Below are 105,102 nucleotides of genomic sequence, written 5' to 3' on the forward strand. Positions count from 1 at the left end.
TGTTGCGATTAACCCTCTCTTTTATATCACCAATATCTTCTCTTCTGGATTCTCACCAGCAAACAAGCATAATCTGATGTTAAAGTAAACGGTATATGGGCCGGGGATTTAGCTCAGTGGTTCAGGTGGCTGCCTTGCAAGCACAAGGTCCCAAGCTCGATCCCCGGTTCCAAAAAAAAAAAAGTAAATGGTATATTCTTATCTCTCTTCGCATAAGGAATCCAAAGTAATGGGTAACAATATTGTTCTGGCATAAGCACAATGACATTTAAAAGCTTATTCTTATGGTTTAAGAAAGAAATCTCACAAATAATTATACCTTTCACAAAGCAGGTTTCTGCCAGTGCAGAAGACTATTATGATAATGAATCAGAGTTGAAGTTTTTAAGAAATTGCTACTATCAGAGGGAAACTGTCTTTGAAATCTACATGTCTTAGTAGACTCCTTCACATAAAGCACATGCCCAAGGACAGTTTTGTTGTATATAGACTAGGATTAAACATCTTGACACAGTCTTCACACTGCACTGAAGACTGTGTTAACAAAATTCGCTCTCAGAATTACAAATCTGAGAGTTTTCCGGCTTACTGTTACAAGTGTAAAGCACTCCAAAAGATAACTAGCTAGAATATTTGGTGAGCATGGCTTATCATGTCTCTCAAGCTCCTCTCAACAATGTAGTGAAGTTGGAAGCAATTCAGCTGGTGTTCTGCCCCAGGAAGAGTCCCCAATAGGTTGTAGGAGATTGTAAGTGGAGATTTACCACAATTGTCTACCAACAAACTTGTCATTCTGGAACTTCACCATAATTACCTTATTTAGTTAACAAAACTGTCTTTATCCAGCTGTATCCCCTGGATTAATATTTAGGTTCTAGGTATAGTCCTGATACATAGACCACAGGTTAGACAGTAATGACCAGGGAGCGGCAAGATGGCTCTTCCCCTCCTTAACTCATCTTCCCATCTACCTACCCAAGTTTCCTGCACCTGTGAATAAACTGCTTACACTCCAATCCTTGTCCCAGATTCTTCTGAAAGAATCCAACCCAAAAGTGGCCTCTTTATTAGGATACTCACACTCAAATTATCAAAGCCTAAAGTAAACCAGCAACACAAAGACCCTGAAACACTTTAACTCTGTTTACTTCAGTTCTCACTTAAATTCCTCTGTATATTCTTCATTCCATTTTTTTTTTTTGATACCGGGGATCGAACTCGGGACCTTGCACTTGTGAGGCAGGCGGCGGAACCACTGAGCTAAATCCCTGGCCTTTCCCTTGCACTTTTTCAGATATTATTTTGAGACAGGGTCTCACTATGTTGCCCTGGCTGGCCTCAAACTTGTGATCTTGCCGCCTCAGGAGCAATCCCTGAGTGCTGATATTACATGTATGATCCACCACGCCTGGCAAGCCTGCGTAATTGTTTCCTACGGCTTTTACACCAAGTACTAATCTCAGTCATGAGGGCTCTACCCCCGACTCATCTCCCAAATGTCCAGCCCCTAACATTATCCCATTGGAGGTTAGGATTTCAACATATAAAATGTGAGTGGACAGAAATATTCAATACACAGCAATTTTTTTTTTGAGACAGCGTCTCACTATGTAGTTCAGGCTGGCCGTGGACTCACTATGTAGCTCAGACTAGCCTCAAACTTGCAGCAATCCTCATGCCTCAGCCTCCCAACTGCTGGTATTACAGGCATGTGCCACCATCCTCAGCTCATAGCAACTCTTTAAAAGGAGAATAACAAAAACCAGGCACTCAGCAGTGTAACAGACACAACAATATCCTGCATCCAAAAACAAATTATTTCCTAGGCCTGAAATAAAGCAATAAGAACTTGGAGCTAAAATCAGTCAAAATAGATTCAAAAAGGACAGAAATGATGAAATAAATAGACATGGACTTTGGAATAGGTATTATAAATATATTCATGGATTTAAAGAAAACATGAACATAATAAGCAAAGAAATGGAAGAAAAAGAAGAAAGAAGTGGAACTACAAGGGAGAAAAATGCAGTAGATGAAAGGAAAAAGGTATTGGATGGAATTAATACACACTGAGAAAGAAAAGATCAGTGAACTTGAAAACCATTTGGGAACTATCCAAATTGATGAAAAGAAAAAAACTGACCAAAAAAATTAACAAACCCTTTGGGACAATATCAAGCAGTCTAATGACTATATACTTGGAAACACAAAGAGGCAGCCAAAGAAGGAGAAAAAGGAGAAGGAAGAGGAGGAAGAAGAAGAGGAAGAGGCAGGGAGGAGGTAGAGGAAAACACAGAAGTTTTGAAGAAATAATGGTTGCATTTTTTTTCTTGAGTACTAAGGGTCGAACCCAAGGTCTGGGGTGTACTAAGCTACATCCATTTTTTTTCTTAAGACAACATCTAAGTTGCCCAGGCTGGCCTTGAACTTTCAATCCTCCTGCCCATGCCCAACAGTTTATTGTTGCTTTGAGGCAAGGTCTTACTATCCTGCCAGGCTGGCTGGGAACCCATGTTCCTCCTGCCTCAGGCTCCCAAGTGCCTGGGACTACAGGCACGTGTCCCCATGGTCGGCCTTAAAAATAGCACCCTTAATTGCTGAAAGAAGTAAAACTCTTTTCAACCCAGTATTCTACATGCAGTGAAAATGTCCTTCAAAAGTGAAGATGAAATAAAGACAACGTCACATAAACAAAATCTGAGAGAAATTTTTACTAGTATATATGCACCACAGGGAACACAAAAGTCTGAAAGTCCTCAGGGTACTTGCTCTACTCGAAAGAATACAGCGGGCTGAGGGTAACCCTCAAATGCTTTGTGTGACTGTTACAGTTGGGATCTGAAACGTCCCCCAAAGGCTTGGTCCCCAGTGCAGCAGTGTGTGGAGCTGGGACCTCTGAGAGGTGACTGGATCATGAGAGCTGTGCTCCTGTAGATGGATCAGCAGTCTTGGATCATGATTCAGTGGCCTTACTGGCAGGTACTGGAGCCTTTAGGAGGTGAGGCCTGTTGGAGGGAGCAGGTCACTGGAGCTGGAAGAGTGGAAGAATGCCCCCCTCTCTTTCTTGGCTGCCTCTGGCTGACGTGAGGGGAGCAGCTTTGCTCTGCCATGATGTCGGCCTGGGCACAGGCCCAGTGACAGTGGAGTCTCAGACCACAGACTGAAACCTCTGCAACTGGGCCAAAGTAAATTTTCCTCCTTTAAGTTGTTTTTCTCAGGTATTTGGTCACAGCAATGGAAAGGTAACTAAGACATGTTTAAAAAATTTAAAAACAAGGGCCAGGGATTTAGCTCAGTGGCGCAGCACCTGCCTCGCAAGCGCAAGGTCCTGAATTCGATCCCTGGTAACAACAACAACAACAAAAAATGTGTAAGTAAACCATGTAATAACAGTAAAAAGGTTGGGAGGGAGAAAGGGAAATATACTATTGTAAGGTTCTTACTCTATTTTTGAGATAGCATAATATTATTTGAAGGCACATTATGATAAATTTAAATGCATACTATAAATTTTAAAGGAAACACTTTAAAATGACGGAGATGTAGTGAATAAGCTAAAAATGGACATAAAATGGTATAGTAAAATATATTTATTAATAAAAAAATAAGAAAAGAATGGAACGAGACACAGGTGGGACAAATATAAAACAACAAGATAGCAGATTTAATCCCAATAACGTCAATAATTACATTAAATGGAAATATTTCAAATAGTCAAATTAAAGGATACAGACTGTATTTAAAAAGCAAGACGTAACTATAAGCTCTCTTAAGAAATAAATTTCAAATATAAAAACAAAGACTAAAAGTAAAAGGAAGGAAAGAGAAAAATAAATTACAAGAAAAGAAGTCAATAAAACAGACACAGCTGAACCCAATGAATAAAATGAAAAGCTAGTTCTTTGAAAGAGTTAATACAGGGTTGGGGATTTATCTCAGTGGCACTGCACCTGCCTCACAAGTGCAAGGTCCTGAGTTCAAACCTCCGTATTGGAGGGGGAAAAAAAACCGAAAGAGTCAATAAAATTGATAAACTTCTAATAAGATTAATCAAAAAAAGAGACAGAAGACATAAATCACCAGGATCAGAAATAAAAGCAGGAGCATCACTACAGATTCAACAGTATTTTTACAAGCATTATTCTAAAACAAACACATGAGCAACTTTATCAATACGTATGACAACTTAGATTAAATGAACAAATTCTTCAAATGATACAAATTACCAAGACTGAAACAAGAAGAAATAGAAAAACCTGATTTGTCCCAATTAAAAAAGTGAACTCCCAATTTAAAACCTTTTCACAAAGAAAACTTCATACCCAGATTTCTTTACTCATGAATTCTAACACACACTTAAGGAATAAACAATACCAATCCTACATAAACCATTTCAGAAAGTAGGGGGCAAGAGCCTTCTCAACTCATATTCTTTTTGTTGTTGTAATTGTTGTTCATTATTTTTTTGAGACAGGGACTCAAGATGTAGTTCAGGCTGGACTTGAATTCAGTACACAACCCAGGCTGGCCTTGAACTCACAGAAATCCTCCTGCCTCAGTTTCCTGAGTGCTGGGATTATATGCATTTGCCACCTCACCCAGCTCCAACTCATATTGTTTTGTCACCATGAATTGAACTCAGGACTTTGTGCTTGCAAGGCAGGCCCAGTGCCACTGAGCTGAATCCCCAGCTCCAATTCACATTTTTAAGCTATCATTTGTCATTATTGAAAATTGTTATTAAACAATAATTATTATATCATCACCAGAACTACAATCCCAGTCTGCCATTGTGACTGATATATATATATATATATATATCTCCCCACTTTCTTTGCAAATATAGATAGATCGATGATAGATAGATAGATAGATAGATGAGATATTTTATTTATTCATCCATGGATGGGTACTAGATTGTCTCCTTATCTTGGCTATTGTGAATAGTGCTACCATGAACATGGGGGTATGCTTATCATTCAAGATACTGATTTAATTTCCTTTGGACATATACCCCAAAGTAGGATTGCTGGCTGGTACAGTAGTCCCATTTTTAATTTTTTGAGGACTCTTCATACTGTTTTCTGTAGTGGCCATGCTTTCTTTTTTTTTTTGGTACTAGGGATTGAACTCTGGTCCTTTCACTTGTGCAGCAAGCGGCGAAACCACTGAGCTAAATCCCCGGCCCATGTAGTGGCCATACTAATTTACATTCACACCAACAGTGTCCAAAGGTCCCTTTTTCCCACACTCTCACCAACACTTGTTATATCACTTGTCTTTGATAATGGCCCCCCTAACAAGTGTCAGGTGACTGATATCTCATTGTGGTACTGATTTGCATTTCCTTGGTGATTAGTGATACTGAGCACCACTCCACATACCTGTTGGGTGTTTCAATGTCTTCTTTGGAGAAATGTCTACTCAAGTCATTAGCCCATTTAAAAAATTGTGTTATTTGCTATTAAGCAGTGTTTCTTATACATTTGAATATTAACTATATCAGATACATGATTTGAAAATACATATTCCCATTTTGTAGGCTGTTTTGTTGATTGTATCCCTTCACATGAGTTTTGAAAAAAACTCATAATATAACCTACCTATTTTTAAAATTCAACATAATGGTCTAATGAATGGGAAATAAAGGAACATGGTGGCAAAGTCACACACATTACAAATCCATCCTAGTACACCCTCGTCTTTTGATAAGTGTAAGCTCACAATGAGCCAACCAGCCAGTTATACTTATGCCTAGTGCTTGAGCCAAAACACCAAATCCAGATTCTCTTTGAAATGCACTCAGCTTAGTGAATTTTAACTAACCTACAGTTAGTTCTTGGCATTATACCCCATAATCCATTACTGCATACAGCCCTCCAATTTTCCTCATGTAAATAGGAAACAGTATTTTTTAATGTCTTCATTTTTAGCTCCCACTGAAAGCACAGCCTGAGACAAAGCCCTAAGTACAAGTGACTTGTTCTAGAATTTGTCCCATGAAACAGAAATGGGTGTGACAAAGGAATGTGTCACCGAGTCTACTGCTTTGGGCAACAGCACACTCATCTTACCAGGGCTTCTGAGAAATGTACTGAGAACCTCCCGGGACTGCCAACTACTTATCTATGGATATTTGTCTCCAGTGGACTCTGTGGTGCTACAGAAGGCCTGGGGCAGAAACACAGACACTCATGTGCCTGAGATGCAGCTTTGTAAGTCCACTGCCATCAAAGGTGGGCTGGGGCATCAGTCACCACACTGTCTTCCACCCTTCGGGTCTACATGGAGTCTTCTCTGACACAATTCTTCAAGGTAAAGGTTGGCTACAGTCCCTACAAAACCTTAATGCAAGAATACAGTCCCCACTATTGTAACTGACCTTCATTATCCTCCTGCCTGCCTCACCTTCAGCCAGCATTTCAGTGACCAACATCACTTGCCTCATGGTGTCACCCAGACCTTCATCCCTGAGCCCCTAGTTTCTGAAACTGCCTTTCACTATTATGATCTGGCAGGGAAACAACTTGACCTATGACTCCTCTAAGGACCAGCCAGACTCCTGCTCATCCCATTGTGTGGTAGCAACACTGTATCTTCATAATGGTCAAAATCTATTATCTCAGTTTTGGTTACTTTTCTCATTGCTTAGACAAAATAGCTGATATCCAAAGTTAAAGGAGGAAAGGTTTATTTAGCTCACAGTTCAAAGCAGGGCAGCATGGCAGAGGAGAAACAGTTCATGGTAGGAAGAAGGCAGCAAGCAATAAACTTTCTTTCTGTACCTAAGTGAAGGTAGCACTCATACTGAATCCTACTCAGAACTGTGTCAAACCAATCAGTGAACTAATTTTGCAATCAAACACCCTTAATCTCCATCACACACCCTAGATCTAGCCACCCTCGAAAAGCCCCACCTATGACCACATGAGGCTTTGGGGGAACATCTAGATTTAAGCCATAACAATCTCCTCTTGCCTGCTGGCCTATCTGCAGGAGGAACTGAGTGACATGGTGGTATCTGCAGATTCTGATAGAGAAGTGGTATTGTTTCCTCTTACTAATGGATGTCCCTTCATGGACGTGTTTCCTACCTGGAAACCAGACTCCACTCCAGCAGATTCCACAGCTGTGTATTCTACATGCAAGTTCCTGGGGATGATAGTAAGAAGTAGCTAATCCCAACCTATAGGTTCCTGGACCTATAGGTTCCTAAACCCTCACATTCTATCTCTTGAGGGCACAGCACACACATATGAAACTTTGATTCACTGAAAATACCCCAACCCCTCAGGATACTGTCCTAGAGCTGGGACCTTCACTACACCTATAGCATCATTCCATCTCTTACTAGTCTGGCTGCTTGTGGATAATGCAGGACATCAGAGAAGCAGTGTATCCCATGACAATCCACATATTGCTACACCTCTTTCACTATGAAATGAATTTTTTGGCCTAAGGCAATGTTACTCATGATCACATGTTGGTAAACTGAGCATTCTAAACTGAAGATAGTGATGTTAGCCTAAGGCACTGTGGATAAAAAAGGCCAGCTCATACCCAAAGCAGGGATCAATTCCAGTAAGGATGAATGAGTGGGGTACAAAAGATGGGCTGTAACCAGTTTTCCACTGAATGACTAGTTGGTTTCCTCTGGGAAGGTCCCACAGTAAGGGCTAAGCTTGATCTCAGCTGCTACCTGGTCATTCAACAGCAGCAAAAGTTGGTTAAGCCTCGATAAGAGAGAGCCCATGCTGGTGGGCAGAACCTGAACTCCTGTTACTATGGCAACCTTACCCAGGGCCCACTGTACAAGCACAGGGTGCCAAAGGCAAAAGCTACCTGATCTTATCCATCCTATTGTTTAGTGACTCCTCTGCAATAGCTATTAGCATGAGGCACAGAGATAAACACATTTTGTGACCACTTCCTGGGCCCTCTTGCCCTTTCCTGACCAAGCACCAAGACATCATCACAACCCAGTTCATATGTACTCCTCTCATGGACCACTACTCCATCTACTCCCCCCATACAGAGCACATCCAAGTGTATGGCTTGAAGCTCTGCCCTCTGTAGGATTCCCCTCACTGTCCTTGAGAGGTGCCCTGAACGGAACTGCAATATAGCAGCAGTCACTTTCTGCTCATAACACATTGTGGTGACCCATCTATGAACCAGACCCAGTTTTGTTTTGTTTTGTTTTTGTCTGTTAAGAGAGAGGCATCACTGGGCTGGGGATTTAGCTAAGTGGTTTCGCCGCCACCTGCTGCACAAGGGCAAGGACCTGGGTTCGATCCCCAGTACCAAAAATAAAAAGAGAGGCATCAATGCAACAAAGTAGGAAACAGGATACTGTGGCCACCTCTTCCTACAGATGACTACTGCCTTCTGGACAAGCTTGGATTCAACACCAAGGACACCTATTTCATTGCACCATGAATTACATACTACTGAGCCTGCCTGACCTATTGACGTGGCAGGTCCAACAACATCTAGCCCAGAACAGGCAGACTGGGTTACATGGTCATTTGATGTATCACAGTCAGTTGTTCAACCTCTTCTTGGGTCTGGTAGCATGCCAGGTGTTGTTTTAACCCGTGAGTGGTATTGCTCCAGAATCCTAGGATTGTGTACTGCAATTATGTTGCTGGGGCTTTCTAGAGGTACCACACAGGAGCCTCATATTCCACAAGTGAGGCCAATCCTAGCCCACTGGTCCTGCTAAGTGGCAGGGGGACCCATTCTCCAATTTGGATCATCAGCAGAGCTAGCCCTCTTTTTCTCTGGGCCACACCCAAGCTGATAGTTTTCTAAGTTACCCCAAAATTGTGTCAGATGGTATTCCTAAGTATGGTACATGGTGACTCTGAGGTGGACAGGTACATCAAGTGCTACACCTCCTTGATAGGAAGGAATGCATGATGCAGTAACTTGTCCTTACCTTAAAAATGATGTCCTGGGGGCCGGGGATTTAGCTCAGTGGTTTTGCCACCTGCCTCACAAGCACAAGGTCCTGAGTTCAATCCCCATTACCAAAAAACAAAAACAAAAATGATGTCTTGGCTTTTCCCTAGAAAACTGCACCCCTAAGAGGTTCACTAATGTGACAAGCTGCATAACCTGAGTGTTTATTCTCTGACATGTACTGTCTTCCCAAGGCAAATGCACTTATCTCTTTCTTCACTATGTCCATTTAGTATGATGTCATCAATTGTATGTAGAATGTCCAGGTGACAAAGTCCCCATGGACTAGATTGTAACAGAGAACAGTAGAGTTAAGACAGTCTTGGAGCAAGATAATATGGATGGTTGTCCTTCCTTTATAAATGTTAACTGCTCTTGATCCTCCCTACAAGTGGGAATTGGAAAGAATGTTCATTGTATCAATACTTTCAATATCATGTCACAGATACATCAATCAGTTCCAGAAAACCTACCACACCCAGCATGTGAGCACATTGTAACTGGAGATTGTCTATAGCCATACCACCCTGAATGAGCCTGATCTCGTCTTAATTGGGGATGCTATTTGGCTAAGTTTGTGATAGTCCACAGGGTCCATCCAGGTGGACAGAAGGGATAAAATGGGGACCACGAGGGTAACACAATTTGCAACTCCACCTAAAGTTCAGTATTAGGGCCGGGGATTTAGCTCAGTGGTTCCACCGCCTGCCTTGTAAGCACAAGGTCCCTAGTTTGATCCCCGGTACCAAAAGTAAATAAATAAAAAAAATAAAATTCAGTATTGTTTCTGATTTACTATCCTGGGGGGATAGGTTGGGGTAGGGAGTTTGTACTTTGCTCTCCTTACCATATGGTTCATACTTCACAAGTCAAGGGTCAATATGTAAGTCCTGAAGCACTGCAAGGACTTGGGCTAGGATTCCATTTGGCATGATTTCTACAAACTCCCACTCTAACCAGAGGATTACAATGCTTCTAGTGCCCTGATGCCAGCTAAGATCCCATATGTAACCTCGACGGGTTCTGACAGTTCCTTTTACAAAGTAGTTACTTAAATTAATTTAAACTGTGGCTCTAGGTACCTTTAGGGAAAGATTGGAAAAATAATTTTTGTATATACTTATGGTGGCATGATAGGATCTTTCCTTAAAGGGGCCAAGCTTCCTTTTCAAGCAATGGGCTCTGGTCTCAGAACTGGCTCAGATTTAAACAGAGTAAGGGATTATGATGTTCTGCTGCAGCAAGTGACATTAGCCTTCCCATCACCCAATTTTGATTTCTTTCTGCTTATTCCAATCAGCTACTTCACTGCCCACCTATTATCCCAAACAGCACCGAGGTCCAGCCACCGAGGGTCAACCTCCTGGCTGCCATTCCTGCCTTCCTTCCTAGGTGAGGCTGAGCTCTGCCCACTGGGCCAGGGCCACCTGACTAAGCCCAAGTGCCTGTTCCAGGGTCTGATTCTGCAATTAGCCCTAGGTCTGGAGCCAAGAAAGGCAGTGAAGGCAACAGCTTCAAGCAGGGCAGCAAAGGCCTCTTCATTCAAGGTTATCTTTACTGACAAGGGAGCCTTGAATTTTCCCAAGGACCCCATTCTTTCACTCATTCATTGACGAGTGTTTGCTTTGCTGGGCACCTGCCACGTGCTCCCACTTTCCACCCCCTAAACGTGTTTCTCATCCACCCTGGTGTCACCAAACCGCCCTGGAAAAGAAGCCTGTACGGTAGTCGCAGCAACTCCGCACTTCTGCTCCACGCCCTCCGCAGACCCCGCGGGGCTTGCGCTCGCCAAGTGACGCGCCGCAGAGCGCGCAACGTCTCACGACGCTCCTGATTGGCGCACATTTTCTCGGTCCCGGGCGCCGTCCAAGCTAAAGTCTGTCTTAGCTCCGAAGGCGAGCCGAGGGCACGCCCCTCCCGGGAAAGAGGCCAATGGTCTTTGCCCCGAGCAGGGCGGGGCACGGTAGAGAGACGCCGAGTCGGCCTTTGGAAACAGCCCCCGAATTGAGCTCACGGAGAGAGCCGAAAGTCCTTGTGCAGAGCCAGATAGAGTCGGAAAGACCGAGAAGAACCGGAAAAACGCAAGCCGGCGGAAGCGGGGCCGAGCGCGGCCGGAAGGAGCCGAGCCCGCCAGAAGGGATTTGAGGGCGGTTGGGCGTGGGGCCCGGCGAAGGCCGCGCCATGGCGACGGAGGGGACAGCTGTGGTCGGAGGCGGGGCTGTCGGCGGCCGTCTGGCCAAGGACACTTTGGAGCAGCCTAAGCTCCCCAACGCGACCCCGAACCGGAGGCGCTCCTCGTCGCTCTCGCGTGACGCCGAACGCCGAGCCTACCAATGGTGCCGGGAGTACCTGGGCGGGGCCTGGCGCCGAGTGCGGCCCGAGGAGCTGAGGGTTTGCCCCGTGAGGTGGGAGGTCAAGGGTCAGCCCCTCCTGTGCGCGGGTCCGGGTCGGGGATCACCCTCGGGCTCTTCATGGCGTTCCCTGCTCCTACAGCCCCGGAGTATCCGAGTCTGGGCCGGGACGGGCCGGGAGGCGGGGGAGGCGGGGCCTTGGTGGGCCGGGGGCGGGGTTAGTGACAGGCCGCGGAGGGGGGGGGATGAAAGGCGGGGTTCTCTGTGGGCTGGACCCCAGAGGTTTTAGTGGTGGACCGGGTGGGACCGGAGTTACTGGTGGCCCAGCTGGGAGGCGAGGTCCGCGGTCGGGGCTGATCCGGGGTTGAACGCACCGGGTGTGGGTCTGCAGCGGAGGCCTCAGCAACCTGCTCTTCCGCTGCTCGCTTCCGAACCACCTGCCCAACGTTGGTGAGGAACCCCGGGAAGTGCTGCTACGGCTGTATGGGGCCATCCTGCAGGTGAGGGTGCGGGTGAGAGTCGCAGTGGCCGGTGACTTTAGTTTAAGACCTATGGTTTAAGTGGGACAAGTAGTGTTGTCTCGATTGCGCAGTTGAGGACTCTTAAGGCTCAGGGGTTAAATTATTTGCACCTGGGGCCGAGGATTTAGCTCACTGGTGCCGCCGCCTGTCTCGAAAGCGCAAGGTCCTGAATTCCATCCCCGGTGCAAAAAAAAAAAAAAAAAAAAAAATACTTGCACCTTGTCATACTAGATCCTGTGCCCCGGAGCCCCCAGGCAGTAGGACCCAAAGTCCCACCTGTAGTGGGTGGGGAAAGCAGACCTTCTTGTGTGCGCCAGCGCTCACTAGGCTCTGGCCCCTCCTGACTGGGGCCCTTTTGCTATCCATCTTCCTTCAGGGCGTGGAGTCCTTGGTGCTTGAAAGTGTGATGTTCGCCATCCTTGCAGAGCGGTCGCTGGGGCCTCAGCTCTATGGAGTCTTTCCAGAGGGCCGGCTGGAACAGTACCTCCCAGTATGAGTCCCGCCTCTCCTTCCTCATCCCCTGTCTCCTTCCCCAATGTCTTCACATCCCAGCAGGCAGGGACTTTCCCCAAGACCTTGACCTCCCCCCATCTCCTATCCCTTCCCCCTCCTGCCCCAGCCCCCTCACCACCCTGATAGGCTCCTGGGTGCAGAGCCGGCCATTGAAAACTCAAGAGCTTCGAAAGCCAGTGTTGTCAGCAGCTATTGCCGCAAAGATGGCCCGGTTCCATGGCATGGAGATGCCTTTCACAAAGGAGCCCCACTGGCTATTTGGGACCATGGAGCGGTGAGTCCGGTTTGGAACCTGCACACCTGAACTAAACCCACTCTTCCAGTTGAGTGGATTAGGTTTCCCAGCCAAGTCACAGTGACAGGAAAACAGGTGACGTAGTCTGGCCTGAGGTGGAGATAGGAGAGGGGTGGGATGGATAGCAGATCCAGTGTACCATATTCTTTGGGTTTCAGGTACCTAAAGCAGATCCAGGACCTGCCTTCTGCTACCCTTCTCCAGATGGACCTGCTGGAGATGTACAGCCTGCAGGATGAGATGGACAACCTCAGGTGAGGGCAGACAGGATGGGGTTGCCAGGTGAAAGGAAGTGGCACCTCTTCTAGGAGCATTGTCCTCTCTATGATTTGCTTATGGCTGGGGTCAGGGCCTGGCCTATGAGGGTGATTCTAGTCACTCAGGACCCATTCCTCTCTATCACTACAGGAAGTTGCTAGAATCTACCCCATCACCAGTGGTCTTTTGCCACAATGACGTCCAGGAAGGTAGGACAAAAGATTGAGTCTCTCAATCCAAGGTGGAGGGGCCAGAAAAGCTCTGAAGTGACCAGAACCCCACCCTGTTTCCCCAGGGAACATCTTGTTGCTCTCAGAGCCAGAAAATGCTGACAGTCTGATGCTGGTTGATTTTGAGTACAGTAGTTACAACTACAGGTGAAGGTGGGAGGGGAGCCTCCTATGGACCTGTTCCCACAGGGCCCTAGGAAACAGATTAGATCTTCATGTCTCTAACCCAGCTGCCCAGGGTATTTGGGGTCTGAACCTCTGCCTTGTTCCCCCAGAGGCTTTGACATTGGGAACCATTTTTGCGAGTGGGTTTACAATTATACTCATGAGGAATGGCCTTTCTACAAAGCACAGCCAACAGACTACCCTACTCGGGAACAACAGGTATGCCAACTGGGGACCAAGAGGCATGACTCATCCTGTGAGGGAGGATGGAGGTTAAGTCTGGAAGAAATAGCCAGAAAGGATATGAACTGGGAAATGTGCCACTCAGTTTCTGACTCTTGTCATTGATTTCAGCTCCATTTTATTCGCCATTACCTAGCAGAGGTAAAGAAAGGTGAGATTCTTCCCCAAGAGGAGCAGAACAAACTGGAAGAAGATTTGCTGGTAGAGGCTAATCGGTGAGGAAGAAGGAACAGGTTGAGGGTAAGGCAGGGATTAGATGGGGCTCCATATAAGATGACAGCACAGAGTAGGGCAGAGATGGAAGATGAAGTCTGAGGCGAGGAGGAGGAGGAGTTTGAGAGCTGGAAGAATCGACAAGGTAGAGATTAGGACAATAGGAGGAAGAGGTTAGAATTTGGGGAACTGACTGGCCTGGGGAGGAGATCCAGATAACACCAAATGTGATCTTGAAAGCCCCTACTATTCCTGCCCCCTACTCCCAGGTATGCTTTGGCGTCCCATTTCTTCTGGGGTCTGTGGTCTATCCTCCAGGCATCTATGTCCACCATAGAATTTGGTTACTTGGTAAGTAGCCCAAGAAGTGGGCATGTTAGATGTGGGCTGGGGAGCAGAAAGAGCTACACGTCCTCTAGGAAATCTGGGCAGCCAAGGCGGTGTAGTGTGCTGGTCCCAGGCTTTCTCATCGCTTTGTGGGGTGGGCTTCCTTCCCTAGGAGTATGCCCAATCTCGGTTCCAGTTCTACTTCCAGCAGAAGAGGCAGCTGACCAGCTTCCACTCATCTTCCTGACTGGCCAACCCTCAGTCCTTGGATTTCTCCTGGAGCCTCCAGGGCAGGACCTTGGAGGGGGGACTGGGCTGTCCCCAAATGAGACAGTGGTTGAGGAGACCGACCTTTCCCCCACTTTGAGCAGGTCTCCGGGGTGGGCGGCCAGGCAGGAGCCCCACAGCTGTACACTTAAATAAATGAGCTTGTTCCTTCACACTGTGTCTTGATGCTATTCAGAAGTGGCAGGAATACCACATGAAGGATCCACACAGGCGAAGTGACCACTCTGTTCAGTGTCTGCCTACTGGGATCCTCTGCCCTAAGCCCACTCCCCTGGCTCCAGCTTAGACCTAACACACTAGGAGGCCTTGGGGTGGGGGTGGGGAGTGGTAGGAGTTACAAAAAGGGCCCTGGTGCTGCCAGCCCTGACCAGAATCCAGGAACAGCCTGCGCAGCTGACACATTGATGACCTCTTCCCCACATTTGGCTATTTTTAGCTCTAATGCCACCATCCTCACGTGAGATCCTTTGAGTCTCCCCAGGCTCCCAGACCTTGGAGCAGCCTTCAGCTGTGAGAACCCTGTCCACCCCTCCTGATTTCCACCCTGGAGGGGAGGGAGTCCTGGGCTCTGCGTTTGGTTTGTTTTCTCAACCCCGATTTGGGAGTGGGTGTCAGGTTGCCAGTGAGGGCGGGGCCAGGGTGGCGAGGCCTGAAGGACGTGGGGACCTGCCCCATGCACTGACGGGAGTGAACCCGAGCTGTGAGTAGGGTCCGCAGCGCCTGCCCCTGCCTGCCGAGCCCTCTCCCCTGTCCTGGAACCCAACCCAGCTCAGGAGGAGCACAGAGCTGGGGTCCTGCCCCGTAAGGCTGGCAGCACCTGCCGGAAACCCCCGTGTCCTGGCCAACTCCATTTCCTGGGGTGCCTCTCCCTCACCTAGAGCGTGCCTTTGTGGTCCTTGGGGCTCCTGGCTTTCGAGGCCCAGACCCCTCTGGAACCCCTGCCCCATTGTGGCCGGCTGGATGCCAGCGCGAGGGTTTGGCGGCGGTTGGCGGGCAGGAAGGCTGGGCCGGGCAGGAGGGCGCGAGGTGGGGGCGCAAACAGGGCGGCCACTAGGGCGGGGGCCAGGGTGGGCGCGGGCCGGGGCGGGGCCTCCTGAGCGTGCTGCGCCCCCCCCCGCTTCCCCCCTCGCAGGTGCCGACCAACCCCCGGGATGGCGGAAGCACACCAGGCCGTGGCCTTCCAGTTCACCGTGACCCCAGACGGGGTGGACTTCCGGCTCAGTAGGGAAGCCCTGAAACACATCTACCTGTCCGGGATCAACTCCTGGAAGAAACGCCTGATTCGCATCAAGGTGGGCGCAGGTGGTATTCCCAGCCTTTCCAGCGTGTGTGTGTGTGTGTGTGTGTGTGTGTGTGTGTGTGTGTGTGTGTGTGTGTCTCGGGGGGGTCAGCTGCTGCCCATTGACAGGGTCTGTCACCGTTCCAGTTGCAGTGCTGCCAGGTAGAGGTGCCAGCAGGGCAGAAACCAGAGTGGGTGATTGAGATGTGGTGGGAGCAGTGAGTAACAGCATGTGCAGGTGTGAACCTGTGAGCAGGACTAGGAAGAGCATGGAAGGCGGCTGAGCAAAGACCAGGAGGCTTTTGCCGGGACTCCAGGTTGTCTGATTTCCTCAGTTTCTTGCTCCACAAGGGTGCCTGTTTCTGCTCCACAGAATGGCATTCTTAGGGGTGTGTACCCTGGCAGCCCCACCAGCTGGCTGGCCATTGTCATGGCAACGGTGGGTTTCTCCTACTGCGAAGTGGACATCTCTATGGGGCTGGTCTGTTGTATCCAGAGGTGCCTCCCTGAGAGGTAAGCTGGGAGAGCACAAGAGTCAGGCAGAGCGGGGAGGCCAGGCCAGCTCCCAAGGCCAGATGCAGGACAGCGACCACAGTGGCCACAAGGGCAGCCTTTCCCCAGGGCCACCATCACTCCAGTCCCACATTAGTTCATACCTGACAACTCAGACCTGAGTATAGCCAGAGAGGTTCTTGCTCCTCAGTGCCTCACCAGAGTCAGTCCATAACCACCCACTGCAGAGTCAGTTTCCCCAGGTCACCAGGCAGGGTGGTTCACACCTCTAATCCTATTACCCAGGAGGCTGAGGCAGGAGAATTGCCATGAGTTCGAGGCCATCCCAGACTATGTAGTGAGCTCAAGGTGAGCCTGAACTACGTAGTAAGACCCTGTCTCAGAAAACCAAAATAAATATAAAAAAATAAAGGAATGGAGATGTAGCTCAGTGTAGAGGCCCTGGGTTTAATCCCTGGTATTGAAAAAAAGAGGGAAAGAAAAGAATTCCCCCAAGGCTGGCCCCAAGAGGATCCCCTGCAAACCTTCCTCCTTCTTTCACAGGTGTGGCCCCTACCAGACCCCACAGACTCGGGCACTTCTCAGCATGGCCATCTTCTCCACAGGGGTCTGGGTGACAGGCATCTTCTTATTCCGCCAAACCCTGAAGCTGCTGCTTTCCTACCATGGGTGGATGTTTGAGATGCATGGCAAGACCAGCCACTTCACCAAGATCTGGGCTGTGAGCAGAAGCATTGGAGGGTGCAGGCATCTGATTTGAGCCTCAGGGCTTCACTTGGAGTTCTGAGTAGGAAGGGTAGCCAGACTGGGTGCTAGTGCCCAGTGTTGGGTTTGTCCTGAAAGTGGCTGGCATGGTTCTGAGGGTCTCAGTCATTTGCTGGTTTATGTCCATCCTTCCTGCTAGCTTCCACTCTAAAACTGTGCCCTGTGCTCCCAGATCGGTGTTCGCCTTCTGTCCAGCCAGCGGCCCATGCTCTACAGCTTCCAGACATCTCTGCCCAAGCTTCCTGTGCCCGGCGTGCGAGCCACAATTCAGAGGGTGAGGGCCTGGGTCCTGCTGGATGTGGGAGGCTAAATTCAGAGGACTTATCTAAACACAGATGCTAGTTGCCTTTAAATAGTGGACTTGAGAGTGATTGGGCCTGGGTGAAGAAGCAGTGGTGGGGAGAATGTTAGGACCAAGGCAGCCAGTGATGTCTGGCCCTGTGATGATGACCACTTGGCTGGACAGTACCTGGAGTCTGTGCAGCCCTTGTTGGATGATGAGGAATATTACCGCATGGAGACCTTAGCCAAAGAATTCCAGGACAAGACTGCCCCCAGGCTGCAGAAGTACCTGATACTCAAGTCGTGGTGGGCAACTAACTACGTGAGTTTGCCCTCCTGGGCTCCACCTGACCCATATGCCCTGGCTGCCTCCTCCCCAGTTTTAACCTCCTACCTACCCACAGGTGAGTGACTGGTGGGAAGAGTACATCTACCTCAGAGGCAGAACCCCACTCACGGTGAACAGCAACTATTACGTGATGGTAAGAACCTGAGCCTCTCAGGCTTCTTGTGTGTGCTTGCTGTGTCCTCGACTATGGAACGAAGACAACTGCAGGCAGTCTGCATGGGTGGGTGGGTGCTATGGAGTGAAGTCTGAGGCACAAGGGAAGGGAAGGGCAGTCTAGAAGCACCTTAGGGCCACTGAGGATCCTCAGGACGAGGAAAACGCCAAGACACCACAGCCTGTCACTGCCTCTGGAAATTTCTCAGGGCTCACTGTGCCTGCCCAGCTCACACCGAGTCACTTCCTTCCTTGGTTTCCTCACTGGCACCCTAGTCATAAGTTCCCAGGTATCCTGACACCATTTCCGGGGATAGTTCTAACATGCCTTGCTTTGTCCCTCTGTGGAGCCAGACCACAAGAAGAGCCAGGCTTATTCTCTTAGTACTCAGGAAGTCACCCCACGTGACTGGCACTGCTCCTGACTGTCTCCAGACGGCCTCCTGCTGCCCAGTATGCATTCTCCTCTCCTGCTGTCAAAAGCACACTCCATTGAATAGCCTGCTGGAATTCACATCTTCCACAAACTGTCCTTCCAGAAATGCAGATACACCCTTCCCAAATCAAAAGTTTTAAGCTGTTTTTGAGTGGTGGAACCCTTTCTTTGAAGCAAAATAAGCAAAACCTGAACAAATAAAATAGGTATAAAAAGCAGCTCTGGTCACAGCTGGAGCAGAGGCATTCATGTCAGTTGTGCATTTTTGGAAGATCACCCTGACAGCCTGCAGGATGGTTTGGAGAGAGAAAATGCAAGCCCAGGCCTCTGAATGAATTGGCTGTCAGGATGATGAGACCCAGATGACACCCAGACAGAGGTTCCTGCCCTGTGGGCTCTGCTCTATCTCTAGGACCTTGTGCTTGTCAAGAACACAGATGTGCAGGCTGCCCGCCTGGGAAATGCTGTCCATGCCATGATCATGTATCGTCGCAAACTGGACCGTGAAGAGATCAAGCCTGTGAGTTGCATCAGGGTTGAGGGTGAGATGAGAAGAGGGACCTGGGCCTGAGCCGCGTCGGACCTTCCCTGCAGGTGATGGCACTAGGCATGGTGCCCATGTGCAGCTACCAGATGGAAAGGATGTTCAACACCACTCGCATCCCTGGCAAGGAGACAGGTACGCATCAGGACCAAGGCCCAGCTCTGGGCCCACCATGGCCGGGTGCCCTACTACCTCCTCATAACCAGTCACCTCAGGTGTCTCAGAGTAGTGAACCTGTGAGGAGTAGTTTGTAACAAATCCTAGACATCTGTTATTTACAGTGGAATACTGGTGCCGGGACCCCAAGAAGCCCAGATCAGAGCTCCTCTCCTCTAAGACTCCTTGCATGGGAAGGTGGTCATGGGAAGGAGCACTGTGTGGTAGTGGGGCTCAGCAGAAGCATAGCTGCCCTTCATGTAGCCTTTGGAAGAGGGAAGAGGAGCTCACCAGTAGTTTGGCAGAGGCAGCTGACTTCCCTGTTTCTGACCCTGCCTCTTTGGGCAGTTCACATAGGCTTCCTCCTATGTGGGGTACTTCACAGGGTTGTTGTGAGAAGTCATGGGAACACCCAGCACACAGGAGCTGGCCTACCACACTGGATCCACCCCGGCCAGGGGAAGGAAGGGCCAAGGCAGAGGCTGGGCAAAGCCAAGTTTGCAGGGCCACTTATGTGTGGGAAATGGGACCTTTCCAGGGCTCAGGAGTGGGGTCTGGTGCTTCCCAAGGCCTTGCCTCAGCCTGCCCACTGGCCATCACAGATGTGTTGCAGCACCTCGCGGAGAGCAGACACGTGGCCGTCTACCACAAGGGCCGCTTCTTCAAGGTGTGGCTCTATGAGGGCTCTCGCCTGCTTAAGCCTCGGGACTTGGAGATGCAGTTCCAGAGGATCCTGGACGACCCCTCCCCACCTCAGCCTGGGGAGGAAAAGCTGGCGGCCCTCACTGCAGGGGGAAGGTACCAGCCTGTGTTATCTTAGCCTAGGTTCAAGGCCCCTTTTTTTTTTTTGGTACCGGGGATCAAACTTGAGACCTTGCGCTTGCAAGGCAGGCGACGGAATCACTGAGCTAAATCCCCGGCCCTCAAGGCCCTTTGAGGAGAGGAGCCTGGCTCTTCCTGTTACCCTGGGACTGGGAGCCAGAGGCGCAACCAAATGGCAGCATGTAGGCCCTGTGTGATTGTTGATGGGTCCTGGTGGTAGTGGCAGTGGAGAGCTGGCGTCATCCACCTGACAGCTGGTAGCCACCTGGGAGAGTACCTTCTAGGAAAGCCAGGTGCCCCACCAGACCCCATCCATCCCGGAAGGGCCCTCATCCCAAGTTCACATTGGCTCCACGACTCAGCTGCCCATGTGCCCCCAGGGTAGAGTGGGCACAGGCACGCCAGACCTTCTTCAGCTCTGGCAAGAACAAGGCTTCTCTGGATGCCATTGAGCGCGCTGCTTTCTTTGTGGCCCTGGACGAGGAGTCCCACTGCTACAGCCCTGATGATGAGGCCAGTCTCAGCCTGTATGGCAAGGCTCTGCTACATGGCAACTGCTACAACAGGTGTGTGTCCTAGCCCCCTGGTCAGATGTTGGGGTTAGTGGTTAGGAGTTCGGGTTTCAGGTTAAGGTTTAGGTTTAGAGGTTACTGTTAGGGCTGAAGAATTAAAGTAGAAGTTAATGTCATAACTAGTGGTTAGGTAGTGTTACTTGTGGTGGGATAGAGGTGCCTATTGGGCTATTGGTTACACACAGGGATAGAGTTGAAGGTTAGGAATAGGGGTTAAGTGTAGGGTTAGGTTTGGGGTTACGGATAGTAGTTAGAGTTGGAGAGTTAGGTTGGTGATGGCTAGTTTTGTGTATTAGGGTCCCATGTACATCCCCAGCTCTGGCTCATCCCTGTGTCTACTCTTTCAGGTGGTTTGACAAGTCTTTCACTCTTATTTCCTTCAAGAATGGTGTGTTGGGCCTCAACACAGAACATGCATGGGCAGATGCCCCTATTATTGGGCATCTATGGGAGGTAACAGGCCTGGACAGGGGCTCTGCAGGGTGGGCACTGGCTTGAGGCTTGTTTCTTAGCTGGGTTTTCTCCTTGCAGTTTGTCCTAGGCACGGACACCTTACACCTGGGCTACACAGAAAGTGGGCACTGCCTGGGCGAACCAAACCCGATGTTGGCACCTCCTCAGCGGCTCCAATGGGACATTCCTGAGCAGGTGTGCAGGCTGGGGGATGGGGGGCAGGTGTGAGGTGCTGTGTCTTCTCCTCCCTTCTTGACCCCACACTTGGCATGGTCCTTAGGAGGAAGGGACCAGGGCTTCTCGGGATGTCAGGTAGGGTTCAGGGAAGGCAGAGTCTCTGAGCCATGGGCGGTGCCTCTCTGCCCTCCCAGCTCAGCCTGGCCTTTGTGTCCCTCCTCTGGGAGATGTTAGGCTCACTTTGTCCTTTATCTGTTGCCTAAACTTCATGCCTCCTAGACATGACCTAGAGCCCTGCTTGGAGAGCTCTGCCCATAGCTGACCTCTTTCCATGTCTTGGCAGTGTCAGGCTGTCATCGAGAGTTCCTACCAAGTAGCCAAGGCACTGGCAGACGATGTGGAGTTGTACTGCTTCCAGTTCTTGCCCTTTGGTAAGGGCCTTATCAAGAAGTGTCGGACCAGCCCTGATGCCTTCGTGCAAATTGCCCTGCAGCTGGCTCACTTCCGGGTAGGAGCTCCCTCGGACTACTGAGTGGGTGGGGCAGCATAGGGGCCACCTGCCAGATTCACCCCCTCTGTGCCCCAGGACAAGGGCAAGTTCTGCCTGACCTATGAGGCCTCAATGACCAGAATGTTCCGAGAAGGCCGGACCGAGACTGTGCGTTCTTGTACCAGCGAGTCTAAAGTCTTTGTGCAGGCCATGACGAAGGGGCCCCACGTGGTGAGCCTGCCCAATCCCTTCTCCACACCTCCCTGCACCTCTTGTCTGCCTCAAGGGGAAGGACCACACTCCTTACCCTTCTACTTCTCCCCGCAGAAAGCAGACCTCCAAAATCTCTTCCGGAAAGCTTCAGAGAAGCACCAGAACATGTACCGCCTAGCCATGACGGGCGCTGGCATTGACAGGCACCTCTTCTGCCTTTACTTGGTCTCTAAGTACCTGGGGGTCCGCTCCCCATTCCTGGCAGAGGTCAGTGTGGTGGACGGGTGTGTCCTCATGCCCTCAGTTTCAGGTCCAGGGGCTCAGCCAGAATTCTGTAATGGGGCTCGTATTGCCTTCTGTACAGCTGACTCCCTTGGAGTTGCCTGGAGGGCAGGGCTCAGCTTTCCCACAGCACAGCACACCCAGGCCTGAACTCCTGGGATGGAGCAGAAACAGGGTCCTTCTGGTGCAATCGGCATGCTTGTGAAGGAAAACAGACAAAATGTGACCTGTCGGGTGGCAACCGTGCTAGTGAGAGAAGGAAGAGAGGCAGGGGCAGAGCGAGGGGAAGGACAGCAGGTCAGACAGGTCTTGGACAGCAAGATGGATCTGTGCAGAGGCTGAGAGGCTACAAACAGGCTGTGGGCACCAGGGGACCACGGCCCAGGGAGCTCTGCACGCACCCTCCCACAGGACACGTGGTGCCCGTCGCAGACCAGCTCTCTGCTGCCACCAGCCAGACAGCTGCCTGCTGAGTGCCTAGCATCTGACCAGCTTCAGCCTCCCTGTTGCAGGTGCTATCAGAACCCTGGCGCCTCTCCACCAGCCAGATCCCTCAGTCCCAGATCCGCATGTTTGACCCAAACCAGTATCCCAATTACCTGGCCGCAGGAGGTGGCTTTGGCCCTGTGAGTACCGCTGAAGGGGGTGGTGGGCAGCACTGGGGCCCAGGCTTTCCATGGGGAGTGAGAACCTTGACCAGGTTACATGGGAACAGGACACCTCAATCCGAGGAGAGTCCTGGACTTGCACGAGGGCAGAATGGTAACAGTTGGGCCACAGAAACAAGAACCTGAACCAGCCAACCCAGGTGCCTCCCTGCTGGAATATGACCATGCCCCGGGACAGACCAATACACTGGGCCCTTTGAAAATATGTTTCCCCAGGAGTCCAGCTCTTTTGAAGGAGACATGCTGAGACATGTACACGGGCTCGTTTGTCAAAAGACCAGAGACCCCCTGAAGGGAGGGAGTAGTCTCAACTATGAGCCCCCTGAGGAAATCGGGAATCCTGGATCCCTCCCTCAGAAGGGTCCAGAACCACAGGAGGCAATAGTCCTTGTCTTCACAGTTTCCTAGGTTGGGGGAGGCTGACCCCAGGGAGAATGGAGCCTCTTCCTGCAGTTCTGGTGCAAAGACCAAACACAACATGAGCCTGGCCTCTAGTTCTTCAAGGTCAGTTTACATTTGCCCCTTTACCTCTTCCTCAGGTGGCAGATGATGGGTATGGGGTCTCCTATATGATTGCAGGTGAAAACACCATCTTCTTCCACGTCTCTAGCAAGTTCTCAAGTTCAGAGACGGTGAGTCTCCCCTGTTCCTGCTCAGCTCTGAGGAGGGTTGTCATCAGGGGCAGCTCGGGAGCACACTGCGTCTCTAACTGGGGAAGAGTCCTTGTGTGTGGGGAGAGGGTGGTGGGAGGTCATGGGTAGGTGTCCCTGAGCTCTCAGTTCCCACAGAATGCTCAACGCTTTGGGAACCACATCCGGCAAGCCCTGTTGGACATCGCTGATCTTTTCCAAGTTCCCAAAGCTAACAACTGAAGGCTGGAGAAATGCCAGCTGCCCTTTCACACCCACGTCGTGGAGGAAGGGGCCTGTGGCTGGCTTTCAGGCACGAGGGGTGGCCGTGTACAGGTGCCTGGACTCCAAGGACAGCTCTGGCAGCCAGTGCTCCTCAGGGAGATGCTGCTCCCTGAGGGCCCAAGTGGTAGAAGTGGGGTTGGAGCAGGGAGGAATTTTGATTTTTGTCTTGGTAAATAATAATAAAAATAAGGCTCTGTAATTCTCTCTCACCCCATAGGCACTTGTGTTTTATTTGGGAACTAGAAGGCCTTTTTTCTTCCCTATCTCAGAAAAATGGCAAAGGAAGTACTGGGATAGGAGACTGTTCATGAGAGTCTGTGACTGTGTCTTTGCTCAGTGATGAGGCTCTTCGATTGCTATGCACACCCTCGTGTGCACTTGGAATAAATTCTTGCTTCAGAACCTCATCTGTTCCCTGGGGCCACTTCTGTTTGCCTGCAGAGAATCGGGCCCACCTGCCTGCTCCATGCACAGGCACAGGGAGGAATCTGTCCCAGGCCTGCAGCAGGGTTCCATTTGACAGTATCTGTGAGGACATATGGGATAACCTAGAGTCACATATTCTTTCATTCAGGCTGGCTTTCCTATTAAAATGACATTAGAGTAAACCAAAAATAATTTTTATGAAAAGTGTAACACTCAATTACTACTGCTGCTTGCTCAAATGAATCCAGATCTCAGCATTCTCTAGATGCTAAGAACCTAGAAGTGAATCAGTTCCAGTTCTGGGCCTTCAGTTAGGAACCAGTGTTTGTTGAGCACCTACCACAGACATAGCCTTGTGCTGCAGATTCAGTGGTGAACACCAAACTATCTCTCTTCATGTGGAATCACTATGAGATAAGGCAGGCATGATCAGGGGTCAGAGCAGCTGGCAGAAACCAGGAGGCTTTGGGGAATGACCCATTTACCAAGTACTTACCAAGCGCCTACAGTGTGCAAGGCCCTGGCATGTGGCAGTGAACAAAACTGGGAAACTCTTTGGGACTAAGAGTTCAGAGAGGAACAGAGACAATGGCTAAGAAGAATGTACATATTACATGGGAGATGTAAGCCAGATGGAAATGAGTGCTGAGAGAAGAGCAAGTAAGGGAAGGAACAGTGGAGGAGTGGGTGGCAATTTCATATGGTGGTAAGGGCCAGGCCTTCCTGAGTGGGGCCATTGGCTACAGATTTGAAGGGAAGGAGGGAGCAAGCACTCATGAGGGACATTCAAAGGAGAGCACACCTGGCCAAGAGGATAGCATGAGTCAAAGCTTTTTAGGACAGAGGCCCCTGCTGCAGTGAAGTTCAGGCACAGGAGGGCTTGTGGCTGGTGTGAAGGGAGGAGAGCAGGAGGGTCAGGGAGAAGGGGGAGGCAAGGGCTCAAAGACCAGACTCTGCTGGGCATGGTGGCCCACGCCTGTAATGCCAGCACTTGTGAGGCTGAGGCAGGAGGATCGCCAAGAGTTTGAGGCCAGCCTGGGCTACATAGTGAGTTCAAGGCCAGCCTGAACTACAAAGCAAGACCTTGTCTCAAAACAAAAGGGCCATGAAAGGAAAATAATTCCCAAGGATCCTAATCTCTCCTGAGTCTCCATGAGCTTATAAAAGTACAACTTTTGGGCCGGGGATTTAGCTCAGTGGTTTTGCCACCTGCTGCACAAGCACCAGGACCCGAGTTCGATCCCCGGCACAGAAAAAAAAAAAGTACAACTTTCCTCACAAAATGTTACATTCCATTCCATGTCAGAGCTTTCTTGGGCTTCCAGAATATTTTCACAGACTTCTACTTCTCATAGTGCCTGTGTAACCTTTCCTAAAAAAAATCTGGATTTCAATAGGTTTCTTTTCCCAGCACTGGTTTGCTCACCCAATCCCAGGAGAGCAGTGAAGTTTCCAAACAGCTGGAATTAATGTTGAAATTCAACTATTAAAGCTATTTTATTGGGCTTGTTCTTAGTTAAAATAAAGGAGAGGAGAAGCCATAGTGCTAAACCAAGGTATAAACCTCTGGTGACAACCTACCAGACCCTAAAAAGCTACTTTATGTCCTATGGGCTAGCAAAATCTGCATTAGGTAAGATTAGCAGCTATAACAAATAAATTCTAAAATCTCCATAACTTCGGAGAATGAAAGTTTAACTCTTGCTCAGTTCAAATCTAGTTGGCTGAGGTGGGGGCTTTGCTCCATACCATCATTAGAGGAGCTGGGCTGACAGAGGCCCTGCCTTCGGCATCAACACTGAACAAGTACATAGAGCAAGAGAAAAAGGGGGTCACTTTGTGATGACAAGGCATAGCACTTCTATCTATATCTCACTGGCCAGGACTCATTGCAAGGGAATCTAGGAGGTGTAGTCTGGATGTGTGCCCAGGAAATGTTTCCTGTAATGGAAACATTTGGGGGCAGTTTGCTGGTCTCAGATGCACAAGGCCATAGACAGAGCAGACTGACATCTTCTGGGCTTCCTGAGAACTCAGAACTTCATTGCCTGGGTACTGCAGGATGTTTCAGATAGCAAACCTTCCTCTGTCAGGCAGGGTACTCAAGGCCACTCACACTCTAGCCAAACTGACCTTGTCTGAGTCTCCTCTCCATTCCCCAGACAAGGCAGGCTTTTGTGCACCCTGACCTTTACTCTCAGTGGACCTTATGCCTGGAATCCTGGGCCCGCTCTAAGCCTAATAAATGCCTAGTCTTCGTGAAGGCTGACTTCATTACCCATTAAAGTTAATCCTGATTCATATATTTCTGAAGTGCTATACATCAGCCCTGGGCTGTTTAAACAAATGGAAGAATGACTGAAAGTAAGAAAGGAAGTTCACATTTTGGAAAGGACGACCAGAAAACCAGGTTCAGAAGGGGCAGAAGAAGCCTGGAGTCTTAGGGAGAAGCCTGGCCCAGGCAACAGTCTGTCTGCTCCACAGATAGACTAATGTTCACTCTGTGTCTAGGACTGTCTGGCTTCACTCCAGCTGCTTTTCTTCCTCTGCAATTGGTCTGCTAAGGATCAGAATCCCTGGGAGAAGATACATGGGTCTCAGGTTTGTCAGTATTTTCAAAAGCAAGGTGCTCAAACCGAAGTTAACTGCCTTCCAAACTCATCTCTTGCACTCTTCCACGTCTCAGCCTGTGACATCACCTTCCAGCCCCAATTCATTCCTTCTCTTTCTAACCTCCCCTGTTGCTAAGCCCTGCCAAGTATACCTTCTCTGTGTACTCTCCACCATGACCAGGCCTTCCCTTGTCCACAATCCCATCATTACCCGAACAAAAACAACAGGCTGCTCTATCTCCTCCTGCCTCCAGCAGCCATGCCATTCCACTGCTTACCACGCTCTGCAGTGCCCAGCACCCTCTGAACAGGACAGGGCTTGGGATGCCTTATGTCCAGTTTCCTCTCTCCCCAAGCTTTACGCGCCTGGCCCCTAAGTGCTGAACAGCTTTGTTGCCTGTGCTCGCGTGGCACCACTGCCCAGAGACCAGGAGCACCGGGCAGACCTGGGCTGGAACAGTGCTCAGCCCCTTCTAGCTTCGTGTACCTGTATGGAGCTCTGCCTCATCCCTGAGCCTCGTCGCCCTGAGCCCTGGCTTCCTCTTCTGTGGGACAGTGCTCTGTCGGCAATGTGCAACCATGTGGGCCGTACATACGAGCTGTGAAAACGTAAATACTCGATGTTCAGCTACTCATCTAACACATGTTGAGGAGCACCTTCCCTGCCAGGTGCTGTCCTGGACACTAGGGACACAGTGACCACACAGGGCCCTGGGACGTGGCCTTACACACAGACAGACGGGGTAAGCACAGAACCGTCGGGAGCGGAGGTTCTGCAACTGGCGGCCCAGCCTCAAATCCGCTCTGTTCCGGCTCGCTCTCAAGCCTCCTCCATCCGGGGTTCCGCCTGTCAGAGACCGCTTGGCCGAATGGCCCCGCCCCTTTCACCGCGGCCAGCCAATGAACGTAGGAGGCCATTCCGAGGGCGGGTTAGGTAAGGGAAAGAGGCGGGGCGTCGTTATGAGGCACCGCCTTCCGCCTCCCTCCAGCGGTCGCGCCGTACCTGACCGGAAGCGAGTGCGGGCCCAGCCGGAGGTGAGCGAGTCGCCCGCCCTGGGCCCCCACCCCCGACCCCCGACCCCGGGCTCCCCGGGGCCCTGACGTGGGGTCCCGGGGGCTTGAACCGCTTGGCAGCAGACCCTTGGCCTCGAACCCTCACCCCTTGCTCCGCCCCTTGCCCTGAGCCCTCATCCCAGCCCGCGCACACGTGACCCCCGGCTGACAGGAGGCCCCTAGCCCGCCCGCCCGTATTCCGACCTCCTAGCCCGCGGGCCCTCAGACACCCCGGCCTCCCACCTGGGTCCCCCACCCTCACCGCGCATCCTGGCCCCTCACCGCAGTCCCCGTCCCTACACCCTGACGCTATGAAAAGTCCGTATCTTCAGGCCTTCACCCCTCACCAAACCCTGTCCCCGCAACAGCCCCCCCGTCCCCCCCCCCGTGTCAGCCTCCTCCTCTCCTCACCTCTCCTCACGCCACGCGTGCCCCTCTCCGCAGTCCTTTCCCACCACACACCCCAGGGCCCGAACTCTGCGCACCCTGGACTCACCCCATTCTGCCTCCTCCTTTCACGGGCTCCTCACACTCCGCACCCTGCAAACCATCGCACATCCCGCCACGTCTTCACACCCAGATTGGGCGCCAGTCCTCCGTGCCCCCCCCCGCAGGACTCTTCTCTCCCTAACACACACACACACACACACACACACACACACACACACACACACACACACACACACACACACACACACACACACACCCCTCCCTCTGTGCTGGCTATCCTCCCTGACCCTTACCCCTGACAAAGGAGTGACTCTAGACCCAGCAGCCCTTCACATCTACTCACATTTCGTAGTCTGTTAAACTGTTCGTGGGAGGCAAGATTCTCAAACCATAAACAGAACCCTAGGCCTTTGCATTAGGCATACCTGTGGATTCCTCAATCCCCAGGACATCTATTTCCTCAAGCCCTTCACACTCAAAAGTTAGACCCAGCTCAGACCCCTCCCACCCACCTCCACACTACTTTACCCACTCTAACCTTTGTAATCTACCATAACCCTATTCTGTTGGCACTGTTCCAGGCATCCTCCATCCCAGCGCTACTGTCATCCTGGGCAACCTCATTACACAGAAATACTGTGTATTCTAGTTGCAAAGACTTATTTCTCTATCTCAGCACTCACACCCTTTCCCTCCATCTGCTTTCCCGATCTATCCCTCCTCTGAGATCCAAAGCCACATGCCCATAGCCTCCATCCTTCTAGGTGTTCTACATCTATTTCCCATTCTATCAGCCTCTCAACTCATAGAAACATGTCTCTCTGCCTCTGTAACTCTATGCATCATCTTGCCCACCGCTTAAACCGATCTTATTGTACCCTCAATCTCCTCACCTTGTCTGTTTACACGTTTTACACTCCCAGGCCTGTTTTGATCCATCTATTTCTCTGTGTCACTGAGAACACTGCAGAAATGCAGCTTTGGCCATACCACCAGTGCTTCTCTTTACATGCCAGGCACCTCTAGGAAAGCACACAGCTTTGCCAAACATTTTTCACTCTTCAAGAAAGTTTATTCTTTAAAAAAAACTCTTCATTGGCATTTATAGGGGAGTCAGAGGCAATTAGCTTTGATTTCTCCCCTTGCCATCTTACCTTGACTTCTACCTACCTCACCCCAGCCTTACCTCCTTATCTTCCCTCTACTTTCATAGGGTAAGGTGACCCTTTACCTTCCTGAGACCAATCCCTGCACCATCAGTTATTCTTTCTCCTGATTCTTTAGCATTTTCCATTCAACTAACTCTTCCCACACAGCCCGGACACATTACAAAAATTTTTAAAAACACAAAAACGTATTTACCCTGTATCACTTCCAGCTATGTCCTATTTCTCCTACCCTCATCTAAATCTGTACACTATCTGCTTTGTATAATGGTCCATTAATTCTTTAATTCATGGAAATCTTGTTGGTACCTTCACTGCTCCTTAGAAACAGATTTCACTGAGATGGCAAATGGACACCCAAATCAAGTATTCTGAGTTTCCTGAGGCTTTTTGTAATATCTGGCACTGATGTAATATCTCTCAACTTAAAAGACACCAAAGAAAAGATGCCCATGACTTCACATGACATCCCAGACCTGCTCCCTTCTCTCTCTTTTTTTTTTTTTTTTTTTTTTTTTGGTACTGGGGATCGAACTCGAGCCCTTGTGCTTGCACAGCAGGCAGCTAAACCACTGAGCTAAATCCCGCCCCCCTTCGCTCTTTTAAAAAATAAATTTCATTTTATTTTATCCCATTCCCCCCTCAAGCCCACTCCCCTCCCTATGTACAAAAGCTTTGTTTCCATTTTTCCTTCTGTTTTCACTTTTTTTCTTATACCTTTCTTCCTTTCTCCCTCCCTCCTCCCCTGTTCCCCTTCCCATTTGAACACTTTCTTCCCATTGCCCAACCTCCATTGTACATTTCAGTCCTTATTTCCACTCTTGGTTTCTCACATTAGAGAAATAATGCGGTATTTAAACATGTGTGTCTGATTTATTTCACTTAGGGGTATAATCTCAAGGTCCATCATTCAACTATAAATGTCTGAAGCTCATACTTCTTTATGGCAGAGTAGTACTCCATTGTGTTAAAACACACACACACACACACATATCTTGGTCTGGGGATGTAGCTTAGTGGCACCACACCTGCCTGGCAAGCACAAGGTCCTGAGTTCCATTCCTGGTGCTAAAAAACGAAACAAAACAAAACAAAAAACTCCACATCTTGTTTATCTACTCTTCAGTTAATGAGCATTTGGGTTGTTTCCAAGATTTGGCTATTACAAACTATGTGGTATAAACATGGGTGTGTAGATATTGCTGTGGTATGAGACTTTAAATTCTCTTGGGAAGATACCAAGAAGAGATATAGCTGGGTCAAATGGAACCTCCAGTTTAAGTTTTTTGAGAAATCTCCACACTGATTTCCACAGTGGTTGGACCATTCTGTACTCCCACCAACAGTGGAGAAGGGTTCCTTTTTCCTCACAGCCCCACCAGCATATGTTACTGGTTGATTTCTTGAAAGCAGCCATTTCTTCTAGAGTGAGATGAAATCTCAGTGTTGTTTTAATTTGCATATCACGAATGACCAAAAATGTTGAACATTTTTTCATATATTTACTTGACATTTCTAATTCTTCATCTGAGAAGTATCTTTTTATTTCAGATGCCCAATTTTGGATTGGGTCTTTAAATTTGGGGGCTCTAATTTTTTTCCCCATTCAGTTTATTGGTACATTTTAGGTATACAATACAGTTACATTCATCATTGGGATATTGTACCATTACATGAGTCTCTTGGTTCTTACTTTTTTCCCCCTTCCCTTGCCCTCCCTTCACCCCTCCACCCTTCCCTATTTGCAAAGACCTTGTTTCCATTTTTTTCCTCTTCTCATATTTTTTCCTTTCCCTTTTTTCCCTTCCCCTACCCCTCCCAATTCCCCTGCTCTTTTAGACCTTTTCTTCCTGTTACACAATATCAGTTATACATTTTTTAAATTACAATATTAAGATCTAGGAGACATTACCACAGATTTTACAGAATTTAAAAGGATATAGAAAGCATATTACAAAAATCTGTTTTGAAATAAATTTGACAACTTCTAAGAAATAACTTGGAAGACAAATTAATGAAACTAACTCTGGAGGAAATATAAAATTTGAATAGCACCTATAAAAGAAATTATATTCCGAGCTTGAAAACCTACCTATATGACAACAGCAGGCTCATAAACATTTTAACTGATAAATTATATCAAACAATTAAAGCAGAAAAAAGAAGGAACACTTCTCTCCTCATTTCAGGAACTCAACATTGTGCTAATCCTAAAACTGGATAAAGATAATAGAAGAAAAAAGTATGAACATAGATATGCTTACTCTTCATCTGTCCATTAGACTTTGAAACATAGGTCTAAACCAAAATAGTCTGGCAATAAAATGACACAACTAGGATAGGATTGGCACGGCAGAAGCAAAATCTTTATATGTAGATGAAATGATCATCTACAGAGAAAATACTAAGAAATCTCTAGGAGCCCCTAGAACTTGTACTTGAATTTAGCAGGATTAGAAAACACAAGGTATATATAAAAATTCAGGTCTGTGTATACTTGCTATAAATGAAGAATTGGATGTTGAAATTTAAAAGTTATGTAGAAGTACAAAGGACCTAGAAAAGTTAAAAACAAAAACAAAAACAAAACCAGTGTTGGAAGACGTTTAGTACCTAATTTTAACACTTCTTCTAAAGCTACAGTAATCAAGGCAGTGTTGGTGTAAGGAAAGACATATAGATCATTGGAATAAAACAGAGAATCTAGAAATAGAACCACACATATATGGTCCACTGAGTTTTAAAAGATTATTTAACATTAGCATTTTATAGAATATAAACTCAATTCAAGAGCTGAGGAAGAGATAGTGTTTTCAGCAAATGGCACTAGAACACCTGGTATCTGTATATAAAAAATTAACCTCAACCCTTTTTTTCCATACATGAAAATAACTTGAAGGGATCTATGAACCTAAATAAGAAAGCCTAAAAGTATAAAACTTTAAGAAGAAATTATAAGGGAAAATGTTTATAAATTCAAGGTAGGCAAGAACTACCTAGGATACAACCAGCATGGTGTATAAAAAGAAAATGATAAATGAGATTCCATCAAAATTTAGAACTTTAAATGACATCATTAAAATGAAAAGTAGTCCTTAAACAGACCATATTTACAATGCATATAACCTATGAGCAGAATATATAAAGAATTCTTAGAGCTCATTAATAGACAACCCAATTAAAATGTAGACATAAGAAGATGATAAATACCCAGTATAGCACAAGGAATGGTGTACAACTCTAGAATCAGAAAAATACTAATCGGTACAATAATAAGATTGAATTATACACTCATTGGGGAGATGAAGTTAAAAGTTTTAAAAGCCTTGTCATGACTTTTGTTGGATTCTCCCCCTTTGCGTTTAATTTGTCACGCCCAGTGGATTCATTCTGCTGGGTTTCCTGGGGTTGTGATCCTCATTGTCTTTTCCTAGGGTATTGTCTAAAATATTTTGGAGTGCCGGTTTGGTATTCATGAAATTCCTAAGGTGCTCTTTATCATGAAAGTATCTTATTTCTCCATCAATTTTGAAAGATAGTTTTGCAGGGTACATCAGTCTGGGTTGGAGGCTGTTTTCCTTTAGGGCTTGAAATACATCACTCCAAGCTCTTCTTGCCTTGAGGGTTTGCATTGAGAAGTCTGCTGTGATTCTGATGGGCTTTCCCTTGTATGTGATTTGTTTCTTTTCTCTCACTGCTTGTAGAATTTTGTTCTTCTGTTGGATTTCTGAAATCCTAACTATTATATGCCTATGTGTAGATTTTTTTTTGATTAAGGCTAGCTGGAGTCCTATATGCCTCACTAATCTGTATGTCAAGTTCTTTTCCCCTCCTTGGGAAGTTTTCTGCCATCACTTCTGTGAAGAGTTTTTTTATGTCATCTGCATTCTTTCCTCTTTCTTCATTGACTCCAATCAGTCTTATGTTATTCTTCTTTGCATCATCTAGCAGCTGCTGGACTGATTTCTCGTGTTCCCTTACAATTTTAAAGCAATTTTTCTTTTCCACCTCACTAATTGCAATCTTATCTTCTATATCTGAAATTCTATCCTCACATTGGTTCATTCTGCTGCTCAGACTTTTGATGGAGTTTTTCATCTCCTGGAAATCTGTTTGCATCTGTTTTATGGATTCCATTTGTTTCCTATGTTGGGATTCCATCATGTTCCTCAGATCCTCTATTTTTTTTATCTGTGTCCTCTCTAGATTTATTAATCATGTCTTGCACCATGAGCAAAATCTTTGCTGTTATCTGAGTAATTATTTCTGATTTCATTTTTCCCAGATCCTCTTTTGTTGCCAGTTCAGAGAGTCCAGGTGGTTGAGTATCAGATTGTTCCATCTCGTTTCCCTTTGGGGTTGCTGTAGGTGATCTGGAACTCTGTTTTTGAGGCTTGTTTATGTGTCTTCTCATTTCCATGGCGGGGGGTGCTTCTGGCTCCCACACGGCTCACCTTCTCTGCCCTAGGAGCTTGGGATGGCCGCAGAGGAGCTTCCTTCCGGGTGCTGGGACCAGCTGAGCTTCACTGCCCTAGGAGCCTGGGATGGAGGCGGGGAGCTTCCTTCTGGGTGCTGGGACCGGCTGAGCTTCCAAAAACCCACATTTTCTTTATCCAGTCTCCAGCTGATGGGCAATTGGGCTGCTTCCAAGGGTTAGCTATTACAAACCGTGCTGCTATGAACCTGGGTGCACATATATCACTGTGGTATGATTCTTTTAATTGTTTGGGGAAGATACCTATCAAGGGAATAACTGGGTGAAATGCTACTTCCAGTCCTAGTTCTTTGAGGTATCTCCATACTGATTTCCACAGTGGTTGCACCAGTCGACACTCCCACCAACAGTGGAGCAGGGTTCCTCTTTCCCCACAGCCCCTCCAGCATTTGTTATTGGTTGATTTCAGGATAGTAGCCATTCTTTCTGGGGTGAGGTGGAATCTCAGTGTTGTTTTCATTTGCATCTCTCAAATGACCAGTGATGTTGAACATTTTTTCATATGTTTATTTGCTATTTTAACTTCTTTGTCTGAGAAATGTCTGTTCATTTCAGATGCCCATTTTTGGACTGGGTCTTTAAATTTGGGAGGTCTGATTTTTTTAAGTTCTTTATAGATTCTAGATAGTAGACCTTTGTCTGAGGAACAGCAGGTGAACATTTTTTTCCTACATTGTGGATTGTCTCTTCACTCTGTTGGTGGTTTCTCTTGCTGTGCAGAAGCCTTTTAATAAGAAGAGATCCCACTTGTTGATTGTTTGTGCTAGTTCACAAACAACTGAGGTTTTGTTCATAAAATCTTTTCCTACCCCAATGTCTTCAAGAGTTCTACCTAACCTTTGTTCCAGCCAGTTCAGTGTTTCTGTTTTAATATTTAGGTATTTAATACATTTGGATTTTAGTTTAGTGCATGGTGAGAGATATAGGCCTAGTTTTAATCTTTGGCAAGTTGAAACCCAATTTTTCCAGCACCATTTGTTAAAGAGGCTATCTTTCCTCCAGTGAGGGTGTTTGGCTCCTTTGTCAAAGATGAGGTGGCAGAGTGTGTCTGGAGTTGTTTCTGCATCTTCTAATCTGTTCCACTGGTCCTCAGGTCTTTTCCTTTGCCAGTACCATGCTGTTTTTTTAAGTACCATGCTGTTTTTATCACAGTAGCTTTGTAGTATAGTTTCAAGTTGGGGGTTGTAATACCCCCTGCCATGTCTCTGTTACCTAGAATTGCTTTTGCTATTCTTCACCTAGGCTGTTCACTGCACCCTAGATTCATAATTCCACTTGGATATCAGCTAATACTATTGACTCTATTTTCATGACATATCCAGAGTCTAGTCTGTTTTCATTACCTCTACTTTTAACCTTCTGGTCCAAACCCCATCACCCTTACTTGGAGTTTTGCAGCAGTCTCCTCATTGGTCTCTCTGTTCACTTTCTCCATTCTTATTATAGTCTCAATACTATATCCAGAGGAATCCTTTTAAATCATTATTCAAATCATGCCCCCTCTGTCAAATCCCTCCAGTGTCATCCCATTTGAGAATGAAAGCCAGAGTCCTACATAAACCATCCTCTCCAGTTTCTCTATCTCGTTTCCTAACATCCTGCCCTCTACTCTCCTCTGGTTTGCTCAGCTTTCTTGCTCTTCTGCAGCCACACCAAACACACTTTGTCTCAAGATCTTTCTTTTTGCCCTCCCTCTACACAGAACTCTTCCCCAAGATATCTATAGGGCCCACATGCTAATGTCCCTATCCAGCATATATGGAGTGGCTCCTCCCACTCCATTTACCTCCCACCCTGCCTAATTTTCTCCATAGCACTTACCGTCACCTGATTATATATTTATACATTTATTGCCTTGTCTCCCCTGACCAGAATATAAACTTCATAAGGGCAAGGATCATTATCTGTTTTATTCACTGATAGAATCCTAGCTCCTCAAAAAGTGCCTAACATTCAACAGGTATTTGTTGACTACAGAAGTTAATAAGCCGCTTCCTTCTCTCTTTTACTATCTACACTAGCTACACTTCTTGAGTCTCTAACTGCTTATCAGTGTGTTTTATGGGCTTGTTTCCTTCTGCTTTTTAAATGTCGACTTTTTCACGGTTCCTTCCTACTCTTCTATTCCTTCAGACACTCATTGTGAATGGTTTCATCTCTTCCCATAATTCTTTGTGAGGCAGGGTCTCGCTATGTTGCCTTGTCTGTCCTGGAACTCCCAATCTCAAACCATCTGCCTCACCCTCCTGAATAGCTTGGACTATAAGTGTGTACCTCCATACCCAGTTCTTCCCATAATTCAAACCATTATCTTATCTTTGTTTTTAGTCTATCCTCTCTCCTGGGCTCTAATCCTGTATTTCACCTACTTGTTGAATAGCTCACATACCACGGGCACCAAATGTTCCAGTTCCCCCAAATTTAACTTATGAGCGTCCCTATCCCATCCCCTCACTCTCATTCTTTGTCTTCTTTTGCTCTATCCATCTTGATGTCAAGCTCAGAATCATTCTATTGTGGGCCGGGGATTTAGCTCAGTGGTTTTGCTGCCTGCTGCACAAGCGCAAGGATCTGAGTTCGATCCCCAGTACCAAAAAAAAAAAAAAAAAAATTATTCTATTGTATTGCCAGAGGAAATTGTAACAGTACCTCGTGCTGACAAACTATGTTGCTATAGCCAGACAGGTCTAGATTTGAATCCAGCTTTGCCACTTTTTAGTTGTATGACTTGTTAGATTGTTTGACTTCTGCAATCTTTGGGATTCCTCATCTGTACAATGGAGACAATAATAGTACTTGCAACATTGTGAGGGTGAAATCAATTTTTGTTTACAATTTACACACTTCATGACACAGATTAAGCATGAATGTGTTAGCTTTTATATTATTGGAATCATATCTCTTACCTTCTAATTTTAGTAAAATATTTCCTGAAAACTGCTCTGTCTGAAACTGGTGTTTCATATAAAGTCATGCCAACTATTTAATCTGATTAATTTTGATTCCTATTAAATGCCAAACTGTGTGTATCTCTAGTACAATCCAAAAAGGATCTGTCCTTTCCATTTTAAAGAAGAGGAAACTGAGGTTTAAAGAGATTGAATAATTTTTCAAGGTCTTACCGCCAGTAGCTGGCAGAACTGATTTTTCAGCCCGGGCTTTCTGGGTACAAAGAACCTCTCTCTAGTTGCTTACGGCATTTTAAATATCTGCTTATTCATGTGTTCATCAAGAATTTATTGAGCACCAATAGTTTGATGTGTGAGACCACAGACTAGAGCCAGACTGACAGGACTCAGTTCTCAGCTCTGTGTGCATTTGCTGTCTGGATGTGGACACCTTAGTTAATTCTCTGAATCTTGTTTTCCTCATCTGTAAATTAGCATAATACAATACTTCCCTTATAGGTTTATTATAAAGATTGAAATGCTTAGAGTTCTAGTGTCTGGCTAGAAGTAGGTACAGAAGCTGTGGGAAGGTAAAAGAGATGTAGACTGATATTCAGAGCTGCCTGGTGGGAAATACAAGAAAAAACTTCTAGAGGTGATCCTTGACCTGAGTCTTAAAAAACAAGAGAGAGGGAGACAGGACATTTCATAAAGCAGAGTAAAGATATATATTACACAATGGAAGGAAAACGGAACATATTTTTAGAGTTTTCCAATACCATGGCTGAAAGGGCTACTTTACATGAGATTTTGGGTTAAAATTGAACAAAGCTATTTGGATGAATGGCTATTGCTCCTCAAAGAATCTTTCTTTACAAGTTTCTTCTCAGCAAACTGATTTCTTGATAGAAAAGACAGTATGCTTTTATTGAGTTTTTAGTTCCAAGCTTCTATAATACTGTTTGGTGCATAGCATACATCCAAATTTACCGCCTCCCCCCCTAAAAAAATAGCTAGTATGACTGAAGTATAGGGTCTATAGAGGGCATGGCTTGATATTGATCAATATGAGTTTTGGTTTCTTTAAAGGCATTTTTAAGCAGAGGAGACTGTTTACTTCAGTTTTTTACATTAATTTTTATTAAAGGTTACTAATTTAAAAATTCAGCTCTTTCTTAAGCATTGTTTAGTTTACAAATCTTATTCTAAGCCTAGCAAATTTTAGTAATAACTTTTAAGAAGGTTTTTTTGTTCCAATTACAAACAAATTTATTTAATTAAAGCTTAATATATTCTATTTCTTAAGCCAGGTATGGCATTGCATCCCTGTAGCCTCAGCTACTTGGGAGTCTGGGCTCACTTGAGCCCAGAAGTTTGAGACCAACTTAGGGAACATAGCAAGATGTGTGTGTGTGTGTGTGTGTGTGTGTGTTTACCACTGAGCTACATCCCCAACCCTTTTTTAAATTTTGAGATAGGGTCTCCCTAAGTTGCCTGGGCTGGGCTTGCCTTAGCCTCCTGAGTAGCTAGAATTACAGATGTGAACCACTGTACCCAGATTTCTTTAAGTACGTCAATGTTGAACAATAAACCTTGCTACTTTTCTAAATAATTCTTATAAATATTATATCAAGGACTGAGTATATAGTTTCATGATAGAACATTTGCCAAGCATACATAGGGGCCCTGGCTTCAATCCCCAGCACCACAAAAAATAATCATGTCCAACTTTTAAATACATGAACCTTGAGTTTTCTTAAATAAATGTCCTAAAACTATATATAAAGATTTTGGCTTAAAATTACAACCCATAAGCAATTACACTTGGAGGGAGGTACTGAACCCAGGACCTTCACACTGAGCTACATCTCCAGCCCTTTTGAATTTTGAGACAGAGTCTTGCTAAAGTGCTAAGTTACCCAAGCTAACCTCAAACTTGTGATCCTTGTGTCATCCTCCCAGAGTGCTAGGATTACAGGCACCAAATGGCAAAACTGACCTGTTACTCTAACAGGCCAAATTCTCTTAAATATGCAAATGAATAAAATACCAACTATTCAGCTGGGCATGGTGGTACATGCCTGCAATTCCAGCACTCTAAGCTGCTCAGGGCCTTTGCTCTTACTGTGTCCTGGCGTGTGCTTTCTTCAGTGACTGACGTGGCTCTTCCCTCACTTCCCCACAGATCTTTAGTTAAAATCACTTCAGCAAATTGTTCTCACCTACTTAGCAATCTCACCTCCTACTACTTTTCTCCTGGGCATCTTTCTCTGCTTTCTTTGTTCTCAAAACATCACAAGGCTACTTCAACCTTTTCTTGAGCCATTTCTTCTGCCTAGACTCTTTCCCCTAGATCTTCACATTATCAACATTTTTGTCATAATTAGTTCAAATGTCATTTCATGGGACTAAGGGAGTGGCTCAGAGGCAGAATGGTTGCCTAACATGCACAGGGTTTGAGTTCAGTACTCACTCTGTCCAGTAGTATTTGCAGAGCCCACGGTAGGTGTTCAGTAAATGAATAATCAAAGGTGGATGATAAAATGGACTGTAATGAAAGCTGTAACCTTGGAGATAAGAAGGAGGATGCTGACAAGAAAGACTTTAAAGAAGTGGGCCTGACTGTGAACTTCACAAGGGCAGAGTTTTATTTATAAATACCACCCAAACATTGGCCCTTCTTACCCACAGATGCCTAAATGCTGGTTCCATGAAGAGGTGAAATTAGCGAGTTTCAATGACCCCATAGATATGGAGGATAAAAGAGGAATGGGCCATTGCATTTCCGGCTCAGCCTACTGTGTGAATATTCCAATGGTGCCGTCCATTGGGTTATAGGAGGGAGGAAGATGAGCAGATTTGCAGGAGGCAATAGAGAATAATTTATCTTGGGATGTTGAGTTTGAAATGCTTAAGGGATATCCCAAAGGAAGAGTGTAGTAGGCAGGTGGATGTGCAGACCTAGGATTCTGGAGCAAGATATGAATCCTCAGCACAGACAGAATGGTGATTCTATGGGCAAAGACCACATCACCACTGAGAGGGTAACACAGAGAGAGAGAGCTGAGAGGGTCATCTCTGACATTTCCAAGCCAGCAGAGGAGGGCCCGGGAAGGAGAAGTATCTACAGACAGACAGACAGGTGGTCAGAGCTTGGGTCAGAACAGAACTAAAACACTAGGAGAAAAGAGCCAACTGCCACATGCTACAGAGAGGTTAAGTACAGCAAGAAGGACACAAGGTACTCCGGGTTCCAGTTACGGCTCCGGTGAGAGGAGTTTCGGTGGGAGGTGAAGAGAAACGACAGGTAGGTGGGGATTAGGAACTGTAAGGTTGGCAAAAATGTGAGACCTGGCTGAGAAAGGAAAGAGAGGAAGTGGCCATAGGACAGAGGGCCAAGCCAGCTGTTCCAGACATTTTTTTCCTCCCATCATCCACTCTCTGCCCCCTTTCCTACCCACTGCCTGTACCCACCACTTGCTCTTAGAAAACTATTTCCAGATTACTAAAAAAAAGTAAGGCCAGCAGGAAGAATAGAGGTCTCCAATGAAGAATGACTCCATACCCACAGAAGTAGCACATTCATTTACAGATCTCAAAATCTCACACCTCCCTGTACCTTAAGTCACCAGATCTCCCTCTCAGATCTGCGAAAAGGTGCCCTCCTCCTCATAATCTTCACCTTTAACAAGGAAGATAGCAGGAGGGGTAAGACCAGAATCTTTTAGAATCAGGATGCTACAATAGTCACTCATTCATTTCTTTATTCAGCCAACAGTATTGAGCGCTTGCTCAACAGCTCAGTAGCTTACTCCTAACCCTGAGCTGGGAATAGTTCTTTGGAAAGACAGCCCCAGTTCTTCAGGGACCTCAGACTAGTTGAGAAGGTAGACGGGTCCAGAGTCACACCCCCAGCTGAGATACCATGATGGGAGAAGACTGGGAGCCCCAGGAGATCCCGGTGGAGGCCTCTAACTGCAGCAAGGCCAGGGAGCCTTCCCCACATAACTACATGCACAGTGAGAACAAAGTACCATATCTGGGGCCCATCCCTCCTTATTTTATGGTCACCTGGTTCTTTCCTTCATCTTCATGAGGTTATAAATTCCCTGACAGCCCCTATAGCTTTATTAATCTATTTTTCTTTCATCATACCAGGAACTTATAAATAGGTGAGCATCAAATATTAGTGAAGTTAATGAATGTATATTAGTAAAGATCAAGAGAAGATCTAGAGTGATTTAATTAGACTTCAGTATTTTAAATAACAATGGGTGTGGTTTATTGAATATTTATTATGGTAGGTATTGTGTTGAGCAGTATATAATTTATATTATTTCATCTTCACAGAAACCTTATTTATAAGACATAGGTGTATTAACAATCTTTTTGTTATACATTACAAAAACTATATTGTTGAAAATATGCGAAGGGCTGGGGATGTAGCTCAGTGGCAGAGAACTTGCCTAGCATGTGTAAGGCCCTGGGTTCAGTCCCCAGTACTTCAAGACAAATTGGTCAACCAAGGTAACACAGCTAATATGGGGGGGGAGGCCAAGATTTGAGTCCACATAATCCTTCTCCAGAGCTAAGGCTCAGTCTCTGTGTGACATTACAAGAGAGCCCTTCAAGAAAGCCCTTCTGGAAAGTTAAATTGATAATAACTTTTTTAAAAATCTGCAAATTTGAGCCTTGTTTCATATTTTTTAAGTTAAGCTAGTCCCACTCAAGGTTCTTGTACCATCATACATGTATTATATTAATACTGTGTATCTATCTACTATGACATCTATCATGTTCTGCTTTTTCATTTGTTCTGTGTATGACTTATTCCCATATTACACTGGATATCCTTTAGATGCAATGACTTTATCTTCATAACAAATCAGTACAACAGCCTGCATTTTAGTAGATACTCAGTACACTTTTGCCAAAATAAATGTACTATTGTGTCACCATTATGGCAAAGTTTTTTTTCACTTTTGACCAATAAAAATGTTTTCCACTTTAATCATTCTATCCCTCAACTGTGCTTGAAGAGGTGTTTGTACATCAAGGATCAGAAAGGGGGTCACAACAACTACTCTGTGTAAAATACTATATTGGGCCATCTCTCTTTACATGTTCTCATTTAACCTTTATAATAGCCATATGGAGTGAGAGGTATTGTCCAAGTCTAAGAGGTGAGAGAATTTTTTGAAGGATCACTCAGGTGTACACTATAGAGTTGGTGTTAAAATGTCAGTACGTTTCATGGCAAGTCTTTCTGTGCACCACATAGATGGCTGACCCTGGGGAAAGAAACTATGACAACATGCTGAGAATGCTGTCAGACCTGAATAAGGACTTGGAAAAGCTATTGGAAGAGATGGAAAAAATATCAGGTAGGATATTTTTCCAGACAGAATGGCTTCCCCCTCTTTCCAATAGTACAAATATTCCCTAAACTTCTGAGCTGATGTCAAGTATCTTCTAATAAGGCCTTCCCTCACCTCCTTTTAACTTTTGTGGCAGGTAACTCATATACCACAAAATTTGATACTTACCACTGAATTGCCTTGAATTATCTTCTGCGTATTCACCTCTTGTTTCTGCAATTGGACTGTTTTCTTCTTGAGGGCAGAAATAATGACGTGCAATTGGCACAGTCCCAGACAGTAGTTCCCATGCTCAGCAAATGACAGTCACAGGTGAGAATGGCAACTGTGAACAGAACTGGAACATTCTTTCCATAAATCACTGAAATAGAAGTGGTTCAAAGTAATAGTGCTAAGATTAGAGGTATTGAAAGGGGAGGTCAGGCTCACTGGAAAAAGCAATAGGATTGAGCAAATTTCTCCATTTTTGGAAAGGAATGCTAGTTTTTGGTGCTATTCAACATGTTTCCAGCTCAGCAGTGGTACCAACACCACTTCTTTCATTTTTTTTTTTTTTTTGGTACCTGAGATCGAACTTGGGACCTTGCACTTATGAGGCAGGAGGTAGCACCACTGAGCTAAATCCCCAGCCCTCATTTTTTTTTATTAATTCAGAATAAGTATAATTCTTACAGTTTATGAGTCCAAGTTTTGCTAGAGAAAATAATATTGTAAAACAAAGTTTAGAAGGCATGTATATTTTACTCATATGAAAACAAACTGATATTATTCATGTGTAACTAATCTTCATTCATTGTAGCAGCCTCTATAAAATTCCTACTTATGTATGTTTGCAGAATTTGCCTGGGTATTTGAAGGTTTTATTTTTAAAACTACATTTTTCAAAAATGTTGATAATTTGCTGAGCATGGTGACACACCTGTTATCCCAGCACTCGGGAGGCTGAGGCAGTAGGATCAGTGAGAGTTCAAGGCCAGCCTGAGCTACATAGTGAGTTCAAAACCAGCCTGAACTACATAGTGAGACCCTGTCTCAAAAAAAATAGTTTGATAATTCATCTCCACTATAAACTATATAACTCCTTCAACCCAATTATATGTTTCCTTATTTGACAGCAGCTACTGAGTGTCTTCCATGTGTCATTCTAGGAATGTAAAGCTGAATATAGAATTTCTTTCTTAGACTCGGGTGGAGGCCAGAACCAGACATCAAGATGCTAGCTATAATTTAAATATATATATTAAAATCAAAACCTTTTCATTTGGCAAATGGTAATAATGTTTTACAATGAGAGTGAGTGCTGAAGAGGAGCAGAAGAGGAGCAGCTGGTGCCTGGGAAAGTCAGTGAGCTTGGTGGCATCAGGGTTAGGGAAGAAATGGGACTGGGTTGTAGGGTGGAGATGAAGGACAGGAACTGCACCAGAAGATGACATGGACAGGCAGCACCAGATTGGCACTGAGGTGACAGGCCATAGAAGAGGCTGGAAAAGTGAGAGGCGCCTTCAGTGCCAGGCTAAGGACGTTTACCTTACTCATCTAGGTGACAGGGAGCTGCTCCAAGTTTTCAAACATTTGCACCTTAGAAAAATGTCTCTGAAAAAAAATGTCTCTGAAGAGAGTGAGAGATGCTTTGGAGAGAGAAAACCAGGGGCAGAAACACAAACTAGGAAGCTTTTGTAGAATTGACGGCTCAAAGGAATTAACCTGAATCTAGGCTTGACACCAACCATAAGAAGGGAATGTCAGGTTTCCGTGATAGAATCTTTTCTTGATTTGTATGAAGTCTTCATGTATTAAGGCTGTGAAGCCTTTCTTAACTTTGTAGTAAACATTTTCCCCAGTTATTTCCCTTTCAATTTTGTTTATGAGACTCTGATGAACAGAAACCTTACCCAGTAAAAATCTATCAATAGTTCCCTTTCTAGTTTATTCTCATTACTTTGATGCTTATAAAGCCTTTTCCTAAATCGAGACCAGTGAAATATTCACCTATATTGTTCCCTACTTCCTCTGTGGGCTCATTTGTTTGGCCTTCAGAATGAGCTACATTCCCAACCCTTTTTTATTTTTACCTTTTTAAAAAAATTTTTGAGACGGGGGCCCAGGATTTAGCTCAGTAGCACTGTGCCTGCCTTGCAAGCACAAGGTCCTGAGTTTGATCCCCGATACAATAAAAAAATTTTGAGACAGGGTTTCCCTAAGCCACTAAATTGCCCGAGATGGACTCAAACTTGTCATCTTCCCGCCTCAGCCTCCCACAGTGCTAGGGTTACAGCCAGGCGCTACCATGCCCAGCTCTGTGTTTCTTTTTGCCATTTAATTCTAGTCCATCTTGTGTGCCAAAGGATCTAGGCTAGACTATAGTATTGTATTTTTCTAGAAATCTACTAGAGATTCTCTTTTTGGGAAAGAATTCATTTCAACAATAATTAAGGTAACAGTTAAGTAAGGTATTGAGTAACAACAGTTAAGATAGTTTATATTACAAAGGCAGTAGTGTTATAAAAATAGCTTCTTAGGTCAGGAATAAAGTTGACTGGTGTTATAGCTATGTAGACTCATTGGACAGTTTTTTTAAGTTTAAGTCTTCTAAGTAAGTTTAAAGTTATCAGACACAGGTAAGTATTGTATTTAAGCAGGTACATGTCTTGGCTTTTGTACTTTCTTTCTCACAGTAATAAAACAAGCTTAGCCCATTCCCACTTGGCCCAAATGAGGCATGTGGTGTGCACAATTCCGTACCCTCCATCAGTGCTTCCCCACATCAGAGTCCTTGAACTCATGCCAGGTCTATTTCCTATTTATTTATTTATTTTTATTATTATTTCTTTTTGAGACAGGTTCTCTGTATGCATTCTAGGCTGGCTTTAACTCTGTGTAGCCAGGCTGACCTCGAACTTACAGAAGTTGTCCTGCCTCAGTTCCCTGAGTGCTGGGATTACTGGCATGCACCACAATGCCTGACTGATTATTTACCTTTTAATAGATTCTTTCCTTAGTTTTAGTTTCATGTGTTTTCCTCTTTTTATAATTCTGCTTTTTTTTTTTTTTTTGGTACTGGTGATCGAACTCAGGTCCTTGCGCTTGCGCAGCAGGGGGTGAAACCGCTGAGCTAAATCCCCGGCCCTATAATTCTACTTTTGTATAAATATTTTGCATAAATTGTCTAATTTGGGACCGGGGATTTAGCTCAGTGGTTTTAGTGGATTTAGCTCAAGCACAAGGACCCAAGTTCAATCCCTGCTACCAAAAAAAAAAAAAAAAAGAAAAAGTTGTTAAATTTTGGGCTGGGGATTTAGCTCAGTGGTTCTGTCGCCTGCCTCGCAAGCGCAAGGTCCCAAGTTTGATCCCCGGTACCAAAAAAATAAAAATGAAAAATGTCCTTAGTGCTCCCTTCAGCAGCACATATACTAAAATTGGAAGGATACAGAGAAGATTAGCATGGCCCCTGCACAAGGATGACATGCAAATTCATGAAGCGTTCCATATTTTTAGGGTTTATATTCAATAAACATGGAACTGCAAAAGAAAAAAAAATGTTCTTAACAATGTACCAGCTGCTGAACGTATGTTATCAACATATAGACAGCAACAGATTAAATAATAAATAGCTCCTGTAAGAGCGCTCCAAAATTGAGAACGTTTATAGGGAAACATTAACAAAACTGATAATTCTTTAGTTACTGTTATTCAGTATCTAATAATCATCAAAAACATTTATTCAGCATTTACCAATTGCTGGATAACATTCTAAATACTGCCAGGGATTTAGCTCAGTGGTGCCACTGCCTGCCCTGCAAGCACAAGGACCCCAGTTTGATCCCCAGTACCAAAAACAAAAAACAAAAACTAAATAATATATAAATTAGTTTATTTAATCTTCCCAACAATGCTGTAAGGTATATGGACTTTTATTATCCCTACTTCACAAATGAGAAAACTGAGACATAGTTTTTAGCTATTCTACTATTTCTGTTATCAAGCTTCAAGATACTACAATTATATTCTGTAATCTATAATTCCTACAATTGTTAAACGAGAGTGGCTGTGCACACCTGTAATCACAGCACTCAGGAGGCTGAGGCAGGAGGATCACCACAAGTTTTAGGCCAGCCTGGGTTACATAGTGAGTTAAAGGCCAGCCTGAACTACATAGCAAGACCTTGTCTTAAAACAAAACAAAACATGTTGAGACAAACATTCTGTACTCAAAAAGATCAAATATTTAAATTTAGTAACTCTGGCTATCTATGAGCTCCTTGGTTTCATAAACTCTTGAGAATGTTTGTCTATGGTTACAACTCTATAGCAGTGGTTAGGTATGTAATTACTCCTTTATGACTCAGAAGATGCTTTCAGAATTTAGTGGTACTGTGGAATAGCATGCGGCCTGCCTCTGTTTCTTCTTCAGAAAATAACTTTTTCTGCCTTAAGCTTCTTTGTCCTTGAAGTTCTATAGTTTTACCAGATTGATTAATATTCTGAAACACCTTTCCTGGGATATATCAGGACTCCAGAGAAGTAGATTTGAGTATTTTTGAAGAACTTTTTTATTTACTGTATCATTTAATACTATTTATTCAAATTTTTACAGAAATTCCAATTATCCATTTTATGTATCTCTTTTTTGTCATATCTTCTTTATCATCATGTCTGTAATCACTTTTATTTCTTTGTTCTTTTTCATTTTGTGTGGTTTTTCTCAAGATTGTCTCTCTAGTTTCTGATTGTACTGTTCCATGATAATTTGTTCACTTATTCTCTACCTCAGATATAGAGACTTGATATTAACATACCCCACAGTTTATGGTGTCATGACCATTTGTCCAAGGAAGGGCTCTTTTCAGTTTAATTCTTTATTTGTCCCTTCTAGACCCCATAGTTTATTCTCTTTCCCTCTCTCCACTCGTAGGAAAAATCCCAATGTACTTAAAAATACCTTTTGTGTGTACATTTTTTTTTTAGATAAAATCTTGCTATGTAGTTCAGGCTGGCCTTGAACTCACACCAGTTCTCCTGTCTTAGGCCCCTGAGTGCTCAGATTACAAGTGTGCACCATCATGCCCAGCATTGTGTGTACTTTTTAAATAAAATGTATATTGCTCTTTTATGTACATATATTCTTAATTTGTGTAGTGTTGCATTATATGTCTCATACTATTTATTTTTTAAATTCAGAACCACATATGTCAGCTTCTTCCAAGACACTTTATGTACATCTAATCTATTGCTTTTAGGTGCTGCAAGTAGGCCATGTGTATATTGTTCATGGCCAAGGTAGGCAAGGCCACATGGGTGATAATATTGAAGTTCAGGCTCATCTGTAACCCTAACCTGTCGGCAGTAAAAATTCCCAAAAAAAGGGTCCACAGGGCAGGAAAGCATCTTAGTATGTGACTATGTTTTCCATATTCTAACTTTTTTTTTTTTGGTACTGGGGATTGAACTTGGGACCTTGCGCTTGTGAGGCAGGCAGCGGCACCACTGAGCTAAGTCTCTGGCCCCTATATATAGTGTTCTTGCTTGTTATTGTATTTTTAGTTGCCTTTATTGAGATATAATTTATATACAATAAATAAGCCCACTTTAAGTGTCCAGTGCACTGACTTTTGCCAAATGTATGAAGTATGATAAAAATATACAGTGAATGTTTAAATTTTAAAATTTATTACAATAGAAGACCCATAGTCATTTCCCTCAGACTTCTGCACCCCCACACACACTTCAAGCATGCTTATCCCATCATTCTTGCCACTTTCTAAAGCAGTTCTAGAATTCCTCATTTGTGAGTGTCTTTATAAGTTGTGATAAAAAAAATATGGTGAATGCTGCTGTCGAGTGCCATCCAACAGAAAGGCAGGCTAAGGCCAGGTATGTAGCTCAAGGTGCCGTTCCTGCCTGGCAAACACAAGGTCCTGAGTTTAATTTCCAGTATCGGGAAAAAAAAGCAAAGCGAAGCGAAGCAGGCTACTAAAGATATTACAGAGTGACCTTAGTCACCAGATCTGACTCCACGTGACTTCTGACAAAGTAAAAAGACCATGAAATGTAAATGTTTTGAATTAATTCAGGGCATTGAGGCAGCCATGACAGCACAACTAAAGATATTCACCAAAGATTGCCTGGACTTCTTCAGGAAGCACATCCTTAGTGACCTAATTTTTTTCCACTAGTCCCCACCTCCTAAAAGTTCTACCACCTCCTAACAGTATCACAGGCTGAAAAACAAGCCTTTAACACATGCACCTTTGGGGAACACTTCAGATCCAAACTATAGCAACTGGAGAGTTGATATACCTGACTTAGTTGTAGTGAAGATTTATTATTGGTCTTGTTGCTGAAAGCAAACTGCTTATGTGATGACCTTTACTAACAGGTATAGAGAAAAAAGCATTTGCTAGATCCACAGCTGCATACCAGGTATCAGGGATTGCATTCATTTATTCAAGCAACAAAAACACATCTAGAATAATAACCACAACTGGAATCCCTTTTGACTCAGTTTATGACAATCTACTATGATTCTCCAAGATCTGTACTCTGCACTGGTCAAATAGGTGAGTTGAATAGTGATATGGTAGGAATTAACCTGTACTCTTTTTAAGTCCTTCATGCTGGTAATAATTTATACATGTTCTCTAAGAATGCAAGGTTGCTTTTAGTTTACTGCTTTTATAGCTAGAGGCAGTCCTACTTGGCCTTTCTTACCATAATAGCCCTCACTTCACGGATCAGGGAACTAATATAGGGATTCTCCCAGATCCTGAAAGAGTACAGCTATTTCAGTTATGCACTCTGAAATTGGGGAAATAACCACAGAATGAGTTCAGAGGCCCACCCAGTCTACTATGAGACAGACCTCAGCTAGAACTCCATTGATCTCCTGAACTCTGTAAGCCCCTACTCCAACAGGTGGACCACAGTGATATTCTGGATCTCCACGAATTAGTGTCAGTTCAGAGCCAATCTCCAGTAATCCTCAAGAGGTCTGATAATTTTCATTTTGCAGGGTATGGCTGATACTGACCATGACTTAGCAGAGAGCAGCAACCCAGGGAAATAACCATAAGAAACCCCACTGATTGTAAAAGCAAAGATGTTTGGCGGTAAAAGAGAAGGATAGCAGCATTAGAGGCACAGAAAGAACTAGAGAGTTGCCATCCAAGGCAAGAGAAAGTTTCAGGAAGAGATGAGAATCAATAAGTTCCTTGGTTTTGGAAATATAGGAGGGATTTGGTGATTTGGAGAGAGCTATTTAGCGAGGGCAAAAGACATGCACTGGGGAGCAAACAAACGTGCACTTCTAATATTGTGATTGTTAAGGACCCGACAGGACCCTTCTGGCCCTCATCCACAAACCCTAGATAGAACAGCCTTTGAGGCATCAATCCTACAAGAAGTAAGAGTTCTCTAAAGATTCCTATATACCCACAGCCCAGAATAAACAGATAAATATAATTGACAAGGTCTTTGCTAGCCTATATTATGCCTCTACATGAATTAGAAAAAAACTGCTTTTCCTAGGTGGATGATTAAAAATTATCCCTTTCTAGAATGAATTAGAAAAAGCTACACTCTATGGCCAACTACAGCCTTCTCATAGCTTGATGAGAAGAGCTTTTTTGGATTTTAATCCCTGCTCACCCTATTTGGCTGAGAGCCTTTGTACAAGGCCTAACCCTAACCCTCACATTTGAACCCATCAGTCTAGTGAGCTGAGCCTGGCATAGCCAGGTACACCCCCCAGTGCCTGCAGGAGCTGGGGCTTCAATGGTGAGATGCGAAAGGGAGTTTCCTAGCGCAGGAGACAAAGACCCAGAGCCAACACAACCAATAGAGTCAGAGCCAGAGCAGCAGGAGCAGACCTTTTTTGTGGTGGAATATTGTGAGTTTGCTAGTTCTACAATACAAAGGACTAGGGAATGTGGAGCTTTAACAGCAGAAATTTATGTTCTCACTGTTCTGGAGGCTAGTAGTCTGAGAACACCTGTTGGCAGGATTGGTTTCTTTTGAGGCCTCTCCTCTTGTTTGCAGATGTCCATCTCCTCTCTGTGCCCTCTCATGGCCATCTTTCTGTTCTTGTATGTATCCTAATTTCCAGTTCTTATAAGAACTGATTTAGTCACTTTCCCATCATTGGACATGATACCTGACACCCATAATTTAAAGAAGGAAAAGTTTATTTTGGTTTATGCTTTCAGTCCATGATTGGCTGGCAGAAAGGGGATGGCAGACAGGCATGGTGGAGGGACAAGTGTTCAATCTATGGCTCAGTCAATGACCCTTCCCCAGGTCATGCCCCCAATGACCTGCCCCTTCTAACCAGGCCCCACCCCCTAAAAGCACATTCCCCTCCAAACTGATGAGGATAGTACCTCCATGGTCCACTTAAAAGCCCTGTCTCTGAACACATGAGCCTTTGGGGGATATTCTATGTTTATCTCTGAGTTGCCAAAGTTTTTTTTGTTTTGTTTTTTGTTTTGTTTGTTGGTTTGGTACCGGGGATCGAACTTGGGTCTTTGTGCTTGCGAGGCAGGTGATGGAACCACTGAGCTAAATCCCCGGCCCCTGGCTATATTTCTCATGAGGTTACAGTGAAGATACCAGGCATGCACTTGACTGAGGACTGGAGAATCTGATTCCAAAATCATATAGCTGTTGGCTTTCTGTGTGGCTTCTCCATAGAGCTGGTCATAGCTTCACTCAGAGCAAATTCCAGAAATGGCATAACATTACTTCTGTCATGTTGTACTGGTCACATGGATCAACTGTGGTACAATATGAGAGAAAACTTCACAAAGGTGTGCCTACCAAAAGGTAATAACTACTGAAGTCAACTTGGAGGCTAGCTTACACATCTAAAACACAACTGGTTGGAAATAATAGTTTAGCAAACTGGGTATTTATAAGATCAATAGACAAAAGTTAATTGCATTTTTATATGTCAGGAGCAAAGCATTAGAATGCATTTTTTAGCTTGGCATGGTGGTACACATCTGAAACCCCAACTACTCAGAGGCTGAGGCAGGCTAATGGTGAGTTCTAGGCCAAGCTGAGCAACTTATTGAGACCCTATCTCAAAGGAAAAAGAAAAAGAGCTGGAGGTATAGCTCAGCACAGACTCTAGGTTCAACACCTAGAACCTCAAAAAAAATTCCATTAGAATTATTATGGAATGTGACAACTTGATTCTAAAACATTTATGAGAAACCTAAGAGTTAAAAATAATTAAGATATGAGCTGAGTGGGTCCCAGCACCCAGAAGGAATCTCCCCCGCCGCCATCCCAAGCTCCTAGGGCAGAGAAGGTGAGCCACGCAGGTGCCAGAAGCACCCCACCCCCCGCCCCGTGGAAATGAGAAGACACGTAAACAAGCCTCAAAAACAGAGTTCCAGATCACCTACAGCAACCCCAAAGGGAAACGAGATGGAACAATCTGATACTCAACCACCTGGACTCTCTGAACTGGCAACAAAAGAGGATCTGGGAAAAATGAAATCAGAAATAATTACTCAGATAACAACAAAGATTGTGCTCATGGTGCAAGACATGATTAATAAGTCTAGAGAGGACACAGATAAAAAAAATAGAGGATCTGAGGAACATGATGGAATCCCAACATAGGAAACAAATGGAATCCATAAAACAGATCCAAACAGATTTCCAGGAGATGAAAAACTCCATTGAAAGTCAGCGCAGCAGAATGAACCAATGTGAGGATAGAATTTCAGATATAGAAGAAAAGATTGCAATTAGTGAGGAGGAAAAGAAAAATTGCTTTAAAATTGCAAAGGAACACGAGAAATCAATCCAGCAGCTGCTAGACGATGCAAAGAAGAACAACATAAGACTGATTGGAGTCAATGAAGAAAGAGGAGAGAGTGCAGATGACATAAAAAAACTGTTCGCAGAGGTGATGGCAGAAAACTTCCCAAGGAGGAGAAAAGAACTTGACATACAGACAAGTGAGGCATATAGGACTCCAGCTAGCCTTGATCAAAAAAATCTACACATAGGCATATAATAGTTAGGATTCCAGAAATCTAACAGAAGAACAAAATTCTACAAGCAGTGAGAGAAAAGAAACAAATCACACACAAAGGAAAGCCCATCAGAATCACAGCAGACTTCTCAGTGCAAACCCTCAAGGCAAGAAGAGCTTGGAGTGATGTATTTCAAGCCCTAAAGGAAAACAGCCTCCAACCCAGATTGATGTACCCTGCAAAACTATCATTCAAAATTGATGGAGAAATAAGATACTTTCATGATAAAGAGCACCTCAGGAACTTCATGAATACCAAATCAGCACTCCAAAAAATGTTAGACAATATCCTAGGAACAGACATTGAGGATCACAACCCCAGGAAGCCCAGCAGAATGAATCCGTTGGATGTGACAAATTAAACACAAAGGGGGAGAATCCAACAAAAAGAAAAAGTCACGACAAGGCTTTAAAAACTTTTAACTTCATCTCCCTAATGAGTATATAATTCAATCTTGTTATTGTACTGATTAGTATTTTTCTGATTCTAGTGTTGCACACCTTTCCTTGTGCTGTACTGGCTATTTATCATCTTGTGTCTACTTTTTAATTGGGTTGTCTATTAATGCGCTGTAAGAGTTCTTTATATATGCTGGTCATAGGTTATATACATTGTAAATATGGTCTGTTTAAGGACTACTTTTTTTTTCATTTTAATGATGTCATTTAAAGTTCTAAATTTTGATGGAATCTCATTTATCAGTTTTTTTCTTTTTTACATCATGTCTTTTGTATCCTAGGTAGTTCTTGCCTACCCTGAATTCATAAACATTTTCCCTTATAATTTCTTCTTAAAGTTTTATACTTTTAGGCTTTCATATTTAGGTTCATAGATCCCTTCAAGTTATTTTCATGTATGGAAATAAAGGATTGAGATTTATTTTTTATATATGGATACCAGGTGTTCTAGTGCCATTTGCTGAAAACACTATCTCTTCCTCAGCTCTTGAATTGAGTTTATATTCTATAAAATGCTAATGTTAAATAATCTTTCAAAACTCAGTGGACCATATATGTGTGGTTCTATTTCTAGATTCTCTGTCTTATTCCAATGATCTATATGTCTTTCCTTACACCAACACTCCCTTGATTACTGTAGATTTAGAAGAAGTGTTAAAATTAGGTACTAAACGTCTTCCAACACTGGTTTTGTTTTTGTTTTTGTTTTTAACTTTTCTAGATCCTTTGTACTCCTACATAACATTTAAATTTCAACATCCAATTCTTCATTTATAGCAAGTATACACAGACCTGAATTTTTATATATACCTTGTGTTTTCTAATCCTGCTAAATTCAAATACAAATTCTAGGGGCTCCTAGAGATTTCTTAGTATTTTCTCTGTAGATGATCATTTCATCTACATATAAAGATTTTGCTTATGCCGTGCCAATCCTATCCTAGTTGTGTCATTTTATTGCCAGACTATTTTGGTGGGGACTAGGTTTCAAAGTTTAATGGACAGATAAAGAGTAAGCATATCTGCCCTTGTTCCCCACCTTAAGGAGAAAGCATTGTATCTTCTCCATTCATGTAAGGCGTTCTCGCTGGAAGTATGGAGTACATGTCTTTAATCTGTTGAGAAGGTTCTGTTCTACTTCTAGTCTCCTGCTAGCTTTTACTACCAACAGCTGTAGAATTTAGTCTGATACTTTTTCTCCAACTAGTGACAGGATCATCTGGCTTTTTCCTTTCCTCTGTTAAAACGATGACTTTTGGGGGTGGATCTTCCAACGCTGAAACAACACTGCCATCCCTGTAACAAAACCACTTTCTACATACTGCCAGATCTGACTTCTAATAGTTGGTTTTGTTAAACAAATTTCCATCTATATTCATACTTTTTTCTTCTATTATCTTTATCCAGTTTTAGGATTAGCACAATGTTGAGTTCCTAAAATGAAGGGAGAAGTGTTCCTTCTTTTTTCTGCTTTAATTGTTTGATATAATTTATCAGTTAAAATGTTTATGAGCCTGCTGTTGTCATATAGGTAGGTTTTCAAGCTCGGAATATACTTTCTTTAATAGGTGCTATTCAAATTTTATATTTCCTCCAGAGTTAGTTTCATTAATTTGTCTTCCAAGTTACTTCTTAGAAGTTGTCAAATTTATTTCAAAATAGATTTTTGTAATATGCTTTCTATATCCTTTTAAATTCTGTAAAATCTGTGGTCATGTCTCCTAGATCTTGATATTGTAATTTAAAAATGTATAATTGATATTGTGTAACAGGAAGAAAAGGTCTAAAGGAGCAGGGGAAGTGGGAGGGGTAGGGGAAAGGAAAGAAGGGAAAAGAAAAAATATGAGAAAAGGAAAAAAATGGAAACAAAGTCTTTGCAAATAGGGAAGGGTGGAGGGGGTGAAGGGAGGGCAGGGGAAGGGGAAAAAAATAAGAACCAAGATACTCATGTAATGGTACAAGATCCCAATGATGACTGTAACTGTATTGTATACCTAAAATGTACCAATAAACTTAATGGGGAAAAAAAAGACATTAAAAAAAGATTAATTTTATTTAAAAAATAATAATAATTTAGATACTTCAGCAAAAGCAGGCAAGTAAAGGATTTGTCCTACAATTAATAAGATTTATTATAGAGCTATATAATTACATAATGCTACATATATAGCTATATATTATAAAGTTAATAATTAGCTATAAAGCTATACAAATAAAATGGTTTGTGTTGGCATAGTAATAGACAAGCTGAACAACAAAATACAGAAGCAACAAAGCACAGAAACACACACGTTATTATATATTTATATATACAAAATAAGACTCCTCTCACCACATTTCTGTATCACAACATATTCTGCTCAGCTCCTTCCCAGCACCTTTCATAGTCTGCCACTGACTTTTATGTTAATTATTTGTCTCCACCCTTTGCAGCGAGTGTAGACACTGGAGGTATCTACCTCACACAGGTTGTCCTCCCCAGAGTGCCCTAGCAAATACTACCACAAAGTGGTATTCAGCAGACATTTAAAGAATAATGAAAAACCCTAAGTATATATATTTCTGGAGGATTTTAGGAAGGTGTTGAGTCCTTCCTACTCTATATATTCTAAACTTTTTATGCACTTGATGCAGTATTTTGGTGTCTTCTCAAATTGACTTTCTGAACTATGCATACATGGCATGCTACCAGCTTTCTTTACCAGTGATCCTAACCACAGGGCTGCAGGACCATTTTGTATTTATAGTAGGGAAGTCAAGCTGGGAGGGTAGTACATACTCATAATCCCAGCTGCTTGGAGAGCTGAGGCAGGAGGCTCACTTGAGCCCAGGAGTTTGAGGCCAGCCTAGGTAACATAGCAAGAGCCCATCTCTAAATAAATAGGGATGTTGTCACAGTCATTTTCAACTACCATACATTCCTTTCATAAACACTTATTGGAAATTTTTCCCTTAGGATACAAGTGTTTTAAACAATGGATTTGCTTCACTTTTGTGAATACTGAATCTTTTAATTGGGTATGCTTCCTTCCCTTCTTTGGCCTAGGAAATTTCTGTGGAGGGCTGTATGAGATTTATTTCTGAAAGCTGCTTGTTTCCCTGACTTTAACTTCTTACTCACCCTAACTCTTTGCCCTGAGTGCCTCCATTAGTTATTTTATAGTAAAAATTGCTTTCTTTTTGAGCAAAAAAAGCTAAATATCCAATTTCATTGCTCACTAGTTCTGCCTTCCACAAACCACTCAAACATGAATACAATTCGGCCAATTTCTTTGCCCTTTTATGACAAGGATCACCTTTCCTCCAGCTTCTGCTAACTTACTCCTCATTTCCTTCTGAGACCTCATCAGAATGTCAGAATGAGGAAATCTGCATTTCCACAAGTATTCTATTAATGATCATATTTTCTAAGAGATGGAGCTTTCTTTCTAAATTTCTTTTTTCTGAGTTCTTACCAGAATTACCTTTAAAGCTCCATTCATAGCAATACCAGCTTCTAGCATGGACTTCAAAACTCTTGCAGCTCGTACCCAGGACCCAACTCCCAAGCCACCCACATTATCAAGTGTTTGTTATAGCAACACCCCCTTCTTGGTATTAATTTGTCTTATCATTTGGGGCTGCTAAAACAAATTGCCACAGACAAGGTGGCTTAAAAAAACATTTTATTGGGCCAGGGATTTAGTTCAGTGGTTCCACCGCCTGCCTCGCAAGTCCAAGGTCCCAAGTTTGATCCCCGGTACCAAAAAAAAAAAAATTTTTTTTGTTCACAGTCCTGGAGGCCAGGAAGTCCAAGATCAAGATGCCAGCAGATCTGGTGTCTGGTGAGAAGTCTCTTCCTACTTTACAGGCAGCCTCCTCAAATAGCCAAGAGCAAGCTCTCCTGTCTCTTTCATAAGGGCACCGATCCCATTTGCATTTGCAAAGGCTCCATCTTCATGACTACTCATCTCCCAGAGGCTCGCCTCCTCATACCTTTACCTGGAAGGTTAGATTGCAGCATATGAATGGAGGAGAGGGGTGGACACAAACTTTCCATCCCTAACCTGTGTGCTAGGCATATCATATGTGCCACTCATCTCTTCACGGCAAGCTATGAAATCAGTAAGTAACCTCCACTTTGCAGATGAGAAGACTAAGGTTAGCAAGTTTAAGTCTTTGTTCAAGGTTTTGTGGCTGGCAAGTGGAGAGCTGGGAAGCAAATCTCTTGTTCCCAGGTCCATGTGTCACCCACTGTCTAAAAGGGTGTTCGTGCCAGGCATAGTAACACGCACCTGTAATCCCAGCACTCAGGAGGCTGAGGCAGGAAGATTGCCACAAGTCAGAGCCAAACTGGGCTACATAATGAGTTCAAGGCCAGCCTGGACTTCCTAGTGAGACCTGTCTCAAAAAACAAAAGAAGGGCCAGTGGTACCACCACCTGCCTGGCAAGCACAAGGTCCTGAGTTCAATCCCCGGTAACAAAAAAATAAGAGAGAGAGAAAGAAAGAAAAGTGTGATATGTAGACTCCCTACTCAAGAATGATCCAGAGTGCTTATTAGGATATGAGTTCCCAGGCACCATCCCCAATATGCTAGACAAGAACAATTATAGGTCTGGGGAGGGAGCAGCAGTCTACAACATTATAGTAAGTGTTCCAAGTACCACTCATGCTTCCAAAAGTTCAGGAATACCTGTACCAGCTATAGAATGACATGAACTCTGCTCAGACACTACACAACCTTTTCTAGCAATTTTTCCCCATGGATAAACTGTGTAAAACTTAAATCTGCTACTCAGTTGGCCTTGGTTGTGTATCCATACACATGTGCTCTATATTATTAATCATTCTCCTATGTCCATTTTGGTTGATGTCCTCAAAGACATAGCTTCCCAAGTATCCCATATTTTTTAGGCCAACAAAGAAGAGTTCTAAGGGGATATATTTATTGTGCTTAGCTGTCACACAGAGGGACATGACCTTTGTTCTGTATAGTTCTAGCCGGCAGAGCCACAGCAGTGGTGGGAGATTTAGAGTATTCTTCTACTGGAGTCTGCTCATGACGCATGTGTTTGTGTAAAGACCCAGGAAGGGCTACTTCAAGTTGCTCTCAGAAAAAGAGCAGTAAACCCCATCGGTGCAGTGGTTGATGCTCAAGGACCCTAAAAGGAAGAGGAGCCACTCCCTTGAGCCTGAAAGCACAGAGGTGCCCAACTGCAGGTGGACAGGCTTGCAAGGTCACCGACCATGAGGAAATGTAAGTCTCGCGGGACTGAGAATGGCCAGCCCAACTGAGTGTGTGAGCTTAGGTAAGTGCGATGATGCCTTGGAGGTCACCCTACAGCCACTAACTGTGCACTGCGTGTAGAGGACCTGTGGTTGCCGTCATTTCTCTCACATTTCATATCAGAAGTCCTCCGGATTTACTAGGTTTGGCTGATGTACCCACGAGCTAAGGCCTGGGAGAGACTAAGAAGTCTCTTCATTGCTGTTTGAGGGAGGAGTGTTTATAGGAGTTGTATGAGCTCTGTAACATCTAACTGACTGCTTTCTGTCCTTGGAGTGGTCCGGTATCCTGGCGGGGTCCAGCCCCTGGAAGCTGACCACAGGTGGAGTGCCCAGAGCGACAGTGCCACCTGTGGCCTCACTGGGCCTGTCTGATTGTTGCAGTGCAGGCAACCTGGATGGCCTACGACATGGTCGTCATGCGCACCGACCCCGCACTGGCAGAGTTCATGCACCGCCTGGAGGATGCCTTCCTCAACTGCAAGGAGGAGATGGAGAAGAGCCGGCAAGAGCTGCTTAGTGAGACCAAGCGCAAGCAGTAGGCCCCATCGCCCACCTACAGCCACCGCCTACCACCTGCCTGTGTGCAGAAGCACAGGGCTGAGTCAGTTACCCCAGATGTACAGCTGTATAGACAGTCTTGTTTCTCAGTAAACTTATTTTGAAGCACAGCCCCATGACCTCTTTCTGTCCTACACCATGATCTACTCAGGTGCGAATTGAGCCTTGTTAGCAAAGCGTGACAAGCGTAAGATGCATGTGCTTCTTGGGTTGAACATGTGTTTGGCGCCAGTGGTACTAAGCATAGAATAAAAAGACAAAAATGGCCCAGACAGGGACAAAGCAGGCCAGGGCTTGGGACAGGCAGTAGTACTCAGTCAGATTTATTGATCTGCCTAAAGTGGATTTCGAAGTGGATGAGGGGAGAAAACCTAATTGATTTCTTGTGTTGTGCGCCCCAGGCCCTGTGCCAGGTGTCGCACTGGTGGTCATGTTCTCACAGGTCTCCTGAATGACAAGTGTCCAATATCCACCAGGAAAATGGGGATTGAATGTCCTATCCAATTCCACAGAGCTGTCAAAGGATAGAACTAGGGTGGAACTTGGGGCTTATTTAGGGAGAGGTTTGTGGGAAGTAGGGTAGGAATCTGAAGGGCCTGAGAGAGACCCCATGAGGTGTAAAGGAGCCGAGTGGCATTGGTTCTTCCTGGACAGGGGCCATGGCCGGGAGCTGCAGACAGCAGAGTACAAATCCAACCCAGCTTCACAGGCAAGGGTTCCAAGCACCAGTCAGACCCACAGCGGAACAGCCAAGCCTGGCTCCCAAAAGGCCTCAAGACAGCAAAAGTCCCAGAGGCGAAGGCGTTCCTGGGAGCCTCTGGTTCCTCTTCCCCCTTGGAAGAACATAGAAGCGCAAATAGATCTCCAGCCACCTCCTTCCCGGCTGCAGGAGCACCAGGGAGTCCCACGGACAGACTGCAAACAAGCGGAGGCGGCCAAGCAGGTGAGGACCAGGCAGGAGACCGGGGTGTTGGTGGGCAAGGAGGCGACATGGAGCCTGGCTTGGGGTAGGGAGGCAGAAGGTATCTCACTCCAGAAACAGATGAGAGCTTTTAGGCAGAGAGGGAGAGGTGTCGTAGGAAGTTCTGTCCCAGCTTCCCCCATGGCCCATGTCCCGCAGACCCACCGGGATGGAGGGTCTCCCTGGACAGCCACCTCTGCCCTGGATCTCTGCCAGCGCTCAGAGAGAGGTCTGCAACCAGGCTTCGGGGGGCAGAGTCAGCATGAAGGGACACAGGGCCCCTTTACTCCCCAGGGGAAAGGGCTGCAGTCCCTTGGCCTGGAACTGAGCGGTCCCCTCAGAGACTGTGAAGGTGGCCGTGACCTGGTGGTTGAGGCAGTAAATGGTGTTGTCCAGCACAGCACAGCGCAGTGGGGCAGAGTCCGGCAGTGGCAGTGAGGCAGCTCGGCTCCAGGAGCCTGTCACTGTGTTGTAGCGCATCACGGCGGCACCCACGCCCCGCAGCAGGTCAAAGCGGTAGAGGAAACCCCCCAGGGCCACCATGTCACTGGAGCGCCGGTGGCTGGCACTGTAGGGGCACTCCTCCCATGAATCTTTCACAGGGCTGTATCTGAGCAGACGGTAGAAGAGGTGACCTCCCGTGACATAGATGTCCCCACGGCAGGCCACAGCCTCATGGGCCACAGGGAAGGTGCCCTCAGGAAGGGGTGCCCGTGAGGTCCAGGCATCTGTGCGTGGGTCATATCGCTCCATGCTGTATAGGCACTCACCTCCAATAGCATAAAGCAGCCCGTCCACGGCCACCAGCTTGAGCTGGGCTCGGGCCTGCTGCATGGGCCTAACCTGGCTCCAGATGTTGGTCAGAGGGTTGTAGCAGAAGACCTCGTTGGAACAGACAGCCTTTGCTCCAGAGCCACGGATGCCACCCGCCAGGAATAAGTAATTGTGCATGGTACAGAGGCCACAGCCCCGGAGTGGGGCCTCCTCAGGCACTTGGGTCAGGGGCCACCACATGTTCTCTTGGGGGTTGAACACGTGCAGGTGTGTGCGAGCAGACACGGGTGCTGGCCAGGTCAAAGGGGCCTCTTCTTCACGAGAACCCCTCACCAGCCCTGAGTGGCCCACTTGGTAGAGGCTAGGCAGCACAAGGACCCCCAGCACTGCCTGACCCTGGCTGGTCCGCAGGCTCAGGATACGCTCCCGCTGAGCCCCACTCAGCTGCCGGTAGAGGTGCGGGTCACCCAGCACACGCAGCAGATTGCTGCTCATCAAGGCATAGGTCTCCTGGGCCAGGCCAGGCTCCCCATGCTTCTGGGCAAAGGCCAGCACCTCCAAGCAGCTGCCCAGGTCTAGCCGCTGGGGCCACAGAGCCATGGCTGTGGTAGACTCCAAGGCTTGAGAGTGGGGATTCTGGGGTCCCTCAACCACCCCCCAGCTCCCAGGCCTCTGCAGGAAAACCGTAAGTTTCTGGGCCTCTTTCTGCTTCTCTGTGAGGAATTCCCTGTTGCCTGATCTGTCCCCTGGCACCTGTACCTGATGCTGCCCCAGGGCTGCCTGGCTGACCACCTGCTCCAAGCTCTGTGCCATCTCACACATGCTGCGTTTCCTGGGCCCAGGGATAAGCTGGGAGTCCTGCCTCGCAGTGGAGCATGGTTTAGGGCCAGGCTGCACCTGCACAGCTGGCTGTGAGAGAGCCCTTGGCATTGCAGCTGGGGGCAGCATGTCCACATGTTTCTCTTTGCTTCCATCTCCTCCTGAACCTGGGAGTGGGGCAGGGCTGGGGGCCCCATTGATCTTGAAGCTCATTGGCTGTGGCTGACATCCAGCCTTGGCCAGGCCCCCTGTGCCTGCCTGCATGGCTGTCCCCGAAGAAGCGCTGTGCCTGTCCTGGAGGCTGGGGACAGCCTCTTCCAAATGGGAACCAGAGCATCTGTCCTCAGAGCGTGTGGGAGTGCTGGGATCCGAAGAGTTTGCAGGAGCTGCCCTCGGAACACTTGTTTGGGGCCTCTCCTTCCTGGGCAAGGGATGGTTTCTAAGAACCATGGCAATCAGGTTTCCCCAACTGGTTAAGATCTGCCCTTCCTGATAGCCCTTGGAGAGACCCCCATTGGGCTCCCAAGACACAGCCCTTGACCTCCTTTCTGGGACTGGGCTTGGGGCTGATGCTGGAGTCGAAGTTAGAGTTGAGACTAGAGTTGGGGCTGGGGCTGGGGATAGGGAAGGGGAAAGGGAGCGGGCCAGGGCTAGGGCTGGGGCTGGGGTCTCTGCTGAAGCAGCATGTGGGGCTGGGGCTGAAGAGGGGGCTGGCACTGCCCTGCGATTTTCACCCTGAGAAGGTGCCTGAGTGACTCTGAGGGACGAAGGGTTTGAAGGGGCAGGGGCCATGGGGAGGTGGCCGGGACAGGACCCCTGGGCCGCCTGCTTGCTGTCCCCGCCTTTCGGGGCCACTTCGCCCTCTCCGACGCGGGAGTCTCCTCCCATTTCAGTCCTGCCCGGCCCCAAGGCCGAGGCCTGCTCCTTCCTGGGGTCAGGGTTCATCCAGGGCCAGCCTTTCTTAGGGCCCTGGTACCCCTGAGTTCCCCAGACTGCGGCAGCTGCGTCCACCGCGTCCCACACGCTGGCGGTGGCACCCAGGCGCAGAGGGTCCGGCCTGGAGGGACGTTCACGTCTGTCCCCCGCACCCCTGTCCCCGCGTCGCCGCCGGTTACTCCGGCCTCTGCCCCGCATGCTCACTTCACCGGCATCCACCTGTAGCTCCGCTTCGCAGCCAGAACCCCGAGGGGTGAAGTGGATCAGGAGGGGCGCAGGGGTCTGCTGTGCTTTGCTCCTACCCAGGAGCTCACCGTCTGGCTTGGGGGGCGCCCTTCTGTCCCTGTGCGGGGCTCCTGGGGTGGTGTCACGCTGTTGTCCCAAAGTCCCTCTGCTGGCCACCTCGATGGGCATCTTGAGGGGAAGCAGGGTCAGACCTCCTCCCTGTGGGGCCCCCGGGTCGTGGGCTCCAGCTGGAGCAGGGGCCCCCTGGCCTCTTCCTGGAGGGTCTGGCTTCCCCTGCCCCAAGCTCTGACCCCCGAAGCCACTGACCTTGGACTTGGCATGCAGGCTCGGCCTGGTTGCTTCCACCTGAGCAGGCTGGGCCCTGGGGGCTGTTGACACCGGTCCCAACAAGTTCTGGTCCTTCCCAGAGCCAAACCAGTGCAGACCCAGTGCTGTGGCAGCCACCACAGCCAGAGCCAGCAGGGCGATCGCAGCACCACCCCATTCATCCTCGCCATTCCCAGCCCAGCCCCAGAGGGGCCCGCTGGTCTCCACGGCACTCTGGCCCATGGTGCTGGGGAGCCCGACGCGAGCTGGAAGCTGCCGGTGCCACACACAGAGCCCTGGGCTGCCTCCGAAAAGATGGCATCAAGCATGCCCCGCCCAGAGCCCGGGTTCAGGTGGACCTGTTGGCCAGGCTGGGGAAGGGGGACCCGCCTGCACCCTGGCTTGGAGGTTTGTCAGCAGGCCCGAGATGGTATCAGGGGATGCTGGGGCCTGCAGCTGTCTTCCTGGCTGCCCACTCACTCCTGCCTTCTCCTTTTCCTGGGATTCCAGGTCAGATGGCAGTGTTCCTGAACTCTGGTCCAGTGCCCAGTCAACCTGCCTCTGCCTGACACCCTAAGATTCACCCCACAGCCCTGCTCCAGTCTCAGGGGGCTCTGGCAGGGAAGGGTTACTGGTGGGGAGATGTTATCTCGAGACTTAGCAACATGATGCAGCCCTGATGAAGTTACCAGAAACTGGAGAGGCCGATTCCACTACGGCCGGGGTGGGGGTGGGGGGCTGAGGAGGGGCCCTGGGCCTGGGCCCAGCAGTGAGGCTGTCATGGCAGCTGTGAGTGAGTGATGGTTTACATGCTGGCATGAGGGGCTGGGGTTCCCACACCCCGTCCACCAGCACCCTGAGCTCACCAGAGATGGAGCAGAGTTTTCAAGAGAAAAAAAATGAAATAAAGAAAACCCAAAAGTTACATTCCCCTCTTTGTGGTCAGGTTATTCCAACCACTTGGGCCTGGATATCCTGGGCCCCTCACCTCTCCAGATCTACCACAGCCCTGGAGAGCCTGAGTAGGCTGCTCCCACCCAGATACCGTGTCAGCAAATCCCCTCAGATCCGAGTGCTCTTCCAGCCAACTTCTGATGTCCTCCTCTCAGTCTTCAGCCTGCTATCTGAGCTGAGATCCATCCCTGAAGACCAGACTCCACCTCAACTTCTTGCCTGAGCCTGGTCCCCTGAGGCCAGCAGATGTTCCTACCAGGCAGGAGTGCTTGGTTTCCAGGGAGGACTCTATCTCCTCCATCTGCTTCTCACACAAGCCCATCTCAGGAGTGAATCTTGGGACAGGTGCCAGCTGGGGCCCAGACGTGACACAGAACCTGGAGTGTCCCTGGGACAGATTTCCCCCAAAAGTGGGCCTTTTCCCCCTTCTGGGACATAGTGGGCCCAGGAACTTCTCCCTAACTCAAGCAGCAAGAAGATGCCAAGTTCACCCCTGGCACCCTGCCCCAGTTCTGCTGAGCCTCAGGTGTCTCCCCAGCCTGGTCCCCTCCCACCCTGCCCCAGGACTATTACATGACAGTGAATGTGTGGAACGGGCCCCATGCCTGAAGGCAGACTTCAAGTTTGGGGAGGGCTTTCTTGCCCTTATTCTCTGTCCCAGGCCAAGGCTCTACGCCCCTTGGTTAAGTTGGGGTCCAAAGACCTTCAGAGAATGGAGCTGACTCCCCTCTCTGTCCCAATAGGCCAATCAGCTCCACCTAGCTTCTGCAGACCCGCTGTCAATCAGAGCTCCAGGCCACTTCCAGGAATAAGAGGAGGATCTATCAAGTGATGGAGGACACTACATGAGGAGGAACAAGCACAAGGATCATTCCAACCAACCCCACAAGCTGGGAAGACGACAGAAGGTGCTGCAGACACACAGCTAACCAAAGACCCATTCAGTCCCATCCAAAATGAAGCATCTCCCTTTACCAAATCCAGACCAAGGGCAAAACTTTGCCCTGCAGGGAGAGACTCCCTGTGGCAAGGGTGCCTGGGAACATGCTGTCTGCCCAAAGCCGAGCTGTTTTGCCCTCTTCACTTCCCAAAGTTAAAATGTGGCCTGCTGGAAAAGTAAGAGGACTTTGAAGTGCCTACACAAACTGTGAGACACACACAACTGACCTGAATGTGCCATGATAACATACATGTCAGAAATACCACTAAGAAAAATGGTAAAAGTAGATAGGAGGTCCCAGGAAGCTCTGGCCCTTAGCACCCTCCTGAGAACCCCTCTTTTCCAGTGTCAGCCGAGGCTCAGCCCTCAGGAGCCCATCTCAGCTCCTGCAGAAACAGAGAGAGACTGTGTTGCCTCACAGCACATACACACAGGAATAGGCACCGCTACTGCCCGTGTGCTGGCTGGAGGTCGCCCCATGCCCGTAGATCCACTGTGACACTCACAAGCAGGACCCAGTACAGCGTGGTCCCAGCCCAGGCAAAGCTGGTCCTGGCCACAGCTGCACCCTTTCTGAACCCTGTGGTGGAAAGAGAGCATAGGAAGTATGAACATGATTCCCAGGGGAGCGTGAGCTCGGGACATACCACCAACACACATAGATCAGGAAGGTAAGGTGCTCTTTATCACCAAAATTATTTAAAAATTAAAACATTGTATATCAGAAATGATATTAAACAATGACATGCTATTAATTATGTTGAACTTTCAAAGTATGTGTGTAGATATATATACATACATATGCACAAGTAAATCTAGAATTTTAAGGTTTAGAAACTATTAATCCCAGATTTAATAATTATGCAATAATTATTACATGCTACACATATTATTGTAATAGTTATTGTTGCACAATTATACAATAATTATTGTACATATCAGGAAATACTTCTTAAAGAATTCATTTAGGGGCTGAAGCTTGGTGGCAGAGCATGCACAAGCCTCTTGGTTTAATCCCTAGCACTGGCTCCCAAAAAAGTTCTTATTAGGAGAAACAACAAAATACAATTTATAATGGAAAAAATGTATGTGGTCAATAATATAAGAATGATAGAGAAAACATGCCTATGATTTTAAAATGTGGTATTGAAAAAGTTGTATTAATAATCATTGGTAATGTGGCTGTAAAGTTTAATACAAATATTAACAGGGAGTCTTGGAATACAAGGGACATAAAAATAAAATTTTTAAAGAATAAAAAAGTGCACCACGCCTACCTCCCAAGCACAAGGTCCTGAGTTCGATCCCCCATTCTAAATAAATAAATAATAAATAAATAATGGGAAAGGAGAGGGAAGGAAGAGATAAAACACAGCTAGGGCTGGCAATGTATTCAGTGGTTGCGTGCTTTCCTTTTTTTTTTTCTTTTTTTGGTACCAGGGATAGAACTTGGGACCTTGCACTTGAGAGGCAGGCAGCGGAACCACTGAGCTAAATCCCCAGTCCTGGTTCCATGCTTTCCTAACATGCACAAGGCCCTAGGTTCAGTCCCCAGTACTACCCCAACACACCAAAGCATAACAAAATTCTCTTTCTCCAAGATAGAAAATATACATTGTTTAATTCTTGAGAGCAGTTGCTAAATTCAGATCATTGTAAGTTTAAAATTTAAGAAAAAATTTTAAATTAGATATTTACAACATTCATCAATTGGAAACGCAGGGTTGCATGCATGCTAGGCAAGCGCTGAAGCACTGAGCTGAATCCCCAGCCCAATAAACTGGAAAAGTTAATATGACATCAATTGTCCCTAAATTTATCTACAGAGTCGATGTAATTTCAATGGCAATCTCAACAGGTAGGCTCTGTTTATGGATGTGAAACAGAAGCTGATGAGCTGATTCCACAAGGAACAGGGGGCTGGGGGCTGGTGATTAGCCCAAATGTTCCTACTGAAGAAAACCAAAAAAGCTGAGCTAAAGTATACAAAAACATATATATGTTCATAAACACATCAAAGAGCTTCAGACAGCTGAAATCTAGGGCAATGTCCAAGAACTGGGGAGGAAAAACCATCTCTCAAAGCTGCTTTTTTTGGGGGGGGGGTAGCAGAGTACGAACTCTGGACCTTGCGCTTGCAAGGCAGTGCCAGAACCACTGAGCTAAATCCCCGGCCCTCAAAGCTGCTTTTATATAGAGAAACCAGGCTGTGGCTTGAAACCAGGACAAAAGGAACCAAGGCCAGAGCCCACCTGTCTCAGGGTCTGACAAACTACCTCAGGGTAGAATAATCCAGGCAGTCCCCATGTAGATTTGAGGTTTGCAGTCATGTAACTGAAGTGATCATCATGTGTTCAGGAGCAGTCCTGACATCAGGTTTCTAACTTAAATCCTCTCAGATAGGTGTGAGTATCTTAGACCTCAAATTATTTCTATCTTCACTTATTTCTACGTATGTGTGTGTGTCTGAGGATTAAACAAACTCAGGGCCTTTCCACTGAGCCACATCCCCAGGCGATTTTACTTTTTTATTTTGAGATAGGGTTTCGCCAAATTACCCAGACTAGCCTCAAACTTACAACCCTCCAGCCTCAACCTCACAAATAACTGGGATTACAGACTTGCACCATTGTGCCTGGAAGGTCACAAATATAAGGAAATAAGACACAATAACCAAGAACTACCAAAAATAGTAAACAGGCAACAGAAAAGCATTACAAAGGCTCAAGATAGTATAACTATCAAATAAAGACCCTAAATTATTCATACTTAGAGAAATTAAAGCCAAGCTCAACATAGCAGACTTGAACATAAATAGAAATTTAGAATGGAAAATTTATAATAAGTAAAATTTCTAAGAGAGAAGGAAAAGGGCCGGGAATTTAGCTCAGTGGTGTCGTACCTGCCTCGAAAACACAAGGTACTCAGTGTGATTCGAGGTACAGGGGAAAAAAAGGAAAAGAAGTAAAAGACATTCAAATTGCAAAGGAGGAGATAAAACCATATTAGATGATATGTTCTTTATGTACAGAAAATCTCAGAGTCCACAAGAAACAACAATGGGACTGGGGATTTAGCTCAGTGATTCTGCCGCCTGCCTCACAAGCAGAAGGACCCCAATTCAATCCTTGGTACCAAAAAAAACAAAAAAAACCCAGAAACAACGGATCAATGACCTACATATAAGAGCTAAAACTATAAAACTCTTAAAAAAAAGACAGTGGGGTAAATCTTCATGGCTGTGAATTTGAAAACAGAGGCTTAGATGATACACCAATAAAAATTAAGAAACAAAGAATAGCTAACTCAGACTTGATAGAATTTAGAACTTTTATGCATCAAAAGATATTATCAAGAAAACAACAAGCCAAACTACAGAATGAGGAAAACAGAATATAATATCCAGAATATATCAAGAACTCTTATAATTTAAGGAAAAATTTTTAAGTGGGTTAGGGACTTGAATTGACACTTCTCCAAAGATGATGTACAAATGAAAAAGAGAAAAAAGAGGTCCAGTGTCATTGTTCTTAGCAAAAGATAAGTGAAACCACAGTGAGCTACAACTACACACCTACTAGGACCACTATAAATTAAAAAGGTGGGAAGTAAAACATTGGCAAGAATATGGAGAAAACAGAATGCTTAGACACTGCTAGCAGGAATGTAAAATGATGGTTAGGGCACAGTGGAGAACAGTTTTGTGGTTCCTCAAAAAGCTAAAGATAAAATTACCATATGACCTTGCACTTTACTCCTCAGTATATACCTAAAAGAAGTGGAAATGGAGCCTGGAAGGCTGAGATACATGGATCCCAAGCTCCAACCCAGCCTGGGCAATTTAATGATTTCACAAAACCCTGTCTCAAAATGAAAAATTCAAAAGGGCTGGGGCTGGGATGTAGCTCAGTGTAAAAGCCTGGGATCAATCCCCAGTACTGTCGAAAAAACAGTGAAAATGGGGACCCGAACAAATACATGTTCATGGCAACACTATTCACAATGGCCCAAAGGGAAAAACAGTGCAAATGTCCACCAACAGATGGATAAACAAATTATGGTACATACTACAACAGCTCATACAGTAAAAGGAATGGAATTTCAATGCATTATGACACTGATGAACCTTGAGGACATGATGCTGAGTGAAACAAGCCAGACACGAAAGAAAAACATTGTCTGATTCCATTTACATGAGGTTCCCAGAACAGGCCAATTCGTATAGACAGGGGCTGGAGGGAGAGGAAAACAGGGGGCATCATTATGGGAACAGAGTTTATGTTGGAGATGATCAAAAAGTTTTGGGGAGAGAGAGTCAGTGATAGATGCACAGCACTGTGAATTACTGTCACTGAATTTTATGCTTTTCGGCACGCACCCCTACTCCTCAAAGCACCGGATCTCGTCTGAATTTTATACCTGAAAATGATCAGAATGATGAATATGACCACTGTCCTTATCCTCTGACACAGGCAGGGCATGGATATCCTGAAGGCACCAGGCCAGGTAAACTCTGGTCAGTGAGGCTGACCAGAACCCGCACCGTGTTGAACAACCTTAGGTTAGGCTTCGGGTTAGGGTTAAGGTTAAGCCTTTCACACCTCATTTCTCTAATGGAGAAATGGACCAGTTCCCAGGCCCAGGAAAGCCCTGGGACAGCACACACTGAGCCTTCGGGAGGGACCTCAGCAGAAGCTGCAGCAGCCAAGGCCTTACCATCCACCCACAGCCTGGCCCCAGCAGGCGGCCTGTTCTCAGCTAAGCCACCGAAGGCTGCAAGAGTATGTACCAGTCTGCAGTCCCAGAGCTCCACCAGGGATCACCTGGCTATTCCACCACATCAACAGCCAATTCAATACCAAATGAATGGAGAAGAAATCATGGATAGGGGCCGCGGATGTAGCTCAGTGGTTCCGTCACCTGCCCCGCAAGCGCAAGGACCCGAGTTGGATCCCTGGTACCAAAAAACAAAACAAAAAAAGAAATCATTGATAATCTGTTATGCTGTATTCTGACACATAAAATAAGGGTGGTGGGGCTTCTCTAAGGGGAGGCTCTTCCAAGAATACTGGTTGATAAGGTTGACTAAATTAAAAACCAGACATCTCTGGCTGGGGATTTAGCTCAGTAAGTACAAGGTCCTGATTTTGATCCCCGGCACCGGAAAAAAAGAAATCACACGTCTCATATTTTGTTTTTAAATGCTGGAAAATAAGAACAGGGTAAACGAAAAAGAAAACCAAAATCTTTTCTTTGACAAATATAACAAAGAATTTCAGAGTTGGTAAACAAATCCTGATCCCCTAGACGATGGGGGCAGGGTTGCGGCGCCCTCTGGTGGTGGTGCTGTGTATCATGCCCTCCAAAGAAGGGATCAAATCCAGGGAGGGAGACCCTAAGAGTTCAAATGCCATCTCAACTGTCGTAAAATGTATCTAGAAACTGGATTGAAATGTCTGTGAAAGACATACACTCAAGGTACACCTGAAACTCATTTGTGACATTTCTGTGTGTCTCCTGCATTAACTGGTATGTTCTGCTGAAAACTGAAAACGAACTGATCATGGTTATGCAGTGTGGATGAGTCAGCTACGTGGAGCAGGTCACACAGTGAGACTATAAAGTGGTGCAACCATTCTGGAAAGTAGTGTGGCAGTTTCTTTAAAGCATAAGCATGCACTTACACACGGCCCATAGCAGCACTCCTGGGGACTTAAAAGAGAAGTGGGGGCTGACATCCACACAAAAACCTGGACACAAATGTTCACAGTCTCTTATTTTTAATAACCAAACTGTTTCTCAATAAATGACAATAAGAACCAGATGCAACTAACACCAAATCCAGAAAAAAATCATTCCCATAGCTATAAGTGCTCGAATAGTGATTGAAAACAGGTTGATTAAGCCTGGGTTCCTAAAAAGCAATGGTCAGGCAGGGATCCTCATACTGTGGCATTAGGGAGAATCACCAAGGACAAGGAAGAGAAGAGGACCAGCCCCGGGATACAGATCTTGGCACACTTACTACTTCTTCTGTGTGGGGCCGGGGATGTAGCTCAGTGGTTCTGCCGCCTGGCCTCGCAAGCGCAAAGTCTTGAGTTCGATCCTCGGTACCAAAAACTACTTCTTCTGTGGACAGGGCCCCCAAGACGTCAAATAAAGTCGTCATTTCTCAACACAGGGAAAGAAGAGAGGAGAATCCATCTGGTCACAAGCATTTCCCACACTTCTGTGCTGGACCAAGGTAAGGGTTTGGGCAGCTGGCTGGTCAAGGCACAGCAGTCACCACAGGAGGTGACAACTGGCCCCAAAGGGGAATCTGGCCAGAAGGATCTTTATGGGTTTCAGAGGGTCTGATACATTAGCAAAGACTTTTTTTAACTACCAAAAAAAAAGTGCTCAAAGCCAAAAATAAACAGAAAGCAAAGAACACATGACTTTTGCAGAACATGACTTTGTTCTTCAAAGCTACAGAAGGGGCAGGATTTAGCTCAGTGGTGCTGCCACCTGCCTCACAAGCGCAAGGTCCTGAGTTCAATCCCTGGCACCAAAAAAAAAAAAAAAAAAAAGCTACAGGTAACTAAATATTTTTCTCTAACTATGAAAAGATTAAAAATTAAGGGGCCTGGGGATTTAGCTCAGTGGTTTCACTGCCTGCTGCACAAGCACAAGGACCTGAGTTTGATCCCCCATACCCCCCCCCAAAAAATTAAGGCAGTCACCCCCTTCCAGAGTTTTATGATTAACATGTGATCCTTTGAACATATCAGCTGGAGAGAATAACACTCAAGGACACAACTTGAAAGATTTGTATTCTCTGGGAGACAGTGTTGCTTTTCTTCCTCTCCCTGTGGGAGGAGGCTGGGCCCTTGTGCGTGCTAGGCAAGAGCCAGCCCTCGACCCTGAAACAGTGTACAGAGGCAGCAGTGCAACTGTCCTGGTGACTCAGGAACAGACTGGACCTAGGACCTTCATACTACATCATTACACCATCAGTCCTGTTTCTTCCATTTTTTATTTTGAGACAAGGTCTAAGTCACTAAATTGCCCAGCCTAGGCTTGAACTTTCGATCCTCCTGCCTCAGCCTCCCAGAGTGCTGGGATTACAGGTGTGTCCTCCTGCTGCAACATACAAATAGAGAAATTGCACTGGGAATTTGGATGTAGACCTAAATGAGCTTCTTTACAAATGGACCCTTTTCTTTTCCTTTTTGGGACCGGGGGTAGAACTCAGGATCTCACATTTGCCAGGCAGGCACTGTGCTGCTGAGCTAAATCCCCGGCCCAGGACCTTTTTTTTCTTCCCCAACTTTGCAAGGTAATTATTCCGGCATTTCACAGTAACCTAGCTGAGAAGATCCTGCAACTCAGTAGGATGTTAAAATATCTCATGGATGCACCCGTGAGGTTGTAGGAGCCTGAGAAGCTGCACTCACCCAAAGTCCCAGCACCTGCCAGCAACGGCCCAGGTGCACAGCACTGCGGCTACCAGCTTATGGGTTACAGTATCACAGTGCTCAGTTCTGACAAACCCCAACCTAAGGCTGCCATGTGCCCTGGAGCTCTGTGCTCTTAACTTTTTTGAAATCCACACTTACTCTCTAAATTGGAGGCAACAAAGTGTTTCAGCAAAGGGGCTGACTATGACTATTTTGCCTCTTCAGGTCCCTCAATTCTGCATTGCATCATGAAACCAGCCACAGAACAGTGAACAGATGCATATGGCTGTGTCCCAATGAAACAGGGCCTACGAGTGAGAGGCCTGACACAGTGACCCCAACCATTCCCGTAGTGTACTGATGTCTCCCACTGCTATCTCCAATCTAGACCTCTTCAGCCCTCGTGTGTGTGGCACAGACATCTCAAGTCTGAAATGCTCACATCAGGACTCAACATTCCACCTGTCCCAGATGTGGTCAGTAGCATTCAGCTTCTAGTCTACTTATTTTCCTGTATTTTAGAACTGAAAAGCAACCCTTGTATATACATATATATATATATTTTTTGGTACCAGGGTTTGAACTTGGGTCCTTGTGCCTGCACAGCAGGCGGCAAAGCCACTGAGCTAAATCCCTGACCCAACCCTTGTATTTTGTAGATTCCCTTGCAGCTGAGTATTGGAGAGATTGTTGGGTTAAGTGCTCCTATGTGCAATGGGAAGGCAGAAATGACAGTGGCCGTGGCCGCCAGGGTTACCTTCCCTGCATGCCTGCTGTTTCGGAGACACAGGACCAAGCACAGACGTCAGGTTTTAGGGCCTAAGGAGGGCATGTTGTTAGCACAAGTGTGCTGCTGGCTGAATCCCCAGGCATGGAATGCCGACCGCATCTGTGGAGACTGTGTTGGGCCGGAAAGAAATGTGACTGCCATCTGGCTACCGAAGACATTTTTGATACATATTGCCAGTTCCAGTTTATAAGACATAAATCTAAGTGCCAGGGGTGTAGCTCAGTGGCACCACACCTGCCTGGCAAGCACAAGGTCCTGAGTTCGATCCCTGGTACCAAAAAAAAAAAAAAAAAGCGATGACATTGTATTAAGACTAAACAGAGCTTTTTGGTGATGTTGGAGCGGGGGAGATCCAGCTCTGCCAAGGACATCGGGTCTCAGCATCTTAAATGTACTTTCAGTGCCTTTTCCCCACCTCTAAGGCTCCCAATAAAGTAATTTGCCCCCCCAAAAAAAGACTAAACAATGACAATATATGCAAATAAGATGACTGCTTATTGTAGAAGGCATGAGAAATGGCAGAGTTTATGAGTGAGGTAAGTGTAATAGTGAATGAACCCTTATATAAATATTTAAAAACTCAAATTATCCCACAAAGGAAAGATGTTATCAGTCTTGGATGTCTTGATGGTGTGGGGTCACCTTTGAGGCATGTTGCTTTCTTTTACTTTGTAAACAATAGGGCATAAATTAAAACTAGAAATCAGCAATCACCAGAACAATGAGTTTACATAGAGTCCTGACTTCCCATCTGCTCCTCTGGATTTGCAGGTCAGCAGCCTGGAAATGAGTTTGCTGACACAATTGTTTAGAGGTCTTACTTTGGCTGGGCGTGGTGGTGCACACCCGTAACCCGGCAGGGAGGCTGAGGCAGGAGGATCACCAGGAGTTCAAGGCCAGTCTGAACTACAACACACAGTGAGACTCTGTCTCAAAGAAAAAAAAAGATAATTTAAAAATAAAAATAAAGTATTAATTCAAATTTCATATATATTTGAAATTTATAATCAACTGAGTTGACAATAGGTATGTGCCACTATGCCCAGTTGGAGTTTCTTTTGATCCAGAAGTTTTTAACAAGACTTGTTAAGTATTTTTCTTTCTTTTCTTTCACATTTTATTGTTTGCTTACAATTGTTTTGGATTATGATTAAGTCCTGTGTCCTACCACATCCCTTTATTCAATTTGCATGATTATCTTCTGATCTGACTTTTTTTTTTTTTTTGGACAAATATTCCATGATCATTCCTTTATTCCCACACTGGTTTTCGTCTGCAGATTTGTCTAAATCTGGAATGGGTGCACCAAGCATGGCGGCAGGGTGAGCCCCCTTCTGACCTGTCCCTCCCTGTGACGAGACCCAGCAGAGGCGGGGCGAGCGGGTGTGTGACAGTCTGGTTGCCTGGAAGCAGCTGGGGACACAATGGGGCTTGGGAGGGGGTAGGGTGAGGTGTCCAGCTACCCTGCTTTGTCCTCCAAGCCACCAGGTCAGTGTACCCCGGGTGCCTCATTAGGTCGTGCCCCACATCCTTTCCCAGAGTCCCAAAACCTCTGCCCCCAGGGACCGGGGATGTAGCTCAGTGGTTTCGCCGCCTGCTGCGCAAGCGCAAAGACCTGAGTTCGATCCCCGGTGCCAAAAACAGAAAACAAAAAAAGCCCACCTCTGTCCCCAGCTCGAACCCGCGGAATTCCCTTCCCCAAGTCTGGGACTTGGGTCTACGCTCCGTGCCGTTCGGAGACCGGGAAAGGCCACGGAGCTCAGGCCCTGGCCCGGGTCCCGCTGTGCTAGGAGCCCCATTGTCCTGGGTTTGTTTTCCCGGCGCCCGGGATACGCGGCGGCCCCACCGGGCGAGCGGATCCCGAGCCGGTGCCACCTCCCGTCCCCAGGTGCGGTCCCACGCCATGGGCTCAGACGTCTGGGTCGGGGCTTGGCGGCCTCACCTTCCCCGCGGCCCCATAGCAGCGCTGTACAACGGCCCGGGGCCCAAGTACAAGCTGCCGCCCAACACCGGTAGGGGCGGCGCGGGGCCCTGGAAACAGCCCGGGGAAGGGGACAGCGGCGGGTCAGGGAGAGAAGGGACCAGGCTCACCCTGGGCGCCCCTCCCAGGCTACCTCCTACACGACCCCTCGCGGCCGCGCGCCCCGGCCTTCACCTTCGGAATGCGCCTCCCCGAGCGGCAGACGACGTGCGGGCCCGGCCCAGGCCACCTAGTGCCGCCCCGCTTGACCGTGCGAGGCCCTGACAGCGCCCCCGCCTACTCCATCCAGGGCCGCCTGCGACACTCGGCGCCCTTCCGCACTCCTGGACCCGGTCAGGACCCCTGGGGCCCGGGCCCGGACTTCCCCGGGGAGGGTACCTGGAGACGCCCCCTTGGTATCCCAGCACCCCACATCCGGACCTCACAGTTCAGAAAGTCCAACCCCTGCAGGCTTTGCCAGGGTTGGCCCAACCCCCGTTCCCGTCTCAAGACCCATGCCCGGTCCACATCCCTGGTGCGCCCCGCAGGCAGGTACTTCCCGGAACGCGCGGGGAACGCCACGTACCCCAGCGCGCCTCGCCACACAATCGCACCCCGGAACTGGGGCGTCGGAGCCTGGCAGCAGACCCCAGGTGAGGCTGGAAAAGCCCCATCCTCACATCCCAGCCCCTAGCCATCCCCCGGCCCACCGGCCCGACCGAGCCGACCCTGGGGCTCCTCCCAGGCCCCGGGGCTTACACGGTGCCCTCGCTTCTGGGCCCGGGCGTGATCGGCAAGGTCTCGGCGCCCACCTACTCCATCTACGGCCGCAGCGCGGTGGGCAGCTGCTTCGAGGACCTCAGCAAGGTTCGGGGCCTCAGACGTGGGGCGGGCCCTGGGCCAGGGCTGGGGGACCTAGCGGGACCCACAACCTCCGCCCTCCCCAGAGCCCGGGGCCCTGTGCCTACCACGTGGTGAACCCTGGGGTCTATAAGACCCGCGCCCCCCAGTTCACGATGCTGGGGCGGACTTCGCCCCCCCGGGACAACACGCTCAAGCCGGGACCCGCAGCATACAACGTGAACCAGGTGGTCTGGAGCCCAAGGCCGGGGGTGCCGGGTGGGGGGCGTGGCTTGAGGCCCACGAGGGTCGGGGCTTCAGGAACCGCAAGCTCCGGGAGGTCAGCGGCATCTCCCGGGTCCGCAGCATCGGAAGCCTGGCGGCTGGAGCTTCGGGATCCGGCACTCGGAGTACCTGGCCCGGATGGTGACCGAAGCGGACAAGTGACCCGGAGGGCGGGAGGGCAGGCCACTGCCCGTAGCCCTTTGCTTAAAGTTTCCAAGCCAGCCGCGTGTCCGCCTCTTTCTCTCTGCGCCGTTTCGCCAGAGCGGGGGGAAGGGTGCCCGGGCCGGCAGACGCGGAGGCCCTAGACCACAGGGGAGCCCGCAGGCCCAGCGCTCCCGCCCGGCAGTCCTGCGCTCGCCAGGCAACTCGGGATTGGCCAAGTGCGTGCGAGCTCTGCCCCCAGCCGCTAGGACTCTCCCAGATCTGACCTTCTGGCGGCCAGTGGCCAAGGTGTGCTCAGCACCTGCGTCTTGGCTCCTGGCGGCTGGCGACTCGGGGCAAACTGGAAAGGAAACTCGAGCCAGACGGGCGAGGGCTGCCGTGGTGAATAGGTACAGGCGGGATCGAGCTATGAGGCTGAGAAGTGGAAGCCAGTCACGGGTCAGAAGGGTGGACATCAGAGACACCGGAGCAGGGTCGGGACAAATGAACGTAGCCGCAAAGACACGGACACGGGGTCAGGTTCCAGGGTGTCTCCTTTCCCGCAGGCCCGGAGCAATGGCGGCCCGGGGAGCCTGGCCCCCACCTACCCCTGCGCTAGGTGGCCTCTTCGGGGTAGGGGGACGGGGACCTCCAGACCCTGCTCCAGAGCCCAAGCAGCTCCCGGAGCTGATTCGCAGGAAACGAGACGGAGAGCGTCTGAGTGAGGAGGATATCAGGCACTTCGTGCATGCGGTGGTGGAAGGCAGCGCACAGGATACACAGATCGGTATGTGGGGAGGGCTGGGCACCCGGAACCCCAACCTGGACCCTGGCACCAACTGCCCCACGGAACGTCCACCCCCAGGGATGCCACTGTGCCCCGCCACCAGCTCCAGGATGCCCATGCCATGGGCATACCCCCTTCATGTGTCCGCACCTAGGGGCCATGCTGATGGCCATCCGGCTTCGGGGCATGGATCTGGAGGAGACCTTTGCATTGACTCAGGCCCTGGCCAAGTCTGGGCAGCAACTGGAGTGGCCAGAGGCCTGGCACCAGCAGCTGGTGGACAAACATTCCACAGGGGGCGTGGGTGACAAGGTCAGCCTGGTCCTGGCACCTGCCCTGGCTGCATGTGGCTGCAAGGTTAGAGACCACCTCCTCTCCAGAACCTCTGACCCCAAGAGTCAGCAACCAGGCAACCCACAGGCAGCTCCCGACCTCAAGCCTGGCCCAGACAGATCCCACTTGTCCCACCCAACCCCAGAACAGAACTTGGGTCCTCCTCAAGCCCACACTAGGCCTCCTGGAATAAGACCAAGATACACAGAAATCTCCTTAGTCCTCTCTGTACCCTAGAGAGGACGCTAAGGGAAGAGCTGAGTATTCCTCTGTCCCTCAGACTTCTGTCTCCAGGGATGGGTCCAACTCCTACCCCACTGATACAATGACACACACACACCCCAGCCAGGACAATTTATTCTCCATTCCCTCTTCACTAGCTGGGAACCCACTTTGTATTCCTGCCGACCAGGTGCCAATGATCAGTGGACGTGGCCTGGGGCACACAGGTGGCACCCTGGATAAGTTGGAGTCCATTCCTGGATTCAGTGTCATCCAGAGCCCAGAAAAGGTACAGTCAGGCCACGGACTGGTCTTTGATGTGGGTTGACAGACATGGGCTGTAATTACTGAAGGATCACTGATAAGCACTTTATGGGGGTCTCTAGTGAGAATACTGATTATTGAAAGATTGACAGTCATTGACCTTGAGTCAGGGTCAAGAGAACTTTAACCAAGATCGTTCCTGGGGACTTGCTAATCATTAAAGGGCCATATACTTATCAGGAACCTTGCCGGGTCAGCAGAGTTATTTCTGAGAACTTAGCAGAATCATCTCTAGGTCACTGATACGCTGTGGTCACAGTTCTGAGCCTTTCCCAAGTCACTGATGAAGGCCAGTAATAGGGTCTTTCATAAGCTTTCACCTGCGGTGGGGGGTCTGACTAGATGCAAATGCTGCTGGAGCGAGTGGGCTGCTGTATCGTGGGTCAGAGTAAGGAGCTGGTCCCTGCGGATGGACTCCTGTATGCAGCTCGAGATGTGACAGCCACCGTGGACAGCCTGCCACTCATCACAGGTGACCTGACCTGACTCCAAGGACTCCCTTCTGCATGTAACAGACCCGATTTCCAACCTCACGGTCAGGGCCCTCTCACTATGGGTGACTAGACTGTAGGACCGCCTCCTATCACGGGTGATCTGACCCCAATGCCAGTATCCCCTTATCACAAGACGCCTGACCACCAATTCCTGGAGGTGGGCTGCCGAATACACAGAATACACAACCCGCTAGGCATGGCTACCCCCATCGAGGAGGCCAGCCCCTCCTCTCTGACCCCAGAGCGAGCATCCCCTGCCTGACCTCTCACCTCCTCCACAGCCTCCATCCTCAGTAAGAAGATCGTGGAGGGTCTATCCGCTCTGGTGGTGGATGTTAAGTATGGTGGGGCCGCAGTCTTCCCTGACCAGGAACAGGCCCGGGAGCTGGCAAGGGCACTGGTGAGCCCTGCCCCTCCCTGCTGGGCCTGACTTCCCTTGCACCTCTCTGTCTTTGCCCACTCAGCAGACTCTCCTCCACGGCCCACTACCCACCACTGTTGCCTAGTCAAGGCTGGCCTGGCTTGAGCCTTGATACACCCTCCAGGGGGTGCCCCTGCAACCCAATCCTGGGAAAAGGCCCTCCTGGTGCTCCCCCTCCCAGCCCCACCTGGCACAATGCTGATAGGTCCCTAGCCAAACCTTCCCCGACCTCCTCCTGGCTGGACTGGGACCCAGGGTGCGGCAGGGCTGGAGTATGATGGGCTACAGGAGGCCCAAGAGACGTCCATACGGAGCCTCCCTCCACAGGTTGACGTAGGGGCAGGCCTGGGGATGAGGGTGGCGGCCGCCCTAACCGCTATGGACAATCCTCTGGGCCGCAGCGTGGGCCACGCCCTGGAGGTGGAGGAAGCGCTGCTTTGCCTGGACGGTGCAGGGCCAAGGGACCTGCGAGACCTGGTCTCTCAGCTCGGTGAGCTTGGTGGAGAGGGCGGGGCCCGGGCTACAGGGCGCCGCACAGGACACCCCAGCTAAACCCGCCGCGACCGCCGGTAGGTGGCGCCCTGCTCTGGCTGAGCGGACAGGTGGGGACCCACGCGCAGGGCGCCGTGCGGGTGACCACGGCGCTGGACGACGGCTCTGCAAGGGGCCGCTTCGAGAGAATGCTCGCGGCGCAGGGGGTGGACCCAGGCCTGGCCAGAGCGCTGTGCTCCGGGACCCCCGCCCAGCGACGCCAGCTGCTGCCCCGCGCGCGCGAGCAGGAGGAGCTCTGTGCGCTAGAGGACGGTGAGGGCAGGACGGCAGCCCCCTCCCCAAACCCGGCTGGCCCCGCCCTCTCAGGCCCTTCCGCGTCGTTGGCCAAGCCCCCACTTCCCGCTCGCTCCCTGCAGGCACCGTGGAGCGCATCCAGGCGCTACCGCTCGCTCTTGTGCTGCGTGAGCTCGGGGCTGGACGCAGCCGCGCCGGAGAGACGATCCGGCTGGGGGTAGGGGCCGAGCTGCTGGTCGACGTGGGCCAGAGGCTGCGCCGCGGTAAGCCCTGCCTAGGACCTCGCGGTGTCGACGCCCCCGCCCGGCGCGGCGCCCTGACCGCGCGCCCTGACGCCCCCCGCAGGGACGCCTTGGCTCCGCGTACACCTGGACCGCCCGGCGCTTAGCACCCCGCAGCGCCACGCCCTGCAAGAGGCCCTCGTGCTGTCCGAACGCGCGCCCTTCGAAGCCCCATCGCCCTTCACCCAGCTGGTCCTGCCGCCGCCCGTCTCACAGTCCTAAAGCCGAGCAGCTCGGTAGGCTGGTAGCTTTGAGGGCGGGGTTGGGCACGTGATCTCCGCGGTTGCCCTTTGCGCAGGCTCAGCCCCTTCGGCGCATGCGTCCTGGCGGCGAACGTGGCGGCGAGTTCCGGCACTAGGTACTGACGTCTGGGCCTGGGAAGGGGGTCCGGGCCGGCCTCGCGGTTGGTGTAGCACGGGTTTCTAGTCCCGCGTACCCGCTGGGAGCTGCGCTTAGAAATACTTCTCACCCCAGGGTCCTTTCCAGAAGAGAAGTACTTTAGTGGGGGGGGGGGGTAGTGTGAGCTGAAGCGAGCCCCCGGAGAACCGGAATGCGGTGGGAAGAGGTTTACTTTTGGGGGTTGCAAACCAGTCCCTCAACGCCGTTCAGGAAACGGGTTTATCATAAGTATGTACATGGCTCGGGATCCTGGCGAGGTGTACATTGCTTCCTGTCAGGGAGATAAGCAGCTCTTGGTAGCAGGCACAGATCGGGCAGGGTGAGGCTAGCCAGCCTAGGGATCCCGTGTTAAAAGGACAGGAGTGACAAGTATGGCTTTGGACGTGCAGAAATTTGGCAACACCCAAGCTGGAGCTTTCAGCTTCAGAGGCGGACTCTGGCTTAGGGGAGCTGGCAGAGCCTGAGCTTGGAGCAGCAGGTCTCTGCAGAGACCAGGGGGCCCAGTTACCTTTTTGTCCCCTCCCTTCCAGTTCTTGACACCTTTGTTCTCTTCCAGGAGCATCAGGGCCATGTTGCTTCTGACTCGAGGGCCCAAGGCTTGGCCCAGGCTCTCTCTGCTCAAGCCCCCAAACCTCCCTAGGACCCTGAACGATGGAACCCTGTGTGAAAGAGCCCAGCACTTCTCAGGACGGGGCCCTGCAAAAACTGTTAGGCAGGGCCAGCCCTTAGGCCCTGGGCTTCGAACCAGGCTCCTGATCACTGCCCTTTTTGGGGTAGGGCTGGGTGGGGCCTGGCTGGCTGCCAGGGCTGAGAAGGAACGGCAGAGGCAACAACGTCGGACAGAGGCCCTGCGCCAGGCCAGTGTAGGCCAGGGCGACTTCAGTTTGCTGGACCACCACGGCCAGGCCCGCTGCAAGGCCGACTTCCAGGGTCAGTGGGTGCTGATGTACTTTGGCTTTACCCACTGTCCTGACATCTGCCCTGATGAGCTCGAGAAGCTGGTGCAGGTGGTACAACAGCTAGAAGCCCAGCCTGGCCTGCACCCCGTGCAGCCCATCTTTATCACCGTCGACCCTGCACGGGACGACACAGCAGCCATGGCCCGTTATGTGCAGGACTTCCACCCAAGGCTGCTGGGCCTGACAGGTTCTGCTGAGCAGGTGGCCCAAGCTAGCCGAAGCTACCGTGTATACTACAGAGCCGGCCCCAAGGACGAGGACCAGGACTACATTGTTGACCACTCCATTGCCATCTACTTGCTCAATCCTGATGGTCTCTTCACTGACTACTACAGTCGGGGAAGGTCAGCAGAGCAGATTGCAGACAGTGTGAGGCAGCACATGGCTGCCTTCCAAAGTGTCCTGTCCTGAACGGGGAAGCCTGGGCCCTGTCATTAAACAGGAAGTACTTGTGTACTGAGTCTGCAGGGGTGTGTGTGTGCAGTGTGTGCACGCGCGTGCAAAGCTCTGTACCAGCAGGCATTTTTCAAGGTTTTTTTTTAAGGGATAGGTAGAACAGTGACTCCACTTGATTTTCTGGGGCCAGCCAGGAGGGGGTGATGGAGCAAGCAGCCCCTTGGCACACAGGGTCCTGGGACAGGCTTCTCTACTACACAGCAGTTCCAGCTCCTCATTCAGGGCTGGGCCATCGATGGGGCCATATAGGTCTGGAAGCGCTTGTGGGCTCGCTGGTGTGTGAGCAATCTCAGGGACATGGTGTCCACGGCGGTCTCCAGCCCCGGCTGCTGACTGATCTCCACTGTGTAGTCATTGGCCTGCAGGGGCAAGGTATCAGCAGGGTCCAGCAATGATTTCCCCACCTGTGTGACCTAGGCCACTCACCAGCTGCAGCGAGGCCAGCATGGAGCGACACACCTCGAAGGCAGGCTGGCCAGCCACCAGTTCCGCAAAGGGACACCACTCGTTGAGCTGGGGAAACCGTGAGACCACCTGGTCCCCATAGGTGTGGATGTCAAAGGGCTCGTGCTGCTCCTGAACAGGGGAGGGGTGCGTTGATGGTAGGGAGGGAGAAGCCCTGGACACGCCCTGGGTAGGCAGCTCCAGCTCCCAGGTTATACCCACCCCTTACCTGCTCCTGTAGCAGAGGCTGGATGGTATCCTCCCAGTCCCTGATGCGCTGGTTCAGCTCTGTCTCCTGGACAAACTTCTGGGAGGTAGCAATGAAGAGCTCCTAGGGCAGGACCAGCAGGGGTTGCCACCCTGACCTGGAGAACCAGGGTGCCCTCACCCAGCTCCCCGCCCCCACATCCAAACTTACCACATTCCTCCGAACCAGCTCCTCATACCTCAGCGACTCTGGCATGGCCTCTGCATCTGGGAAGGGCCAGCCGTGAGCTGCTGCAGCTGTGAGCTGCTGCAGCTGTGGGCTGTCCCACCTCCCCTCCCACAGCTTCTGCCCCCCCAGCACACCCTGGCCAGCTGGACCTACCCAGGTCACTGGCATCCCCCGCCTTTGCTCCCTCAAGCTCCTCATCCTCAGGCTCTAGAAAGTCATCTGCTGGGACACGAGAGGCCCATCAGCTGGCAGGCGGTTCCAAGCCCTGCCCCACCCCCGGCAGGCACCCACCAGCTGCCCCCAGGTCCTCCAAGGCCTCCTCCAGGTGGTCATCCTCGGCAGACCACGTCCCCTCCTCGGCCCTCGGCAGCCACTGCTCAGCCGTCTGTCCATAGAGAGGTCTGTGAGGTCACTGTCGCCTCCCATCAGGGCCCCACAGAGTCCCAGACTCTGGTGGCGGAGTACTTGCCTGCTGCCTCTGCAGCTTCCGGAGGGTCTCCAGCTGCTGACTCACATGGTTCCAGTACAGGACCTCCATGTCTGCGGACAAAGCCTCATGAGGGCTCCTGTCCTGCCCAGGCTTTTACCAGTCTAGCCAGGGCTTTGGGTGACCCCAGGGCAGGGGGTGTGGGATGAAGAGAGCAGAGTAAAGACTCCTCCCTGAGCACATCCACATGTCCTGGCCTCACCTGCAAAGGTGGGACCCTTTCGCCGGGTCCTCCTGCTGTCGGCATGGTCAGCATCTGCGAGGGAACTCAGTTAGCAGGAGTCAAGCTAAGGCCCTGACCCCCACTGGCAGGGGCTGCTCTCAGCATCCAGATAAGGGTGAGACCCTCTTCCTCAGCCCAGGTGGATGGGGTGTGTCCCACTCACAGGCAGCCAGGTACCACTGGTGGAAGTCCTGTAACTTGGCAGCACCCTTCCTCTTACGCTTCTGTCCTGGTGTCTCCTCCACGCAGGGGGGCACAGAGTAAGGCTTACCTGGGGGCAGATAGGCCGTCTCAAAAGCAGCCATGGATTAGGGTGCAGGGCTCACCCCTATCCCATTATCTTGTGCCCCAGCAAACCTGGTCAGGGGACCTGAGTGCAGGTAGCCATACCCAGTTACCTTTCTTGAAGGGCTTAGAGTCCAGGGAGTTGAAGGGGTCCAGGCTCTGCCAGGGGTCTGGGGCCTCCTAAGCACAGCACAAGCACACCCTAAGGGGGAGTAGGGGCTGCACACCTTCCCTCCCAAAGCCCAGAAACCAGGTCCAATCACAGCCCCGGAATCCAACCACACTCAACCCAGGATCATAAAGGGTGGTACTCGAGGGACATAGCCCAGAGCTGCACAGAGGGGACTTCAAATTCTGGAAGATTTCCTTGAAGAGTGCAAAGGGCCACATGCTCAAGCTAAGATGTTGAGGCACCGAAGACTGCCAGGTGGCATCCTTGCACACACACCCCTGCAGGGCACCTGGGTCCTGACCCCCCTCACCTTCATCCGGGACACAGGTTTTGGGGCCACCTCTCGCTCCCGCAGCATGTGCCTCCTGGGTGGGGTGACACTCTGCAAAGAAACAGGCTACCATGTCCCCTTTCCTGCCCCTTGTCCACCCAAGGCACTGCATACCCCATTAGCTTGGCCCTGGGGTTCATGTCAAGAACGTTGTGGGGACCTTTGGGACAAGAAGTTCAAACAGTCAGAAGACTGAAAGTGAAACCAAAAGCCCTAAGAAACACTTTTGAACCTACAAATAGCTGCTGCAAAACTTCTTAATCATATAATAAAAAGCTGGGCAAAGTGACACATCCCTGTAATCCCAGCATTTAGGGAGGCTGAGGCAGGATTGTAAATTTGTCCAGCCTGGGCAATTCAGCAACAACGTGTCTCAAGGGGCTGGAAATGTAGCTTGGTGGTAAAGCACTCCTGGGTTCTATCCCTAGTACCACCAAAAAAAGGACAAAAATCCATCTAGCATTAAAAGATGTTAACATTTCCTCCGACATACAGCCAGCTGTTTTCTCAGGGTCTCTCACATGCTAAGCAAGACCTCTGCTACTGAGCTACATCCCCAGCCTAGATGTTGCTTTGGTTCTGTTTTAGTAGGTAAGGAGGATTTCTTAGCTCTACACTTGGAGACTGGACCCTTGGTAGTTGATGGAGGCACCACAGCCCTCCAGATCCATCCTGCCAGCCTGACCACAGGGGGCCCACAGAGCCTTGGAGAGGAGCTGCCAGACTTTCAACACCAGCCCAGCCCTCAGCCCTGAGGAACAGCTGCTCAGAGAGGGGAGGAACATGAGAGCTGCTGTCAAAAGGCTGACTGAAGATGGCCAGGCCAGGATAGGGCTCCAGGAGCCTGGTGTACAAAGACCAGAGAGAAGGGGCAGAAACCAGCAGGCCCAGGGCCAAGGCCACTGCACGGTCCTCCCTATGTAAGGGTGACTCAGCCCCAGGGCAAGGCACCCTTTGTGGGGTCCCACCTGCTGCGGGCTCGTGGGCTCCTTGGGCTCCTCGGGCTCCAGAGCAGCCCTGGGGGCCGCAGCCTCTGGAAGCTCTACTGCCTCCTGTGCATCTGCGTCATCCTCATTCCCAGTGCTGAGCACTGGACCTTCTGGAGCGGTGCCTGGGCAGGGAACAAGAGACCAGTGAGCCCAGGAGCTGATGAGGCTGCCTTGGCTGATGCCGGGGAGCCCAAAAGGCCCCCCAACTTCTTGGCGTCATTGCTAGTATATGGAGACCAAAGGAGGGCCTAACACTGTCACACTGGCAGTCACCTTATTCCTTAGCAGACATTCCTCTTCCCATGATGCCATCTACCTCTGCCCAGAGGAGGCCCAGGAGAGCAGTCAGAGAGTGGTGGCTGAGGCCCAGTGAGTAGCCAGCCCCAAGTCTGTCTGTTCCCACCAAGGGCCAAAGAGCAGGGATCAGGCAGTGTGGGCTGGGACGCAGAGAGCAGCCCGCCTGGGCCTGTCCACCCAGCCTGCCTCCCCGCCCCTCCTCAGCGTGCCGGTCCCTTCTCACCTGGCTCCTCCTGGCAGAAGCCAACCACAGGATCAGGACTGCTGCACCCAGAGACTTCCATTGGCTGCTCCTCAGCCCTCCTGGCATCTGGGAGATGGGGAGTAGACAGGGTCCCTACGTGGTACCCAGCAAGCCCCTCCAGGGGGCTAGCAGAGGGCAGAGCCCCACAGTACCCAGGCCCCAAACTGAGACCAGCTGTGATCTCGTCAGCTGGCAAGTAAGGCCCAGAAGGGGCTGGGGATTTAGCTCAGTGGTTTCGCCTGCCTCGAAGGCACAAGGACCTGAGTTCGATCCCCGGTACCAAAAAAAAAAAAAAAAAACCAACAAATAAGCCACAGAAAAGATGAGAGAGAGGGACAAGCTCCAGGCAGCATGTCCGCTGTGAAGCAGGCACCCAGGGAGAGGCAGCTCCTACGACCAAAGCTGATAAGCAGAGGATACCTGACAGAAGCCCCCTAAAAACATCTTTGACACATTCCTTCCCACCAAGTCCCCCGTACCCACAACCTCACCCTTCTGACTCTGTGGCATGAGGCACAGGCCAACTGGCTCCAACATGAAGGCCCCTCTTGGGTGGGGGGTGCAGGTGTTCATCCTGAAGTCTTTCCGGCTGGCCAGGACCTCACCCTGACGGCTGTACTGGCAAAACATGCCTGCTGTAGAGACCCTTCTCAAGCAGGCCTCCCTCCTCTGCATGGCTGGGCTTGGCACATACCTGTACAGGGGGCAGTTGTTCTTCTCCACCTCATCGGGGGCCACCAGGGCCATGGGCAGGAGGGGGATGATCAGCACCTCCTGTGGGCAGCCAGGGGTTGGGGCTGAGATGTGCAACAGCGCCCTCCACACTCAGCTAGATTAACACGGCCCCAGGAGCACGCTGGCCCCACCCCAGCCAACTCACGCTGGGTGCCTGGTCACTCCTCAGATTCACACTGGCCCGGGACTCGGGGAAGTTGTCCAGCGACAGAAACTGTGAGAGACAGTAAGAGCTCTCGCCAAGAGCAAAGGCGGGCACCTGGGGCAGGGGCCATGAGTCCACTCACCTCATCCTCTGCCTCATGTAGTGCCTTGGAGTTGGAGGCCCCACCAGCCCCATCTTCCTGCCCTGAAGAGAGTTGCTTGGCCCGCCTGTGAGAGAGCAACCATGAGCACCCAGGAAGCTGCAATGTGAAGGCCCCTGCCTCACACTCTGTCTCCAGCACTCACCGCTTGCCAGAGATGAAGTCAAGAGCCTGGTAGACCAGCGAGTAGAGGTACTCTACCTGGTGACACAGGAGGCAGAAAGGACACGTGAAAGGGGGGCCGCTCACAACAGCGCTGCCCTCCCAGAGGCCCTGCCAACCTTGCCACCCAAGTAATTCTCTGGTCAAACTGGCAGTCTCATCAGAATTACTCCATCAGCTGAGGACACCTATTCCTCTCCTGTGCCCTCTACCTCCCCAAGCAGTAAGCACAGCCTCAGTGCATGTCACCATGGGGCACCATGGAGCGCCACAGTGTGCCTCTCGGACCTGGGCCCTCATCCTGACACCCGCTGCTCTTCTGCTTGCAGACTCCAACCCAGGGCATCCATGCTAGCATCTCTTCCTTGGATCCTTGGCGAAGCCGTCCCATCCCCAGGATTCCCATGGGTCACTGCCAGCCCCATCACAGCTTAAGCCATGGCTGGCCTGCTGACATCCTTCACCTCCCAGGAGGTCCCACCGCTAAGCTGAGGGTTGAAGTTTTTTGTTGTTCTTTTTTGGGGTTTTTTTTGAGACAAGGTCTCACTATGTAGCCCAGGCTGGCGGCAGACATGCAGTCTTCCTGCCTCATCCTCACAAGTGCTGAGGGTTGGAGTTCTGAAGCATTCACAGGTGAGGGACGAGGAAGGCAGAGTATGTGCACAGCCATGTAACATGACCCCTTCTTCCTGGCTGTGCCATTTTTTATTACTTTTTAATTTGTATTTTCTCCACTGCTGGGGATGGAACCCAGGACTTCATGCACAGTAGGCAAGCACTGTACCACTAAGTTATACCCAAGCCCAGACATTTTAAACCCAAGTTTAAGTACAAGGTGTGAAGGAATAAGGGTTGAGGCCTGCGGCGCTGGCAAGGTAGGTCAGACAGGATGAACACTGCCAACAGTCCCAGCAGGAGAGCTGACCACAGTCCTATTGTCATAAAGTGCGAAGCCCAGTAGCCAGATGGGGCCCACCTTCTTACTGTAGACACAGGCTGAGCCCTGGATCAGCAGCGCTGCCTCAATGAAGTTCATTGTGGTTTTGCCTTCATCAAACGAAATGCAGATCTGGTCCAGCTGCAAGAAACGACACCAGTGCAGGGGAAGTCAAGGCCCAGGCTGTGCTTCCATCCCCCACCGCAGAGAAGTGGCCCCAGCCCACCACGTTACCCAAGTCCCCTCTTCATGAGGCACATCTTCCACCAGTGCATTTATTTTTATACCCTGTGCCCAAGCTACCAACATACGCCAACAACTCCCAAACTCATCTGCAGACCATCTTCTCCCCAAAGCTCTGGAACTACATTTACAGCAGCCCACTAAGGATCTCCAGAGATCAAAACACTTCCACAATTTTTTATTTTTGGTAGGTACTGGGGTTTAACAACCCAGGGCTTCCCACATGCTAGACCCTCTTACTGAGCTGTACCCCCAAGCCTTCAAACATTTTGTCTCCATACTTAACTCAAGATCTTCCCCACAAAGCTGGCCCCTCTCAGCAAGCAACACTGAAGCCTCCACATGTTTTTTCTGAGCTCTTTCATCTGTCTGCCTGGTACACATGCCCCCAAGTGTCCCTGGTGAAACTTGCAGGGTCTCCCTCACTGCTGGGGGCCTCCTTGTTACCCCATCAGTGTGTCTTGTTGTGCTATATTTTTGGGGGGAAAGGTCTCACTGCATAGTTCAGAATGACCTTGAATTCATTATGTACCCCAGGCTAGCTTTGAATTTGCAGCAGTCCTCTTGCCTCAGCCTCCCAAGTGCTGGGATTATATGGGTGCACCACCATGCCCAGCTTACTGCACTGCTTTTTTTTTTTTTTTGGTACTGGGGATCGAACTGGGGACCTTGCGCTTTGGAGGCAGGCACCAGAACCACTGAGCTAAATCCCCGGCCCTGCACTATTTTTTATTTTAATGGACTGTGAGCAGTACTAAGACAACTCCAGCCTCTAGTTCAGTGCCTGACACCATTGTCCAGTAAATACCTCATGAGCTAATGAAAAGATAACATCAAAATTAAACCTGAGAAATAAACAGAAACTCACCAGACAGGTGAAAGGAATGGTATTTTAGGAAGAACAATGACCCATGCAAAGGGAATCAGCAGAGTCAGGATACAACTACACACTTAAGAAAATGAGTATTACACAAACATGGCCAAATGTAGGGTGCTGGACAGACAAGATATTGGGCCCAGTGGCAGAAGAGGAATATCCAGGAGGAAGTCACCAAAAACAAGCTATGTCCACTAATTCTCTATAGTCCACAGAAGTGTGAGACTACAAAGTGGCCAGAACCTGAGAGCCTGGCCTGAAGGGAGAGGAGGTGCATGAAGCCCTGCAAGCCAAGCTGAAGAAAGGGCCCTTCCCTTAGACAAATCTCAGCCCAGCCCACTCATGGGCTCCAGGACATCACATACGGTCTCACAGCTTCAGGTTGAACCTCCATCTAATCCCAAACCCATATATCCAACTGTCTTCTTCCGTCACTCAGATGTCACGACCAAGATTCACAATGAACAAGTCTACACTTAAGTCAGGGCAGCCCCCAACCCACTGCGCAGAAACCCAGGGGTTTCCTTCCCTCCTTCTCTCACCTGCCCATTCAATAGAGGCCCAGTACCCTGCCAATTCCATGCTTCTCTCCGGTGACTGGTCTGGCCCAGCCCCGACTTGTGCACTAACAGGGTTCTTCCTATCTCTCACTCCCTTCCCAGCTACTCTTCACTGCCAAGTGCTTCACTCAGAACCCTAACAGCACCACTCTTAGGAAAAACCCAAAGTCTTAAAGAGCTCCTACAGGAGGCCTCCATACTCACCAGTCTCCCTCTCTAGCTCCAGGCCCAGCAGCCACATGGGTCCACTTTCAGGCCCACCACTGAGCCCAGTGCCTTCCCACCTCAGAACCTTCAGCACTGTGTCCCCTCTGCATGGAACATTCTTCAGCTCAAGAATAAGGCAACTCGTTTACCCCAAACAAACTAAGTCTTCCAGTCAAAGTCTTCATACAATGCTAAACTTTTCTCTCACGCCTGTCACAAGCTTATGACAACACAACACACACAGTGGTGCAAAGTGGACCTGTCCTGCCCACCATCAGCTGTGACTCTGGGCACACCCCTAATCCTGCTAGTGCCTCTTCAAATAGTTTTTGTGAGGATTACAGGTACTTCTATGTGTAAAATATCAAAAAAAAAAACAAAAACACCAAAACAGTGCTTGGCCAAGTAAGCACCAGATGCATGACATTTACAATCTTATTTGGCTGCTGTATTAGGACTCATGTTCCCATGAGAGTAAAGTCCCACCAAAGCACAGATTATTGTTTGCTTTACTCACTTTTTGGTTTTCTTTTATTTGAGACAGAGTCTCTATGTGTAGTTCAGGCTGTCCTTAAACTAGTGGCAATCCTCCTGCCTCAAACTCCCAAGTGCTGGGTTTATAGCCATGCACCATCAGGCCCCACCCTTTACTCACCATTATTTTCTCAAGAGTTTAATATGGTTCTTGGCACACAGGAGATACTCAGTAATAAGAAATAAATACATGGATGAAGGAGGATAAGATCACAAGATGTGTTAGAAATAAAGAATATTCTGGCCCACTATGCTCTCTTTTTTACAGTGGTTGCTTTCACCATGTACAGTGTACTTCTTTTCCTACTTTTAATTGGCCCTCACTCAGCACATCATGTTTCTGATCCCACCTTTAATAAATGTAAAACATTGCTATCTTTAAAAGAAAAATTTAAAAAGAACTTTCTGGTAATAAAAAGAGAAAAAAGGCTAAAGTAGCAGCCACAACTCAGGACCTCAGGGGCAGGGAAGGTTTGGAAGAGCAGTCATAGGAAGCAAATGGAGAATGGACCAAGCCAGGAAATGGACTTTCCAGGTGCCCCCAGGACCCTGCTCCATGCAGGAACCTGAATGTACAGTAGCTTCACCTGGCACAGTTCTCTGCATTTTGGCAGCAGATGTGCATCAGAGCAGAGATGATCAATCATCAGATCACGCATTCACTTGACATTTACTCTGCATCTATTATGTGCCAGGCACTCTACTAAGCAGAAGGAAAAGAGCGTATACATGGTCCCTGCCCTTGCAGAATTTATTTTCAAGGTTGAAGACAGGCCACAAACAAGGAAATAAGTGGAAGAATGGCTTGTGATAAACATTCTAATGTAGATAAGTGCCATCACAGAGCTCAGGAATTTTTTTTTTTTTTAATTTTTATTTTGGTATGGGGGATGGCACTCGGGACCTTGCACTTGTGAGGCAGGCAGCAACACCACGGAGCTAAATCCCCAGCCCTCAGGACTATTTTAGATAAGATAGTGGGGCTGTCATTTAAGCTAAGACCTAAGGATGAAAAGGACTTGGAAGACTACTTCCAGTGAGAGCAAAAAGTGTGAAGATTTTCGGCCAAAAATAAGCTTGGGACGCCGTAGGCTGACAGCTTCAAAAGAACAAGGTAGACAACAGCCTGAAATAGGGCAAAACCAGTGGAGAGGGTCAGACTCAGAAGAGAAAGCTTGGATTTTATTCTAAGGTCAATGAAAACCCACTAAAGGGTTTTAGTTTGGGCAGTGCTTTGCCCTGATTTTAATTGTTGAGAGAGTCACACTTGCTGCTGAGTGGAACACAGATCGGATCAGGCCAGAAAACCAGTAGGGAGCACTAATGGTAAGGTTTTAAACAGATCCAGGCCTGAGCCATAGAAGATGCACAACAGACGAGTTTACCTGATATGCTGGTGGTGTACCTTATAGAATTCAGGGGTGAACCCAGTGTGAAGTTTGCAGCTCCACTACCAGTGCCTTTCAACTTTCGCTTTCAGTGGAACAACGGTGCCATTTACTGAGATGGAGAAGATGGGGTCTGAGCAGAAAGATGAAGAGCTCCTCTGTAAGTCAAATCTGAGATGCTCACATTACATGTCAGTGAATGTCAAGAGAGCACCTGGGTAATAACAGATCTGGAGGAACAGAGGCTGGAACAGAGGCACAAATCCGGAAGTTCTCATAAAGCCATACCATCACTGTTTCAAAAAGAAAGGTGTCCTCAACCCTACAAATGCTGCAAAACTGCATAAGATGACATTTCTAGTGTCCCTTGGATTTGGTAAGATGGATGTCACTACTGATCAAAACAGAGATGTGTAAGTATTCACTAGTGAAAGCCAGATTATGCTGGGTTGAGGAGTGGAAATGAAGTGCAGAAACAGAGCTGACAGCTTCTTAACATGTCTAGACGCATGTCAAATGTGGAAGAAATAAAATGCTAACAGGGTTGGGTCGGGGATTTAGCTTAGTGGTTCCAGCGCCTGCCTCGCAAGCGCAAGGTCCCGAGTTTGATCCCCGGTACCAAAAAAAAAAAATGCGAACAGAATCAAATATGGACCTAGCTTGAAAATCCAAACAACCCTTTCTTATATTGCGATCCAGGTCTCTCAAACATGCACACAATAACTAAACGGAAATGTGTCCCCGTCTATTCCGCTACACTAGAGACCTGGGCAGGTCTCCATCAGGTCAGTCGCCGTCATCGATCGCTAACCAGAACTGCAATGACAGCTCCAGACGCATCCAGCGAGGGATGGTTTCGAGAAGCAGGACTGGAATCCGGGAAGAGAGCGAGCCTGAAGACGAGCTCAGAGGCCACGACCTGCCGCCTGCGCGCGCCACCCCGCCACCTCACCTCCTCCAGGTACTCGCCCAGCTGGGCCGCCACGTCCACCTCCCAGTTCTTGGTGAGGTCGCGGATGGGCTGCAAGAGGTGAGCGAAGCGCGCCTCCACGTCCTCCATGTCAGGGAGGGGCCGGGCGGCCCGGGCCTTCAGCGCTGGCTTCTGACAGCGCCCGCCGCGGCCTCAGCCCGCCACCAGCTCTGGCGCCATTTTGCTGTTCCCGCCCAGGAAGTAAGTAAACTGAGCGCCAATTTACGTACATGCCAGCCACGTATCGTTGCGTTTCTGTGACGTAACACGGGCCTGAGGCGCCGGGAGGGCGGGGTCATGCCGGGCAGGGGCTAGAGCGGCGGCGGGAAGGGCGGAAGGGGCGGGGGAGGGGCCAGAGTGCGGGGGCGGGACTACGGCCGAAACCACCGCCCTCAGCGGCGGGCGGGGCTGTGGGGCTGTGGGGCTGTGGGCCTGTGGGGCGGGGTGGGATCGCGGAGCCACCTGATCCGGGCTGCGCTCCGTCCGCCGCGTAGTGGACATGGCGGGCTCTCTGCTCCCGCAGCAGCTCTTTCTCCAGGGCGTGGCTGCCGTCTTCATGTTCGCCTTCGCTTCTCTCTACACGCAGATCCCGGGTGAGGGCCCGAGAGTGGGACTATCCCCGCGTAGGGCACCCCCCCAATCCGCGCGGGGCCCTGCATCGTCTCGTGGACCGACCTCGCGCTCCGGCCTTTTGGAGCGGACGTGAGCTCCAGGCCTAGGCGCAAGCATGGGGGGCAGTTGTTTGGCGGTAGGAAGACGTGCTTTTCCCGCGCCCCTAGAGATTTTTCTAGGCATGGGGACAGAACCCTAGGGCGATGGGAGACATTTCTGCCCGGACGTAGTGGGACAGGAGAGGGAACTAGGTTCTGCTGGGCCGGAGGTGCTGACCCAGGTAGCGGGACAGGCATTTAGGATCTGGGGTGGGTATCAACAGCTCTGGCCGGAAGGAGCTTGTCCCTACCCCGGTTAGGCAGTATCTGCTGACCGGTCTGGAGTAGGGGTCATCTGCGGGCTCTCCCTGGGGTGAGGGGCATCTGCCTTCCCTGACTCGGGGTGCATTGAGTCTGGGAGGGCAGTGTCCGGGCCTGGCGCCGACATACCTTCCCATAGGCCTGTATGGCCCGGAGGGCATCCTACCTGCAAGGAGAATGCTGCGGCCACAGGGCAAGGGGCGCTGGCAACAGCTGTGGGAGACCCCAACGCTGCTATGGGAGGCACCAAGGCTGGGACTGGACACAGCCCAGGGCGTGGAGCTGCTGAGCCTGCTGGGCACAGTGCTGGCCCTGGGTCCCCTGCTCCTTCATCGGCTACGCCACCCCCTCATTTATCTGCTGCTCTGGGCTGCTTACCTGTCCGTCTGCCAGGCAAGTGGGACCCTTGTCATTCCACTCGCATCCTACTTGCCTGCTGCTGCCTCGCCTCACTGGCAGACATACCCTGCTCCCTGACAGCCCTTCTCTCCACAGGTGGGCCAGGTGTTCCTCTATTTCCAGTGGTGAGTGACTCTGGCCAGGGTGGCTGCCTGCCTTTCCTGGAAGGCCCTCTGAGGGAAACAGCCCTGGAGAGGGGTTCCTGGTGCTATTTCTTCTCCCCACAGGGATTCCCTGCTGCTAGAGACAGGCTTCCTGGCTGTGCTGGTCGCCCCTTTGAGGCAGCCCTCTGGCCGAAATCAGGCTCCCCAGGGCGGGCTGGTGGGGGCCTCTGCCTACAAGAGCCTCCCCTTCTGGCTCGTGCGCTGGCTGCTGTTTCGCCTCATGTTTGCCTCGGGTGTGGTCAAGCTGACCAGCCGCTGCCCCGCATGGTGGGGACTCACAGGTGAGTGTCCTGGCCTGGAACTGGGGTGGCCTGGGGGCTCCACACAGCCCTAACCACCCACCTGTGCCCTGAAGCCCTCACCTACCACTACGAGACACAGTGTCTGCCCACACCTGCTGCCTGGCTTGCACACCACCTGCCCGTCTGGCTGCACAAGCTCAGCGTGGTGGCCACCTTCCTCATCGAGATTGCAGTGCCCCCTCTGTTCTTCGCCCCTATTCGCCGCCTGCGCCTGGCCGCCTTCTACACTCAGGTAGGAGGGGTACAGGGCAGCGCTGGCAGGCGAGTGGCTGCTGCTGTCAGGGAAACCTCACAGGCAGAGGGTGTATTACTCAGGGTGGGCAGATGTGTGTCGTACAGCCACGCTGAGGGAGGTCTGTTTCTGTGTTAGTGGAGCTAGGACATGGCTCTTGAGAGCTTCAAGGGCAAACCTTCCCCAGGTGCTGCTACAAATCCTGATCATCATCACCGGCAACTACAACTTCTTCAACCTGCTCACGCTGGTGCTCACCACCACCCTCCTGGACGACCAGCATCTGGCTGCTGAGCCTAGCCCCTGCCACCCCAGGAAGATGCCCACCTGTGAGTGTCGGGCTGCTTCCATCCTCACATCCCCACCCTTTAGTGTATCTCCTTTGTTCTAGCACTCCCTGAAAGACCCACACCCCAGCTTCCCCATCCCCGGGCTGTGGACCCTCTGCCATCCTTTGACTGTCTTGCCCACAGCCTGGCCTAGGGCCCTGCTGACCAAGCTATCCCTGCTACTGGAACTGGCCGTCTACGGGACATTGGCCTATGGCACCGCACACTACTTTGGCCTGGAAGTTGACTGGCAGCAGCGCATGGTCCACTCCAGAAGCAGTGAGTGCCAGGTGGGGGCCCAGGATGGGGGCCAGGCCAGCCCTCCTCATGTTCCCTTCCCTTGGCAGCCTTCACCTTCCACCAGTTCTCGCAGTGGCTGAAGATGGTGACTCTGCCCACGATGTGGCTAGGCGCTGCCTCCCTGACCTGGGAGCTGCTGGCTGCCCTCTGGGGGTATGTGCCTGTGGCAGGGGGTGAGGACCCATTCCCAGGGCAGTCTGATCACACTTGGCCTTGTCCCCAGGTGGGTGCAGGTTCAGGGGTGGCTGCGGAAGGTCTGTGCTGCGATCCAGCTCTGCGTCTTGGGCACTACCACGGTGGCCCTGTTCCTGATCAGCCTGGTGGGTGGCACAGCAGGGTGTGGGGCTGGAGGGGCCCGGAGGGCAGCGCTGAACCTCTACCCGCCACAGGTGCCGTACTCCTATGTGGAGCCTGGGACCCATGGGCTCCTCTGGTCTGGGGCTCACCACCTCTTTGACACCATGGAGCACCTGCAGCTGGCCAACTCATATGGCCTCTTCCGCCGGATGACTGGTCTGGGTGGGCGGCCTGAGGTGGTGCTGGAAGGCAGCTACGATGGACACCACTGGACAGTGAGCCTCCCAGGGCCTGGGGGTCACAGGGACCCAGGCCAGCCAGCCCAGCTGACCTGGGCTCCACCTGGCAGGAGATCGAGTTCATGTACAAGCCCGGAAATGTGAGCCGCCCACCCCCCATCGTGGTGCCCCACCAGCCACGCCTGGACTGGCAAATGTGGTTTGCAGCCCTGGGCCCGCACACACACAGTCCCTGGTTTACCAGCCTAGTGCTCCGCCTGCTGCAGGGCAAGGAGCCAGGTGAGAGGAGCAGGGAGGGCGGGAGAGGGGTGCAGAGCCTGTGTTCTACAAGCCGTGCTGAGTCCCATCCCCCTCATAGTGGTCCGCCTGATCCAGAATGATGCTGCCCAGTACCCCTTTCATAAGCAGCCACCCACCTATGTCCGAGCCCAGCGCTACAAATACTGGTTCTCTCATCCCGGGGAGCAGGGGTAAGGCTGGGTGCTGGGCAGGGTGCTGGGGTGGGGCTTGGGCCAGGTGCTGAGGATCCAGTCCCGTTGCAGCCGGTGGTGGCACCGCCAGTGGGTGGAGGAATTCTTCCCACCTGTGTCCCTGGGGGACCCGACCCTGGAATCACTGCTGCGGCAGTTTGGGCTTAAGGTAGGAGGGCGTGGACGCGGCTGGGGGAGGTGGTGGGGGACTCCCGCCGGCAGGGGCCCACCCTATGGGCACCTTCCTCCATCTGCTCACAGGACAAGACCCCGCCCCGAACCCGCAGCTCTAGCCATGCGCTGGCCCGGGCCCTTCACTGGGTGCGGACCCAGCTGTCTTCCCTGGAGCCCCCCAACCTGCTCTGGGGGCTCCTGGGAGCTGTGGGTGCTGTGAGAGTCGTGCAGGCCCTGCTGGCCTCCTCATCGCCCCAGTCCTTCCTCATGAACAGAGAAGAGAAGCACAAGCTGATCCCCAAAAGGGAGTCAGGAGCTGCATCCACACCAGCCACCCCCACCCCCAACAACTGCAGCAGTGGCTCCCGGCCACCCCGGTGGAAAAAGTAGCTGCATTGTCACATGTTCCCAGAGGGTTAGGTCCCTACAAAGCTCTGACCTGCAGCAGGACACAGTCTTGCCATGGTGCCTTAGCCAATCCTGCTGGGACCACCAGAAACTGGGGTAATACTTAAGGAAGGTGCTGGGTGCTGCCTGAGACTGACTTGCAGCCATTGGCCCAGGAGGTGGCCTGAGGTCCAGCCCAGTATCCTTGCTAGGACATCATGGGAAGCACATCCCCTGCCCCAGGCTGAAGAGGTCTGAGTCAGGAGTCCCTGACCACAGCCAATCTGGAGGGGATAAGGAGGCTTGCTGAGGATGACAGCAGAGAAGGGGTCACCTGCATTGTCATCTCCAGACAGCCTGCTCACCTTTGGATCCAGGAATCAATAAAAGAATCCTTGGAGCTTAGCTGTGCTGGTGTTTCCTTCCTGCTGGGCAGCCCTGAGGACGGCAGGCATGGCTGGGCACCATCAGCAACCTGGATTAATGGGCACCTCTTTGCATGTCTGCAAAACGGACACAGCCTCAGGACCAGCACAGTCTGGTGTACTTGGCACTGTAGGGCCACAAGGCCATCGGTGGACCACAGGCTGAACGGTCAGAGGCCATAGAACTCTATGACCTCCCTCCTCATCCACTTCCTGGTCCTGACAAGGACGAAAAGAGTCCAGGTGGCCAAGGGGTAGAGGAGAGGCTGAGAGAGAAAGGAGAGAGGGTACAGAGGCCTAGATCCGGTTGATGGAGGAAAGGTTCCTCCAGCACCTCTACCCTGCCCGGGAAGAGGACAGCAGTGGAAGCAGGGGTCAGGGCACTGGCCATATTCCCAGTTGGGGTCAGGTCATCTTATCAGGGGCTGTCTCCCTCCCTGGGAACTCAGCACAGCTTCCTGTTCCCCTGGCTTTGGCCTCTGTCCACACCTGCCCTGTGCTTTCCCTCATGGGCTCCTGGACAGCTCCATGTCCCCAGCTCAGCTCAACGCCAACCCATTCAGCTGTAGCCACCGTACTGTGCCTTGCAGGCTTTCACGTACCTGCGGGGGCTCTTCCGTGGAGTCAGCCAGCCAGCAGCTGGCACTGGCTTAAAATATGGCAACAGACTTAAAATTCAAACACTCATCTTTTCGGCTCAGTTTGTAAGTCTGCTAGGTTTTCTGTAGCTGCTTTCTTTTTCTTTTCTTCTTTTAGATAAATTTTATTTTATCCCATCCCCTCTTAAACCCCTCTCCTCCCCACGTGCAAAAGCTTTGTTTCCATTTTTCCCTTCAATTTTCACCTTTTTTAGTCCCTTCCTTTCTCCCTCCCTCCTCCCCTGTTCCCCTTCCCATTTGAACACTTTCTTCCCATTGCCCAACATCCATTATACATTTCAGTCCTTATTTCCACCTTCAGTTTCTCACACCAGAGAAGCAATGGGGTATTTAAACATGTGTGCCCAATTTATTTCACTTAAGAGTATGGGCTCAAGGTCCATGCATTTGGCTATAAATGGCTGAAGCTCATCTTTATGGCAGAGTAGTACTCCACTGTATAAGAAAACTACATCTTTATCCACTCATCACTTGATGAGCATTTGGGCTATTTCCAAGATTTAGCTATTACACACTGTGCTGCTATAAACGTGGGTGTGCATATATCACTGTGGTATGACGTTTTTAATTCTTTTGGGAAGATACCAAGAAGAGGTATAGCTGGGTCAAATAGAACTTCTAGTTTTATTTTTTTGAGGAATCTCCATACTGATTTCCACAGTGGTTTCACCAGTCTGTACTCCCACCAGCAGTGGAGAAGCATTCCTTTTTCCCTCTAGCATTTGTCTTTGGTTGATTTCTTGATAGCAGCCATTCCTTCTGGAGTGAGATGGATTTCAGGGTTGTTTTAATTTGCATTTCACGAATGACCAGTGATGTTGAACTTTTTTTTCATATATTTACTTCCCATTTCTAATTCTTCATCTGAGAAGTGTCTTTTGATTTCAAATGCCCAATTTTGGATTGGGTCTTTAAATTTGGGGGGTCTGATTTTCTTTTTTTAGTTCTCTATATATTCTAGATAATAGTCCTTTATCTGAATAGCTGATAAAAAAGTTTGCCACTCTGTGGGTTGTTTTGTCATTCTGTTGGTAGTTTCTCTTCCTGTGCAAAAGCTTTCTAATAAGATGGGGTCCCAGTTGTTGATTCTTTGTACTATTTCCCGTGCAGTCTGGGTTTTGTTCATGAAGTTTTTGCCTACTCCCATGTCCTCAAGTGTTCTACCTATTCTCTCTTCCAGCAGATTTTGTGTTTCTGTTTTTATATTTACATCTTTGATCCATTTTGATTTTAGGTTAGGGCTGGGGATTTAGCTCAGTGGTTCTGCTGCCTGCCTTGCAAGTGCAAGGACCCGAGTTCAATCCCTGGTACCAAAAAAAAAAAAAGATTTTAGGTTAGTGCATGGTGAAAAATATGGTTCTACTTTCAATCTTTGGCATGTGGAAAGCCAGTTTTTCCAGCACCATTTATAAAAGAGGCTATCTTTTTTCTAGTGAAGGTGTTTGGCTCCTTTGTCGAAGTTAAGGTGGCTGAGTGTGTGTTTGGATTTGTTTCTGCATCTTCTAGCCTGTTCCATTGATCCACAAGTCTGTTCTTTTGCCAGTATCATACTGTTTTTATCACAGTAGCTTTGTAGTATAATTTCAGGTCAGGTATTGTGATACCTTCTCCCTTGCCTTTGTTGCCCAGAATTGCCTTTGCTATTCTAGGTCTCTTCTGGTTCCAAATGAATTTTAGGATTGTTTTTTGTAATTCTGTGAGATACACTGTTTGGGATTTTGACTGGGATTGCATTGAATCTGTATAACAATTTTGGAAATATGGCCATTTTCACTATATTGGTTCTTCCTATCCAAGAACAAGGGCTATCTTTCCATTTTGTGATATCCTCTTCAATCTCCTTTTTCAGAGTACTGTAGTTTTCAATGTAGAGATCTTTTACTTTATTAGATTGATTCCTAGGTATTTCATTTTTTGGGATGCTATTGTGAAAGGGATTGTTTCTCTAATTTCTCTCTCTCTGAGTCTATTATTCATGTACAGGAAAGCTATTGACTTTTCCTGGTTGTTTTTTTATTTTGTTTTGTTTTGTTTTGTTGGTACTGGGAATTGAACTCAGGACCTTGTGCTTGCAAGGCAGGCGCAGTGCCACTGAGCTAAATTCCCAGCCCAAAGGCTATTGACTTTTGAGTGTTCACTTTGTATCCAGCTACACCACTGAATTTAGTTATCAAATCTAAAAGTCTTTTGCTGGGATTTTGGGGGTCTTCTATGTAGAGTATCATGTCATCCACAAATAATGATAATTTAACTTCTTCCTTTCCTATCGTTATTCCTTTTATTTCTTTCTCTTGTCTGATTGCTCTGGCTAATGTTTCCAAAACTGTATTGAACAAGAGTGGTGACAGTGCACATCCTTGTCTTGTTCCTGATTTTAGAGTGAAAGCTTTCAGCTTTTGTCCATTTAATATGAGGTTGACTATTAGTTTGTCATAGAAAGCTTTTATCACATTGAGATAAAGACCATCTATACCAATTTTCTGTAAGGTTTTATCATGAATGGGTATTGGACCTTGTCAAATGCTTTTTCTGCATCTATTGAGAGGATCATAATTTTTGTCCTTGGCTCTGTTAATATAGTGTATTACATTTATTGATTTGCATATGTTGAACCATCCCTGAATCCCTAGGATGAATCCAACTTGGTCGTGGTGTATAACCTTCTTGATAATTTGCTGCATTCTGTTTGCCAATATCTTATTGAGGATTTTTGCATCTATGTTCATTAAGGAGATTGGCCTGTAATTCTTTTTGGTTGGATCCTTCTCTGGTTTTGGAATCGATCAGGGTAATGCTTGCTTCTAGGAATGAATTTGGGAGTATTGCTTCCCTTTCAATTTCATTATCAAGTTTGTGGAGTAGCAGCATTAGGTCTTCTCTAAATTTCTTGTAGAATTCATCAGTGAATACATCAGGGCCAGGGCTTTTCTTTGTTGGTAGTTTTTGGACTTTGGGGGGTTTTTTTTGGTACTGGGGATTGAACTCAGGACCTTGTGCTTGCGGAGGCAGGTGGCGGCACCACTGAGCTAAATCCCCAGCCCTTGGTGGTAGTTTTTAAATTACATATTTAATATCATTGGCTGATGTTGGTTTATTTAGAATTTCTATATCTTTTTATTCAGTTTTGATATCTAGGAATCTGTCCATTTCTTCTGTATTTTCCATCTTACTAGAATACAGGTTCTCAAAGTAGGAATTGATGATCTTCTGGATCTCTGCAGGGTTTGTTGTGATTTCTCCATTTTCATTCCTAAGTACATGGATTTTTTTTTTTTCCTTTGGTACCAAGGATCAAACTCAGGACCTTGTGGTTGTGAGGCAGGTGGCGGAACCACCGAGCTAAATCCTTGGCCCTTTTTTTCTTTTGCATTGATTTTAATCTTTTCTTTTCTTTCCTTTCCTTTTTTTTTTTTTTTTTTGATAAGGTTGGCTAGGGGTTTGTCGGTTTATTTAGTTCTTTTTCGTCCACCTGCTGCGCAAGCCAAAGGATCCAAGTTTGATCCCCGGTACCAAAAAAAAAAAAACAAAACTTTTTCATATGTGTGGTACCAGGGATCAAACTCAGGACCTTGCACTTGCAAGGCAGATGCGGTGCCACTGAGCTAAATCCCTGGCCTGATTTTATTTAATCTTTCAAAGAACAGGGGCTGGGGATTTGGCTCAGTGGTTCTGCCACCTGCCTCGAAAGCGCAAGGTCCTGAGTTTGATCCCTGGCACACACAAAAAAAGAACCAACTCTTCGATTCATTGATTCTTTGTATTTTTTGCTTAGTCTCCATTGCATTAACTTCTGCTCTGATTTTTATAATTCCCTCCCTCGTACTTGCTTTGACCTTGGCTGGCTTTTCTTTTTCTAGAAGCTTGAGGTTCAACATTAGGTTATTTGAGCCTGCTCTGTTTTCCTAATATGGGAATTCACTGCTACAAATTTCCCTCATAGGACTGCCTTCATTGCATCCCATAAGTTCCTGTACGTTGTGTTGTCATTATTAACGTTAAATTGTAGAAGTTGTCTGATTTCTTCTTTAATCTGTGACACTTTGGTTGCTCAGAGGGGTGTTATTTAATTTCCGTGTATCTCTGAAGTTCTTGTGGTTTCTTTTGGCGTTACTTTCCAATTTGATTGCAGTATGGTCTGATAATGTGCATGGGATAATGTCAACTCCTTTGCATTTACTTAAGCATGTTCTATGAGCTAGTATATGGTTTATTTTGGAGAAAGTCCCACGTGCAGCTGAGAAGATTGCGTGTTCTGATGTTGTGGGGTGGAACACTCTGTAGACATCTACTAAGTCCATTTGTTCAAAAGTTTGGTTCAATTCTAATATTTCATTGTTGATTTTTTGTCTAGTTGATCTGTCTATATGTGACAGTGGGGTATTGAGGTTCCCCATTACAACTGTGTTAGGGCTTATGTGATGATTTTTTGTGTTGTTAATATTTGTTTTGTATAGTTGTTGCTATTTGGTGCATATATATATTTAGGATTGTTATCTCTTCCTCTTGGGTTGTGCCCTTTACCAGGATGTAGTGACCTTTGTTTCTCTTCATCTGTCTTGGCTTCAAATCCACTTGGTCTGCAAATTGAACAGCTACCCCTGCTCTTTTCTGATTTTCTGTCACATAGAATATTGTTTTCCATCCCTTGACTTTCAGTCTGTGAATTTTTTTTTCAATTAAATGTGTTTCTTGTATTCAGCATATTGTTGGATCTTGCCTCTTGATCCATTCTGCCAGTCTGTTTCTTTTGATTGGTGAATTCAGACCATTAACATTGATGGTTATAACTGATATGTATTGTCTTATCTCTGTCATGTTATTTTCCTGCTTGTAACAGCTTTCTTGATAACTCTCATGCTGTACAATTCCCCCCCTTAAAAGTGCACAGTTAGGGCCTGCAGTGTATCCAGAGTTCAGTGACCATCCTCAGTCAATTGTAGAGCCTTTTCATCCCCTGAAGAAGCAGCCCCATGGCATATGTCAGGCACCTTCCAATTCCTCTCCTCCCAAGCCCAAGGCAGTTGCCAATCTTCTTTATATCTCTATGGATTTATCTGTTCTGGACATTTCCTATAAATTAAATTATATTGGGCTGGGGTGTAGGTCAGTAGAAGAACATTTGCCTAGTGCCTTTGAGGCCCTGGATTCAATCCCTAGCACCACCAAAAAAAATTATTTTAAAAATTGAGTTATAGGGCTGGGGATTTAGCTCAGTGGCATTGTGCCTGCCTTGCAAGTGCAAGGTCGTGAGTTCAATCTCCAGTACCCCCCACCCCCGCAAAAAAAATTGAGTTATAAGCCAGGCATGATGGCACAGACCTGTAATCCCAGCATTTGAGAGGCTGAGGCAAGAGTACTGCCATAAATTCAGGCCACCCTGGACTACATAGCAAGACCTTGTCTCAAAAATAAATAAATAAATATATACATACATAAATACATAAATAAATAAATCATCATATAATGTAGTCTCTTGTGCCTGGCTTCTTTTCCTAGGCATGCTGTTTCACACTACAGCCACTTTGTAATATGTATACTTCAGGCTGTTAGTGGGTATGGGGGAGGGCAGGCTTCTGGGAATTGGCCTTTGTACTGAGTTACATCCCAGCTCTTTATTTTTTTATTTTGAGACAGTCTCACAAAACTTGCCTAGCCTGGCCTCAAACTTGCAATCCTCCTGTCTCAGCCTCCCAAACACAGTAACTGGTATTACAAGTGCTGGCTGCCCAAGTACCTGGCCAAGTATTTCATGTCTAAGGACTTCATTCTTTGTAACATTATATGGATGGACCACATTTCCTTTATTCATTTGTCCTTGGATGGCTATTTGGGTTGTCTCTACCTTTTACTGATTGTGAATAGTCCTGCTGTGAACACTTGTGTGAACTCACACTGTTGTGCACCATCACCACTACCTATTTCCAAAACTTTTCCGTCACTCTAAACAGAAACTCTGCACCTATTAAACAATAACTCTTCTCTCAGCCCCTAGCATTCTCCGTTCTACTTTCTGGGGTTTTTTTTTTTTTTATCCTAGGTGCTTTCTATAAACCAAATCATGCAATGTTTCCTTTTGCATCTGTTTTTTTCAATTAACAGGACGTTCATCTCCATTATAACGTGTCAGAACTTCACTCCGCTGTGTGGACAGACCACATTTTGATTATTCATTTATCTCTCAATGAACTCTTGGGTTTCCAGCACTTTTTTTTTTTGATGATAGGGAATAATGCTGCCGTGAACACAGGAGCACAAACATCTGTCTGAGCCCTGCCTTCTGCTCCTTTGATGCATATGGAGGAGTGGGACTGCAGGGTCGTGGTGACCCCATGGTGGGTTCTTGAGAAGCCACCCAGTGCCTTCCACAGCAGCTGCTCCATTGTGCACTCCCACCAGCAAGACACAGAGGTCCCAGCTTCCCCATGTCTTCAGCAACACCTGCTTCCTTTCAGGAACAGGCGTCCTTGTGATCTGCATTTCCCTCGTGACTAATCTTGAGCATGTTTTTTGTTTTGTTTTGTTTTGTTTTTGTCTGATACCAGGAATCAAACTGAGGACCTTGTGCTGCCAGGCAGGTGCGGTGCCACTGAGCCACTTCCCTGGCCCATCATGAGTATCTTTTCATGTGCTTATTATCTATTTGTGTCTCGGGAAAATGTCTGCTCAGGCCCTGTGCCCATTTCTTAATTGGGTGGGTCACGTCTTTTTTTGTGTGGTTGAGTTGTGGGAGTTCTGGATCCTTTATCAGATATGTGATTTGTGAGTTGTCTTTCACTCACTTTGACACAGGAAAGTTTTTAATTTTGTTTTTGTTTGGGGGTACCAAATTTCTTTATTTTAAGGAATTAAAGAACTGGTACAATCTATAGAAAAGGTAAAGGTAACCCCATGATGCATGTGCTGCCTTGATGACCAAGGAGCCACCCCAGGTGGTGGGGAGCCTAGCTCTGGCTGTCACTGTCTCCCCAGGGTGTGCTTGTCAGAGACACTCTGCCATGCTGGACTGCGGCTCCCATCATGCCAGGTTGGTCATGTGGTCACCCAGCTCTTTGCTGGACTTCGCCTGCTCATTCCGGTAGTGAGTCTCCATGAGTCACACAGATAGAGGCCACTCTTGACATCGGCCAGCTTGTCCAGCACCAGGAGTGATTGACTCACACTCTAATCCAAGTGTGATGCACACTCCATCGCATTCAGCCTGCTCTCCCAGTCGTCACAGTCTGGTTTCTTTTTTTTTTTTTTTTTTGGTACCGGGGATCGAACTCGGGTCCTTGCGCTTGTGCAGCAGGCGGCGAAACCACTGAGACAAATCCCCGGCCCACAGTCTGGTTTCTTGATACCCTAAAGGAAGATCTGGCCACTGTGCTGGTTCTACTTCATCAGTTTCTCTGAATAGTCCCTCTCCTCTGAGGTTGGAGAAGAAAGTATTTGGCAAAGTTCTCCAAAGTCACATCATCACAGTCAAAGTAGAAAGACCTGGACAGGTAGACAAAGGAGGCATAGAGCTCCAGGTTGATCTGGCAGTTGATGGCAGCATCAATGTCCTAATGGTGGTATTGGTGCACCTTCAAGGGCAAGGCAGGGGTGGGCAGCAGTGCAGACCAGGCTCTGTCTAAGCACTGTGGGAGCAGGAGGCTTGGGTGGACCAAAAGTTGATTTTTTTTTGAAACAAGGTCTTGCTATGTAGTCTAGACTGGCCTTGAACTCACCACAATCCTCCTGCCTCAGCCTCCCAAGTGCTAAGATTACAGATGTGTGCCACCAAGCCCACCTCAAAAGTTTTTAATTTTGATATAATCCAATTTATCTATTTCTTCTTGTGTTTTATCATATCCAAGAAAT

The 105,102-nt window shown here is 48.3% G+C and overlaps 9 protein-coding genes, 1 long non-coding RNA gene and 1 other non-coding gene across 21 annotated transcripts; 8 read left to right on the forward strand and 3 right to left on the reverse strand.

The window, feature by feature from the left end:
• Nucleotides 1–10,929: 10,929 nt before the first annotated feature.
• On the forward strand, nucleotides 10,930–14,520 carry Chkb (choline kinase beta). Its single transcript, XM_004845286.4, has 11 exons — nucleotides 10,930–11,369; nucleotides 11,707–11,815; nucleotides 12,213–12,326; nucleotides 12,490–12,623; nucleotides 12,803–12,898; nucleotides 13,053–13,111; nucleotides 13,198–13,279; nucleotides 13,408–13,516; nucleotides 13,652–13,755; nucleotides 14,023–14,104; nucleotides 14,253–14,520. Exons 1-11 carry the CDS (start codon nucleotides 11,146–11,148, stop codon nucleotides 14,325–14,327), a joined length of 1,188 nt encoding a protein of 395 aa, XP_004845343.1. The 5' UTR covers nucleotides 10,930–11,145; the 3' UTR covers nucleotides 14,328–14,520.
• A 245-nt stretch (nucleotides 14,521–14,765) lies between these two features.
• Cpt1b (carnitine palmitoyltransferase 1B) lies at nucleotides 14,766–23,645 on the forward strand. Of its 6 annotated transcripts, none has more exons than XM_004845289.4 (19): nucleotides 14,766–14,878; nucleotides 15,501–15,660; nucleotides 16,021–16,160; nucleotides 16,704–16,881; nucleotides 17,098–17,199; nucleotides 17,392–17,529; nucleotides 17,612–17,689; nucleotides 18,558–18,665; nucleotides 18,740–18,824; nucleotides 19,415–19,643; nucleotides 20,048–20,233; nucleotides 20,587–20,692; nucleotides 20,771–20,887; nucleotides 21,213–21,377; nucleotides 21,456–21,590; nucleotides 21,687–21,839; nucleotides 22,367–22,480; nucleotides 23,062–23,154; nucleotides 23,311–23,645. In XM_004845289.4, the coding sequence occupies exons 2-19, from the start codon at nucleotides 15,520–15,522 to the stop codon at nucleotides 23,392–23,394; spliced, it is 2,352 nt and encodes a 783-aa protein (XP_004845346.1). In that variant the 5' UTR covers nucleotides 14,766–14,878; nucleotides 15,501–15,519; the 3' UTR covers nucleotides 23,395–23,645. The 6 variants fall into 6 exon arrangements, with proteins under 6 accessions (XP_004845346.1, XP_087069733.1, XP_087069732.1 ...); XM_087213607.1 differs by having other exon boundaries at nucleotides 14,838–14,945; nucleotides 19,448–19,643; XM_087213606.1 differs by having other exon boundaries at nucleotides 14,875–15,068; nucleotides 19,448–19,643.
• A 3,747-nt stretch (nucleotides 23,646–27,392) lies between these two features.
• On the forward strand, nucleotides 27,393–58,343 carry Syce3 (synaptonemal complex central element protein 3). The gene is made up of 3 exons (XM_004845291.3): nucleotides 27,393–27,509; nucleotides 41,808–41,910; nucleotides 58,057–58,343. Exons 1-3 carry the CDS (start codon nucleotides 27,435–27,437, stop codon nucleotides 58,212–58,214), a joined length of 336 nt encoding a protein of 111 aa, XP_004845348.1. The 5' UTR covers nucleotides 27,393–27,434; the 3' UTR covers nucleotides 58,215–58,343.
• Nucleotides 45,291–45,397, forward strand: LOC147827430 (U6 spliceosomal RNA). The gene has a single exon (XR_015452390.1). It is a non-coding gene; the product is annotated as a U6 spliceosomal RNA (small nuclear RNA).
• A 973-nt stretch (nucleotides 58,344–59,316) lies between the features above and the next one.
• On the reverse strand, nucleotides 59,317–62,647 carry Klhdc7b (kelch domain containing 7B). The gene has a single exon (XM_004845292.3). The coding sequence runs from the start codon at nucleotides 62,516–62,518 to the stop codon at nucleotides 59,414–59,416; it is 3,105 nt and encodes a 1,034-aa protein (XP_004845349.2). The 5' UTR covers nucleotides 62,519–62,647; the 3' UTR covers nucleotides 59,317–59,413.
• A 7,513-nt stretch (nucleotides 62,648–70,160) lies between these two features.
• On the reverse strand, nucleotides 70,161–74,640 carry LOC147827431 (uncharacterized). The gene is made up of 3 exons (XR_015452196.1): nucleotides 74,554–74,640; nucleotides 73,220–73,324; nucleotides 70,161–70,340 (listed from the first exon to the last, which is right to left on the reverse strand). It is a non-coding gene; the product is annotated as an uncharacterized LOC147827431 (long non-coding RNA).
• Nucleotides 73,815–75,704, forward strand: Cimap1b (ciliary microtubule associated protein 1B). Its single transcript, XM_087213610.1, is given in 7 exon segments — nucleotides 73,815–73,886; nucleotides 74,287–74,410; nucleotides 74,508–74,711; nucleotides 74,907–75,011; nucleotides 75,104–75,295; nucleotides 75,298–75,446; nucleotides 75,565–75,704. Coding segments are annotated over 6 exon segments (840 nt in total). The 5' UTR covers nucleotides 73,815–73,886; nucleotides 74,287–74,301; the 3' UTR covers nucleotides 75,646–75,704.
• A 44-nt stretch (nucleotides 75,705–75,748) lies between these two features.
• Nucleotides 75,749–81,095, forward strand: Tymp (thymidine phosphorylase). Of its 4 annotated transcripts, none has more exons than XM_021258711.2 (11): nucleotides 75,749–75,863; nucleotides 76,191–76,411; nucleotides 76,566–76,768; nucleotides 77,157–77,255; nucleotides 77,633–77,762; nucleotides 78,066–78,184; nucleotides 78,533–78,695; nucleotides 78,779–79,009; nucleotides 79,114–79,254; nucleotides 79,337–79,630; nucleotides 80,228–81,095. In XM_021258711.2, exons 2-10 carry the CDS (start codon nucleotides 76,201–76,203, stop codon nucleotides 79,492–79,494), a joined length of 1,455 nt encoding a protein of 484 aa, XP_021114370.1. In that variant the 5' UTR covers nucleotides 75,749–75,863; nucleotides 76,191–76,200; the 3' UTR covers nucleotides 79,495–79,630; nucleotides 80,228–81,095. The 4 variants fall into 4 exon arrangements, with proteins under 4 accessions (XP_021114370.1, XP_012927961.1, XP_087069735.1 ...); XM_087213609.1 differs by lacking the exon at nucleotides 75,749–75,863 and adding an exon at nucleotides 75,902–76,034; XM_013072508.3 differs by lacking the exon at nucleotides 75,749–75,863 and adding an exon at nucleotides 75,902–76,034 and having other exon boundaries at nucleotides 79,337–79,508.
• Sco2 (synthesis of cytochrome C oxidase 2) lies at nucleotides 80,241–81,095 on the forward strand. The gene has a single exon (XM_087213611.1). It carries the CDS (start codon nucleotides 80,241–80,243, stop codon nucleotides 81,039–81,041), a length of 801 nt encoding a protein of 266 aa, XP_087069737.1. The 3' UTR covers nucleotides 81,042–81,095.
• Nucleotides 81,096–81,150: 55 nt separating this feature from the next.
• On the reverse strand, nucleotides 81,151–92,171 carry Ncaph2 (non-SMC condensin II complex subunit H2). Of its 2 annotated transcripts, none has more exons than XM_004845305.4 (20): nucleotides 91,895–92,171; nucleotides 87,173–87,274; nucleotides 86,180–86,235; nucleotides 86,017–86,101; nucleotides 85,875–85,943; nucleotides 85,689–85,768; nucleotides 85,486–85,607; nucleotides 84,974–85,060; nucleotides 84,433–84,575; nucleotides 83,444–83,515; nucleotides 83,075–83,141; nucleotides 82,840–82,947; nucleotides 82,656–82,709; nucleotides 82,436–82,506; nucleotides 82,258–82,351; nucleotides 82,120–82,185; nucleotides 81,949–82,004; nucleotides 81,760–81,861; nucleotides 81,513–81,662; nucleotides 81,151–81,445 (listed from the first exon to the last, which is right to left on the reverse strand). In XM_004845305.4, the coding sequence occupies exons 1-20, from the start codon at nucleotides 92,000–92,002 to the stop codon at nucleotides 81,305–81,307; spliced, it is 1,833 nt and encodes a 610-aa protein (XP_004845362.1). In that variant the 5' UTR covers nucleotides 92,003–92,171; the 3' UTR covers nucleotides 81,151–81,304. The 2 variants fall into 2 exon arrangements, with proteins under 2 accessions (XP_004845362.1, XP_021114367.1); XM_021258708.2 differs by having other exon boundaries at nucleotides 82,120–82,188; nucleotides 91,895–92,120.
• A 108-nt stretch (nucleotides 92,172–92,279) lies between these two features.
• Lmf2 (lipase maturation factor 2) lies at nucleotides 92,280–96,581 on the forward strand. 2 transcript variants are annotated; one of them, XM_004845308.3, is made up of 14 exons: nucleotides 92,280–92,505; nucleotides 93,023–93,276; nucleotides 93,379–93,407; nucleotides 93,510–93,727; nucleotides 93,802–93,980; nucleotides 94,168–94,309; nucleotides 94,454–94,588; nucleotides 94,657–94,762; nucleotides 94,833–94,929; nucleotides 94,999–95,181; nucleotides 95,256–95,424; nucleotides 95,504–95,615; nucleotides 95,688–95,784; nucleotides 95,877–96,581. In XM_004845308.3, exons 1-14 carry the CDS (start codon nucleotides 92,412–92,414, stop codon nucleotides 96,177–96,179), a joined length of 2,118 nt encoding a protein of 705 aa, XP_004845365.1. In that variant the 5' UTR covers nucleotides 92,280–92,411; the 3' UTR covers nucleotides 96,180–96,581. The 2 variants fall into 2 exon arrangements, with proteins under 2 accessions (XP_004845365.1, XP_087069734.1); XM_087213608.1 differs by lacking the exon at nucleotides 95,504–95,615 and having other exon boundaries at nucleotides 92,317–92,505.
• The last annotated feature ends 8,521 nt before the right edge of the window (nucleotides 96,582–105,102 follow it).

This window comes from Heterocephalus glaber, unplaced genomic scaffold, assembly GCF_053883595.1.
Source record: "Heterocephalus glaber isolate CG9 unplaced genomic scaffold, H.glaber_assembly_v1.0 deba00001444, whole genome shotgun sequence".
In the NCBI taxonomy this organism is placed as follows: Eukaryota; Metazoa; Chordata; class Mammalia; order Rodentia; family Bathyergidae; genus Heterocephalus; species Heterocephalus glaber.

Bases quoted from the DNA above. Each gene is read 5' to 3' on its own strand.
- Chkb (XM_004845286.4), top strand. From the start codon at position 11,146: ATGGCGACGGAGGGGACAGCTGTGGTCGGAGGCGGGGCTGTCGGCGGC. The intron at 11,816-12,212 runs GTGAGGGTGCGG...ATCTTCCTTCAG, and splicing joins TGTATGGGGCCATCCTGCAG to GGCGTGGAGTCCTTGGTGCT. The intron at 13,112-13,197 runs GTAGGACAAAAG...CTGTTTCCCCAG, and splicing joins CCACAATGACGTCCAGGAAG to GGAACATCTTGTTGCTCTCA.
- Sco2 (XM_087213611.1), top strand. From the start codon at position 80,241: ATGTTGCTTCTGACTCGAGGGCCCAAGGCTTGGCCCAGGCTCTCTCTG.
- Lmf2 (XM_004845308.3), top strand. From the start codon at position 92,412: ATGGCGGGCTCTCTGCTCCCGCAGCAGCTCTTTCTCCAGGGCGTGGCT. The intron at 93,277-93,378 runs GCAAGTGGGACC...TTCTCTCCACAG, and splicing joins CTTACCTGTCCGTCTGCCAG to GTGGGCCAGGTGTTCCTCTA. The intron at 95,425-95,503 runs GTGAGAGGAGCA...TCCCCCTCATAG, and splicing joins GCTGCAGGGCAAGGAGCCAG to TGGTCCGCCTGATCCAGAAT.
- Tymp (XM_013072507.3), top strand. From the start codon at position 76,054: ATGAGGCTGAGAAGTGGAAGCCAGTCACGGGTCAGAAGGGTGGACATC. The intron at 77,256-77,632 runs GTACAGTCAGGC...GGGTCTGACTAG, and splicing joins TCATCCAGAGCCCAGAAAAG to ATGCAAATGCTGCTGGAGCG. The intron at 78,185-78,532 runs GTGAGCCCTGCC...CTCCCTCCACAG, and splicing joins GGGAGCTGGCAAGGGCACTG to GTTGACGTAGGGGCAGGCCT.
- Syce3 (XM_004845291.3), top strand. From the start codon at position 27,435: ATGAGGCACCGCCTTCCGCCTCCCTCCAGCGGTCGCGCCGTACCTGAC. The intron at 27,510-41,807 runs GTGAGCGAGTCG...TGCACCACATAG, and splicing joins GAGTGCGGGCCCAGCCGGAG to ATGGCTGACCCTGGGGAAAG. The intron at 41,911-58,056 runs GTAGGATATTTT...TGATTGTTGCAG, and splicing joins AGAGATGGAAAAAATATCAG to TGCAGGCAACCTGGATGGCC.
- Klhdc7b (XM_004845292.3), bottom strand. From the start codon at position 62,518: ATGGGCCAGAGTGCCGTGGAGACCAGCGGGCCCCTCTGGGGCTGGGCT.
- Ncaph2 (XM_021258708.2), bottom strand. From the start codon at position 92,002: ATGGAGGACGTGGAGGCGCGCTTCGCTCACCTCTTGCAGCCCATCCGC. The intron at 83,142-83,443 runs GTGAGGGGGGTC...TGCTGTGCTTAG, and splicing joins AACCTGTGTCCCGGATGAAG to GAGGCCCCAGACCCCTGGCA. The intron at 82,710-82,839 runs GTGAGTGGGACA...GTTCCCTCGCAG, and splicing joins CCAGTGGTACCTGGCTGCCT to ATGCTGACCATGCCGACAGC.
- Cpt1b (XM_004845289.4), top strand. From the start codon at position 15,520: ATGGCGGAAGCACACCAGGCCGTGGCCTTCCAGTTCACCGTGACCCCA. The intron at 19,644-20,047 runs GTACCAGCCTGT...ATGTGCCCCCAG, and splicing joins GCCCTCACTGCAGGGGGAAG to GGTAGAGTGGGCACAGGCAC. The intron at 20,693-20,770 runs GTAACAGGCCTG...TTCTCCTTGCAG, and splicing joins TTATTGGGCATCTATGGGAG to TTTGTCCTAGGCACGGACAC.